General features: G+C 39.0%; 3 protein-coding genes and 3 long non-coding RNA genes across 14 annotated transcripts; 4 read left to right on the top strand and 2 right to left on the bottom strand.

Moving 5' to 3' along the window:
- The first annotated feature begins 12,073 nt into the window (after nt 1–12,073).
- loxl1 (lysyl oxidase-like 1) lies at nt 12,074–33,740 on the top strand. The gene is made up of 7 exons (XM_023953620.2): nt 12,074–13,836; nt 17,189–17,297; nt 18,992–19,129; nt 29,260–29,416; nt 29,638–29,733; nt 30,096–30,211; nt 32,258–33,740. The coding sequence occupies exons 1-7, from the start codon at nt 12,786–12,788 to the stop codon at nt 32,262–32,264; spliced, it is 1,674 nt and encodes a 557-aa protein (XP_023809388.1). The 5' UTR covers nt 12,074–12,785; the 3' UTR covers nt 32,265–33,740.
- A 7,951-nt stretch (nt 33,741–41,691) lies between these two features.
- LOC144991212 (uncharacterized) lies at nt 41,692–42,780 on the top strand. The gene is made up of 2 exons (XR_013655184.1): nt 41,692–41,791; nt 42,344–42,780. It is a non-coding gene; the product is annotated as an uncharacterized LOC144991212 (long non-coding RNA).
- Nucleotides 42,781–45,668: 2,888 nt separating this feature from the next.
- On the bottom strand, nt 45,669–52,294 carry LOC101158431 (secretory carrier-associated membrane protein 5-like). The gene is made up of 7 exons (XM_004067420.5): nt 52,156–52,294; nt 51,717–51,760; nt 51,519–51,638; nt 49,593–49,749; nt 49,023–49,124; nt 46,392–46,509; nt 45,669–46,183 (listed from the first exon to the last, which is right to left on the bottom strand). The coding sequence occupies exons 2-7, from the start codon at nt 51,721–51,723 to the stop codon at nt 46,004–46,006; spliced, it is 684 nt and encodes a 227-aa protein (XP_004067468.2). The 5' UTR covers nt 51,724–51,760; nt 52,156–52,294; the 3' UTR covers nt 45,669–46,003.
- A 10,181-nt stretch (nt 52,295–62,475) lies between these two features.
- On the top strand, nt 62,476–116,484 carry igdcc4 (immunoglobulin superfamily, DCC subclass, member 4). Of its 3 annotated transcripts, XM_023953618.2 has the most exons (21): nt 62,476–63,078; nt 80,131–80,445; nt 86,934–87,075; nt 95,265–95,398; nt 101,536–101,670; nt 102,270–102,422; nt 102,631–103,041; nt 103,375–103,539; nt 103,773–103,910; nt 104,395–104,577; nt 105,747–105,953; nt 106,497–106,601; nt 106,679–106,865; nt 107,948–108,075; nt 108,877–109,047; nt 109,124–109,258; nt 109,755–109,857; nt 110,014–110,245; nt 110,347–110,475; nt 111,386–111,547; nt 116,211–116,484. In XM_023953618.2, the coding sequence occupies exons 1-21, from the start codon at nt 63,012–63,014 to the stop codon at nt 116,397–116,399; spliced, it is 3,591 nt and encodes a 1,196-aa protein (XP_023809386.1). In that variant the 5' UTR covers nt 62,476–63,011; the 3' UTR covers nt 116,400–116,484. The 3 variants fall into 3 exon arrangements, with proteins under 3 accessions (XP_023809386.1, XP_023809385.1, XP_023809387.1); XM_023953617.2 differs by having other exon boundaries at nt 111,386–116,484; XM_023953619.2 differs by lacking the exon at nt 116,211–116,484 and having other exon boundaries at nt 111,421–111,540.
- Nucleotides 85,723–86,219, top strand: LOC144991099 (uncharacterized). The gene is made up of 2 exons (XR_013655003.1): nt 85,723–85,762; nt 85,862–86,219. It is a non-coding gene; the product is annotated as an uncharacterized LOC144991099 (long non-coding RNA).
- A 20,698-nt stretch (nt 116,485–137,182) lies between the features above and the next one.
- LOC144991211 (uncharacterized) lies at nt 137,183–143,573 on the bottom strand. 7 transcript variants are annotated; one of them, XR_013655180.1, is made up of 6 exons: nt 142,171–143,558; nt 141,887–141,969; nt 141,514–141,590; nt 141,056–141,167; nt 138,053–138,316; nt 137,183–137,619 (listed from the first exon to the last, which is right to left on the bottom strand). It is a non-coding gene; the product is annotated as an uncharacterized LOC144991211 (long non-coding RNA). The 7 variants fall into 7 exon arrangements; XR_013655179.1 differs by having other exon boundaries at nt 141,514–141,969; nt 142,171–143,567; XR_013655178.1 differs by having other exon boundaries at nt 141,056–141,590; nt 142,171–143,565.
- Nucleotides 143,574–144,179: the final 606 nt, after the last annotated feature.

Below are 144,179 nucleotides of genomic sequence, written 5' to 3'. Positions count from 1 at the left end.
TTTATAACGTTTTGTTGGAATTTGAGGAATGAATTTTAATAAAAACTACATAAAGCCCTGACATTTAGCATGTTCAAATCTGTGATACTACCCAGAATTCCAGGGTCAGAGGGAACTGCAGTTTGTCTGGTGGACATTTTTAAAACAAGAGCAGCTGAGTGACCGTAGTTGAACAATGTCAGGAAAAATGTGGGAGAATTGGTTGAATTTGCAGGAACTCGTGTGATTGCAGAATCACAAACCTTTTTTGATTTTTTTTTAGAAAGACTACTCATGTTAGATGTTTTTGAAATACTGTAGGTGCAGGGAAGGCCGATTTAGATGGTATTTAGACACGTTGAGAGAAGGAACAGGGATTATGTTGGTAAAAGGATGTGAAGTTTGGAGCTACCAGACAAAAGTCACAGAAGAAGATCAAGGATGAGACTAATAGATATACTAAAGGAGGCCTTAAGGATGATTGTTCTGAGCAGAGAAAATGCAGAGAATGAAGATAAACGAAAGCAAATAAGTATCTATGGCAACTTTTAAAATGAGCATCCAAAAGGCAAAGAAGATTGTACTCTTGTTTGTTTTTCTACCTGTAAATCATAGTGAGTGAAGCACTGTATAAATAGGTTTTGATTGATTGATTACGACAATGGTTAGGAGTCCGATTTTTCCATCTCATGTGTAACAGTCCTAAAAAGAAAATGCCATAACAGTGTGACAAACGATACTAATTGCATTTTCTGTGTTTTTTCCTGTTTGTTTTCTATAGAAATACATTTTTTTAATCAAATAATTAAATAAAAGACACCCATACAATCTTAGGAGGAAAAAATAAAATGTAATGTAACATTTTAATGTAATTTGTAATTTTGTTGTTATTGATGTAACAATGTTTTTTTGTGGTTTCATATCTGCTAAATATAACAGCTGCGCTATGTCCAAATCTACAACAGCGTTTTAGGGCCACCAAAAAAAAAAAAATTGATATAAAAAAATTACGAGACTTTAAGTTGTACATTTACGAGAAAAAAACTCGTAAATATACGAGATTAAAGTGGAAGTGACCATCCAGAGCTGAGCAGACCAACTAAACTCAATTGAACAGGTGAGCTGAATGTTTTTTGATAACGTTCCAAGTGTTTGGAAGCTCAATTGTTTGATTTACAATTTATTAAAGTTTTATTTATTGATAGGTATTTGGCAGGATCTCTGCAGCCCGATGAAGCCGTCGGTATCCCTGCAGCTGTCCACTTCAATCCTTTATTCTTCCTCCAAAGACAAGATCTCTACGTTTGTGTGATGCTTCCGTCTGAGGAGCAGCACTTTTTGGGATTGTCAATGTTCTAATGTTAATATTACAGACCATTTTCATTCGTCTTTATTGTTTTATGTTGAAACGGGACGTTTCATCGGGAGGAGGGGGCGTATGTAACACTGTTTACTTCCGCATTGGTGTTCGGAGATGACAAGTTCATGACATAAGGTGACATATACATATATATATATATATATATATATATATATATATATATATATATATATATATATATATATATATATATATATATATATATATATATATATTTGTAAACTGGCCCTAAAACTCCGTTGTACAAATTCCCTCACTGCTTCAAAAAAACTATTGTGGGACTATTCAGTGCCCTGGATTTTAACACAATTTGGACACATGATCAATACTTTTTATGTTTTTATTCAGAATATGACATCACCCATTTGCCGAAGTAAAAACCTAAAAAATTTGAACATTTTATGAAGACTATCTATAAACCTTCTGTGTGATGATAACTTGAATTTAGATTAATTTATTTCAACTAACAAATCATTGAAACGCAATGCATTATGGTCTATATTTTCTAATCTAGTGATCATCGATGCACACTAGCTTTTCACAGAGATTTTTGGAAAATTTCTGGATTTTGGAATCATAAATTCGAACCCCCCTACAAAATGGCAAATGCCATCTATCTTGCACTAAGTAGTGAGAAGTGAGAGAATTTAGACAAAATCCTTAGTATTGTTATGACTCCTTTTTTTTTTAATGACCTTAAAGTCATATTTAAACCCAGTGCTTCCCCCTACTGGATGTCACTCATGCAACAAATGTTTACAGCTGTTGCAGAAATTTGCAAAAAACAATCTAAACAAGTTAAAGCTGTAGACTGAACTTAAGTTATTGATAAATAGCTCGTTAAAATAAATGAAATTAATTTTCAAGTATTCAAGTATTGTTCAGTTGAAAGGTCTCCTGAAAATAGAAGCAAAGACATGAAGTTTGTGAAACTAAAAGGAATTGCAGCAGCGGCAAATGCTTTTTCGAGCTCAAGTGATTCAGTGTAAGAGCAAAGACTACAGTGAAAAATCTGAGATAAATCTGATTCCTCAAAACGCATGTCAGCAATTCAACCATAAAATCGAACAAAACCCTCTGAAATCATCTAAATGCACTGAGGGCTTACCTTCAGTTCAACAATAATCAATGGTCATTTTTCTTACCTATCTGGCCTTAAAGGGGAGAGAAAAAAGCAGAATAAAACTCCATTTGGCTGTGTGTGTGTGTGTGTGTGTGTGTGTGTGTGTGTGTGTCTGTGTGTTTAGTGGGGTTGTATTCTTGACCCACGCATCAAACTAGTCATCCATTAGAGACCCACAACAAAGGTTTATCAAAATGCAATGCTTTCCTTTTCCTTTAAGTCTGTAAACCATTAAACCATTTGGACTCATATGTGAAACATTCACAAATAGATTAATTAAATTCTACAGTAAACCACTGCACAAAAAGCAAACAAACACAAACAAAGAAAAAGAAAAAAAAATTAATATTGGGTCATTATTTGTGACAAATCAACAATCTCTTCATAAAGTTAAATGAACAAAAATATCAATAATATTAAAATATCAAGTAACATTTTAGAGTCATGTTAATTTTCTTAGGGGTTGATTTTTTTCCTTAAATGCAGCACATCAAGAAGGCCACATATTTAAGTCCCAGCTCGGGGACCTAAAACAGAAGACTAATGGGAGACCTTTCTGTGTGAGGTTTGCATGTTCTCCCCGTGCATGTGTGGGTTTTCTCCGGGGACACCGGCTTCCTCCCACCCTCCAAAAACAGACTTCATAAGTTATTTATGGTAGTTACTGTAATTGTTCCTGTGACTGTGAGCATGTATAGTTGTGCAACAGACTGGCAACCTGTCCAGGATGTCCCCTGCCTTCGCCCACAAGTGGCCAGGATAGGCTCTTTAGAAGAGAAGTGGTAACCGGTTAATTTAGTGGGATGATAGTTGTTTCATATTGGACATTTAGAAAGCAAATAAACATTGTCACATAAAAAAGTTCTAATTTTTCCTATTTTTTATAATTAAGATGGAACTAAATTTGATTTTTCTCTAAAACGTTTTTTTTTACTACGGTATTTAAAAAATGCGAAAGGAGAAGGTACATATTTTGCTAGCACTGCAACATTTAGGTTAAATTAACAGATTACATGTTAAAACTGATAAGTTTGAGTTTCTTTGAGATAAACCTAAAGTTTTATAGCCCTTCTGGTTACTGCTAGAATGACATGTTAAAACCATGACAATGTTTACTTTTTCCCTACAGGTCTCTATGCTTTCATGAAGTCAGTCAGTGCTGGTTCTCTCCCATTGTTGCATGGGAGTATTTAAGTGTGCCTGCCTTAGTGTTTGAACAAAACAAGACCTTGGGTGACTCTTTCTCCTTGAACAATATGAAGCGATGGTGTGAGATGATTTCAGATTGGCTAAACCAGTCTGTGAATATCCATTTAACCGGTGTCTGTTTCTCAGGAGCTTGCTGTGTTGTCTTGGGGCAAAAACAAGGAGAGAGTTGAGAAATGAAGAACAGAGGAATAGTGCTGATCTGGGATGTGAAGACAACAGCACAAGAGACATCTGTGGAGCTTATTCTCTGGGGACCAGCTGTGAACAAATCTGGCGCTAATTGAGTAGGCTGTTCCAAATGTACAGACTCCCATTTCTTTGGAAACCACATGACAATGGAATCCTCTCTCTTGCATCATTTGCCCAAACCTTTTTATAATTCTTGACTTTTCTTTTTTGTCCTTTCCTTTCCGCTCAAAATTGCCAAACAGTGTTGGTGTATAGTGTGTGCAGAGGCGCCCTGAGACAAGCAGTAGGCGCTTACTATGCCAGTCACTTCCTTCCATCTTCACATCCCTCAGAGACCTAATTGATATTCCAAAGCAGAGCTGAAGCTGCATCTCAGGCTCACCTTAGTCATTAGTGAGCCCCACAGGGCTGTTTGCATTATAATCTTTGATTTAGATTGTGTGTTGCCTCTGTGTCCTTCCCTCCAAGTTGAGATTTGTGTGCAAAAGGTCACCATTGGAAGGGGACAGGGAGGGGTTCTCGTCTGAAACACTAAGTTACAGGTCAGAGACTCACAACTAAAAATACAGAACAGCTGAGTAGATTAATATCCCTCTGAGTTCTCTGACATTGCGTGAAGAGTGAAAACCACCATCTAACGGTCCATCTGGACATTTGTATGGTAACGAGGAAAGTGAAAGTGCTCATAACTCATTGAATCTGGCTTATTTATGGAGATAGCATGAGGCGAATACTGAAGATTTAGGGATCCTTGGATGCATTCTTGCTTTTCTATTGTCTTTCTGTTGCCGCTGAAGTAGGGTAGATTGCATATGTGTAGAAAGTCATATCAATGCTTTACTTAACCAAGTCCATTTCAGTAAAATTCGATGGATTTTTCTATTCATGGTTTGAGGTTGATGTAGTTGCAGGTTCCTGTGGTTAACTTCAACCATAGCACTTCAATCCAATCAATCCCTTGTAATGTGGGGTTGGCAGCTGCTGCCGGATCTGCCAGTTTGACAATTAACTCTTTATCCATCTTGATCAATCTTTTTCTAACATTTATGGTAGAAATACAATACCAAGGCCTTTATAACTTTGTGACAAAATAACAGAGGGGGTTGAAATGTGTAGTTTTCATGAATGGAGTGTTGGGGTGTAAGGATAAACTGATAAATCAATTAATCAAGTTATATTCCTATGATCCAACCAGAACGGTGTGTCTGAAACAAGTTGCTTATCAAATCGAATTTACCTATGCCATTACGAAATTGTTTCAAAATGAAATAAATCGATAATCAATATTGGATTGAGGCCCATTAGGTTTTTATTTTTACTATCATGTAAAAATGACCAAGTCACATCACAGCGGACAACACACTTGTGATGGAAGCAAAAACTGATCAATCCATCATTCCAGTCCAATGTGTGGAAAGCTTTGCAAATATATGTGAACAAACAGTGTGGGATTATATTTTAATAACATTCTGTTTGAATTATTTGATATAGAAAAACAGCAATGGGCTGAACTTTATGAAACTAAAATGTGAATGGATTTGACATTCATTCTTGTTTACTTGTTTGTTTGGACATATTTCCTTTACACTTGTTAATTTTGCAAGAATCACAAGGAATCTGGAAAACTTCGCCTGCACTGTTCATTACCAGGCATTCATATCTGAGTCAGACGGTAGAAGTTTTGGCTAAAGATGTTCTGGATCAATTTTAGGTCAGTGAATTGAATATTTTTCAATGAACCAACATCAACTATGAATCTTATTGTCAACTATGATATAAATTGAATTGTTGTAAAATGGATTGTTATACCCTTTACTAGAGAGGGACTAACAAACTAACAAATCCCCCAGTTACGCTATCTACTTAAACAAAGTATTCTCCATGAATAGTTATTTGCTGCAGCAAGCTGAAAATGAAGGGGAGAGTTGATGGTAAGAGCTTTTTTACTGGAGGATCACAAAGTTTAATTTGATCTTGCATAAGAAGAGGAAAAAACTAATTTAGGTTATCCTATGACTGAAGGCAATGTCACAGTTTTTGTCTCCTGGTATCTGATGGTGAGCCAGGAGAAGAGTGCAGGTGTCTGATGACTCTCCTTGAATTCAAATGAAATTAATGGAAAGCAGGTGGGCACTTCAAAGGCACACTGGTCCAGTGGTATTACCAAATGTGCATGCAATGGCATACCTCAGCTGTTGGGTTTCCTTCATACTGAAGAAGACTTAGGTGGAAGTAATTACTTATCATTGGAAATCCTGTGAGTGACGATAAAGGAGCAGATTTGATGAGCTTCGCTGGAGTGGTCAATACAGGGTCAAACTGCAAATACAGTTGGTGGTTGAACATTGATGCAATGCATTTATGGCCTTGTAATTTCCATGCTATCGGGCTATATGTCACTGACTGTGCTCCTTCTGCGTTCACTGCATTAATAAAAGCTGTTTTATTGCTGCAATGTTTAAACAGTTTCGCTGACCTATTTTAACACCTACGTTACAGATCAAATCAATGCTCCTAAACAACAAAGGCACAGCATTCTTTAATGTTTTGGTTTGATAATAAAAATCCCCAACATGACCCATTTTCATAGAAAATGCAGTCGCTGCAATCTTTTATGTTTCTCCAACAGATTACAGCTGGGAATGAAAGCTGCAGGACAGCAAAGTGCTGAATTGGTCATATTCTTAGGCAACTTTAGGACGTGGTTCATCACCAGGTCTGACAATACAAAAAAAAATATATATATATATATATATATATATATATATATATATATATATATATATATATATATATATATATATATATATATATATATATATATATATATATATATATATATATATATATATATATATATATATATATATATATATATATATATTCAGACAAGGAAAGCTTTGCTCTTCTTTTTAACAGGTGCGCTGAAGAAACAGTGTATTGTTTTATTCCGAAGGTTTAAGCCCAAATGTAGGACAATGGATATGAGTGTAAAAAAAGATTCTAACCCTGTGCGAAAGTTGGATTAGTTTTTTTTTGTTTTTTTTTTGGGGGGGGGGGGTTGTTTTTAGTTGATTGATGTGTTTTAGTAGAATCTGTTTGTTTTTTTTTAATAGAAGTGTGCTGGTATAAGAAATGATAAAATCTGCGTGTTGTAAAGCAATATTTTCTTGTGAGGAAAAATTAGTCGGTCGTTACAATCACGCTGAGCTGAACAGTTTCTCTCATGATTCTTTTCAACAAAACATGAACTCACAGGGACAGTTTTAGCAAGCTGACTTTGGTTTGGGAAATTAGCAAAATGAGTAAGCCATGAAGTGACAATTGTTGAATCCCCTTCTGCTGGAGAACTCTACTAAATCAGTTTGGCACGATGAACACAGGACTTGAATGGTGGATTTGTGGTTTTGTTTGGTCAACTCTTATATGCTGCTCTACCAAACATATCTCAAAGAGGAACAGGGACAGTGCAGGTGGAGGTGATTTTGTTTATTATTTTTTTCTGAGACCTCCTCTCTGTTCAAAAATGTCCACCTTAATAAATCAAAATCAAAGGGGGTTAATAGAAGTCACCAGTTAAACAAGTCAAAGACATAAACTCATACAATAGCAAGAGTCAATGATCTACATCCATTTATCCATAAATTTTAACTCAAATTCTTTGGGCAACTCTTAACTCTAACTTGAAAGTACTGGAGTTTAACCCCTCAAACACACACAAACACAGACCCCTACAACAATCAATGCTGACAACATTGATTGTTGGGAGCAAAACTCACTTCCTGGTCCAGAAATGACTCAAAAGTGTAACACTGGGACATTTGAAGCTGAGGTAACAGCAGAGCTGCAAAGGCAGGAAAACAGAAACTGAGTGGTTAGTTCTGATTATTAGAAAGGGTGATGATAAAACTTCTATCCATTGGTGAATGTGATTGAACAAAAGACATGGTTGTGCCCATTGATGAGAAGACCAAAGACTAAATGTGTTAAATACAGATTAGATTTCCCTGAATGTTAAACCACAGGTTCATAACAAACTACTAGATGTCTTTAACATGTTTTGCATTACGTTCCTGTAGACTGAAGTTTAAAAGAGCATTTAGCCATAAAAAGCCATAAAAAAAACAAAAAGATAAGTGGAAGCACCCTTTATCTGGAATGTAAAAGAATCCTCAAATTTAAAAGGTGAGACGCTTTGAAATTACTTTGCAAATCACGGCTGTCACAACAGGCCATTTCCCTCATGTAGACAACAGCCTAAATGATGGGGTTCCAGTTCCACAGCGTCAGTTGGCTCTGAGCCACGTTCAGATTGCCTGAGCATGAATCCTCCATCTAAGATACTCGACAGGTAATGCTGTTTTTGATGCTTTTACTGAACAGGAGATTGGAAAAAGTAAATCTGCCTGTGCCCAGCCACCTAATAACAAGATCACCCTGATGTTATCAGCTCATCCAATGTGTTCTGATTGATTAAAACCTGACAAAGAGTCTTGAGACTTCTACCATGTGTTGTGAGCCAAACCATAAAGTGAGAAAAATATTTAATTTATCCTTCACAACATCTGATGACTATGTTTGGTTTACTTTCTTGCACTGGGATATATTTGCAATTTTTCCACAAAATCAATATTTTTCTCACAAATTACTAGCTGTTAATCAAGATAAATAACAAAAGCAATGGAAAAACCTATGGAAACAGACAGCTGTTTTGATAGAAAATGTGATCTACCAACCTGGTCCCTGGTCTAAAAGTATCATAAGTTTACATTGAACTAAAAACTTGGTCATACATTTTTTTTTCTAAAAGCCTAATCTTTCAATATGTGGTTTTAAGAACACTAAGACGGTAATGGGACAAGTTTGAAGCATTAGTTTGGCAACTTGAAACATGTTAGCAAGGGTTTTATTTAATGTTATTTTAAAGAGATGTAAAAATCAAATCTAAATGAATGTCTTTTGTAGCCTGATGGTCTTCAAAATCACATTTTTGTATCTACAACATAAACATGTCCCGATTCCAAACTCAACTAAGAAGTTTGTACTATGTCATTAAATGTTGGGTTATCTGTGTTTTTGTCCTAATCTGTCTTATTAAAAATGGACTGGAATTTGTTTTGCTGGACCTGTGTGTGTCCCAAAAAAGTCTCAAAAGTTTCAACCTCTTGACTCTAAAATTTCATTTTGCATCCTCTTTATCATTTTCATGTTCTTCTGTCGTTGATGCTGCTTTTGCATTATGAACAAAGCAGAAGACAGGCATTGATCAGTAGACCCAGTCACCTTTTCTTTGGATTTAGGATTTGTTTGTAGTTTGAAAAAAGAATTCCCAAAAGGCCATCAGAACTGCGTGAACTACCAAAAAATAGAAAGACTCTGGAACACAGCTGTCACTATCACAGAAGCATTAAAGCTCTGACAAGTGTGTTTCAGCAACATATGAGCAAGCTCTGCAAATATCCGCACATTTGTAACTCTGTAGACATACAGTACTGGAGCATCCCTTGGCTCTGATGTTTTGCAGCTGAAGGTTGCTCTCTGCAGGATACCTGCTCTCTACTTTGTTGCTGTGCTGCATTTTGAATGAGATCAATACGTTCTTTCACCTTACTTCACTTCCAGGGTACATGGTGTTTTCAGCTGACAAGAGACACAGCGAAGAAAAAACAAGCCACCCAGATTCTGTGGGATCTGTGGAATATTTTAGTGACATATTTTAAATACATTAAGCCTCACAGCTCCAAACAGTATTCCTAATGTTCTATTAGGAAGTTATCTAAAATGGTAGTAACCAAGGGAACATCACATGGATCAAAGAGCTAGAAGGAGGAAGGTCAGATTCCACAAAATGCTTTGATAATTCAAAACATATCATTGATGACAAACAACACTTTCTGACACCTCGAGGGCACATAAAATACCTGTTACACTAATTACAAATTTAAATCAGCTGCACATAATCAGAAGCCAAAGCTTCCTGCAACAATGCTCTCCGGAAAAAACAAAATCTGCAATCCCCTCAACACGCGGCTCCTAAACTGGCTACCTGGCTATAACATTTTATATCCTGGTGGAATTGGGAGATGATTGACCAATCCTGGATGTCACATGATGGCAATCCACAGTCCCATACCCCTCCTGGTATGCCCGGTGCTGGAGCCCCAAACACTATGGGAGACCAGAAGCTGGCAGGTAGCGAAGACTCGCCCCATCCACCAGATGAGGAGGAGGCAGACCTTTGGAGTGGGACCTGACGGGAACTCCCAAACAGTTTATTGGTATAGAAAGTCCAATGAAGACGTTTTACATAAAAAACTGATTTTTTTTTCAACTTTAAAATGAAATTATGTTTTATTGAAGCCTATTAAAATGGCAATTTTTTTGATTACTATCTGAGTCAGTCAGTTAAATGGGTTATCAATTCACAACTTTTTTTTCTTCTTTTCTTTTACTCATACTAAGCTGCTAGTTTAAATGAATGTGAAAACAACATGAACCCCACTTTTGTTTTATTTGATTTAAAACAAAATTGGACCAAAAGTTTTTTTTGAACGCAAAACAGTTCTAGTTTTAAGTCAGCTTAATGATAACCTAACTGTACCCTCTATAAATGGGTATTGGATTTAAATATTTTTCATATCAAATGCAACAAGCCTCTTTTATTTTCTGTCCTCAGATGTTTGTTTACGTAGTACTAATAGAGTTCAGGTTTCAGGTAATTGAATGAATCAGCTTTTAATAACATAACCAGCTCATTGTGCATTAATACTTTGTTTTGTTACATTTATTTTTTTCACAACACAAATAGATGACCATGAAAATACATGGAGAGATTGAGCATAGGAGAATGCAATCTGATGGTAAGTGGAACATTTTTAATGATGTCATACAGACTGTTTTTTTGCTAATTTTAATACAGTTGAATCTGTTATCTTCTGAGGAATTGTGGAATTTAGGCATTAGATTTTATCAACGGTGTGTTCATATGCTGATGAATGTTTCTTTGCCTGTAAGTATTGTGTATTTCACTAATAATGATGCTTCTGTTTTCCTGCAGCTATATTCTGTAGTTTATTACTGTTAGTCTCAGAGGGAGGGAGAAGTGAGGGAGGATGGTGAAAAAAAAAGATTCAGACTTAGCTGTGCATAACCATCAACCACATTGTGTGTGTAATAAGAGGGAGGGGGCAAGGCAGCCCTAGAGTAGTGGTTGTTATTGTTTTTATTTTTATTTTTTTGGTAATATCTTTACGGACGTTTGGGGGACAATGACAAAAATGTTGCCAGTGGCCTTCCTTAAAGTACATATTTAAGGATGTCCAAAGGGACAAACTATTTATTTGTCCAGAGGATTTAATGTGGCACATCTTGTTTTATTTTGTTACACTAGTGTATTTAAGCATAATGTTTTTTGATGCAAGTTCCTACTTTTTATTGTTTTAGTTGCACAACTGAATTAGAAGTTGAATTGAAAGCAATAAAAAACCCAAAACCTAAGCATTTTCTTTTTTTTTCTAGACAAACCATGCCTTTGCTGTTACAGATCTGTAACAATGTTGTCCTTTCTTTGCACTGTGGCACAGTGCAGTCCCTGCCTTCAAGACCAGTGCCAAGAAACATACTGACAAACTGCTGACTTTGATAACAGCTGGAAATCAGATCCCTTCTGCACGCACTCCATCAAGGCATGCATTAACTGAGCGGTTTCAGGTCCCATATGTGTGTGTTTTCTAATGGCTGGTGTTACAGAACATTTGTGTAAAGGTGTCTCAGAGGTGGTTTTAAGTTTTTTATAAATAACAAGGCACGCACACACTCACACACACATCCCTGGTCGGCCTGGGAGCTCTGCGTGCTTGTTTTTTGTTGATTCACTGTATTACAAGATGCGAAGGGAATGAGGGGTGGAGAAAGGAGTTGTATTTGTGCGAAAATGTGTGTTTGTGAAAGGAGGGTTTTGATCTCTGATTTGATGTTTGTTAGGGTAACAAACACATTTTCCAACATGCATCAAAGTTAACTGCATATGTTTGATACTAGTTTCATAAAATGCATTCTCTTGCTGAACGAGTTACGAAATCCATTTTTTTTTGTACTGTGCTGAACACATATGGTTCCTTTTGACAGGAATGAATGTTCAACAGTAAAAAGATTAACCGTCTGCACACGGTTGTTCTGGTTTCAGGTTTTACAGTCAGTGCAACAGCACTCTGGCTCTTTGAAGCATCTGTGAAGAGATCAAGATCATTTTCTCTCAATGTTGCACGAGCTAAGAAAAATCAGAGAGAGTGAGGTGAGTTGTACGGTATGCTCAAATGCCTTTTACAGATGGTAATGTTGACTCTGGAAGAGTCATGCAGTCTTGGCTGCTTCAGGCCAGGAAACATCACTAGCACTAGGGCCATGTGGGACCTCTCCTTACAAAAAGGAGGAAAAAAAGTTTGACATTTTTTCACAGCCCATTGTAAGCAATCAGGCAAATAGAAGCTTGCAGTTGTGCAGTGCACAGGAACTTCTTTTCAGAAGGCGGAAAGCAATGCTCAGGCTACTGACAGAGGACGAAACAGACCCACAAGGATATATTCTTATGACACTGGCAGAAGGCTAAAGCACCAGCGGGTCTTCTGAAGCTTATTTCCAGTCACTTGGGTGTGATTGCTCCTGAATGCACATTCAAGCTTCTGTACTGCAGGCAGTGAAGAGCCACAGATGCACTCAACTGCACTCTTACTTTTCAACTCTGCATCTGTCTCCACGCACAAGCCAAAGCTGTACCCACGGGAAAAGGATACACATGTTTTATTGAGTGAACTACAGGTGTTTTAAGCGAGGTGCTGGTTGACTGGAAATTTTTCCCTTCCTCTCCCCGTCTTTGGAGTGATCTACTGCATCTTTGGAACCAGTATGTCATTTGTCGAAGTGCTATGCTTGATATTCTTCCTGCTGGGATCTGGGGAGGCTCAGGTTGCCGCTCAAACTCAGGAGCAGAGTCAGGAGCAGGACAGTTCTTCCAACCCTTGGAGACAGGTGATACAGTGGGAGAACAATGGGCAGGTGTACAGCCTGCTGAACAGTGGAGCTGAATATGTCCCTGCAGGGACAGGCGCTCAAGATAGAGGCCCCAGTGTGGTTTTAGCAGAATCCCGTCCACGCTCTTCACGCAGACCTCAGGGAGGCTTTGTTCGCAGACAAGCTCCGTCCAGTGGATCCTCCGAAACTGTCCGGGGGCAGACTAGGCATCCATTTGGCTTTGGACATGTACCTGACAACTGGAGGCAAACCACAGGACGCTCAAGTAGCAGCCGGTTTCAGGGATCCTCTAGCAGTCGCCTCCGTCCATCTACAGGCTCCTCATCATCATCGTCATCCTTTTCTTCATCTTCATATAACGTACCGTCATATTCACAGCTTCCCCTTCCACAGCAGCCTCCCTTTCAAACTTTTGACCCTAATTTTGCAGATGTACCAGTCAGAAGTTTTGAGCCCCCCTTTCAGCCCATCAGCGGTGCTTATGGTGGTGGAGGTTATGGGGCAGGCTACAACGGAGGTGGATATGGAGGCAGCTTGGGCCCTGTGGTCCCAGGCTCTGCGTCCGACTTTCCTGACAACAGCTACTACTACTATCAGTCTTACGCATACGGACCCAATCCAGTGGCTCCCGCACAGGCTGCACAGCCCCCGTTCAGAGATGGTCTTGACCACCGATACACTCACAGCATCTACAATGAGGAAACAGTTCCTGCTGTCCCTGTCCCAGATGCGAGCCTTGTAATGGACCGACCAGGATCTGCCAGTCAGCCACAAATCCGAAGTCCTCAATATGAGCAGTTCCCTCCATTCGGAAGACCCCGACCTCCCTTTATGCAGTCAGGGTCTCAAAGCAGAAATTCTCCAAACTCTGCCCCTGAGAGCTCCAACACAAACGGTGCGAGTGTGTTACGGCGGGCACAAAGAGGTGCAGTATGCATTTTCCTGTTTATTCAATGTTTATTCCTCTTGGTACTTTAAATGTTTGAATTTTTCTTTTTTATTTATGACATAAAATATTTACTATAAGATTAAAAGTATGCGTTACATTGCAAAAAAATAAAGCTAAACAGGATGAATGCTGATCTGAGTTGCTACATACAGCCTTCACCCCCCCCCCCCCCTCAAAATATATGTAATGTCCAAAAAAACTTTCAGTCACTGGAAAGATTGTGATGTACTGAACCTGAAGCTTTTGTTTCAAATCTTCGATTGCAAGCAGTCCCCCCCCCCAAAAAAAAAAAAAAAAAACTACCGTTATTGGATCCAGGTGCTGTGCAAACTCTGCCAGTGTCCAGATACAAGAACCACTTTGTTTTTGTGGGGGGAGCCAGTTAGTGCTACAAAAAACAGACTGGTTCATGAGGTATTTAGAGTTTGGCAATGGTGGTGGTGACCTCATGGGGGGTGGGGGGGGGGGGGTCATGGGGTGTTGGCAGCACACTCCAGGGAGGAAGAGCAGAGTGTGGGGGCAAAGGATGTAGATACAGTACTTAGCCACACCCTGAGGGGGAAAGGAGACAGTGGAAAGTCCCTGTAACACATGGGGTCCATTGCTTCGGCTGCAGGAAATTAAATAAATATTTAGGCGGAGCACTAAGGGGGTGTGGAGAGTAAAAGTATGCAGTGCACTTTCTTAAAATGTTTATTTGACTAAGCAGACAGTTTTTCCTTCCAATCTAGTGGAAACCAGCCACCACTGTTTAGTTTATTATTACCCAACAAAAAAGTTTAAAGATAAGACAGAAAGAAGATGAGTGATTTGAAGACTCACTGCAAACATGTTGAAGCTCAGAGTGCCAGAGGATGTCTGTGCTGAGCTGGGGAAAGACTGGGACCTACAACCAGTCTATCAAACATTTTTCTGCAGGTTTATTATTTTTTCAGAAAACATGTTGCTTTCTTTTCTCTGCTGTTCTGTGTGCTTTCCAAATATGGTTCAGTAGCATTAGAGCCGGGAGACATTTCTACCATTCAGCACAAAAGGTCAATATGGGTTGATGCCACTCAATAACCACAGCTGTTTAGATTCTGCCATAAGGGACTGTTAAAAAATATAATTAAATATTCATTTTTAGCCAGCCAGAGTTGAAGGATAAGGACAGATTTAGTGTACGTTTATCAAATGTTTCTTGTTATAATTAACTCTTCTTGTGTCAAGCTGCTATCCTGCACAGTGTCTCTTGTGACAGATTGAAAACCTTTAAACTGTTGTCCACAAAGCAGTAAGTGGTGGTTTTGGCAGCACGTTATTTCTTTTTACATTTTTGTCATAGTGTACTGTGTGTGTGTTTGGGGGGGTGGGGTATTTTCTGGGACAAAACAGACAGCATTGTAATAACACCGAGGTTGATTTGCAAAACTGATATCATGAAGTAAGTAAGTTTGAAAAAACTTGTAGTTGTGACATAGCAGCTAACAGTGGGCCAAAAGCTTCCTGCTCCACTCCATTATGATTCATCCACTTGTAGACGACTAGATCCCTGTACGTCTTGGGCTGTTAGCTAGCGGGTGAGAGGGTATACTAAGGGATGATGGAAAATGAGCTCAGGCTTAGTCCTCACTAAAAGTCGTGCTAACAACTCAGAGGAGAATTTCTAATCATCTCTGCTGAAACTATGTCCTAGAAAGCAACACAGGATAGTTTAAAAGACAATTAGAGTAGGGCTTTAAAAAGGAATAGAAACAAATGATTTCATTATCAAAAGGTAGCATTTCTGAGAGCATTTATAAAAAAAAAAATGGTGGAAGAAAATCAACAAGGGAAGCTTGAAATCTGGAATTAGGAAGTTACTTGATCACCAGATAGAGCTTTAAGCTGATCTCACTCAATTTCAAGTATTTGAATTTGTGTTCAGCTCACTGTATCCCCTGTGTCTCTCGTTATGCCATACAAGATGGCCCAAAAAGCCTGGCAAGTCTGGGTTTCTTTTCTCCATGCCCCACTTAGAGTGTAATGTGTGGCTTTGTCACATGCTGCTGAGAGCCGATCAGCTTTGGCTTCTCAATACACTTTATCCCTCTGAAAGAGACCCACTTTCACATTTTAACAGATTAGAGCAAAGAGAACAAAGCCTTCTGAGGGGTTAGAGGAAAAATTGGATTGAAAGTGCTGCTGGGAAACATCAGTGTTTCACAGTGGTTTACAGTGTTTGCATTGTCTACTCAAAGAAGCTTTCTCCTGGTCTGTGTCTGTCTCAGATTCAGATGTCAGATTGGATGTTGACACTCTGTCCACAAAGATAGGACCTCTATTTAAACTTGTAGGTGGGGAGGGAAGAGTCATCTAGGTGTTAAATGTTGGGTAAATATAAGGGTGGAATTTTATTTTATGGCTCTAAATTGGCCTGTCAAGTTTTAAAGGGAGAGCTCAAGTTATTGCACCGGTCACATGGTGGAAAAAAGTTCTGATTTAACTGGGCCTCAGAGGTTAGCTGACATGCTTTTTTTCTGGGAATGTTTTGTACAAACTTTCATCTGACAAGGCCTCCTCTTTCTTGGCAAACCTCAAGTTTGTCACTTCCTTTCAAGAACTTAAAGCATTATAAACAGAGGCTGAATTGAAAGAAACCGAAAATATTTTATTTCAAAGACTTTCTGCACAAGACCCTTACACTTTTTCCTTCCCTTTCACACATATCTGGACCGACCACAGATTTCATTTAAATTGAGAATAATCTGGATGACACAATAAGAAACAGGAATTTCCACTGTGACCCATTCTTGACTTGTAGGCCTTTTCACTCACCAGTTCCTTCATCATCGTCCATCAGCAGCAATGTATTTTCAAGAAAATTTGAGATAATGAAAAACATGTTAGTGAGCACAGTCTAGCTTTTGTGTGATTTCAACTTCTCTTGGGTGATGATTTGAAGGTCATAAGGAATAAAAAAAAAAATTTCTGCAATCTTTCATGTCACATACAGTTTAGATGAGGCCACTTTGGCAGCAATGATCCTCATCAAGACTATTTGGGTAGTCGTCTCATAATGTTTTCTTTTTCAGTCTTGAATTTTGCATATTCTTATGAAAATGTCAGAAAGGTTTCCTTTTCACCTTGAACATTTAGAACATTCCACAAAGTCGTTTTGGGGAAAATGAAACGTTTTGGAGGTGAAACCTATCTTATTTGCTTGGAAAATATATGAGTTTAAATTAGAGGGATCAAAGTTTAAGAAGTTTCGAGATTTCACTCTGGAAAAGGAAAAGCTAACAAAGAAAATGTAATCTAACACTGGACTGGTGCATAAGAATGTTAAACAGTATTTCCTTCATTTTAGGTTTGCCTGATCTGGTTCCTGATCCTAACTATGTTCAAGCTTCCACATACATCCAGACATCCTTCATGTATGCTCTGCGCTGTGCTGCTGAAGAAAAATGCTTGTCAAGGTAAACCCATCTCTAGACAGCTTTTTTAAAATTATATCACATTGTTTCCTCTGTTTTTGTTCCTGACGATATGATGTTTCAAAATACTTAATATTTTTAAATGTATTTTGCTTAATGTTAGTCAATAATCTTACAAATGACTTCCTTTGAGAGAACCTTGCATAACTGTTATTACTGTAACCTTTGTTCTGGTTATACATCAAAACCTTTTGACTTATAAAAATAGAGGAATTGACATGGCAACCATTGAAGGCATCCGCTGAAAACTTTAGATCCTACAACGACAGGCCACGGTCTGCTCCATTCTGATGCATCCACTTTGAGACAACTAGTTTGATGTACATCTTCATTTTCTACATCTGAGCTGACATTTGGCTCAAAACTGTACAGCTGGATGGCTTTAGAAATTGCTCCCCACCGATCATGTTATGTTGGGGTTGTGAGGGGCTGTGAGCTGGCAGGAGAGAGTGTAAACAAAGGGATGATGCACTCATTTTCCCATGGTAACCATTTTGCCCACAACTCAGAGGCAAAATTCTAATGAACTCCTGCCACGAAGCAGATATATATCCTAGAAAACAAGAAGTTTTTTTATTTTTATTTTTGCCTGAAAACAGTATATTCATGACTAAAAGACCATCGGAAATGCTTTAAAATGGATCAAAAGATGATCTGAGAAAATGTGTACTAAAGTTTACAAGGAGACATGTTGGATGTCGAAACCTAACATGCAATTCACTTCTTCCATAGCTCACTAAAAACTGGAGTTTAGCAGCACAGAACATAAAACAGAGGATTAAAAGTGAAATAGTGTTGAGAGTATTGAGTCATCTGTGGTATCACATGTCTAGTTGCTCCTTTTGTCCTCCAAAAATATATTTTTTTTGCCTGAAGTTTGAAAAGGTTTCACAAACGTCCAAAAGTTTCTTTTCTGAACTTTTTGAGATCCAAAATATTTTAGTGCAAACAGATTTTCTTTTTTTAAAGGGTTAACTTTTCTCCTTAAAACTCTTTTTTTAAATCACCCTCTCATTAGTTTGTCCTTTATGTCATTTCTTATCTTTACTGAGCCATTTTAGTGGGAAGAAAATAATACTTGAATGGTTGCAAAGTAGCAAAGTTGAGTCAATTTAATCTCAGTCGCACTCAGGCTTTGCTGAGTTTTTTTTCTGTCTTAGTGAGAAGCATCCCCGACAGTCCAGGGTCTTTTTGACTGCATCTGCACAGAACACCAGCAAAATGATGGAAGTTTGTGGCTGCTCTGCTTGCCTTCTTCCCATCACCAAGCACACCCATGCCTTAAAGCCCTTTTTATGTCTTGCCTGAGTTGGCTGCAATCACCCACAGATGGGCTGCTGTAATTTTCCATACACTCCAAAGTCAATAACAATCACAGGATGAATGGCTTAGATCTTTAGTGGTGGTGAACTTGAAGTTATGCCATCTTCTTCGCACAAAAATGTTGATCGCGCAACACAGATCTTTTTGTCTCTGCTCCCTGTTGAATTAGTGTGTTTGGAGTGATGGCTATATTCTCCTTAATGAATTATTTAGCAGCTACATTTGAGCCGCTCGGGAGTATATTTTGCCATGATTTCCTGCTTTTGTTGTACTTACGATAAACAGATGTGCCGGCATTCTTTTAGCAGGACGCTAAGCATGTTTCCATTTGTGTCCTCGTGTCTGGCATTCAGCTCTGCATACAGTCCTGACATCACCGACCTAAGCGTGAGGGTGCTGCTGAGGTTTCCACAGAGGGTGAAGAACAAGGGCACAGCAGACTTCATGCCTAACAGACCACGTCATACCTGGGAATGGCACAGCTGTCATCAGTAAGTCCTTTTCTTTTGACCCATGGCAGACATTAATGGATCAAATACAAGCTTGGTGTGTTTGGAGTTTCAACTCTAAGCACGGCTATGAAAAGACACTTGTGACTGTGGTTTCAAACTATGGCATATGAAAGACAGAGATTATGGAAAAGGATATACAGAAAATGGAAAAAAAGTAAGATTTAATATTAATAAAGCAGATGGAAGAGAACGATATAAAATATTTTGCTTGAGGCTGACAACAGTTCAGTGTTATTTTTACAATTGAGATATCACATAAGATCCTAATGGCAAGTGTGTGTTGTGAAGGTTGCTTTTTAGAAGCCCAAATATTGCAGATGGAGGTAAAGCTGAAACCTACACACCGTGTGTGTGGTTAGGGGGGGATACTAAAATAATAAAAGGAAAAATTAAAGCAGCACAAAGAAATGACAACACAAGATAACTGCCAAATAGAAATCAGCTGTGATGATTACAAATTCGATTATGTTGTGGCTTGTTGGAAAAAGTAAAATAGAACCTAAAAGACTCAACAGAATTATTTTAGATTTATAGAACTAACCAGGAGTGAACACAGGAAAAAAACATCAAAACCTAAGAAACTGAATTAAATAAACACCCAAACATTTTGAAAAATAAAATAAGATAAAAGGACTATGCAAGAAACGTTTTATTTGTAACATTATTTAGCATAACGTATATCAGGAAGCAGCAGGAAAGGATTACAAATATGTTTAACGATGGAGTTTGATGAAAATAGTTCTGAATGTTTTTTATGGGTAAAAATAGATGCTGTGATGATGTGTGTAGAAAAATTAAGTGATTGTACAAAATAAGGTATGTACTGTATTGATTGGTTGTGTGCTTTTAAGTATTAATAGGTAACATATTGTGAATTTTCAGGGAATTGCAAGCGTGTTGCGTCCCTCACTAACTTCGTGTACACATGCTCGAGGTTTTCATGTTTTTCCAGTAAACTGGTTTTCAGTTTGAAGGTCAGTGGTAAAAAAAGAAACAAAAGCATTTTATTTGTACAAATGCAGTCTTTACAGAGAGGTAAGAATGATCACATTCTGGCAGCATCATTATCGTTCATTATATTTCATATAGCCTGGCCTTTGAACGCAACTTCTAAAAAGTCTGCCTTTTTACACAAGATCCAGACTGCAGCTGTTCTCATGTTGAAGGAATGTCGAGTGGCCGTCAGAAGACTGACAGTGTTGTTGTTGCTTGACTTCAGTCTACATTTGCACAGCAGTTCCCAGGAGGCATAGCGCCAAAGACATCATTCCAGCAGCTGTGTGATCAGAATGTCAAATCAATCCATTTTTTTTTCTTTCAATCTGTCACACTAGAACACTTACCAGCTAAAGCATGGTGCCAGAGATGCTGGTTAGTCTGGCAGTGTTTTGTTTAAAGCAACAAAAAAATAAAGTTCCATCCCATAGTCTCACTTTAAACTTTTTTGCCTTATATTGTTGTCATAAATAAAAACCCTGAGATTAGATTAGATTAGAAAGCTTTATTGTCATCATCCTTGTCACAACAGTACAACGAAGTTGCAAACTGTCCCACATTGGTGCAAGGAGAAAGAAGAAAGCAACATAATAATAATAAAACAGCTTACAATTATTTTGCATACATAAAAAGTATCTAAAAACATATACTGTACATATATATGTATATATATATATATATGTATGTATATATGTATGTATATATATATATATATATATATATATATATATGTGTATATATATATATATATATATATATATATATATATATATATATATATATATATATATATATATATATATATATATGTATATATGTATATGTATATATGTATATATGTATGTATATATGTTGCGTGCCCTCCCAAGACAGGGGGTGCTGTAAAGGTCCTTCAGTGAGGGAAGAGGGTAGCCAATGATCTTTTGGGCAGGGTTTGTGACCCTCTGTAGAACCTTCTTGTGTGCTATGGTGCAGCTTGAAAACCACACGGAGATGCAGTATGTTAGTACACTCTCAATGGAGCAACGGTAGAAGGCAACCAGCAGCTCTCTCTTCAGGTTGACCCTCCTGAGGATCCTCAGGTAGTGAAGACACTGTTGGGTCTTTTTCATTACCTCTGTAGTGTTTGAGCACTATTGGAGGTCTTTATCAATGTGCACACCAAGGTACTTGAAGCTTGGAACTCTCTACACACACTCCCCATTAATGACAATGGACTGCAGATCGGACTTCTTCCTCCTAAAGTCCATGATCACTTCTCTTGTTTTTTAGGTGTTTAGGACCAAGTTGTTGTCTGCACACCACCCCGCCAGTCTCTGGATCTTATCCCTGTATGCCTTCTCATCACCGCCAGAGATAAGCCCCACCATAGTTGTGTCATCGGCAAACTTAATGACTACATTGTCTGAGAAGTTGACACATTTTCTTGTCGTTTACACTTGAGCATCAAAACTAAGGAAAAGACCATCATTCTCTTAAGTATTGCGATTTTTTTGTGTGCTTCTTAGTACAAATGAGGACGTATTGCTGCTGCAAATAAGTGTAGATGAAGAAAAAAAGTCATTAAAAGCGGCAAATCTTTTTTTAAAGGTAGTTTTGCAACTTGTAAATTTATTCATATCCCAACTTTAAAAGATAACTTATGTTTAAGTCAAAAGTAGACAGTTCCTGTTTGTTGGCAGTTGCTGTCTTGGTGGCTTACAGTCAAACACCAGGCCACTGAAAACAAACTTTCACCGACCTGACTGTTTTATTTAATCACTGAAATCCTTAAACCCTTGTTTGCTGCAGCAGAAGGGAAAATGACTCTGAGCTGGGAGAAGCTTGTCTTGTAAATTCTGCGTGTGTTCTTCCAGCAGTGCATTCTCTATAGTTGACATAGTGAAAAGACCCAAAGAGACAAGGAAACCCTTCCAAGCATCTTGTGGTCTTGAGCCCCTCCTGCTTTTCCATTCACAAACACTTAAAAAAAAAAAAAACATAATCATGTCAATGCTTCCTTCAAATGAATTCTACTTTTTTTTCTTCAGAACACAAAGATAAAAAAAGTGTCACTCTAAAAGCGAACATGTGCAGCCCTTGCAAAGAAGCCCAGATAACAACTCTGAAAGTGTATAGCATGTCTCCTCAAAGTTACAAGGAAGAAAGTGTTCAGCTTGAGATAACATCAGAGGTTTCTTTACCTGAGAACAGATCCTTTCTCTTATGAAATAAATGAGTGTTTAAATGGTCACTTGCTCCATTACTGGAAAGTTTCCCCCCTTCAAGTCATTCGTCAGTCTTTAATGACTCTTCCAGTAAAGGCAGCAGTTGTGCTGAAGCATGGCATGTGAAGGAAAGGGAAGGGGCAGCACTGTTTTTATAGTCTTGAGTTAGGCTGACTGAATGAGATCCAGTGCTTACCTCATCCACTTCAAGTCAACACCACTTCAGGAAAGAGAGCAAACAAAGACTTTTTCTGGAAAATAATTACCAACCTTTAGGATATAATGTAATGTAGAATCAATTTTTAAAAAATCAAACACAATTTTCTGTTGAGCTCAATGTTTACTGGAAAGGCTCTATTAGTAAAATCTTAGCATTAAACAGTGGTTTGCAAAAGTATTCTTACCTCTTGAATGTTTCCACATTTTCTTACATTATGACTACAAACATCACAAATTTATTAGAATTTTATATGAAAAACCAACACAAAGTGGCATACAATTTTTAGGTAAAAAGAAAATTATACATGATCAAGTTTTTATTAAAAATAAAAAGCTGAAAAGTGCAGTGTGCAAAAGTATTTACCGCCAACCCCCCCCCCCCCCCCATGTCAATACTATGTAAAGCCCCCTTTTTCTGCAATTACAGCTGAAGGTATTTTGGGGTATGCCTCTACTACAGGGGTGTCAAACTCAATTTACCGTGGGATCAATTAATCAATCAACACATAGATAAACACATTTAAAATTAATAAGTCAATAAATCAATAATACATTTAAGTTTTCTGTTTTTGCAGTCTGTATCTACTGAATTCAGATATAAACATCCTTATTAACACAGTTCAATTTTAACTGTTAAACACAGAATAAGATTTAAATTGTTGCTTCTTGAACCTTAATTAATGGGTTCTTCTGAGCATGGCTTCTTTTACCTACTTCTGACTGCTGGACACTTGGCAATGCTTCCCTTCACATAGCTGAGCCACATTTGGTTTGAGGGAGGAAGCATTTCATTTGAAACCAGTCCATTGCAGCCTTGGCTGTATGTTTAGGGTTGTTAATCTGTTGGAAGGTGAAAGTGTTTTGCAGACTCCAGCAGGTTTCCTTCCTAGATAACCCTGTATTTAACTCCATCCTTCTTCCCATCAACTCTGACCAGCTACCCTATCCCTGCTGAAGAGAAGCAGCCCCAGAGCATGATGCTACCTCCACCATGCTTGACAGTGGGGATGAGGTATTCAGAGGGATGTGCCGCGTTAAGTTTCTGCCGCACGAAGCAATTTTCATTTAGGCCTAAAAGTTCAATTTTGGTGTCATTTGACCTTCTTCCACGCATTTGTTGGATCCCTCACATGTCTTCCGTCAAACTGCAAATGGGACTTCTGGTGGATTTATTTCAACAATGGCTTTCTTCCTGCGACTCTTCCAAATGTCCAGATTTCCACAGTGATCTCTGCAGCTCATCCAGAGTCCCCATTGGCCTCTTGGCTACATCTCTGATCAGTGCTCTCCTTGTTTGACATGCTACTTTAGGTGGACAACCATGCCTCGGTGGGTTTGCAGTTGTACCACACTGTTCCTTGGACTTAAAATGCTGTTTGCTCCATAATATTCTTGAAACAAACCACAGAGGCCATCACAGAACAGCTGTATTTGTACTGAGATTAAATTACACATGTAACCTCTATTTAGTCATTAGGTCAACACTGGATCAGTCAACAATCATCAGGCAACATATGAAGTCAGTTGGATGCACTCAGAGCAAAGAGGGCTGAAAACCTTTGTACACTGCACTTTTCAGTTTCTTATTTGTAAAAAAAAGAAACTGTGTATAATTTTCTTTCTTTACAATTGTGTGACACTTTGTGTTGGTCTTTCACAAACAATTCCAATTAAGAAAATATATATTTTTGTGCTGCACGGTGGCGCAGTGGTTAGCGCTCTTGCCTCACAGCAAGAAGGCCCCTGGTTCAAGTCCCGGCTGAGGGACATGAAAAATACATCAATCGGGGACCTTTCTGTGTGGAGTTTGCATGTTCTTCCCGTGTATGCGTGGGTTCTCTCCGGGGTCTCCAGCTTCCTCCCACTGTCCAAAAACATGCTTCATAGGTTAATTGGCAACTCTAAATTGTCAATAGGTGTGAGTGTGAGAGTGCATGGGTGTGTGATTGTGGATGTTCTACCCTGCGACAGACTGGCGACCTGTCCAGGGCGTCCCCTGCCTACGCCCAAGTAGCCGGGATAGGCTTCGGCAGCCCCATGACCCCGAAAGGGACAAAGCGGTACAGAAAATGAATGAATGAATATATTTTTGTGGTCATACTGTGGGAACCTTGGAAAAGTTCGAGGGGTATGACTATCACATGCCACTGCAAAATACCCAAAATCCAATCAGAAAAAGAAAATTTGAGTACTGAGATTAAGTTTCTGTGATTTCCGTTTCTTCTCACTTCTTCCTTTAATATTGATCATTAAACATGCATGTAGATTATTGAATCTCCAAAAAAGTTCTGTTGAATTTCAGAGAGACGAGTGTGAATAATTATAAAGTTAAATCATTATAATAAAGAACAAATACTCAGAACTAATTAAAAAGCAGCATGTTAAGTGAAGCGGCAGTATTTCCAAGAGAAAGCCATTTGCCTCTTAAAATGATAATGCAGCATGGTTTAGATTCTCAAAGTGACATCAAACCACAGGGGCTCTGAAAAAGTGGAGATATTTGGGCATAATTAGGCAGTGTCACATTTGAGGAAAACCAAACAGAGTACGAGCACAAACACATCACCCCAACTGTTAAGTATGCCGTTAAAAGAATTATGACCTTGCTTTGCAGCTGGGAGACATGGAAAAAAAACAGATCAATCAAAAGAGGTCCAGACCTCAGCCTTATTTAAAGGCTGTAAAAAGGAATAGGTATGTCTATACTGATGTGAAAGGTAAATAATGACACACTGTAGATCCCTTCGATTATTAAAAGTGATTCTCCTGTTGCTACAGAAAATGTAAAAGAAATGTTTTTTCGTTCTTTCCATTTGCCATCATTTCCCTCTTTTCATATATTTTTTCTGGTTTTCTCTTAGCAGAGCTTTGCATTTTGCTTTTATGGATCTTAGTTTTCTTTTCTTTTTTGTTTGACATACCTGGAGGGGAATCAACCTCAGGTGTGTCAACCACTGACACACCTGAGGTTGATTCCCCTGTTGATTTATTTCAAATTCAACCTTGGCATGATCCTGCCTTTGTTTCCTGCTTTATTTAGACCACATTTGATGTGTATGCCTGTTTGAAAAGCAACTTCTTCACCTGCATCTGCATCCTTTTTCAACTCATGTCTACACAGCCAGCCTGAGGAAGGGTTTTCAACATTTCATAGTCTTATTACCAGGATATAACATCACCAAACCTCTGTATTTAAGAAAATGCTAAATAGTCAGGACAAAAAGTCCAAAAGTGTTTTAAAGCGTCCAGGGAAGCTGTAATGGGACTGAGGCTGTAACGTTTACCCGTTAATCAAAAGCCCATACTTACTTTGCTGAGCAATTTCAAAGCCAGAGATAAAATTGATAAGAATGGCTAAGAATTCAGCCACAAGAGAATTATGCAGGACATAAAATCTAACCACAAGAACAAAACCCATTTTTTGTAGAAAGAGAATTTCAGAGTAAAGTTGATGGTGACTGACTTACTTTTAGAAAAATCGCCCTGTGATTTTGTTAGTTCTTTGGCAATCATCAGACAAGCTTTAATGCAAAGATTTACATAAACTGTTCCATATTTATGATAATTATAAAGAACTGAATTTGTGCCCCTTTTTTTTCATTTTTTGTGTTTTTTTATTTATTTTTGATTGACAGCATTAATGGATGTCTTCCTTTAAATCTAAAATCACATTTACCAAATGCATTATCCATGTATTTGTGATGTCCCTTTTACCCTTTATAATGAAGAACAATTCTTTATTTAAATAGGAATAGAATTACATTAGAAGTACATAAGAAGTACATTAAAAGTAAGACCATGGAGAAATGAAGACACCACACGTCAAAGTCGCATATCAGGGAAAAGTCACAGATATGTGGTGTGCATGAGCTCTATTAGCTCATAGTTGCCTCTGCTGTGCATAAATAAATTAAAATTGAACCAAAAATAGACCTTTCTTCATCAACATGGAATTATATTGTCATCTTTCTCTGTGCAAATGCGCACTTGCCAGCATGTACCGTAATTAAAGGCACAGCAGGCTTGTAAACGTGAAAAGCATCGTGGGGTCACTTTCATGTTTGGAAGCAGACCAGTTCATACAGCAGTAAACTTTGCAGATGCTTCTCTATTGGACGGCTTTGTTGACACGGTCACACACCAAGAGACACCGATGCTTCATTGTCCTGTCCTGATCAGTGGCCTTGTGTTTCCAGCCTTTCCTAAGCTGCTACAGCTGTACAAATACAAGCACACACACTGCAATAAACACACAAACAAATTTATACCACACACACATAAACTCACACACAAACAACTCTGATCGTGCTGATCAGTGCAAACTAATTAACAATATTCATACATCATTAGGGAGTTAATTCCATGCCTCAGCAATATTTTATTGTTGCTATTAATTAGCAGGCCTATCTATTAACCACTGATGATTCCTGGCTTGTTCAGTCAAGGTGCATCATCGCTAACAAAAATGTCAGCAGATGAGGTCAGCAGCTTCAACATAAACCACATGAATCCCTGCTTTGCAGGTTAGCAAATCCAGTTAATTAAAGCTAAAAGATGAGCAGAAAATTTATTTTTAGACACTTCAATGACATTTAAAGCTGCTTTTTTTACCACACTGTTGTGCAGCTTAACAAAAACCCATCTCTGAGAGATGTAGTACAGATTGAATGCCGAGCTAAGACACATTTAATACCTTTTCAGGTCCAAGCGAGAAGCGTCAACACAGCTTGACGTGACAGACCACAGCCTAACAACCATGAGCCTAGGAACCGTAATTGAAGACAAAAAAACAACAACAAATATTTTAAGAAATACAGATGATCAAGCCCTTTGACTGACTGTCTAAATATCCAGGGTGTACCCCCGACAGTAGGCTTCAGTAACCCTGTGACCCTGAACAGGGCAAAGCGAGTTTGGAAGCTGGATGGACAAATGGAGAGCTGACCAAAAGCAATTTAACAAGCAAGCTGTGTGGAGCTTTATTTGTATGCAACCATTACTGGCTAGGGTTAGCATTTTTCACAAAACCTCAAAATCTGCAACCCCATTTCATGTAGTTGTTCACCTTTTAGCATATCCCTCCAGGAGTTGCCGCAGTAGATCAGTTTTCACTGATTCGCACAGATGATTTGGCAGTGATTTTTAAATCTTATGCTCTCCCTGACACAACCCTGTATTTTAGCTGGGCTGGGGACCAGCACAGGGAGACCCAATCTTAGGCCCCTTTTATGGCTACATAGTTAGACAGTACCGCGAAGGGTCTTGCCCAAAGGACTCACACTGGATGAAGCTCAATGGACCCCATGGGAAACAAATCTTGGCTTCCCATGCATCAGTCATGTAGCCAACTGAACCATCCAGAAGATTTGCAACCTTATTTCCTACTTGAGGAAAAAAAAAGGTTCCACACCTTATATTAACGGGTCGGAACCACTAGTAAAATGTGACTTTCTCTGAGCAGAAAGACTGTGACATACGGACTCTAACTTCTCTGTGCGCCGACTCCACTTTAAATGATCTTCCATAAAGAGAAAAATAAAGCACAATAGCTATGAACCAGTTGCTAAACTACAACAAACAATTTCCATTGTTGCACCATGTACAATATCTCAAATCAATCTTTAAACATGATTCCTCAATGCCTTTGGAAGGGCGGTTGACCTCCGTTCGGAAGATTCCTGGTTTGATACCCGCCTTGCCCACCCATCCGTCAAGGTGTCCTGGGGCAAAGCATTGAACCCCACCTTGCCTATGGTGGTTATAGGTTGGTGCCATTGTTCAGTAGCGGAGCCACTACCAGTGTGAAAATGGATAAAAGCAACTGTGAATGTAGAGCACTTTGGGGCTTCGAGGAAGGTAGAAAAGCACTATACAAGTATACGCCATTTACCTTTTACCATTTAATACATTGTTGCACTACTGTCATTAGATGCAGTTTTTATTCACGAATATAATTTAGCAGATTGTTTTTGTCTTGAGGATAGCAAAAAAAGTAAAACAAAAAGAGACAAGTTGTGTTCACCTAAAGCACATAATGCAAAGACATTATTGGAAGGACAACTACATAAAAATTGCTTTTTTCTATTATGTTCTTTCTTTGAATGTTCTTTCTTTGTTTTTGTTTTTTTTTTTCCAAATGTTTTGGATTCCCCTCAAATGCATTCTGTTTCATTTGAAAAGGTTTTAAGTTTAAAACAGACTTTTAACGAGTTGCATTGGAGAAATACTAAGGTTTGCTCAGTTATTACTTTATTGTGACAACAAAATAAGAACTATTAGGGATTACTGTACAAGTTACACTCTCCTTTTATCAGAGAAGAATGAGAGCTTTATTGTGTAGATTAGAGCAGATTTGACAGGGCACTGCTCTAGGATGCTACTGAGGAAAATTGTCATTTCTTATGTCATGAAAACACATACATTCTGTCATTGTATGTACATTTGTTTTACCATTGCTGTTGTGGAACTCTTGTGGTTGTGTAAATGTAAAGCTTAAGGTGTTAATCTTAAGGTGTTTTGTGTGATCAAGAAGCAGCTGTTTTAAAAACAAGTCAAGAAGTGTTAGTTAAACGTAAAAGATTTGTCATGGGATACTAAAAAAGTACTTGTTTTTAAACAACCTCAGAGCCTTGGTTTTGGGCCTATATAATATTTAACTGCATCTCTTTTTTATGCTTGTTCTGACAGGCATTTCCACAGCATGGATGAGTTCAGCCATTATGATTTACTGGAGGTCAACACTGGCCGTAAAGTGGCAGAGGGGCACAAGGCCAGCTTCTGTCTGGAGGACACAACCTGTGACTTTGGTCACTTGAAGCGTTACGCCTGCACCTCTCACACTCAGGTAATACATCAAAGACAAACATGAGAGAACAATCTGACGATGATTTTTTTAAGACCTATTGATTCACTCAGCATATGATAGATTATTAAAACTGTAACAATTGAGTCCAAGAGATATAGATTTGTAGCTCTCATTTTCTCTGTATACATTCGATATTTCCTCTTTTTATAATTGCATCTGACTCAGATGACTATCCTCAGAGATCTTCACTGTTTCTTTAGGGTCTGAGTCCAGGCTGCTATGATACATACAATGCTGATATTGACTGCCAGTGGATCGATATCACTGATGTCAAACCTGGAAACTACATACTTAAGGTGAGAGCTTAGCCAGACGGCCAGTACGATCCTTGGGCGTGAAGTTCTGTGAACACCACAAGGTCATATTTTGTGGGAGGTAGAAGGCGATGAGGCCATCATAACAAATTGATCCAAGCAATAAAGTTTTCAGGTATCTTGTTACCGAGAATTTTTTAGGATACCACTCAGTGACTGTGGTATCTTGTTATCTGCTTTTCATACATATTGTATCAGGTCAGTATGGCTGCACAAAAGAATCTTGATGTATTTAAAATGTGTTTTTTACTATATATTATTATTATGGCATTTCAGTCAATCTAAGCTATTTTAATTCACTTAAATTCATACTGAGTTGTGCACTTTTTTTTTATTGTTTTCAGCTCACTGTTAATCCCAAATACTTGGTGCGGGAATCTGACTACACAAACAATGTGGTTCGGTGTAACATCCACTACACGGGACGCTTTGTGACAACTAACAACTGCAAGTTAGCACAGTAAGTAAGATGAACATATTTGGACCTAAATTCTACCTACACTTGATTTTAAAAATAAAAACTTCAGTAGGGGTAATAAAAACTAGTGTCATTTTCCCACTGCCCAAGGCTACATAACCGCCATGTGACAAGGTGATGGCTAAATGTAATTATCTAAAGAGCCTCACAGTGTTTTGGGGCACTTAGTGGACTTAATGGGTTCCTGGCTGAAAAATTTGACGATTTAATGAATTATGTTCTCATTTTCCCATTAAGATTAACAGCCTCTGGAACTTTGATATTTTCTCCTCAAAGGGAAATTGTAAGGGTGTTGAACTTCCTAATACTGCTATTAGGGAGTATATCACTGCACTCTGAATTGCAATCATGCTCTGTTGAAAATTGTTTTTATAGAGAAGTTTAAGTGTTCAAGCCAGTCTTATTATGTAGCCCAACAAACCCCAGCATTTTGAGACTTAAAGTAGATACCAGTGGGAATGATTGTCCCCATAAGGGACACATGTATATCCCCTTGTATATCATCATCAGAAGCCAAAGGATCCCTGCTGTGTCCCCTCACATTCAGAGTTTCCAGGCAGCAATAACATAGATGAACTCTGAAAAGACTGGACTGAACTGTACAGTGAGACATAATAGAAGAGAACAGGGTGTTACAGAGAGAAACAGAAATCTGTGCTTTATTCAGAAAAAAAATAGACCAACAATATAGTTTTTTGTGAAGCTAGTGTGTTCCCTTTTATGTGATATATATTTGATAAACTTGTAGCTCACGATGTCATTTTGAGGAAAACCTTATAGTGTGAATTTTGTAGACCGAATCTGTCACTTGTTTCAACTCTAAACCAGATTTAAAAGCCATCTGTAAACAAAAAAAAATTAACTTCTTTAAATATATATTTCCAAAAAAAAGCAAGATTTTGAAGTTAACTTTCAAAATAAACTAAATATGAAAGTAAATAAATTGCGACAAATTAACCATTTTAAAAAGCGGCTGGATAGCTCAGTTGGCTGCGTATAGGACTGGTGCACGAGAAACATTTTTTGTGGGTTCCCAGTCCACATAAAATACGGGGTTGTATCAGGAAGAGCATTCGGTATAAAAAACTGATTTGCTGGGGCGACCCCTGAAGGGATGTGCTAAAAGGTGGGCCAGTTTGACAAGCCACCTAATGGAGTTACTCTGGAACTGACCCACTCCAGTTACATTTTAAATCCTTATCAAGCAGAGAATTACCCCCTTGTTAACAACATATTTCTCATTTATCATGAAACAAGCTAATTTCATAAGACATATGTGAAAAACAGGTGATTAACACATCATATATGAAATGTATGTATCTATCACAAAAAACATACTTATGAGGCTGTTTAAAGGGCCTATACCATGCAAAATCTTTTTTTAACCTTTTAAGTGTATTATAATGTTAATTCCTAACTATAAGAACCCCCCAAGCGGTATTTTGATTCATTCACGCATTTCTGAGTATTCCTCTGAAAACCTGCGCTCTAAGCACCAGCCCCACCCAACCCACAAAAACCAGGAGCATCTCACAAGCTGACGTAGACCAGTGAAAACAGGGGCTGTTCTCCAGGAAGAGTCTGCGCTGCCAGCACCGCCCCCAGGCTGACAGACACACCCACTTTCCGCACGGAGCTAGTGGTGTTTGGACAAAACACTTATATTTTGTCTGCACAACATGCACATCCATCCTTGCAACAGTTTGGATGTTGTTTGTTTTTCGTGGGCGAAACGCAGTCACCCGGCAGAGTCCGGCTCTAAGTTGATGTCATGAAATGGTCGGCACCCACAAGGAGCGAAAGACATTATGATTCCAAGTTGGAAAACAATGCAGGCAAATAACTAATATTTAGTTTAAAATTGTGTACTTTAGTGTGCCAAAGGTGATATATTATCATATACACGGATATTGTTTACTATAAAAGGCTTAAGAATAGCATGGTATTGGCCCTTTGATCATTGAACTGAAGCCTCTTTTTAGTAGAAACCCCCTAACAACAAACTGTCTGTTGTCTGTCTCTTTACAGGTCTTGATTTGGCACTGGAAGACTGCCACATTAGAGTGACCCTGATTTCTATTCTGTTGAAATGTGAATGGTATTCATTTGTTTTGTGGTTTGCTGCATCAAGTTGTTTCCCCAACTTTTCCCTTTATGTTTCTTTCAGAACACTGAGCCCACTTGCAGATTGAGTTCCACTGAGAATGTAGGGGTTTAGAGTAAACAAGCACACTCCTAAATTGTTGCCTAATGTATTTCTGGATGTCATTATTTCAGAAATGAACTGATGAGTCACAGCCTTGCATAGAAGTAGTCTTCTGGAGATTTATTTGGCTGTTTTAAGAGTTTAATATGATTGCATGCTAGTTTACCCCACTGGCGTCTCAAGGAGGTGTTAACCTCTCACAGAGGAGTGTGAGTTTAGATGCAGATAGTAAAAATGAAAGCAAAAGTCCTGTGTTTACTTGTGCGGGGTGGAAACACAAATAGAAGCCTAGAGTCTCAGAAGTACAATTGTTCGTTTTTTTCTCACTTCCCCTCTTTAGAGGGTCAGGCTGAGGATTTGTTAACTACAAGAGGAAGACAGCAAGTTAAATTTAGTTTTAATGTTTTAACCCCTAAATCCCTCCACAAATCAAGTCCCTGCTTTTCCTTCCTTATTTAACAGGAACAAGATGCTCGGCTGGCAGGAAAGAGTACGGTACTTTAAAAGTGTGTTGTCATCTCTTGCTCAGCTGCCAACACTGGTCAGATGGCACATAGGTCATCTATACCTTTGAAGAATGTTTATTCAAATATTCCACTGATGCATGACGTTAGCGGTTGGTATTAACTTGATGTAACTGACTGTAAGCTCTTCACCAATTTTCATGTTACTGTAATTTTTTTGCCGCTTCTTATTCTGAATTATTCAAGTAGTGCAGTATGTTAAGAATGCAGATAATATTAATAATAATGCAGTGATGTATATGAATGCAGAGAAACAAAAAGTAATGTCTACCTACCTCTACTGTTGGGTAAACTGTGGTTTCCAGTAAATATCCCAGTTATTATTTACTGCAATTGATCTGATATGTTTGAGTATTCTGGTTCTGTTTGCCAACACTTGTGCTTGAGTCAAAATAGAAATAGAAATTACTTGAACTTACATGCTTTAGAAATTAAATGGCCAGGCAGAAACTCCCAAGAGATGTTATGCTGCACCCATTATGTGCCATACTTCCCCTGAAATTCAAGCTGATCTTCTTTCTCAAGAAAAACTCTTCTTATCTTGGTTTACTGATACTTGAGTCTGATTTCTTTTTTTTAATACATGTTTTTTTCAGTGAAGGACTTTTTTTGTGAACATCAGCAAGACGTTTTTTTGTTTTTGTTTTTAAGCATGGTAGTCAGCAAAAAGACAAATATGAGAATTTTGGAGGTAAAGTGAAATTGCAAAAAAGAAAAGAAAAACCTTATATCATTGTTTTCATAAACTGCATTAACAAAAATAAAAGCAAAGCAAAAGCTATGTGTTTCCACAGTGATACATATTATTTCATAAACTTTCATCCTGAATCCAAAACTGAGATTGGTGTTTCTTGCTGTAACTCTTCCTCTAGTTACTCTTCATCACTGCTATCCGAGAGGGTGTTTTTAGAAGAGATCAAATTGGGAAAACATGAAGAAAAGTCTTTATATTGCATTGAAAACTTGAAATTATCAACTGGCACCACAATTTTAGAAAAAGCTACTAAAGCAATAAGTCAAAACATTTTTAAAAAGTAAAACATGAAGTTATTGAAGATTTCTTTTTGTTTTTCTTTTTGGCAAATCTGCTTTTTGTTTCTTAGAACAAGAGGCTTTCTTTTTTTCTTTTTTCCCTGTATTTCAGGACGGCATGGAATAGCAATCCCATCACTATAATAAATAATGCTTAAAGAAAAAGTGTGGAAATTGATTAAATGTCTTTCATAAACACCTTCCTCATGGGACCCGGTTCCGATTCTGATCATTAGCTGATAGCAAGATATTTAAGCCAAAGAAAAACATAACAAACATTTGTTGTTTTCATGTTTTTCACACCTAAATAAAAGTGCAGGTTTAGTCACTGGGAGACAGTGTTGGTTTTGCAGGAGAAGCTTTTGACTTCTTTTGACAAAAAAGACATTGGGAAAGGAAGTCCTGCCTCACCAAAGCATCTCCAGCGTGAAGCTCAATGACTTTCAGTAAAAGTTCCTTACATATATCTGTATATAAAAAAGAGAAGATACAAATATTAATAATAAAATAATACAAATAAGAACACATTTAAATACATATTTTTTAGTTTAGGCTCAAGAAATATATTTATTATTTATTTTTTAATCTTTTTAAAATACATTTCTAACATCCACTAGAGATTTCAGCACCTTAGCATTAAAATAAGCTTTCGCAGGCTGAACAGTCTTTCTACAGAGGTGATGTAGGTGATGTTCTTTATCAAAGCAAAGTCATAAACTCCAGTCATTTTGCTTCTAGGTTAAGATAACCTGTGATCTGATTTTCTACAGTAAGTGAATTGTCAGCTATATCCTCAAAGGTAAAAATAAATTGATAATTTGCTTAGTTTGTGCTGGAATGGCATGTTGGTGTTCTGGTACCTGCTTGTGAGTTTAGAGAAAATCTTCTGACACTTTCCTTGCTTTTCATATCCTGTGTAAACAATGTAGCTTAATTTTGATGAGGTCTTAAAGGCATAAACAGCATCACTGTTTTCCAGAACCTTTGCAAATCTTCTTTCAATCGTCTAAAAATAAACATTGCAAATCCCACACAGAGCATGTCTGATAATTTGCACCTCTTGGTCAGTTCTTGTGAGCATGGTCCAAACTAAATGTTACATTACTTTTTTGAACATGCAACAAAACATTTGCATATCAAAGCCACACATTCTTGATAGCAAAATACTAAATGTGAGAAGAATAAAATATTGCTTTTAGTTGTCTTATTGCGTATAGGTTTGGCCTGTCTGCAGTTTAAAGTAAAGTTGTGTACACTGTTTTTTTGTAAAATTTTGGCAGAATTCTAAACATCTAAAATATAAACAATTAAAGTTTCCCTCAGTAAGGTTTTATGAGTTATTAGTCACTATGATGAATAAGATACTGATATTTGTAAGCCACTTTATAGAGGCAGGGTTTTGGACATCAAAGCTTACATTGTGAGTAGAAGGGTGCCTTGGAAACAGTTGTCTTCTCAAAGAATTTCCAAGGCCACTGTAAGTGGCTTCATGACAGTGCAGCACTCCCTGATGAGTCAGTGCTTCTGTTCTGTGATGGCTGTCAAGACAAACTTGTATAGCTCATAACTGTGATGAATCTGAGACGAGGGGTTCTTCTCTTTCTAAGCGGCAGGTGTCAGGTTGAGAGAAATGGATCCCAGAAAGCACACTGCTCAGAGTTCACAAGAAAAGAGTTTATTAAGAGGTCTTTGAGTCTGATAGGCACAGCACAACCTGTCCTTAATCTAGGGGGCATCAGGCACACAGGTAGGGGAGGACAGATAGACACTTCTGGATAGCAGTGACGAGGAGTGACTGGAGGAAGAGTCACAGCAGGAAAATCTGAGCAGGACGCGATGTACAGCTAAAACTTAGGTAAACCGGCGGCTCTCAATCTAATAAGAGATGCATTCAAGAATCCACAGAAAACTGGAAACTGCTTCACTTAAAAAATTGTCGGAGGCAAAGGAAAGTGGCAGGCAAACTCAGGTCCAGGAACAAGAAGTGAGAAAATCCAAAGCCAGGAAACAGACAAAAACCAGACATCATGGGCACGTGGCTGGAGAGTCTCTGGCTGCAGATGACTTTCTGGCACAGATACTCTGGGCAGAGGCTGCTTAAAAAGGCAGTCATTATAAAGATTACCTGTCAGCTCCTCACAGGTGAAGACAGGAGGCAGGATCATGACAGCAGGACAGACGTATTTCTGATTTTCAGCAAAAGAAAAGCGGAAACAAGCACCTGTGCACACACACACACCCCTTCTGCTCAGCACTCTCTTTAATTTTCCAGAATGAAATAAAATAATAAAGATTTAAGAGAGTGGGGTAAGAGTTTGAGAAAGAGTTGGAAAATCAAAGTAAAAAACATGGAGATCTCAGATGTTGACCTTAAGACCATGTTTTAAAGGCGCATTGCATTATAGCAACCTATAGATCAATCAAATAACCCAAAGATTCTGAAACTGTTGGTCATTTTTAAATCAAGAACAAATGGAAGATGAACATTTTTAAATCTTACAGAGAATACAATGTGTACACTTTATGAAACATTTTTGTGTGTAAAGCGTTTTAGGCCTTGTAGGAAGGTAGAAACGCTAAGTGTATACCATTTACCTGGCCTGTTTTTTAGCTCTATCTGGACTGCTTGATGCTGACCACCTAAATCAGGTGTGTTCAGTCAATCAGGATGAGGAATCACCTGAGTCAGCAAATCAGCAGCAAGCTGGTCAAGGAGGACTGGAAAACAGGCAGGGTTGAGGGTCTTAAGGACCAGGGTTGGCCAGCCCTGCTATAACACATCAAAACAATTGGGCGGAACCTGTAGGACGGCTTGATCAAAAGTAAATCAAGAAAATAGTCCGGGTCTTACAGCCCAACAGTAAGAAATTAACATGGAGAACTCCTCCTCAGGAACAGGCAGGCAGATGAGCAGTTCCAACGACTCCCCCCAGGGACAGGAAACATAAAGGGGAGCAGTCCTGGTGACCCTCCTTTGGGACCGAGCACACAAAGAAGTGTGGCCCTGGCAATCCCCTCAGGAACAGGTTAGCTGGATGTGGTTTGGTGAGATTTCAACAGGGCTGCAGGAAAACCCTCTCCCAGTGTGGCACAGACTCTCCTGCTGGGGCCAGGTTCTATCGGGAACCCGTGGTGTTGGACTCATAACCCCCCCCTGCTGACAGGGGGAAAACAAGCCACAAAACAGAGAGAATTCAACTTATCCTGTTTTATTGATATCTTTATTAGTCGGTCTATCCACACGCTCTGTGGGTCCACTGCTTTTGGGTTAAAAAATATTTGTTCAGAAGGCTCAACCCAGTGCAGCTTTCTCCACAAAATTAATCTTTTCTGCAAATGTGCTGCAAATTATTGTTACAAGTGCTCTGTTTTGTATTTTTATTTCATTCTGTTTCTTTTTTTTCCAGTAGCACAGTTCTAAATTTGCTTTTACTGTATTTTTATGCAACGACTATTTAGGCAGCATTTCTGGATTTGTGTATTCCTCAGTCGACAGTAGGCAGTAAATTTCCCCGCTCTGCATTCTTGTTATTTGTAATGACCAGCACATGCCGCAGCATACTCCCCACAGCTGAGGCTATAATGGCTGTCAGAGTGCTTCAGTTGCATATGCATAAATGATTAAGGAGCAAACAAATATGCAATCGTGATTATTCAAAATGTGCTAGGGGATGCTTCCCAAGTGAATCCAAACAGTGTGAGATCCAAGCAGAGCACATAAAAATACTCAGAGGATACTCTGAGGGCTGTGAAGAGCAAAGCCCAGCAGACAGACACTAAATCACTGAGATGTGGATTATACACAGAGCGCATGATGCAATAGCACTGATAGTTTTAAGAAACTAGAGCAAGAGAAGAGCGGAGGGACATGATGTCACAGCTGGCAGCAGGAGAAAGAGGAATACAGCTGCCTGGCAGATTCTGTAAAAACAGATTATGCTGATCACCTACCAGGATGTTTGCATCTAGATCCAAGACATTTAAGGGTGGAGGTGACATTAACAATTCAGAATTCCTCAACTCTGATGAGGGACAGGTTCCATGTCAGGCAGTGCATGAGCATTTCAAACATGTTTGGACCTGGTTAACAGGTGATCAGAAAACTTAAAGAAGAAACTTGTAAGTTGATTGAGTAGCATGTCAACTTGTGATGTCTGGCTATAAATAGATCTGTTAAAAAAAAACAACTCTAATCACATCCCGAGATAAAGTTTTCCTCAATTGCTGGCCACACAGACTTCATTAGGAAACCCATGTCAAAGCAGCGAGTGTTCTGCAGCTGCAAGTTTGCAAACTAATTGAGGAAACGGATCGAGTGAAGTGGAGCGAGACTGATTAGATCTTCCAGCACTTTCAGTGGTGAGACGTCATTGAATACACAAAACACCCACAGGACTGGAAGCCACGGGTGCAATGCTGATGATGTCGGGAATGGAAAGAGATCAGGAAAAAACGTCCTAAAAGTTGGAGGTTGCCTGTCATTACTTAATCCAACCTGAATTGACTTTGGATTAGGTCTGTAAGGAAAAATGATGTTGAGGCTGATCAAAGCCAGACAACTGTGGTGAAAGCAGCCCAAAAAGGTTAATAAAAAGAAGAAAACTGTGAGCTATAATACTCTCCACCCATTGGCATTTATGTTCGAATTTTACCAGAAGACAATCTGTGACTTTTTCATAGACAAATGGGTGAAAGTACTCAACCCAGAACCTTTTTATTCCTTCATTCTTCATTTTTGCCATGGATTAATAAAGTACAAAAATATATCGTTTCTGACACAAAACACGTATTTTACAAGTACTTAGTGAGGAAGGAGAGTGTATGGGCCCCGATTACCAAAGTTATGGAAGTTGATGGTAAAATGTTTTTTATTTCAATTTCTTCTGTCACCACCACTCCTCTGGAAGCCAGGGGGAGGGATGATGGACTGGAGACACAACGGAGGCCATGTAAACTAAATGACAGACATGAAAAGGACTCCCCATGCACTCCAGACGGACCACAGAGAATCAGGCGTTAGTTTTCTTTCAGATTCAGATGCAGACACAGGCATCGCTGCAAATATGAAAGGCGCTTTACAAATAAGTGAAGTTTGTGTTTGAAATGTCACTTGGTATCTGTTCCACAATCTATATCACTACCCTCACATATGGTCATGAGTTTCTGCCACAGGGTGGCTGGGCACTCCCCCAGCAACTCCTCCACTTCAAGAAAAGTTAGCCGAGGTGGCTTCAGTATCTCTGTCAGATGCCTCCTAAACACCTCCCTGGGGAGGTCCTTGTGTTTCCTGGCTGGCCTGGAAGTGCTTTTGGATCCAACCAGCAGAACAGTCATGGTTTTAGTTTCTTTACTTTTGTTTTCTAGTTTTCTTTTTTTTCTTCATGTTTTGAGTTCACTTCCTGGTTTATTTTGAAAGGTTTCCTGTTACGTTTTTGTTTCGAGTTTTACTTTTGGTCCCCATCTGCCCTCATTGTTTCCACCTGTGTCTTGTCTGTTCTGAATGTATTTAAGTCCTGTCCTTCCCTACCTCCTGTGCTGCTGTTATTATGTTGTCCCCCCTGTTTCATGTATATCACCTGTTTTGAGTTTGCCTGCCTACAGCAGTGGTTTTTGGTTTGTAGTTTTGTTTAGTTTTTTGAGTATTAAAGATCCTGTTCCCCTGGAATCCTCCTCTCTGTGCCTGGGTGCTTCCCTCATTCCCCCACATAACAGAACTGGAAGAAGTTTATGTGCTCAGACTGCTGCCCCTGCAACCAGGGTCTGGGTGGGCTAAAGTACAGGATGGGTGGATGGATGGATTTTTAGATGGATAGCTCCAACCAAAGAAAATGGTCTATTTTACCGTAGATAGCATTGTTTATTAAAGCAATTTGAAAAAGAAAAAAAATACATATATATTTTTTATTCATTACTTTTAAAACACTTTGGTTTACAACTGGATCACTTCAGGATTTGACTTTCAATGTAATTTCCCAACTTCAGCGAAACTGAATAAACTGGAAATGGAGAACAGGGGCTGGATTGTGCATTTCCAAAAGGAAAGAAAAAGAAAAACACCTCCAGACGGAGGGTAATTTCTGCAGAGCCAACTGTAAAGAGATTCTGTGGCACAATATCAAGGTCACAGGTAATTCATCTTCTGGCTTTAGCTCATGCAACAAAACTAAATGAACAAAGATGTAAAGAAATCTTCATTTCCGCAGGGATAAACACGGATCGGTAAGAGGGAAGGCTGGTTTTCTAGTGCAGAAAAAGAGGCAGGGAGAAATTGATTGGCCAAAGAAAAAAAGAAAATGATTTGCATGCAGCTGCAGTCACCGCCTCATTTGTTTTCATAATAGCTCAGTCAGCACACAGTGCTGACTCCTCCATATAGATATATATGTCTGTATCCACGTTAGACGAAACATTCATATTACACTTTAAGGGTCAGGCTTGTTTGGGTGTGACATTTTAGGATGCACCTGCCTCAAAGTCCAACTCTAATCCTCTTTAGATCTATTGAAAAAGTGTTCCCAGTGGTCTTTTAATTATGATAATATTGTTTTTAGCCAAAGCCAAAAAAACCTGTCTCGTTTTCTAGGACATAGTTTCTGCAAAACTGCAACTTTGGTTGGTTGATGAGGAGCTCACAGCTCCATATTCATAACTATTCAATAAAGAAATACTCAGAAACACAATTTCTGAGTAAATAGGCTTAGTTTTAAGCTTAATTTTCATGTATGTTTATTCTCTATCATGAGAGAAATGCCACAGGGAACATGTTAAAAACACCAAAAACATGATTTTTATTGGACTGTGTTGAATAAAAGACCCAGTCAACCATCTGATGCAGAGACTACAAGTCTCTTTCTTCCACCATAGTTAGCTCACTCATCAGCTTTAGGGGAAGTTCAATCTGCATCTGCTTGTTGTCTTGTGCACAAGAACGTGGAAAGAAATTCTCACAAATCAGAAACCAAATAGGTGATATTTAGATTTCAAAGCCAGTGAGTTAAATGAGAACAGTTTCTGCAGACAAGGAAGATTTCCAGCCATAATCTGGACTGCTGAAATCCCCCCTATTACTCATACCCCCCCCCCCCCCCCCCCCCCCCCCACTCCTCTGCTGGCTCCATGGGGAGTGTCAATGATGAAGTCAACCACGGGGAGCTGTGGCCCTGCGCCTCTGTGCTGAGCCCCTCTCCCCGCTGACAGGCCCATATTTCAACAGACTCGTCCTCAGCCTCCGCTGTCGCTGCATGCCGCTCTGTCAGGGGGATGACTCCCATCATCAGATCAGGGATTTCACACCCTGGTGGCAGCAGCTCTTTCTCCCCACAACCGACAAATATGGCCGCGCTCCAGACAGCTGGGCAGCTGGGTGAGCGCTGTTTAGAGGCTGCACCTGATTCTGCCCATTGTGCACATGGCTGATTGAGGGCGCTTAGCTTCAGTGGAACAGACACACAGTTGATATTCCTCATTTAATCAAATGACTTGAAGAATAGATTGGGAAAACCAAATTCTAGTTCAGCACATCCATTTTGTACCAGGAAAACTGTCTTTACTCACAAATTTAAACCCCAACTTGAGTTTTGTTTCTACATTTGCTTCATCTTTGCTTTTTTGAATGAGTTTTCTTTAAATGCATGAATGTTTGTGACTTAAAACTCACAGCAGGGGAGATTATAAGAATGTATAGTCATTTGTATTTGCAGTGATGGAGCAGTGACCTGTTCGGCCCAGGATGTTCCCCACCTATCACCCAGTGACAGATGGGACAGGCTCCAGTGCCCCAGTGACCCTGAACAGGATGAGGTATAGAAAATGGATGGATGGCCTACTTTGTTGCTCATAATAAAAATTATGAAGAGCAGCTGGAGCAAAGACTAGCTGCCCACGCAAAGTTTGAGAAGACTTTCAGAAATATTGCAGTTTTTTCTGCCAGTCTCTAGAACTCCAGCTTATTTTCAAAACTAAACATTTTAGACTTCAAATCCTCATTGTCTGTTTTTTTTCCTGTTTTAACCAACATTTTCGGGGACAAGTCTATCACTTGTTGACTTGAGAGTCAATCTTCCATTTTTACTAGTCAAACAGTTGTTATAGTAATAGAGGAAGTTAATTTCGCCATAGAGTATACCTTTTAAGAGTGATTTCATGAAAAAGGAGGTTTTTGGCTTTAATGCAGCTGGATACCATGTCCCTATAAGAAATATCAGTAAAATATTATTACTAAAGTGATTTTCTCCCATGAATACCGTGACTTAAGTTCAGTTACTGTGACTTTCCAGCAGAAAAGAAATGTCTAAAATTTGTCTAGATTTTCTCACTTTAACTTCATTTTGTGCTTTTTTCTGTTTTTACCAGTTGGATTATTCGCATCCCCGTCTTTAGTCTGCAGATGCACAGACTGTTATATGACTCACTCCCACACAATGGCTTTTTCCCGAAGCTCATTTAACAAACTCATTTGTTGAAAGATTTACTTTGAAATCTTGCCTCAAGCTGTAAATCGCAATGTCTTAAAGGGAACAGCTATAAATACACTTCTTAATTTTCTAAACTTTGCTGTAATCTATCCAAAATGCATCTGAGGGAATATTTGAAGCATTTAGGGAGCCTGGACCTTTTTAAAAAAAAAATGTGTTTGTTTTTTCTGCATGCCCACACGCTTTTGTTGAAATATGTATGCTTTGAACAGAATCTGGTGAAGGTGGACTCGGCCCTTCAAGCAATGATAGTCTAGAAAGTATCTTGTGACCCTTAAAGAAAAAATGATGTATTAAAAAGAACCCATGAAGAAATGACATAGCACTGTTTCTGTCTCTCCTCTAGACATTTAGTGGGAAGATCTCCTGTTGTTACTGAACTTTGGTCTTCCCTACAACAGCTCTGTGCTCTGCCTTCAACCAAGTGATCTCTAAATGGCAGGAAATCTTTTACCGGAAGGTTTATTTGAATGGTGTTAGGGCCATTGTCATGCTAGGAAATACATCCATCACCGATTTCCTTCACCCTGTCTGAGGAATATGGGTTCTACGATTTAATAAAACATGGCCCTGTCCATGGTTTCTGTTATGGGATGGAGCTTCCCAGTCCCCTCAGGACAAAACGCAGCCAAGGTTTAGATAGTACCGTTGAGGGTATTTGTGCTCCCATTAATAATGATATCAAAATCTTCAATTTAAAACTCATCTGACCACAACTTTCCCCAAGTTTGGCTCTGAAGAGGCTTATAAATGTGATTTGCAGATCTTGTGGATGCAATAGGTCCACCACTCACAATTTACAAAAATATTTACCTTGTTGACTTTTGTCCCAGCTACCTTGAGTGACAAGATGTTTCCCCAAAGCTTTGAACTAATTTCTCACCATTTTAAAAATCACTAAAAGTCCACATCCCTGAAACACCTTTGTAGCAAAGTACCTACTGATGCTGATGTGGGTCACTGTAGCTTTAAAAAGAGTCTAAAATGAGGATACTGACAACCTCGGACAGCTGTTTGTTTCTGGCCTCTCCTAAAGGTAGTCCTCCTAAATTTTACCTTGTTAAATGGATTAAGGTCACTTGACATCCAGAATCTTGTTAATTATAGAGCATCACATATGTTTTCACTCAAGGTGGGGGCCCACACCCCACCAAATGCTGTGACTGTTCCCCAAATGTAATAGCAAAAAAGTCCTCAAAACCATTCACACACTGATGGCAGCTCTGCTGTGAAATACTGGCACCAACCTATAACCACCAGGAGCAATATAGGGTTTAGTGTCCTACCCAAGGAAACTTCAACACCCGGGTGGCCAGGGCAGGAATCAAACCTGCAAATCTCTGAACACAGGTCAACCGCTCTACCAGTGCACCATGAAAGCCCAAAAATAATGTTATGATGGATGGACAGACAGACGACAAGTAGAGAGATGACAGATGTATAAAGAAAATAAATGCAGTCTAAACAGGGTGCAAACCCGTGTCCTGCTTGTGCCTGGCCCAAGCCTGGTCAATGCAGAGAGTAGTGTCAGGAAGGGCAGTCAATTTAAGACTTCTAAGACATATAAAACAGGTCAGAGGAAAAGAGAGATAGATAAACAGTTTTTTTCTGTGAATTTTAGGGACTTGGAGAGACATGAATCCAGGCCTGTTTTCACTCATTAAAATGCAAATCAGTGTTAATTTTTATTTAATTTTTAATATTGAGTCGCATTCTTCAAACTCGTCTACTTCAGTTACAAGGTAATCGTGATCTTTTAGCATAAAGTCCGAGCTCTAGTTTTATGTGTGATGGCTGCACTCTTTAATGAAATACTTTTTGATTTGAAGCTGCTCTACAGCACGCGTCGCTCATTTTCATTTTTCTATCCAGTATCCCTGTTAAGTCACCGTAGCACAAATTCTCTACAAGCTGAGAACACGAACGAACCTTCACCTTCTCACCACCATGACACTTCAGTAACTAGCATTTTTTGACCTGGCAGGATGAGATGATGACAGCTGTGCAATTGAATATTTTTTTTTTCCCCAGCCATATGTTACTTACTGGCAGAACAGGTTATACAAAAGTGCTATGTGTCTTCTGGCTTGATTTGTTATGAATCAATGACTATATTTTGCCAACATGTCCTGTTTACCTGAAGTCACAAATCTTTGCTGTCACTCCTTGTCACATAAGGTCTCTTTGTGTGTGGCAATTACAATGTTTGCTGGCGGCTGCTAGTGGCTCCTCTGGGCATTTATATTGCAGAATAATTTGATCCCTTCTCTCCATAGAATAATTCAATCACTCCTGCAGCATGAAGAGAGGCAGAAACATCCACTGATAAATCCACTGAAAGCGTGTTTTGAATGTTTTCTCTGATGGTCTCCTGCTCACAGAGTGTCAGGGGGGAAATTGTGTATAAATTTAGGAAAAATTAAATTTTTGGTCTGACAGCACCCTGGCAATGTCACAATCTGTGTATTCTTGAACAGTTTTCTTCCACATCCAGTGGAAAGAGAGCCTCTGGTGGGCAGAATCTAACACTGTTGGGGAATTAAGTGGGTCAATACTGCCACCTAAAGACAAGGAGGGTGTCTTGTAATTCTGATGCTTAGTTTTTCAGAGTAAAGTAAATGAGTGATATTTCATTTTAGGTGGGAAATGGAGTGAGATACCAACCCAGTTGAACTTTTGACCATCATTTTAACAGGCTGTGTTGACGTCTGATACAGAATGATTAGCCGTCATAACCTTAAAAAAATACTGATTAAAAATATTGATTGTGAAGAAGTTTGAACTGCAAATTGCTAAGGCCATTTTTTTAAATATCAGTGCCTCTCTGCTGTCTTAAAGCTAACAGAAGATTCTACTTTAAAACATGTATTCTATAATAGGTTTGCATTCATGTCTCCAAAAAGATTTGAGTCAAATGCCAGATCACGTCAGATTATTGGCTTGTTTTTGTTCACTGTAACATTCGCAAATTATGATACTTTTTTTAAACTTGTTTTTGTTGAATCTTTAATAGAAATGTCTTTTTAGAAGAAATTTGAATTTTAAACGATCAGTTAATGCAACATCAAGCTGAGTAACTGTAATAAAGCTGTTTAGCACTGAGATACTCGAAGTGAACGGACAGAGTTTATAGTTTTCAAAATAAAGCTCACCAAGGACTACTTATTTAGTTTTGAAATTTAAAACATGAGAAACGCCAGAGCAAAATTTTAAATTATTGATTTATTAGTAGACCAACATAACATAAATACTAAAAAACATTTATAAACATTAAAAGAAAATAATGTTGTTTTTTTCACATGGTTTCCTGCAGGTATGTAAATGAATACATAGCTCTCACAGTGGAGATGTTTCAGCATCACGTTTGGAAAATTATTTTCAATTACAAAAGAAAAAAAAAAGTTGCAATTTTTTTGTTCACCCTCCAGGACAAGAAGACAAAAAACACACACAGTTCACATTCTGACATTTTGCTCAGCTCTATGAAGACATCGTTTGTCTTCTACACTCATACTCTACCGTTACATCCCTGACAGTTCTAAATCTGGTTGTCATTGTATTGGGGGCTGGGGTACTGGTCCTGCATGCCCCCTGTGGCTGCCCCTATGACAGCCTGTTGGGCTGCTGCCTGGACATGGGGGTTCTTCCAGGCTCCTGTGGCCCATTCCTCCTGCGCTTTGGACATGCTGGCCCCGGTGCCACGGTAGAAATTATGGATCTGTCAACAATGTAAGATTGCTTTTTTTTTTTTTTTGCAGAAGAAACAACCAAATAAATATTGGGTTTTGTGTACTCAATTTGTCTCCCAGTATAAAGAACCTACTGAATAAAATATCTAATTTAGATTTTTTTCTGTTTTTTGGATTAAAACATACTATTTTACAGTTGTTTTTACATTTCTGCACAATGATGCTTGTTATTTTTACCTTGGTGAGAGCAATGAAGGACAAGGAAGCCACAGCAGTGAACATGATGGTGGGAATCAGCATGATTAATGCTACAAAAATGTTGTAGCTGAAGTAGGAGATGGTGGCCAACCAACCACTGAAAAGAAAAAGAGAAGATTTCTGCTGAAGGAAAAGAAAACAGAAACAACAGGGGGAGGTGGGATATCGCTACACATGAAAACACAGTCTGATGCTCAATACTAACACACTTGTCAATTTCAAGCACTGTCGTAAAAAATTTAAGTTTTATAGTTCAGACACGACACTCTTCTATTGCACACGCTGACATTTACAAACTTTATGGAGGCTGTCACAATATTAATTTCTGATCATCAGCCTGAGTCAGGTGACATTTTGAGGATCACTGTAACAGCCTCTCCAAATCTAATAACAAAATTGTCATAAAAGTTATATAAGGGCAATATCTGTCACTGCCACGCTAATTGGAGCAGAGGAGACATTTAAAATAAATATATTTATATTTGACTTGATCTAAAGTAAAGGGTTTCTAAAAATAGATTGGTATATGAAAATATATTTTGAACGTTCAGACATTTACATAGATAAACAAATAAAAGTGTGGTTAATGCAAGAAAACTAATGATTTCATGTTAATCGTAATTTTTTTAAATACTGCATAAATAATGCAACTGTTTACTTAAAAGTTAAGATTTAAATTTAAGAGTCATTAAAAGAAAGGCTGCACTTGGGGGGACGAAGACCTTGGTCGAGGTAGAGGGGCAAAGAAGGAAGAAGGAACATGAGAGAAATACCAGGGACTCCGAGAAAAACTGGAGAAAGCCTGGAAAGTGAAGGTGACAGTGGTGCCTGTGAGCACTCGGGCAGTAACCCCCAAGCTGGAGGAGTGGCTACAACAGATACCTGGAAAGACCTCAGACTTCTCAGTCCAGAAAAGCCCAGTGCTAGGAACAGCTAAGATACTGCAGGACCCTCAAGCTCCCAGGCCTCTGATAGAGGACCAAAGCTTGTGTGAGAAACCACCCGTGGAGGGTGAGAGGTGCGTTGTTGTTGTTTTGTTTCTATACATGTATATTTATTTATTTCTAACAAATACTATTTTCTTAACAGGGGCCTCAAGTATTTGGCACCGGCTGGTGCGCGGATTCTGCTCTTGGATTTTTTGTGATGTTTAAAGTTGTTGTTATGTTCTGTTGTTTCCCTGTCAGTCTCACCATGCTCAGGCTGTTCATCCACAGCTGTCTTCATTTGGTTAATTACTCTCTGTGTGTCTGGTTTTCATTTCTTCAGTGTCAGGTCATCTGCTCTGCTTTGTCAGTCTGATGGTGTGCCCATGGTTCAGTCATGTTTCAGTTTACTTACAAAAAGTTGGAGTTTCTGCCACCAAGCCTGGCCTCCTGCATGTTGGGTCCTACACCACCAGTTCCTGTGAGTGAAGCTTACTTTTTTTTTTTTTTTTTTTTCCAAAAGTTATCTTTTGGCACCAAATTGCCCAGGTTCATTAGTTCTTCTTTTGGTGATTTTTCTTTGATTCTCCTCCTCTACTGTTCTTGCATGAGGTACACAAGTGCATGCGATACGTGAATATTGCGATACGAGAGGACACCCCCCTTTTTGTTAATTCATCTCCATGTAGCGTTTGTGGCTGAAGGAGTGGGACATGACGATTTTCACCAGGAACATGGTAGTGGTAGCCCGGTAGTGCGTTCTACTTTCTCCTCAGCAGCCTCCTACTCTGAAAACGTTTGAGGCCCCTGCTTAAAAATAATTGTTGTATTCTGAACTATAAAACTTCAGTTTGTTTACTTTTTATTTTTGCATATTTGCAATGATTAAATATTTTGGAATTTTCAGACAATCTATACATTATATGTTCCTAAATGATATATTCATTCATTCATCTTCTTTACCGTTTATTCCCTTTCGGGGTCACGGGGTTGCCGGAGCCTATCCCGGCCACTTCGGCGTAGGCTGTCTGTCGCAGGGTAGAATATCCTCAATCACACATCCATTCACTCTCACACTCACACCTATGGACAATTTAGAGTTGCCAATCAACCTATGAAGCATGTTTTTGGACGGTGGGAGGAAGCCGGAGATCCCGGAGAAAACCCACGCATGCACGGGGAGAACATGCAAACTCCACACAGAAAGGTCCCCTGTTGATGTGTTTTTCAGGTCCCCCTGCCGGGACTTGAACTGGGGGCCTTCTTGCTGTGAGGCAAGAGCGCTAACCACTGCGCCACCGTGCAGCCCCTAAATGATATATATTTATTTATATTTTTGTATCTTTTACAATTATTTACGACTATTGTTTACCGCATTGAAATTACCTAGTTATTAATAAAAATAAGGTAACCCCTTATCATCCTAGATTTCATAATTTTTTGGACATTTCCAAATAATAAATGACATGATATTCTTTTACTCTTATTCTTTGTAGTTCCATTTAGAAGTTTGCTGCTGATGTTTGTATTTGACACATCTATACACATTTGTTTCTGTCTACTTTTGCATTTATAATTTACTTTTATTTAGTTTTGCTTATGGACTTTCCTTTTGAAAGGTGCAAGTTTGGCCACTGTGGAGAAATAAAGGCTTTATTAACTTATCTTTAAGACCATCTCTTACCACACTCCCCATCCTGGGATGCCGATACTCTGAATGATGCTGATGCCGACTTGGGCCATGAAAACAAAGAAAAACAGCATGAAGTTGAAGGAGCTGTCGTTCCTAAAAGGGAAAGAAAACATTGTGAAACTGTACAATTTTAACTGTATAGCTAACTGTTTTTACTCCTTTAGCTGTTCTATTAATAGCAACTTTTAGCAGGACAAAAAAGTGTTATCAAGAAGAATTGTCTGATTTAATGTAACAAGAATGAAAATGCAAAAAGAATTATTTTTTGCACAACAAAGTGCCAAGCCATATTTTTTTTATGTTTTTTTTTTCTTTAACCCTTGTGCTATCTTAGATGACCCCACCCTTACATTGACGTGTTCTCCCTACCATGACAAAGGTGTATAAAGGTGGAAAGATTTCATGTAATCCATGGACACCAGCGAAGATCACAAATCATTGAAGAAAAAAGGTTCAGAGCACTGTCTAGTGGGTCTATATGACCCAACTCCCAACGTTAAAGTGCCTAGGGTAGCACAAGGGTTACAGCTTAAAGCTTAAAAGTTTAAAAATCTGATTTACTTGAAGGCTTTGTAGATGGGTCTGAACCAGCACACATAAGAACAGGGGGTGAACATGAGGAGCCAGATGATTGCCAGGCCAAAGTTAGTGACCCCTCCACCACCAAACATCCAAACAAAGCAGGCGATGAGGTTCACAGCAAGTGTGGCAGTGTGGACTGTCAGGGAACACCACAGAGACATTTCAGTCACAGATAAGAACATTATAAAAACTTTTGCTTATTCAGTTTAAATCAAAGAATTTAAGGGAGGTGAGTTTGAAAAATCCTGTCAAAAGCCAAACACAATTCAAGATGGTTTCTTTTTAAACATATTTCTTTTGACCTAAGAACTAAAGAAGTGCCGACAAAATATTGCATGAAGAAAAGTTGTGAAGTTGAAGGAAAACATTTTAGAAATTGTTGCATGCAGATGATCTAAAACTTAACAAATGAAGAAACTTAAATCACTTTGGAAAGGAAAAGACAGAAAGGCCACACATGCACATGCCACCTGCAAACTGAAGCACATTCAATGAAAACTGCTCATGCAAGAAAATTGTAATACCTTTTATGGTTAGGGTTTATAAAAGGAAGGAATCTGGAAAGAGAAATTATAATTTTAGAGTGCAGCATATGTTGTGTTGTGTAAGAAAAATGTCTTTGCATGCATTGTTTACAGAAAAAAGCTCTTTCTCAAATTTGCTTATATCAGGTATGTTCAAAGTCCGACCCAAGGGCCAAATGTGGCCCGCGTCCACATTTCCATCACCTGCTTTGATAAAATCAATAATTTGTCCCCCTGCACTTTCCAAAAACTAAATGTACGATTCCCGATTCCTTGATTGTGGTTGGCTAAATTACATCATAAGCTGTTATTCTGGCGGCCGTGGTCCAGCGGCAGGTCGGTCGACCCATGATCGTAAGATTGCAGGTTCGATTCCCGCCTTGCACACCCATGTGTCGAAGTGTCCTTGGGCAAGACACTGAACCCCACCTTGCCTCTGGTTGGCACCAGTGTTTGGCAGTGGAGCCACCACCAGTTTGTGAACGTGTGTGTGAATGGGTCTGTGACTGTAAAGCGCTTTGGTCCTTGTACGTAGAAAAGCGCTATATAAGTATACACCCATTTACCGTTATTAACCTGTAGTATCACTGCTGTGTGACCCTTCTTTCCATCTTATTTCTAAAATGTCAACTGAAAATAAAAAAGTAAAGGTAACAGCAAAAGACACTGCTTCCAGGACAAGTGGAAAAAATGATTTTTTCCGACAATTATTAAACATCTGTGTTGGCTAATATGCCGACAGATTGTGGTTGTTTTCAAGGAGTTCATTATCAAAAAGGGTACCAGACAAGACAAGCTAGCTGTTAAAAAAACAATGTAAAAATTCAGCAAATTCACAGTAGTTTTGGTTAAAAAATGTGTTTAGATATTTGTGTTGTAAGTGAAGAATTTAAATCTGACCTTTTGTGCAAAAACGTTTGAACACCCCTGTCTTATATCATTCATACTGAGGGATGACATCAACACTGCATTAACTCTCGACTTCTTCCTGCTTTTGTACCGACTCACTGTCCTGCATGAACTCACAAACAAGACGGACGGCTCCGGAGCAGAGAGCAGTCGTAAACACAGTTGCATAAGTATTTATGGTGTAGTAATTGTTGATGAATCTGCCTTTGGCAGAGATTTTAGCCACAACTTTAGCATTAGCAGCTTTACTCTGCTCACCTCATGATCTGGCCTGCTCCATGACTCATTAGCAAATAAACCAGTCAAGATATGATGGCCTCAGCCAAATTAACTAGTTTTGGACCAAAACAAGCTGTTGAGGGGTGGTCTACAGATATTAGCAAGAAGGAGCTCCTTTTTTTCCATTGCTAGCTGGAAGAAACAATATTTTTTTAGTTAAAATGTATTTTATTGAATACACTGACTGACTTACACATCCAAAGGTGGTACATTTTCTTGCACATGCTGCGGTGCTGCTCCGGGATTTCTTCGAAGTCTTGATAGAAACATGGTTTTATGGGGAGGAATCCAGGCAGTGGAGGGAAATTGGGTTCTGAAACAAACGATCATTGGTCTCAGTTTACGCATCAGCGAATGCCTTTGTTTTCTTAGGGTTCTCATGGATACTGACCGGCCATGTGGATAGAAGATCGCTGATGCTCTCTCCTTTTTAATCTGGAAAAGAGGAGACACTGGCGGTTAGTTAGAAGGGCTGCTCGTCTCTGGGACAGATTGCTTGTTTGTGGTGCGCATCGTTGGCGGACAGTCAGTGGATCAGTGTTGGGAAGGAGACCTAACGCGCGGTGTTATAGCTCCTCTCTGCTGTGGGATTTAATGTGTGAGCCCTCCAGCCACCATTCAGCCATGCTGATAAGATGTAAGCCGCTCAATCCTTCCGGTTTCATCATGAGCGAATTCTGCTCAGTGTTCGCTCCGGACAGTCTGTGACACGCCAAACTTCACGCAGAGGAAATGCCCAACTATGTAAAGTCTGGATGAATGTTTGGAGGGATCCGCTATCACAGCCCAGCCGGGAATTGCGGAATCCACACGAAACATAATCAGCTTACCTCTTTGTAATGGGCGCTCACGCGACGGCGCCCCTGCGTGCTGGAGGCAAATCTAATCGACCTCCCAGCGCCTTTAAACCAAACGGTCCCTGGTGAAAACAGTTTCTGCTGCGCCTGTAACTCTTAACAATAAATTAAAGTTTCCCTAATCTTCGACCAATCGCCGCGCATGTGCGTGCTGTCACTTTGATTCAGGCCAATCGGCGGATTATTCTAATCCTTGACGTTGCATTGTTGACCCAATCACCGTGTAGTTCTCTGTCCATGGTGCTGAACGTGGGTATTGAATTTGAAAACTTTACGGTTTGAACTTTGCATTCAGTTTGACACTGTTGGTTCTATAATACCTTGCGCCTTCCTCTTTGTATTAAATACTTAAAATCTTATCAGGATCTGTACATAATGAGCGATTATATTTGATGGCACTTTAGTGATTTAGACAAATGACTGACATCTAGTGGGAAAATTGCAGAGTGCTGGCAAGAAAATATATATTTTTTTTCAGATTTACCTGGAATCAAAACTTCCGCCAACCTTTCACAATCGCAGCTATGGATTTTTATTTATAGTCAAAAAGTTTAGCAATAGCAGCTCAATAACTCAGTAATAACTCAATTTAAGTGTCTAGGAAAAGCAGACTAAACAGTTTCTAATATTTCACAGCGGTTTAGAATAAAAAAAGGAAACAAAAAATCCTCCCCACATCCCTGAAAGGCTCTACACAATCATTATTATTTGTTGGTTGCTAAGGAGATCAACTCCCTTATTGTTGATGTCTGCTTTGAACAATGGGCATATTTCGCTCAATAGCACTCTAAATGAAATGCAACACTTAGCAACCTAACTGCTGCCAAATTTTGACACATTTATTGTTTCATTAAGAAAATCCTAAGGCAAATTAAAAGCTCTTGCAAGTGCCAGCGTGTTGGCAGTTTAAATACAAAATTAATATACAGTTGGCCCACACATGCTACCAATATTATTTAATGACCACACAACAACTCAATGAATATTAAGTTGTTTATTAAATTAATATTGTTTTAATTTTTACAAAGATAGTTATTTTAAAATGTGTTTCTTATTTATTTATTTTGGAACACAATTAGTAACAACCCTGAACCAAACATAGCAAACAAGTGTTCTATGAACATTAGACATAAACTGATGTAATTTGTCTTTTTGTTTCTTTTGCTCAATTTTACAGAGATTTAAAGATTTTCGATAAAAAGCTCATCAAATTGCTTGAATTTTTGAAAAACACACGGCAACCCTGTGTTATTCATTATAATGAATAGCACAGCACTAGAGAAGGGTATGGATGTACTAATAAAAATATAATTGCATTCTTTAAAACTAGCAACACAGCTTTATAATTGATACAAAACAGATTGCGTTTTGCATTGTTACAGCTTTTTGCTGTGCCATCTAAGCTGGTTTCTGTGCAAACAACATGTTGCTTTGTTTTATTTTCAGCCTTGCAACACTAAGATTTCTCTAAAAAATTTATGATTTATCAAAAATATTTAAGAGAGATAAGATAAGATAGGACTTTAATGATCCCCGGAGGGAAATTAGGTTGTCACAGCAGCCAAAAACAAGAAAGATAGCAGATGGAAAATTACGAAAAACAAAGTAGCAATGAGTAAGAATAAAAATAGTAATAATACAAGGTGGAAGTAAAAGTACAGGTCATAAATAACGGATTAAATAAGCCAATAAATAACAGCAGCGGTTTCAACAGTCCTAGACCGTGTTGTTTAATAGTCTGACTGCTGTTTTTTTGCACTGGCGTTACAGCATTTATTGCTATGTTGCTTTTAGCGTCAATATCATTCCCATGATTATTATATGTGAGCTTTAAATGTATGGCCACCACTGCTAAGTCCTTTTTGCTATTAAGAAAATGGGTAAATTTTTCTTTATCCGTTCCACTATGTAGATTTTTTAAGGTCTTACTGTCTAAATACGTACCTGAAGAAATCCAATCTTTCTTATAAAATCCTCCCCCATAAATAACACATGATTGTGTTTTGTTGGGTATTGTCAAACCCCCAAACCAAAATCAGATTTCATGAAGATTTAAAAAAAACTTAAATTACAACTGTTTTAATCTAGAAATGTAAATCTTTAACTAATGATACTCACACCCATACCGAAAAATATTGTAACTCCAATTGTTGCCTTTGTATTACAAAGGCAATCTAGCTGCTCCATCTTCCTGTACAGAATAAAGCAGCAAACTTTATACTAGATAATATGTCCATGGAAAAGCTGGAACAGCAGGGTTTTGTCTTGCTTCTTGACACATTAAAATGCATTAAATCCTCTGGAAGCTGCAGTTTTGTTTGACTGTCAGCAGGTGTCAGCCTAAACAAAGCAATTCTATTCAAATAAACATGCCTTCACTACAGTAATCTAAACTCAACTCATCATTAAATAGCCTTGTTTAAGAGTCAACAGACTTACAACAGTAAAAAATAATAATAATAAATAAATATGGATGCAGACTTACACAGGAACAGCTTGTGAAATGATAATCGAAGTTTAACCACAAAGAAACCATGGCAACAAACTAGGTACTTAATTGGGTGTCAGGCTTGAGGTTATTTTGTGTGTGTTGGGTTATTGTTCTCTGTAAGGAAGATGGAGAAACAGGGAAGACTGGGCCTCCATCTTCTACAGGAGTGAAATAATCAGCAGACTTAACAGCCTACAGATGTCGAGAAACAATCTTACAGGAACAATATTTTATTATTTATCACCATTATCATCTTATGTGAACTCTACAAGTTGAATAAACAATTTCCCCAAAACTCCTCCATACTTCTTCCACTTTTGGCTTTTCCCATCAGGGGTCGCCACAGCGAAACAACCTCCCTTTTGAAGAAGAGTTGCATGGTTAACTTGGCAATGTTTTACGCCGGTCCGGGCTTGGGACTGGCACAGAAGAAGAGGAGAAGGGAACAGGGAGCAGCCCGGATTCGAATCCTGGTTTCACGGATGGAAGGTGCCGCAAACCAGCACGAGCTAAATTGGCTCCTAAAAACTCCTCCATACTAAACTTACATTAAGATTTTCAGTAGAAATATTATACATCCAGGATCATCCTGTCTCTATAGGCATATTATCTGTTTGTTTGTTTTTTACTAACTTTTTGGAAATATTGTTTCTTTCTTTCTTCGACACACTAACTTTTGAAGCATACTTTTTTATATATTTGCTAAATGAACTTAGATTCAAAAAGTCATACTTTGAGAATATAAAAAGACTGAATATATTTGTGTTGGATGCACAGCTTTAGGGCTTTAAACATATGAATAATATATAAATATATAAAAATAAATTACAGAAGATGAATGTGGAATGTGCAAAGGCTAAGCTCTTTTCAGTGTAACGGTTAAACTATGACAAAGGATCCAAACGTGACTGTGTCGTTTTTTTTAAGCTAAGGAAGTATATAACCACAACATGTGGAAAACCTTTGAATAGAAAAGTGCGCTTTAGTCTTCCCCTAGCTGTGTAAGAGACCAACACATTATAAATTCAAATTAATGCAGGAGGCAGCAGAGTTTGCATGTGATTTGATGTCACACTGCATGGTTCGCATCGCCTTAATTCATTTTATAAAATAAAGCTTTTCAACATTTTTTGTTTGTTTTTGGTAAGCAAAAATAACTGTCAATGGAGATGGACGTTAAAAGGCAAACATGCAGATTGGAATAGGTAATCTAACTAATTGTTAAACTATTGAAAGTGATGGCTAAGAATTTTTGTACATAAACTCAACTATAACCAAACTTCACAAAGTTGGAGGGACAGAATAATGAGAAGAATATACTCTAGGAATAAACCATAGACTTGTTCTGACAGTGTTAGAGAGAGTAAGAATATCCCCATCAAATAACTGAAACCAGATGGGAACAATTAAGACCTAAAATGTGGTAACAGAGTAAAATATACGATCTGGATAACGTGACATGACACTAAAGCATGATCAAAATGTCAGATGTACAAGGATGGAACACCTATTACATTAAGTAGAATGTTGTACAAGTATGCATTCAAATATCCAAACCAGATGCTTTTAATTTCATTAACAGTAAATTCTGGTTGTATTAAACCTTAAAGCATCAAATACAAAACCAACTCAAAGCAACAACGTGAAAATAATTTAAGGCCACAAAGTAGGACCTTGTGTTTCTATTTCTCTACTATGCAGGAAAAGCTTTATATAAGCTCTTAATTTTTTTTTTTTTGAGAATGTGCAGTCAGAGCTGCACACCTGAGGTATGAAAGCATCTTGAAGGCCTGTCAGTTTGTTTCCACTGTTTCCATAACTGTAGGAATCGTTAAAGAAGAAGCGATCCATTAGTGCAGTGGGAGCATTGAGTTGAAACAAATTAGCCAGAGCAGAAACATTTGCCACATGTCAAAATAAATTGCACTCCTTTCTTGTCCTTGCAAGAACAACACAAACATCGACGTTAAATTCACATAAACAAATTTACGTCTAATTTAGGGTGGTCGGCTGTCATTTTAAGAAACATTGATAAGCTCTACCTTCTTACTTTACTTATCTGACACCGTCACGGTTTCTACCACTCGTTTTTTCCTCTATTCATTACTTGTTTTTCTGTCATACTGTGACATTCTGTTTGGAGCTGTCACAGCACAGGGTTGGCCTATAATTCTACAGAAGACTATGCTTTACAGGCTGTCCTTATTTCTCTTTATGAATTTCCTCACTTAAAATAAATCTTAATTCTACCTCCTAACCGTTTTCTACGGAGCCCGTGTCCTGACATTAAGATATAAAAATATATCTTGTTCCCACAGATTAATATCTTGTTCCCACAGGTTATTATGTCGTTCGCACGAAATACTATTCCGTTCCCACAACATACTATTGCGTTCCCTCAAAATACTATTCCGTTCCCTCCAAATGATTAACTCGTGCGAACGCAATAATTATGTCGTTCGAACGCAATAATTAATCCGTTCGAACCCAGTAATTATTCACGTCATAAGTCATACACGCGGATATGCTCTCTGTACGACGGCAAAACTAAGCCGCTTTCAGCGGTAACTTCCGTGTCTCTGTGACCCATATTCGTTCAAAAAAGGAACATGAAAAACAAAAATGATCACTTTATTACTGTATCGATGAATATAAGAAAAATATCAACAGATTTAACATAACTAGGCTGTTTTGTCATACGATAGCTCCTGCTAGGCTACTACTAGCGCCGCCGCAGAGCTCTTTGATGTATGCCGGCATTTGGGCAACTGGCTGGTCGGTTGACAGACAGCTGATATTGTAGTTTAGGGTCGAATAGGAATAATAATATTCAGGACTTGTCTTTTATTAACTTTAGCAGTCAGTTGCTTTACATTCGAAGGCTATAAGGCTACATGCTAACTGACCAGCCGATCATATCCTGTTATTAATTTACGTCATAGATTTACAGCAGATACCTTCACATTTATGTCTGTGTGTGTCTCATTACATTGCATTGAAGACACGGAGGATGTTTAGAGAACAGATTTATTTATTTTAAAAAGCACAGAAGCATCCATCGTATTCACGTTCACATCATCTGGTGGTACGCCCTCCGGTCATCTTGCTGCAAAAGCCGCTTCCTGCCGCTACTTCCGTGTCTCTGTGAGCATTCAATAGGGGTAAAAATAAAAGCAAGAATGGTCGATCTGTTATTGTCTCGATGAAAATCTGAAAAATATCATATTAAGCTGGCTGCTTCGCCTAAAACACTTACCTTTAGCTTGTAGCATAACAACAATAGCAGTACGTCACGTTTCCCAGCATGCTTTGCTGCCAATCATTGGCCAATCACCGTGTCCCTGTGACCAAGGTCTAAGAACAAGACCAATGATTGGCAGCAAAGCATTCTGGGAAACGTGACGTACTGCTATTGACAAAAAATGGCCAGAGATAAGGTAATGAGAATGAAAAGAAGAAAGAGAAAAAAGTAAAACCACAGAAATGTTTACATTTTTGTAGGCTTTTTAAATGAATATTTTTATTTTTAAAATGCTCATTTTTGTGGAGCCTCACATAGCGTTTGCTCAGTGCCACTGCAGCCCAGTGTAATTGTTCTTTAGTTGATAATGCATGTGTGCAGTCACCCTCTGAGCCCATAATCCACTGTTTTCTGAATTTTTAAGGAAACGTTTCATGCACACCAAGCATGTGGGGTGCACCCGTTTAAAGGAGGCTGTGGGATAACATTGTAACATATAAATCATACACCAAGCTCTGAACACAACCAAAACATTTCATGTTTGTTTAGTAAGCACTTTTGAGTAGGGGTGTAACAATTAATCAACCTAACTGATGAATCAATTCATAGTCCTACAATCCAACCAGATAAATTCAAGTTATGAATCAAATAAAATCAAATTGACCTATATTATTATATAATTGTTTCAAAATGAAACAAATCAGTTATAATAATATTGGAAAATATCATTTGGATTGAGGTAGGTTTATTTTACTATAATGTTAAAACAACCAAGGGCCGTCACAGCGGACAACACACACATGATGGCAGCAAAAACTGATCAAGCCATCATTCCAGTCCAATGTGTGGAAACAATTTGAATTTAGCTAAGACATATGACCATACAGTGTAGTAGAATGTTCTTATATTGTTCCGTTTGTATTATTTGGAAAATCAAGAGTGGGCTGAACATTATGAAACTAAAATGTGAATGTATTTACCATCAATTCTTGTTTAATTGTTTGTTTGTAAATGGCGTATACTTATACAGCCCTTTTCTACCTTCCTCAAAGGCCCAAGGTGCTTTACAGTCACAGTACCATTCACACATTCACACACACATTCACTCACTGATGGCAGCTCTGCTCCCGAATACTGGCACCAACCTTCCATCAGGGGCAAGGTAGGGTTCAGTGTCTTGCCCAAAGACACTTCAACACATGGGCGGGCAAGGTGGGAATCGAGCCAGCGGTGATTGGATCAGAGGACGAACGCCCTCCCACTGCACCACGGCCGCCCGGTGAGCATATATAATTGACACTTGATTATCTTGCAAGAAATACAAGGAATCTGGAAAACATCACCTGCGCTGATCAGTACCCAGGTATTTATTTCTGAGTCACACTGGAATTTTTGGCTAAAGACGTTGTGGATTGATTTTAGGTCAGTGAATCAGATCATTCAAAATTAACCTATATCAACTATGAATTGGATTGTTGTTGAAATAAATCATTACAACCCTACTGCTGAGATGCTGAATCAACCTGGGCTCAAACTTGAAGACAGATGGATTATTTTGTGACCAATATTTAGCAAACTTGTTTTTTTTTTCACAGGGAATTCTGACTTTCCTTTTGTCAAGGATGAAAAGTTTTTAGTGAGTTATTGTACAAGTCTTACATCAGTGAAGTCATATTTTGCTTATTTTCCCAACATTTTCAATGGTGTTCTATATTTACTCTATAGTAGTTTAGTTATTTTTCTTCTTCCAAGTAACATGAATAAAAGATCTTTAATTTTGATGTCTTTCACTCAATTTTACCACCACAAGAGAGTATTGTTAGACGTAAGAGGCAGTCAGAAGGTGGTGATTTCTTTGTGTACAGGTGCTCTGCAGTTAGTTTTGTGGCTCTGACCTTGAATAAAGTGAGAAATCAGTCAGCTTGAAAACTGCTGTACTCAACACTCAGACACACAAATGGGAAAAAATCAACACTTCCCTCAAAGCTCAGACAAGGACAAGACTATATCCAAGGCAAGGTGGTGGTTTTGTTTGTGGTAACCCTTAACCACAATTTTCAACTGCCGTCAGACTTTAGCTTTTGTGTGGGTGCCTCATAAGAATATGAGGGAAGGTAACAGAGCAATATAGTAAAATTTATGGCCAGGTTCCGTTTCATTCAGATCAGTTTATTTTCATTCGGTTTAGTTGGTTCAGTTTACCACACTACAACTCAGTTTAGTTGAGTGCAACTCAGTTAATTTCATATCTCTCAGTTCAAACCAATTCCGTTCTCTTAAATTTATTTTTAGTAACCCAAATTAACAGCCAAGGTCATCTCAACGCTCCAGAAGTAATGTCCATTTCAACCATTTCTTTTTAATTAGTTGTGTCCGGATCATTTCAATTAGTCCAAAAACTTCTTATTTCATAAAGGCTTATTTAGCAGAGCAACATATTAAAACCAATATTTTTCATACAGATCCCCTTACTAAGACAGAATTAAATGACTTGAAAACTACCTGTGACGAGAGGCAAATCTTTGGAACCAGACTTGTTACAATTGACCATCCATTAAAGTCTAAGAAGACAGAAATTTCTAAAATATCTCCTAAAAGACAGGAAATGATATAAAATAATGATATAGAAAAGAAAATGATGCAGGGAGGCAGGTGAGAAAAGAAAGCTTGTGCATTGTTGAATCCCCTCCTTATTTACCGCCTAATAAACTAAACTTATAACAATGTTATTAAAGGCACTCAGGTTTGAACTTAGATTGTTTTTAGTGTTTCTGAAATGAACATGAACATTTCTCATCCTAATGTAGTTATAGTTGATACAGAGTCCAGAAAGGGGAGCTGGGTTTGCAGAGATTTAAGTTATTTATGCAGAACATATGACAGCTGTATGACAGTGGTGAAATGGGCTGTAGATGTAACAGAGGAGATCAAGATGGAGATGAGACTCCACAAAGGATCAGCTTTGAGCTTCTTTTTGTTTACTGTGGGGATGGATAGACTGACAGATGAGGTTAGACAGGAATCTCTGATGATGTTTGCAGATGACACTGTGATCTGTAGTGAAAGAAGGGAGCAGGTGGAGGAACCGCAAGAGAGGTGGAGGCTTGCTCTGGAAAGAAGAAAAGTGAAGGTCAGCCACATCTGTGTGTAAATGAAAGGAACACAAGTGGAATGGTGAAACATGGACCAGAGTTGAGGAAAAGAGAATGAAGGACATAGCAACCTGGAAAGAGGTAAAGAGGGATATGCAAGCAGGTTGGAACAGGTGGAGGAAGGTTTCATGTGTGATGTGTTACAAGAGTGTAATCAAGAATGTAAGAAAAGGTGTGAGACTGTGGTGAGAGCAGCCAGTTGTTAGTGAGAAATAAACAGCAAGCAGAGCTGGAGATGTTAAGGGTCTCCTCTTTTTCTAATTAATCTGTTTAACTAATCTGAAATGTATCCAAAGACTGTGCTTATTACCAGCCAATTACTGTATTAGCAGTTGAAGAAAAAAATATTTTTCCAGGAAAAGCAGCAGAGACCACTTAAATATTACTGCTAAGAAGGAGCAGCTGAAAAGCTCTTGCTGTACATTTAAAGCAGACAAGTTTGCTGTCCTAATTGGTCTCAGTGGGTGGCTCATCAGAGGTGAATTTAACGTTTTCATTGAACGGCCTGCTTGGTTTGTGAGCATTTCTCCATCTAGTAGAAAAAAACGAAGAGCTTTGATAAGTCTGTCATAATAATTGTGCAAATAAAAAAAGCACCGTTTTAGAGATAAGAGTTGACAGTCAGATCCTCTCCACTTGATCATCCTAGAAGAGTTGTTTTATTTATTACTTTTTTGGGACCAACACAGAATAACATAAGAAGAAGACTCGCTGCCAAAACATTAGATTTGCCAGCAGTTCATCGTTTCACATCATCTGGATAAAAAGTTAAAGTAAAAATACAATTTTGACCACAGAAACAAAGACTCAGTGGGCTATTAGTTTTACAATGATCACATAATCAAACGGTGTAGAGTTTTCATTCAACCAGACACCTGGAAAATGCATCCATCCCATTTCATTTCATCGGCTCAATTCGATCCCATCAGTATTAAATGAACAGGCTGAGGCCGGACAAGAGATTATTACTAAAGGGAACTCTTTCATTACAGCCTGGCATGATTGATTGTGTCTGCTCTCAGTGTTGGGGCACATAAAGCCGCCTGCACCGTGAAAACTGTAAGAAAATAATTTAGTAGATGTGACATGAATGCGCTCGACAGACAGACAGACAGACAGACAGACACACAGACAGACGATGAGGTTAAAGCTTGTCCTCTGCTCAGTGAGAGGATGCTGCTGGTGGTGATGCTGAGGCGAGGCTTTGTCTGAGGCTCCAGCTGGAGTACACACAAGACCCAGAGGGTCCCTTTGCGCCCCAGGGAGGGGGCGAACTGGGTGATTGATTGGGGCGCAAGAAACCCTCTGCTAGGAAGCCATGTGCCTTTCTCTCCCAGACACAGAGCGCGCATGAGCCGATATGTGGCTGCATGAACGTGTACCTCCACCGGGTTCATTCGGGGCAGCGCATTAGCAGTCTGAGCAGGTACCCGCTAAGCCAGACCGTTCCCCACACTTCATCCTGCTTCTGCAGACAAACGAATCGATAGCTTCAAGAATCCATCACTCCAGACAACACAGCTGCAGGGAAATTATACCTCAGAGCGCGCGGGGCTTTTGCGCTCATTTGCGTGCGCGCCTTGGATGGGCTGTCCAACTCGAACAAAAAGAGCAGAGAAAGGGGTGTGTTAAGAGTCACAGACAGCTTTCTCGGAACTCCAGCGACCAGCCAGCCCAGTGTCTGGCGATGCGCGCGCACGTGTGCAGCCACGCGTGTGTTTTTGTGTGTGGATCGTTCGTTCGCAACATGGCGTTGGAGCGCCGAGAGGCACGACGGCTCTCCCCGGACTAGAGCGGCCGCGCTGCGCGAGGGGAAGCGGGGGGACCGAGAGGCAGAGAGAGCCGAAGATCGCACAGAAACTCCCCGACTTGACCGCGGGCTGAGGCGAGCGCACGCGGCCGGAGCTGTGAACAGACCCACGCTGGTGCAAATCAAAGGCTGTACATGGCGGTGGAGACAACAATTTGGCTGTTCTGTCTTCTTGCGCTGTTTTGTGGTCCATCCCAGCAAGGTAACCCCCACTTTTAGCCGTTGTTTTCTGCATGTACTGGGCTCATGTGACACTTTGAGGGCAGCTGATCCGCACTAAAGTAGCCCGTGATAACAGATAGTTGGTGGTTGTGCACCTTGCACCACACAAGTCAGTGCTGTTTCTGCCTCGTCTTCTCCTCACGTGCATGACTCTAGCTAGTAGTAGAGCTGAAATCTTCCACATCGTTCCTACAGTTGAAGTTGAAGCGCGTTTCTACAGGCAGGAGCTGCCCTGAATCTTCCCACAGGGGAAAGTTTGGGAAAATCTAAATCACCTTTGGTGACCCCATAGAGAGAGAGAGAAATGTTTGCCTTTAAAGTAACCTCTTATTGGAGAGAAGTTGAGAAATGACTTCCACAGGAGAGCAGACTGCCCTATTTATCAGCCCCTGAGCCTGAAACATTTAAAGCAAAGCATGTTTTGAAGCTGAAAAGGATTAGTTTGCCATTAGGGAGTGAAAGGCAGACTGTGGAGAACAAGTCTGTCTGCAGAGTCTCTGAGAGAAACAGAGTTCAGGATTTACATGACAAAAGACCTGAGCAGAATATCAGCCTCAAACTCCAAAATGCTATTTTAGGATGCCAGCAAACAGGATTTCAGGTTGGCTTAAATGAACACACGTTTAGATCAGGAGATCCAGTTGTGTTGGTTCTGTTATGCCAAATACTTTCAATTGGTCTGGTTTACTTATACACTGCAAAGAATGTACTAAACCACATGTGAATGTCATGCAGCCACACTACACTGCAACCCCTCCCAGTAATTTTTCACATTATAAAGTGTGCGTGTGTGTGCGATATATATACATATATACAAAAAATATGTCCAAAAGGAAAGTGTTTTGCAAACACCGCAAGCTCAATGAAGAAAGTGGGTGTTTGTGTTGAAAGGAGCTGATGCATAGAGTGCAGGTTTTTAGAGGAACACTCAGAAATTGTTTAAAATACCGCCTTGGAGTTGTTTTCCGGGATGCATTAACATTATATTATTTTGCTATTAAAAAACTGCCTTGAAAAATTTCTTTTTGTTGCAAGACAGAAAATAGGACATTTTTTTTTAAAACAAGGGTCTTTTTTACTTCCTTAAGATTCAGTTTTTGCAGTGCAGCTGAGCCTTTAATGGCCAAAAACAAACATCAACCAGGAAAAAGAGAAAAAAGCACAAAGAAAAGTGGAAGCATCCATTCATCTACAAAGCATTTTTAAATTTCTGGAATCACACTGCAGCTGTTGTTTTTTTTTCTGGTATTTCATACTCTCTTGTATTCACGCTATATTCTTTATTCCTTGCAGTCCACTGCAACAGATTCACTTGACCCTTGTTTTCAAGCAGCACACGGTTCACTTGTTTGGTGTGCACCATAGTCTGGGAAAGCTTTCAAAGCTGCTAGATGAAGCGCACTATCCAATGAAACATGTTTTGATGCAACAAACAGCTCTGTTGTGAAAGGGTTCTTTCATTAAACCTTCAATTAGAGGGCCACATCCTGGTCTTTTATAGCGAGAGTGAGGTCAGTAAATAAAACTACAGGATTGGCAAAGTTTTGTGCACTTTGATGGGTTACCTGTGTGTACAAAAGGAGTCTGGCTGAACATAGCAGTTGGATTTCTTAAAAAATGTTAGAAGAAATCCTCTGAATTGCTTCAATATCTTTCAGCACCAATATACTGTATATATATTTTCAGCTGAGTTTTTACAGTTCTTGCATGGTCCATGCATGGGCAATCGTAATCTTCCTTCTGACAAACTGCAATTTAAACTCACGTGTTTCATTATTCATTGTTCAATTAGGCTTATGAACATTATAAAGGGAGGGTTATTTTAGGTGCACCTCCTTTACTGCAGTCTTATACAGCAATAGAAGGTCACAAGATACAATTCATACAGTTAGACGACAGTGCAGGGCAGACCCCGGCAGAGTTGAAGTAAAGAATTACTTCCTCTGAGGTCCTCCTGACACTAAAGTCAGCACCACACATGGTGGCAATCACATTCGGATGATGAAATCTCCTGCAAGTAAAAGTCAATTGGTGTGAAGGTTATCTGTAAGAAAGATCAGGAAGACGTGGGTTTATTTACACAGGCAGATTTATCACTGCAAATTTTCAGTTGTGACATTTAGTTAGTTTCCAGACAGTTTGAGATTTGCCCAGAAATTACACTTTGAACAAAATTGAACTGATGACATTTGCAGTGCCTTTTTTTTTTCTTTGTTCTCAAAATGTGATTAGTATTCATGAGCTTAACCATCACTAACACTGCAGCAAATGGACAGAAGCCATCATGGCTTAATACAAACCAGTAATATAGTAATAACTTCATGTTGTTGTGTGCATCGGGTTAGACTGTACAAGCGGAGCATGCATGAATGTGGGTGTTGGTGGGAAAGGAGGCGGGTCATGAGTGGGGGCTGTAGAGGATTCTGGGGCAGGGTTGAGTTGGTTTGTGGCTGTGGGGCAAATATGAGAGCAAAGGGTACTTTTAAACGCTAAGAGCTTGTTTTATTAGTTCTGAAAACCAAACCAAAAAAATACCTCAGTTTCTCTTTAAAAATCTTTCAGTGAAGCAGAGCTGCAGAACAGAGTAATACAATAAAATAATTTGCCTAAATGCAAAATAACCATTAAATTTTATTGTTTGAGCGATTTGTCCTTCAATGAAGCAAACTGAGGGACAGAAAAATCATGAGATGGAGGATAAGAAAGTCAAATCAGATCATTTACAATTAAGAAAACACTTTAGCGTCTTTTTCTTTCCTGTATAAATCTCCTATAGCTCATGTTTTTGTACCTGCTTTAATTATTTAAAAGCAGATATATCCCACAGCAAAAGCTGGTCTCGGCAATTGCATGTATTTCCTTTTCTGGTGTTTGTACCGTCTGTTCTTGAAACTGCTTTTGCTACATGGAAACCAGGAATAATAGGAAAAGGAAGAAACCCATTAGATACAGAGAGAGACAGTGTGGCTAAACATGAAAGTTGCATCTAAAAAAAAAATCAATTTAAAGTCTATTTTAGACCAAACAACAGAAACCCGTCAAAAGCATTTTAATGTTTTTGCACCGGGATACCAATGTTCCTCATGGGAATAGTCTAAGCTATTTACCTATGGCTCCAATATTCCATTTGCTGCCTTCTAAGTACATGAACAATGGTTAAACACGCGCAGTTCCCCTATTTGTTTTTAGTTTATCTAATTTATTTTTGCTCCAAGAAAAGGCTTTCAAAAATATGTATTAAAAAAACAATTTGAGTAGTTCTTAAGCCTGTAACCAAATATTTTATTTGTGGACTCTAGTTATTTAATTTCTTTAAAATATATGTGCATTTTCTGCTTTGACTCATAAAAGACAGCTTTTCATTTGTAAGAAAATTTACAGAAAAACAGATTAAGCCAAATAGTGTTTTGTTTTAGCTCTGAGTAAATAACTGTAAAGATTTTATTGCTGAAAGGATCCTGTGCCTTTCTAAACTTCGTGGAAAATGGGCTTTTGAGTCAACAATGACTTCCACACATTGCACTATGGTACTGTGGGGCAGGGTCCAGCATTTAGCTTTAACATCGTGGATGCGGGTTTACACATAGAGTGACACAAAAAAAAAAAAAAAAATATGTATATATATATATATATATATATATACACACACGCAGTATATTTCACCTTCACTTTCCATGCTTTCTCCAGTTCTTCTCTGAGTCCCTGGTATTTCTCCAGTTTCTCATGTTCCTTCTTCCTGATGTTCCCATCGCTTGGTACTGCCACGTCCACCACAACGGCTTTCCTCTGTTCTTTATCCACCACTACAATGTCTGGTTGGTTCGCCATTACCATCCTGTCAGTCTGGATCTGGAAGTCTCTCATTCTCTACCACCTTCTGAGGTGTATCCCATTTTGACCTTGGGGTTCCCAGTCCATATTCTGCACACGTTTCTGTATATTTATAAAGTTCTTCAAATGTAGTTTTTGGTTTTCAATTTAATTACAAGCCTTCCTCTACGTATGTTTGATTGTTTAATACTGCAGCTTCACCCATGGTGTATATCCCATAACATGGTCCCACATTTAGTTTGAAATACAAGTTAGTGGTTCTGCAGACTATTTTAAAACAGCGAACAAGTTCACCTTTCAGGCAGCCAAAAACTCTGCAGTCCCCCCCCCCCCCCCCCCCCTAATTCGGTAGTTAATTAACTCACCTGTTCAGCGTTCTATTTAAGTCCAGGTGTGCAGCCGTTCATTCTCTTTCTTACCGCAGCGCTGCATTGGTCGCCCCACCCTCCTCCCCGGCTTCCACCTGTGGGCTCCGTTCGGGGTTTCTTACCCTAAAGTTTATGGAAATTATCTCATGGAATTGTACGGAGCCTTATGCCAATCAAAGTTTGTTAATGCCAACTAAGATGTAAATTAAGTATGTGAAATAAATGTATTCTACTGCAACAGTTTTTGTCTGACTGAAAGTAGAATTTATTTAAACGTTCAGGATCTTTGTAAAGTACCGTCCATGTCTCCTCCTGAACCCTACTCTCACATTTAAGATGCAGAGTGTTTTGGCTTTACTGTGTATAGAGCGGCATGACAGCTGCTCAACCTGCAGAATAATAAACAGTGCTTGTGTTCAAGCGACATGCTGTCTTCGGAATGACTTGCATTTGCTTTTGTGGTTATAGCTCTTGTGTTTGACAGACCTAGCTCAGAAAATTCATTTGCTTCTATTATTGTATGCAGATGCTAAAAAAAACATTATAAAAGAAATGTTGTTTTATCTTGATGTGAAGTAAGCCCTTGTCCCGTCCTGTTTTTGTTTTTTTGTTTTTTTTACCGTCACAGCTTTTTTGATAGCTTCATCTAACTGTGTCTGATTTATTTGTGTGAATGTGGTTATTGATTTATTTTGCAGCTGCTAATAGCTGAACCTGGGGCCCAGTCATATCACACACTCTCAGCACCTCTGATACATGTGCAGATGTCTGTCATCCTGAAATCCAGAGCTACTTGGACTCCTTTAAATTGCCTCCTGAGACTAGCTAAGTACATGTTTTGCAAATTGTATTTCTGCCTGTTTGTTAGTTTACAGTTTTCTCGCTGTTTTCATGCTTGCTGCTGTGTGAGAATGTGTGTTAAATACAATTTGTGGGGGCATGTTGATCCTTCCTCGAGAGCTCTTTCTCAATTAGGATGCATATTATTTAATGATGTCCTGGAATGAGTTTCATCTAGTTTTGTCTTTAAAGGGAATATTAGTATGCTGACTTTTTTTTTTTTTACTGCATCCTATATGTGTAGTTTCATGCTGCATAAGGAGAGGACCCTCTGGAGTGAATTCTTATTTTTTTGTTTTTGTGAACTCAAAAGAATTGGGTTCTGGGTTAGCCAAAGTGATGCAGTGAATTTATTTTGTGCAAGCTTTAACTTTGTACTGTATGGCCATTGAAAGTCGAGTCATTTAATCTTCAGTAAATGAATTGATACGTGAGGAAATCCTACAATACAAAAAACTGTCTGAAAAATTAAAAAGATATTTTCTGCATTAATATTTTTGAAGAAAACTTTATTGTTGCATCTATGTGTATTTATGGGTTGCTGAAAGTGCTCTAAGGGGCTATAAGTTTTGGTCGGGCTGTCTATTTATTGACCAAAATTGAATGTATGGCAGTTGTAGTAGGTTTATTAACAAAACCTTTCTTTGCAAAATACACAATACAGTCAATTCTTTACCCCATAAAGAGGGAATGGCACTTGCCTTGGATGCTCAACGTTACCCTGGGTATTATGGCTGGTACGATTTGTTCACAAAGTTTTGACAACTATTAAGTAACTTAGATAAACCAGGAAATATCTTTTCTGAAAGAAATATCCATGTGTTAACCTGATTTCTCTGCTGTTGAATAAAATACACTAACTTGTTCTTTTTATAAAATTAATTTAAAAGTCGAATAATTTAAAAATCACATTATGATCAGACAAACTTTTACTAAGCTGACTGGAATTTCACTTGCAAGACCCTAATATTCAGCCCAGCCATCATTCTAGTGTTTAGTTTGCATCATTAGTTAAATGTTCACTTTTGTTATAAAATCTAAATTAAAAAAGAATAAATCTCATGATAGACCTATTTTTTTTGGTCAAATTATATAATTGGATTCACTAAAACCATGAAAAAAAATCATTTTTTTTTAGAGTCGACAAGAGAACTTTTTGGACAAAATAGTTTATACTGTTCTTGTCGAAGAGGAAAATTGCATTGGTAAATTGAATAATAGAGGTACAATACCAGTGTCAGTCAGTTAATCAAACAATGTCTATTTAGTTCTTTTAAATGAAGTTCAGGCAAATTAAGAGGAACATATTCAATATATTTAAAAATCATCCATCTATACATTAGCCCAACAGTGAACAAGGGCAGCTCAGGGATGGTCAATAACTCTGTAAACCGGGTTTACCTAATGAAAGGAATAATCCCAGTTCTTCAGTGCAAGTCAAAAACTTTACAACCATCAACAGCTTTCCAGTCAATAAACAAGTTGTGGCAAAGGAAATTACATCAGAGAGGAATATGAGACAAGTTTATTCAGAAACTCTGTATTTGGTGGAGGAACTCTGGGATCCAAAAAGAAAGCTTAGAATTAGGAGCAGAACAGTTTGCTAGAAAACCTTCCACGTTACAAACTCTGTAGCGAAACTACAGACGTTGCCAACCCAAACTTAAAGATATCCTTGAGTCCCCAATTAAATACCGTAGTAAATAGGGCTAGTATTGCAAATATTAGGTTTTTGCACCCTGGGCTACTGTAGTAACAAGGTTGAGGTCAAGCGTAAGGCCGAAGGCATGTGTGTACATAAAAGCACATTCCACGGAAATGAAAATACAATAACTCAACTTCAAAGACTTCAGGCAGGCTGAGATTGGCCCAGTGGCCTTTTTATGTTTTAGATGGAACGTTAGGACCAGCACAGCTTCACGCACATGGCATCAGTTAAGCAGATCCATTACTACTACAGCAGAACTTGGATGCAAGCATGTTAAAGGATAATAAAAGCACTGTAGGCCGTTCACTGGTCAGAGAACTTTCTCTTGTTCTGCAACGATCAACACATTTCCTTTTCCTTTTAGAGCACTAAAAACAGAGACATGTTTGTTACAATTCACACATATGTTCTCTCTGTAATATATGCATGACTAATGAATCTGAGAGCCTCTTTGTTGACTATGAATATGGCCTTTTTTTCTTTGTGGATGAGCGGTGAGCTTTGCAGTTGTTATAATCACTCCCAGAAGATATTCAACTCCCCTTCTTGTAAAAAAAAAAAAAAAAGAAGCCTGATACAGGCTCATTCAGGGAAAGGACCACTCTTTACCTCTCTGTGCCACTCACTGGAAAGCTGCTTGTGATGAGAGACAAATTATTGTAATCTAGTATACACAAAAGGCCTAAACAATAAACCGCATATTTATCGATATCGCAATATCAAGCTGTGTAATATGCAAATTGCCAAACATGACAAATATTGCAATAAATGCTTACCTTAAATAAAGAAGAAAAGAAGGCTGTTGTTCACTCCTGCGATTCTGCTGACAATAAGATGTGAAAAACTGAAGCAGGTTCATTTGTATAGAGTAATTCCTGCAAAAGACAACATTGTTGAATCGAGCTGTTCCAAGTAAAGGACAACCAGGTACACGAAGTGCGCTGTTAGAAAAAACAAAACACTATCAGTTTCATTTGGCCTTAACAAAAAACACATATTTTCTTTTTATATACACTGGTAACCATTAAGAGATTCAAACTGGGGTCCATTGATAATTTAAACTCATACTGAAAACCTTTTACCTCTGTTCTTGTTATCTTTGTCTGAGTATTATCAGCATACATTCATCTTTTTTACCCCAACTTACCAAATATTTCTTAACCACCCCATCCTGAAATGCCTTTCTTTAATTCTTCTTAACATTTTGCTTAATTGCATCACTTTTAGAGTGTGCTGTGTGGGTGAGCCATAGTGGCTTTTCTCTCAAGTTACACTGATAAGAAAGTTAGTCTGCTGCAGTTGTAGAGCAAGTCACTGTTGCGGTTGCATTGCCCCACTCTGTTTTGAAGGTGTATAACATTTGAAGAACACAGCCTTGCTTTTATCTTCTGAGTTGTATTGAATACTGTCCTCACTGACAAACCTACTGTGAACAGAATCTGAGGCTTGCTCAGTTCTTCTTTGTTGCATGTGTCATGTATTATCAGTTTTTGGGAATGCATTGTGACATTGTGTTGGATGTTCTAGATCTTTGCAGACAAGAGTAGTGTTTTTTTCCTTTTTTTCTGAAGTCACTGTGTGGGGACAGGAGGGGATTTTGAACTTAAGTTCTGACTATCTATTGTTGTCAGCCTTTAAATATATATACACTAACCAGCGTTTTAACAGATTTGGTCTTGTGGACCATTGTCACTAACCTTTCCCTAATGGCATTTCTGAGTAAATGGACCGTTTCTGATTTGACCCTTCTGTTTTGATTTTCATGTTCGTTTTATTGCTAACTATGCTGACTCATGCAAGTGCATCTGGCACTTGACATGTTCATGTGGAGGCCCCATGCTGCTGGGAGGCCCTGCTTGCAGGAAAGCTGCTTTGTGATTGGAGGAATCCAGGTTGGGATGAATGAACACGGTACACAGAGCAGGGGGGTTAGGACACAGCACTTATCTGTCCCTCATATATCCTTTCTATTGTTCTCTTGTCTGGTCTGAGAGCTATCTCACTTAATTCCATGCACTTTAATTCCTAAACTTGAGGTTTGACATCTTATAATTTGAATACTCACATGAAATTCATCAGTATATTTTTATTTAGATTTATTCTTTATTAGATTTTTGATGAGGTTTTAGACTCACAAGACATCAAAATACAAATTTCCTAAGTGGGACAGTCCATGTTAAAGTCAAAATCTCTTCAAAAAGTTATTCCAATAGAAATTTCATTCATTCATTCATTCATTCATTCATTCATTCATTCATTCATTCATTCATTCATTCATTCATTCATTCATTCATTCATTCATTCATTCATTCATTCATTCATTCATTCATCCATTCATATTCATTTTATAAACCCGTTTTGTCCCTTTCGGGGTCACGGGGTTGCCGGAGCCTAACCAGACAACTTGTGGGCCAAGTTAGGAGACATCTTGGACAGGTCGCCAGTCTGCTGCAGTTAGAAATTTCAGCCCTCCTGGCACGGCAGGGGGCCTGCTCTTCTGGTTGGGCTGGGGCTTGCACTCTCTGTCCCCTCATGCCTCCCTGCTCACTGGCTTTGGGGGCTCCGGGGCGGTCCTGCTGGCCCTGGCCTGGGTTGCGGATGTGATCGCCCGTGTGTGAACAATATTTGTATTGTGTACATGTTGATATGTGAACATTTTTGGAACCAACAGGTATGTTTTTGCGAGTGTTCCTCATATCGTGCAGCCCTGATAACCAGAAACTTGTTGCTTTATGCTGCTTCATGATTTTACCCCCCCCCCCCTTTCTATAATCACCCTCCTAACCCCCCCCCTCCTCTAACATCCCTCTCTCTACTTCCCTACCTTTCCTTTTCGGTCTGGTCCAACAAAAACTAATTTCAAATATGATTAAAATTAATAAAGTGTGGCCTCGATTAAAAAAGGGGTTTATTCAGACATACCTCTGGTTTGTCAGAAGATTCATAACCCCATTATTATTAAAAGTAAAATATGTCCAACACAAGAGGCCTTCAGCTCTCATCTGTTTGCCCAACTGTTGGACAGGACAAGTTAAAAAAAAAGAAAAAGAAATTTCAGTTAGACCCAAAAATATTTGCAGTTTTTCCCATGTATTTATTTTACCCAATGCAATTTTTTCTTCCTGATGGACTTTTTAAATGACAGGCTTTTAAAATTTTGAGGACTTTCTTGCATCAATTATACCCCCCATGTTTGAGTCCTTATAACAATGTGATGAAGACAGTATTACAAATCTTCAAAATTAAGATAATATGCTTCCTTAAGGACTCATTTTCTCCTATCTATCCAAGTTTTGTCAGTAGTTCAGAGAATATTAACAATTCAAACTTTTTATTTTAATGGTTTAATTTTAGAAATAAACCAAATGAATAATTAAAATGAATCAGATGTCCTCTCTCTGCACCAGTTTTAACTTAAACTCACAGGAGTAGAGGAATTTAATGTTTGTAAGACAATATTTGATCCTCATTAATGACACCTAAAACACACACCAAGATCAGTGCAAGTTTACAACTGGACAGTATAAATAAATGTGCAGCATGTATTAAGTGCAGAAAAGTTGTAAAAATAAGTTTATTGAAGGAGTAAACCCTCTGCCAGCAACTGGGAGCATGAATACAAATTATGCTTCTTTGGCAGTCTGCTGCAAGGATTTTGGACGTGGGCGGGGCTGAGTCACTGACCCCCAATGTGCCCACAACATTAGAAAAAAGTTTTTGGTTGTGTCTCCATTTGACCTTTAAAAAAATGATATGAATACCATAAAAAAATTGTATAAAATTTAGTAAAACTACCACAGACCTGCAGGATGGAAAACAGAAGTACGGAAATCTTGTTTGACGGTTGTTACATAAAAATTATTCTCCAAATGTGTTCTTTTACATAGATAAAATGTATATAAATAATGAAAAATAGTTTGGCTATTTTTTTCGTTTTTCTAATTTATCATTTAGTTTTATCGGCTTATTGAACAGGTTGTTGGAAATATGCCAATAAAATTGAGATGGAAAAATTGAAAAAAACATTGAAATATCTGCTTTGTACTTTTGATCTTAAGATCTAACTTTACTATAACAAGATTTTGGTGAAGCAGCCTACATCCAAAGAAAACAGGCTCCTACTAGAGAGAGAGAGCGTTACACAAGTACAGATTCAAGAATAAACGTGAGAAAGCATTTGATTCAGTGCTTCGGCTTTTGGGGAGTGGATGTGGCGCCCATGACAGTGTAAGAGAGAAAAAAAGAAAACCCTGGAGTGTGGACATGGCAGGAAACACAGCTGGAATGGTCACAGTTTGTGATTGCAGCTGTTCACATTGTGCAGTGACTCAGTGTTCAGCTTTGCACATTGCTTAATTGATAGATTTAGGTTTTTTTTTTTTTTCTGAGAAGCCTAACAATTTAAAGAAGGGGATATATCATCAGCTCAATTCTGCAAAAATCCTTTCCAGAACAGTTTTAAGATGAGTGAATACATGTCTAAATATTTTGACAGTGGCTGAGAATGCAGGGGGTTTTGAGTGTTTTCTGCTGCATCTCCACATCCACACTGAAACCTGAGAGTCTGTTCCTGCAGGGTTTATTTGTGGTTGCTTCTGTGCTCACATTATCACAACTCTGGCTTGAAAATATCGATTGATGTGATGGTTAAATCAATGATGAGTAGTTTTTTGTCCCGATTGTATGTAAGTGCTTCTGGTTTTTTTTCTGTGGCCAATAATGTGAGCTTGCTTGGAGAGAAAAAAGTCAGAAGAGCCCTGGATTAAAATATTGCAGGATCTTAATATACATCATGCAAACATCCTCCTGAAACAAGTTTACTATAGTAATACAGCAACTACACGGGGAAACCAGTCAAAGTCAGATGTGGAGCTCTTCACAGACCGTTCCTCAACAATGTCTGTTATCTGATTGTCTTCATCTACTTCAGTTTAGTCACAAACATTCTTCCAATCTGTTCTCTTTTTGACTCTAATTTGATAAATGTGATCTGATGGGTTTGCTGCATCTGCTCTAGTTGAAGCAGGTTAAAAGGTTTCTTGCATCTTTTCAGGATGCCTTCCTCCCACCCTGCAAATAGGATGTTTTGGGCTCATCTCCCAAAATCTAGAGTCATCTCGAAGAGATCAAATCTCTATATTCTTTCTGTATTCTGGGAATTGTGTTCAGTTTGCAGGGAATTGCTCAGCTATTTTTGTGTGCTCATAGGCCCAACAGAGCTTCAAACCTTATTCAGGCTTTATTTTGGGAGTGCAATAACATAATAGGTGATGTCAGAGATATCCATCCATGCAGTGTTGTAAATATCTATGATTGCAAAATGCTATTTCATTGCTGGTTTTATCAAATTCAACAAAGATTCTTTTTATTTTGGTGTTTATTTTGTGTGTTTTGGAAATGTAACAAATAGATTGTGGTCATACAAAAACAATTATTGCAATCTTTTCTGGAATGACATCATCAACCTTACTTTTTCAAAAGTAGAGGGGCAAAACAGCACTCTTTGGTTAAAACACGCCTTGAAATCAAAGTTACCGATAAATTGATAATAAAGTGAAATTATTAATTTCACAAAACACATTACCCCCATATAGTTGTCCTGCATATTAAATCAGATTACAAAGGTAATTATACCTTATATAATTAAGGTTGTATTGTAAAAATACGACATTTCACAGAATGAATGGAAACAGACCAGCATGTGGAATGAACCACCTTTAATTTGATGGTGAACTGACCAGCTAATTTTGATTTTAAACTGGTATGAAAATGTAAGTTATTTTTTAGCAAAACATAAAACATTATTGAATTGATATAGTTTCATTATTATACATTTTATAATTATCAATGAATTCTTTAATAATATATTATCTTGTTATTAATTTAAAACATTTATTGACCTCTTCCTGGGTGCTTAGTTTACCTTGTGAGATCGCTCATTAATCAGAATTTAACCTGACTTCTGAGTATGTTTGTCATGTTCAGGAATGATTAAATTTTTTTAGCCACAGCACCACAACAGCAAAGTTCAGATCAGGTCATAGAACCATTCTTGCATCTCCATGTTCATGAAATACTTTTCTCATAAATACACAGAAGTGAAGAGGCTGACTTTATCGTTATTGACAGTTGGGGTTAGAGGTGGGAAAAAATGGCTAACATGAAGATTATGACCTTCTACTTTAGCTGTTGGATTACAAACACTTCTCTTTGTTTCTTAGGAAAGAGTGTCGCCTTTAACAAAAAGGACCTAATATATTCCCTTTACGAGAGTGTGGAAACTTGAGCTGAGGGCTGGAGTTCACTGAACGTTCAGTGTGATGACAGAGAGTCACTGTCGCTTCAATCTCCTTCTCCTTTTCCTCTTTATGTTTTCTATGACATTGGTGAAAGTGTGATGTAAAAAAACTTGGCTCATGATACAAGTGTTAATGGTTTCAAAAGCAATACCACTTAAAGTCTTTCTTTGCCTCTTTTATGACGTTGTTGCTCTCTGAAACGGAGATCCGCTTTTTTTTTATTCATTAGTCTTCCCTGTCTTAGCTTGACATTTAATTTGAAAAAAGTACCTGTGTGCCGATGTCTCTGCATATTTGTCTATGCCAAGCAAAAAAGTAAGAGCTGCTGTCAGCCCCCACATGTTTTTTGTTTTTTTAAGCAGCTGTCCTCGCTCTACTTTGAGCTATGAACCTGTTGGCTCACTACCATTATAATCTTTTCACTACCACTCAGACTGCTCAACCGCTACTGTGTGCAGCCTTTTCTTTTTCTGCAGCTCCAACTTGTACAAGTGCAAAAGGGCTATTTTGCCGAATCACTCTGTTCCACCGCTGTGTCCTCAAAAGACACTGGCAGTTGTGCAGGCTTGCAGGCCTCTTTGAGTGTGTTGTTGTGTGCGTATGCACACTGCTTGTGTGCAACAGCATATGTAGGACATGCCAAGGTGTCTGCTGAAGATTTGCATGAATATTGAGCGTTTCATTCCCAGATGATGCATGGACCCCTTTAAATGTGAAATATGCTGTCAGGACCTTCGTTCATGAAGGACTGCAGTTAATGAAATTATTTTTAGTAGCTTTTGTCAACTGCATTCATGTTCATGTTTTACTTCTTATGTTATATTTAGTTTTACTTTGCTTTGAGGTGACAGCCTCGCACAAAAGAATCTTGGTGCTTTCTTGTTTTTCTTGAAGCGATCATACCTTCAAAACCACTTTAAGGGGAGATGCAGCTTTCACCCAGTGGCAGTGGGGTGGAAAATGGCTGCTAATGTTTTAATGACTGAATTAAAGCTAATTATCTAAACATGATAGGGGAGGTAAAGAGGTGTGCAGGTGATGTATGTGTGTGCAGACGCTCTGTTTTATTTTGTAGTGTGTATCTCTTGTGTGTTTGCCCTGTATGTCGTCGTTAAAGACGTCTGTTAATGTTTACGCCTCTTCATTAAGGGGTGATAATTTGGGAGTTAGTGGGGTTCAGGCTTCATTAAATCAGAGCAAAAAATTTAATTTCCCATTAACTTCATTAGTTTAATGATAGAGAAGGAGAAGCAAGATATTTGTCACATATAATTGAGGAAACAGCATTTAAAACCGGATGTTTCTTTAACGAAATATGGATTAGATGTTTAATGTGTAATCATTTAAGGAGCTCTTTACGACATCAATTACGTTATTGGTCCTCATCTAAGTGTATATAAAAAATATATTTTCTTTTTCTTATAATTCATTCTGAAGAAAATGGAAAATGACTTGAAGAATAAAATATTTGATCTCTTCTCTTCTCTCTCTTCTATTAAAATCACCTTCAGCCCCTTTTTCCAGTTTGACTGCTCAGCTCTCAAGCTCCCAACTGGAAAGCATCACTCATTCAATCTCCTTAAGGATCCTGTTAGACTCTGTTTGAGTGAGTCTGAAACATTCAGGCTGCCATCAGTTCTCTAAAGCAGTTCATGGGGGTTGGATTTTCAAATATTCAATTAGCTAAAATGAATTGATATTTATGGATCAGATGTAAAATTAACTCAACAAATTCCTAAAGTGATTTTTCTTTTTTCTCTAAGGAAAAAACAACAAAAAACAAACGATAACACCGATTCTTTTATCATCAAAATGTCTTCTTTTAAGATTAAAATTGTTGCTTTCTTGCTTTCAATCAGGAAACGGCAGCTTGTTTAGAACTCTGCAGCTCTGGTTCTCACAAGTACCAAAATAGTAGACCAGATCAGTCCAGTTACACTGGCTGGCTGTCTGCCAGGGGACAGACTTTAAAATGCTATTGCTGGTTCATAAAGCTTTGAATGGTTTAGCATCAAAACACCTGATTGATCAACCAGACCTCTCCAGTCCTCTGGATCCAGTCTTGTCTCAGTCCCTAGAATCAAAACCAAGCACGGTGAAGCTGCATTCAGCTTCTATGCAATGGAAGTCTTCGATCAGCTGAAACGCTGAGTTTATGTAAATCCAGGTTAAATACCCAACTGTTCTCTGCTGCATTTTATCAATTTTCCTTCATAAGCTTACAACTGCACTGTTCATTTCAGCTTACTATAAATTCAGTTCTTTTTAACTTTCATCTACACGTTTTTTTAAATAATGACTGCCTTATTCTTTCATACGTTTCTTTTAATGTTTTACGTAAAGCACTTTGAATTATTTTTGCCTTTGGCCAAGTTTAAATTATCAGTCAAATAAGAAAAAAATAGCATAATTGTGGAAAAAAAAGTTTTTTTGGTAATGAATTATTGGATCCTGCATTGGATTGTGAGGTCATCGTTTTAAATTGAATTGACATTGGTGTCAAACATTTCATCTAATAGAATTAGTAACTTTATCAATTTTTTAAACAAGTTTATAGGACTCTATTATTAACTCTCCTAAAATTACGTTTTTAAAGCCTGTTCATGTGTACCTTTGAGACATTGGGAGCACTAATTCATTTAATTATAAATGTTTTGTTTATTTCCATCTTTTAAAATATAAATGTTTAGTAATATTTTATGTAGACCTGCACAATAAATTGCAAATTTAATGCAATATCCATTTTGCAAAAGCCAGCGAAATGGTTAATGTGCTAAAACAATCTTTTGGCAACTTGAACTATTTCATGAATTGAATAAATCCATTTATGCATTTGACCAATCAGATGGATCCCTTCACGTTGTTGACCAAGGGATGGAGCTTTTATGTTAGATGTTGCCCTCTTAATTAGAGGAGGGTCATTTGAAGAATAATTTAAGGGATTTTGACTCTTATTTAAATTAAACAGTTGCAGTGAAATAGGAATGATGCGTTTAGATTCTTTGCCGTTTGTTCGTTTATCGCAAGTTACATCGTCATCGCAATTTTGATTACAAATATTGCATATCGCGAGTTTTTGGAATATGGTGCAGTCAGTCTTTATTTTGTGGTACCTGGATGGTTTGATCTGATGTTTTAGATACAAGGAAACATCTTCGTCACTGAGTCCTGCTTTTTTTTCAGTGAGATTCCAGCTTCTTCATTAAAAATTATATTACAACATTAATTATATATTCTTTTAACGAGACTGAAAAAACCCCAGTTAAAAATAGGGAATATTTTCCAGGTACAGCATTTTATCTTCTGTTTGTTGAAAGGCTGGAAAACTTGGAGATTTTGATGTCCCATTATTATTGCAGTGACAAAATGAGCAATTGTAGAACTTGATGTTAATTTGTACTTTAATTCTATTGTATATCATCTATGTGTAGATTTCTGGCATTTTTAGAACGGTCTCCTTTGCCTTTAGCAGTTTCAATACATTGCAGCTCAACACCCCCATCAACCTCTCCAGCTTGGACTCCGCTGTCTCACCATCTTTAATGTCTTGCTGCTGACACACAAATCCTTCCATGTAGCTGAACCAATCTCATTTGGGGAGCTCCTCCTCCTTTGAGTTTGGTCTGGTGTGTGTCCCCAGAACACCCCTACTCTGGAATGCACCACTGTTTCCACCCGTGCTACCAACAGCACTGACTCCATAAAGTCTTGCTGTGAGAAGACCAACTTTACTGAAGTAGATGAAAATGATGCAGAGTCGAAGTGAGCAAAACAGAATCTGCGGTCAGACTGAAACAAATCACTGCATTTGTGTTTAACAATGGGAATGTTCAGAGAGCAGTCAATTGCACATTTTTCCTCTAAAATGGTTGCTAATATTTGTTAAAGCTGGAAGCAAATGTAAGGCAAAGTTACAGTTGTGTGTACTTGAGCTGGTTTTGGTCTGCTGGTGCAGAGCCTGACGTGTTTCTTCCTTTGGTTCACAGAGAAGCCTGTTTCAGTGGAGCTCAGCTGTGGTGCCGGACCCAGCCATGTAGTGTTGGAGCCAGGTTTGCGCCTCTTGCTGGAATGCAACCTGGGGGCGAGTGATACACCTTTCAACATCTCCTGGTTTAAGGATGGCCAGCTGCTGCCTCTTCAGGGAACTGACTACTCGCAGTTCATGGTCAACCAGTCCCTCCTACTGAAGCCCACGTCTACAGATGGCCAGCCCCCCCAGGATGTGGAAGGGAGTTACAGCTGTGTGAGCGCCAGCGCACGTGGAGCCCTGACCAGCCGCACCGTAAATGTGCTTCTAGCAAGTAGGTGTTGTGCTAATTTCGGACTAGCCTACGTTTTTTTTAGGGCTTGGTAACTGTGTGTGAGGCTCAGCATCGTCTATTGATTACCTTGATTAAAGGAAGCCTCATGTTTGTCAGTTTGTACAATAATTCTAGCAGATTATGGTTTAATTGCAAAAAAGATTGCTTTGAACGTTTAGTCAGTACTCCCACAAAATAACCATCTTTTTCTTGTGGGCTCAGAGATTTTCAAGTCAGATCATTTCCCTGCAAAAAAAAACAAAACCTTAAGAGTTAAAGTGATCTTTAGATTCTTTTCTCAAGGAGTCTAAATATTTTCCCCCTAAAAAGACCAGAGAGTGGATCTTATATGTACATTTTAAGATGATGTCTTGGAAGATAGATTTTTTTTTAATCCAGCCATTTTTGAGCATTTTCAAAAAAAAAAAAAACTAAACTGGTCTGAACTTAAGACTGCGCTCTATCACTTTTTCACTTAAAAAAAGGTAACTATGTTTATTATGTACTTTAATAAAATGTTTCTCATGGCAAAAAAGTGACAAAATTAAAAAAATAAGGTATTTTTTTTCCGTGGTCCTGTGTGGTTGTCTTTATAAAGTCATTATCTTTGTGAATGATGGTGACAGTATCCTGTGTTGACAGCCTTTCTTTTTTTAGTCGTCACATGCCTATTTACGAGGAATTTTTTTGTTCCAGGGACAATAGAAACAAACTACAGGGGATAGAGGCTGTCGGATGAATTTAGGAGACTCTTGTGATTTTGAAAGGAAAAGATTCCAACATTTTGTGATTAAGCAAATGTAGGTTTTGACTTTGATGAGAAAACTAAAATATTCTGAGATGGATGTGAGATGAGAGTCAACCCCAACATCTTTGTTTTCTGCCTTGAGTTTCCAGGTGTGACACACATGTAGCACATCTGAAGCATCACCTGCTCCCGTTTCACAGCCACATGTAACTAGATGTAGGGTATAAGGCAAACGGCTAATAAAAGTCCTTCAACTGACCAGTCTTCTCAATTCAGCTTTGTAATGATGGTGAAAAAGCAGCCGTTAAACTGGTTTAGATTAACCTTTGTCATTACTAGGTAGCCGAGGGGAATGTCAGTATGTCAATAAAACAAGTGAATCAAGCATCTTACACAACACTAACATGCTCAGGGAACGGTTTTGCAGAACGGCTGTAAATTGTTTCCTTTTGTTTCCTTTTTTCCTTTTGGCGTTGAAGGGCATCTCTGCATGTGTGTCAGAACTAATGGAGCTGCACGTGTTCACCAATAGCCATTAAGAGTATCTGTTGAGGGTTGGGGGGCATGCTTGATGAGCTTTCACAATGTTACTCAGTTTTAGAGCTGGGTAGCAAAGAGGTCACTGGCGGAATTATCTGCTTGCACAAGGGGAGGGGAAAAAACTCTGCAATCTGATAGCTGTGGGGCCAAAGAGTGGGGCGCAGACAGAGGGACGCACAAAGACCAAGGAAAGAGCTGGGGTAAAGTCAAGGGCAGGAGAGAAAGAGGGAGGGAAGAAGCAAAAAAGACAATATAAAGACGTTTTCAAAATTACATTAATGGGGATAATTGTTAGGTTAATGCAAATGAAGCTGCCTAAAACATTTTCTTGCATAAAAAAGTCTGTTGCTAGGAAACAACTGGATACATTTGATTTGTCTGTCATGGTATGTCACCCTTTAGCTCTCCCTGGTTTACCAGGGCAGTGCCAACTTTTCATCATGTTAGAGGGAGATCTGCATTTTTCCAGATGGATCTGCCCTGGAATTTGATCACAAACCTGCTGACCTTCACAAAGCTCTGGGATAACACCAGTTTGAAAATGCCTTGACAGTGCAGAGATGGACGCCCGGCCACCCGCCATTGTCCCATCACAGCCTGATCAAGACATGTCCTCTGAACTGCCATGCCCTCCCTCCTTCATTTACATTGGGTCCTGGGGCCTCATTTATAAACGTTGCGTACGCACAAAAGAAGGCGTACGCCACTCTCTACGCAATAGTTGAGATTTATAAAAAGCAAACTTGACGGGAAAATGTGCGGTCCTCCACGCAAGCTCTGACCCAGGCATACGCACAAAAACGGGTGAAATGAGAAACGGCGACACCGTCGGCAGATGGAAGAAACACGTGAAAGTGACAGTGTGTGCCAAATCGTGCCGGCATGTGCTGTGCTACACAATGTGGCACAGCTTAAAAACGTGCCTCTACCCCCTGGCGCCGATTGCTGTGTTGGCCCCGACCCTGAACCCCATCCCCACGCATTTGAGCCAAACGCTGCTGCTGTGCGCCAGCGCTTGGAAGTGATGCGTCGCTTGTAAAGAACAACAAAAGGTGTGGAAAATATTATTTATTTAAGAATTCCCTCATCGTGCAGTTTATTTCAGTCAGTCTTGATTTCGCCCAACTCCTTGGCCACCTCTCTGATTGAACTACTGACTTCCCTCTGCATTTCAAGGACTGCATCGGTGAGGACGCGTCCACTGCTGGAGGGTTGAGAGCCGCGTGCCGTGGTGACGCTGGGTCCAGACGGCTGCTCAGCTGCAGCATCGTAACCACTGGCCCCGCTGGAACACCCAGCAACTAAAATAAAAATTTTCTATATTAATGATCTGTAATTGTGTAGCCTGCATACATGTGACTCGACTGCATTCATTTGAATTATTTCTCTTACCTGTGTGTCACCCTGACCCTGGCGCGTCGGCGTCCCCTCCGTCTCAGTCAGGTGACTGAGGCGGAGGAGGACGCCGATAAGGGGGACTTAATAGGGATTCCCCAATAATAGCGGCCAGTTTCTCATCAAGAGGGGTCAGCTCCGGCCCCCCCCCCCGTGGCGGACACACTCTGCCGATGCAGCGCTAGACGTTTTTTTGCCTCGACTTTGATGTCCGATCATTTATTTCATTTCTTTTTTATTTCGGCCACGGTCCGAGGTTGTGAGCAGTGAGGCTGCAGCATTTACGGCGTCTGCCACCGTTTGCCGCTCACGTGCCTTTTCGGCATTAGTAATGCCCACACTGTGCCCTCCAAACAACACTTTTCTCCTCTTTTCCACCTCGCCAACGATAACTTCTACTTCACATTGAGTGAAGTTACGTTTTTTTGATTTCCCCTCTGTGTTTGCCATGATTTAGCAAGCCATAAATATTAATTTGTGGGCGTTTCACGGACTATTTATGGGCAACTATGGGCGTGTCATGTAGCCGCAAAAGCTGCGCTGCATTTAGAATCGGTTGTGATTTATTAAGGGAAAGATGCGTAGGATGTGCGTGCGCACGGTTTAATAAATCCGAATATTTCTGTGCGTACGCACGTCCTATGTTTCATCCGTACGCCACTTCTGACGCAAATCCTACGCAAAGTTTTATAAATGAGGCCCCTGCTCACCCGCTCATTTCAGATGTCATTCACCCCCCGTGCACACACTCGCAGACACACTGTGATCCAGTAATGCAAACATAAGTGTTCTCCATGCGGGCATCAAGGCGCAAACTGAGCACTGATGTAAAAGCAGCTCTGCTCGCCGCTCAGTGAAGCCGGCGGCCCAGGAGAGGTACACGTGTGAGGCTCAGAGATTGGGGACATCCCTCGTGTGGAGGCAATGGCTAATCATTAACGCCTCTGTTTCTAAAATGATTCAAATTCTTCCCGCTGCAAATTTCACACATATTTCCCAGACTGTGTTTTCTCAGAAACTTTTCCCTCAGTGCAGCTAAAAAAAAAAAAAAAAAAAAAACAGATGGCCAGTTTGTTGCAGTCATAAACAGTGTGAGTGAAACAAGCTGGAAGAAACTTGGCGCTTTTAAAATCCTCTTTGAAGGAGGAAATCGTTGACGGTATTGTGGGATAAGGAACATTTGCGGCTTCATTGGTTTAATGTCCAGAACAAAATAGGAAGTTTTCGACAGGAAATGTTTTCGGCCTTACTGTCTCAGTAGTTCTGCTTAGCTAAAGAGTAAAGCCTTGTTCCTTATCCTGCTGTTTTTAGTCTCCACTCTGGCTCTTTCTTACCATACAGGTCTCAATCGATTGCAGTATGATCATTTAAATGTTATTAAATAGATTGTAGTGTTCAGTTATTTTACTCAGATGGGGAACTTTTTAATGAAAATCCCTGTCACTTTTACTCATTGCAGAAAAGTGCTTAATCAGCAGCCTATAACATAAAGTGTGCCAAAATTTAAATGAAGAAATGCTGCTGCAAATAAGTAATAAAAGGCAGAAGAATTTGCCTTAAATAGTCCCTCCTCCGGCTCTTTTAGTAAAGTCTAGCATTTGACTAACTTAAATTTTTTGAGTAATATTTAGAAAAAATAAGTTTTGAAAAAACCAATGTGGATATTAGTTTAGACGTCACACTTTTTTGCTTTAGGTTCAGTGCTTCATAGTTATGGTTGCTAACTTTCTAGCCCTGTTTCATAACTACACCTCGCCAGAGTTTATCTTTTGGGACCTTTGTTTCTTTATTTTGGTTTTAGCTGCTTGTACATTCTTTTTTTTGTGCTACCCCTTCATGACCCTGATATGCGTCTCAGTCAGGCCCTGCAGGCAAAATGGCTGGTCGCTCGGCCTGCTTTGTTCTTTATACCAACAGCCTGTTGGGGTCAGAGGTCAGAGGCCCTTGGACTCTGCTCCCTGGTGCCGTCTGGTGCTCAAAAATACACACAGAAAGAATGTGTCCCTTAAAATATGAGGTTAATTGCTGTAAAGATTGGGAATGTGGATGAAAGCTATACATTTGGGCTAGCTGAAGCATCAAGGTACATTTAACAATTTAAAGAAATCAACTCAATCTTCACTTCCAGTATGATATCAAATCATTAAAAAAAACTTACATCTTACTTAAAGGCATGCTCTTGTATTAATTTTTCCTGGCAAAAAAGCCAGGCTCTTAGTTTGCTTCTAACGGAAAAGTTTTATACTATTAGAAATAGATGCTCCACTTTTGTTTCTTGGACAATATTTAAATATTGTCCAAGAAACAAAAGTTTTATTACTTATTTCGGGTTTTTTTTTTGGAACTTTACAACACCAACTTAAATATATATTTTTTTTTGTAAACAGACATTTAAAAACTACGACGGAGTATTAGGGCCACAAAAAAAAAAAAAAAAAAAAAAAAAAATAGAGCCACCAAAAAAAAAAAAAAAGAGTAAAATTACGAGATTTTATCTCGTAAATTTAGGAGATAAAAACTCGTAAATTTAGGAGATAAAAACTCGTAATTTTAGGAGATTACAGTGGAAGTGAGCATGCAGAGCAGCAGGTGAAGTGCAGCCGCAGAGAAGACCGACTAAACTTTGTTGAACAGGTGAGCTGAATGTTTATTGATAACGTTCCAAATGTCTGGAAGGTCATTTGTTTGATTTCCGATTCATTAAAGTTTTATTTATTGATGGTTGGTTTGCAGGATCTCTGCAGCCCGATGAAGCCGTCGTCGGTGTCCCTGCAGCTGTTCGCTTGAATCCTTTCTTCCTCCACCAAAGACAAGACTCTACGTCTGTGTGACGCTTCCGTCACACAAAAGGAGGAGCACTTTTTTTTGGCATTTTCAACGTTCCAAAGCCAATATAAAACACTATTTTGATTCCTCTTTATTGTTTTATGCTGAAACGGGACATTTCATCTGCAGGAGGGGGCGTTTGTAAGACTGTTTACTTCCGCATTGGTGTTGGGATGACAGCTTCATGACGTAATGAGACAAATGAACTTCAGGATATGTGAATGAAAAGGAGAATAAAGGCTGCAGCGATTGTCTACACCCAAAAGTGTCTCTGAGCTCCTTATTTTACATATTAAACTCCGCTTTACTGACACTGAACCCCGGAAAGACTGCTACACGGAAACTAATCTGATTTTGAGTCGCCAAAAGGTTCAGAATCTCTTTGTTTTACACCGATAATAATCCGGAAATGAAGCTTCACAAAAGGCTCCACATACTTCATCTTCAAGCTAGGTTCCGATAAACGGACAACTTCGGTGTTTTTTCCTTAATCTACGACTTTTTTTCGTAAATTTATGAGATTTTAAGTCGTAAATTTATGAGATAAAAAGTCGTAAAATTACGAGTTTTTATCTCCTAAATTTACGAGATAAAATCTCGTAATTTTACTTTTTTTTCTTTTGGTGGCTCTAATTTTTTTTTTTTTTGGTGGCCCTAATACTCCGTCGTAAAAAACTATATATAATTATTTTTTAAATTTTATTTTAATTATTAAAAGGTGAATCTAAATAGAATTGTTTCAAAAATTTGGCAATTTGGCAAACAAAGTTAAAATAAAAAAAACAAGAAGTAACATTTTTAGATTCTATTAAATGAACCAAAAAAATAAGGTATTTTTTGTGATTTTTTTTTTTTTCATTTGTATTTTTTTGCTGTTATTATAAGCAGTGATTTAACGGTGCCATGTTGATCTGTTTGCATCTTATTTTCTCTAAGTTGAAGAACCCCCAGTTGATCTCAGTCCCCTCTTAACCTTCAGGTCTGTCCAGATTCCACAAGGAACCAACACCCCAAACAGTGTCTGCCAGTGGATCTGCTCGGTTTGAGTGTCATATAGAGGGGATACCATCACCCGTCATTACATGGGAGAAGGACAAAGTTGCCATCACTGATGTGATAAGGTAACATCATTATGAGATCTCTCAGGGTCCCTGTAATCCACTGTGGTGAAGAAGTTGTCAGATGAGTAATCTGTTTAACAAAATGTATTTTGAACATCTGCTTAGGAAGTGATTAAATCATCACAGAGGATAAAATAATATTTTTCATTCAAGATATTGTGGCAGCCGTTTGAACAAATATCCGCTCAGGTTTTCACAAAGATGATAAAAGCAAACCTTTGGCATTATGCCAACTATTGAAGAGCAATTCAAGAAATTTACTTCAGTTGTGGAGAGTCCTTTTGACATTAACAAAATAACCTTTTATGTTCTATTTGTCTGGAAACATCTGATATAAACCATCACATAGGCAGAATTTGTTGCGGCTTAATAAATCGTTATTCTAGGATAAATCTTTTCTGAAGATACTGAATCTCCAGCCAACTTCCTGTCCTGGATTTTTTTTTCCATTAAAATTGTTCAGAAAAGTACATTAACTGCACTTTTTGAAGACATAACTGTTCAAAGGGTTCAGATGAAAAGTGTAGAGAATTCAGAAAAGGCTGCAACAACAATGACCTCGAACTTTTGATCTGGATTAGAAGCAACCATTATTATAGTTGTGAAGCAATCCATTCATTTATTTTTTACTTGACTTTTTTTTTTCCTTTGGTAAGATCTATTAAAGCTTTTTTTTTGTATAGTAAACCTTTTTTGTTTTTACAAGCTACTATTATCAAGGCTGCAACAGAAAAGATAGTCAAAAATGTTTATACAAACGTTTGTCCTGTTAGAAAAGGTGTAGTACTTTTGATTCAAATGTCTAATTGCAACAAAGACTGTAGTTTATTTCAATTTATGGATATCTCTGGATAATGAATTTATCTTCAAGATTTTTATTGTTATTTTTGTCTAAATACATTAAAGTATAAAACAACGCCAATAATAAACAATAAATAATAATGACTGTTTGTCGCCATCCTGAAAGGTTTCAATTAGCCTTTTATTTGCATGTTTTTGTTAGACTGGAGCCTTGAAGCTTTGAATCATTATAAGCCATATCGCTGCTTTTTCTTCTGAGGTGCTGTCTTCTTTTTTTTACCCTAGCGTGCCAAACTTAGCACACTTCATTTCCTGTAGAAAGTATGCTGGTAGTTGTGCAAATGCAGTGCTTCTCAATTATTCTTTGCCAGGCCCCCCCTAGGAAAAAGAAAATGTTTCGCGCCCCACCCACCCTTTAGTTTGAAGAAATACCGGTAGGTAAAAACATTGTGCTTATTTTTTTCTAAATGATGGATTTATTTTTGATCTCATAAAGTGCAGGTGTGTTCCTGCATTACCTGCTGTCTTTCTGTCAAATACTAACACCAACTAAACAACAGGCAGACAAAGAATACATTTATGGAAAATAAAGACACGTCATCAAAATGTCTACAATAGTTCATAAAGAATGACATTATTAGCATAAGCTGAGTCATCTAAAGGCACGCGATGATCCTGGTGTTGCGCAATCTAGTGCTCCGTGTGCCCCGTTTCACCTGGCAGCCTGAGCCTCCTGCCCCTCCCCTTTCATTCTCACACACGCAGCTGCGTGTGACAGGAGACAGGAGACAGGAGAGCCGCTGCGGGGATGGAAATTCACAGGTTTCAGGCTGTTATAAACTCTGTGATAGAACAGGCAATAGGAACTGAATACTGGCGCAGATTTTTTTCCAAGCACTAAGCCGCTGTCACCACCGCCCCCACGTTAAATTTTTGCCCTGGACAATTGCCCGTATTACCCGTGCCTAAAACCTCCATTACCGGGGCGCCCCCCCTGGTATCGCGGGCGTGCTCCACTATTTGAGAAGCACTGTGGTAATGGGATTGTCTCCTTTTTTTTATATACAACACGTTAATGATACGTTTTTATATCTAAGTGACGTAATCAATGAGGTTGAACAATTCTTGCAGTTTACTGTTGTGTCCTCTGAAACTGTTTGAATAAAACAGAATGGAATGAGACATACTTTTATTTTTTAATGACAGCTGCTTGACATATTCTGTGACACAGTGACTTCAAAATTAAATCTTTCAAAAGTCCTATACCATGCTTTTCTTAAGCCTTTCAGAGTAAAATATATCCCTACAAATGATCATACAGTATATTACCTTAGGCACCCTAAAGAACAAATTATTTATGAAACATTTGTTCTTTTCCCGCATGGAAGTAAGATGACTTGATGGCACCGCCTTCCACTCTTGTGGGTACCGCCCATTTCATGACATCAACCTAGAGGCGGCCTTGGCAATGTCACTGCGTTTTCCCGCGAAAACAATCAACATCCCAACTTTTGCAAAGATGGATGTGCGTACCGTATATCTGCCTTTAGGAGCCTCGGCTTTTATGCCAGAAATGTTGCTGCCGGCTCTGCGTTTATTAGAGGCCGGCATTTATTCTGTCATAGACAGAACGGTGATAGATTTTGGTCACACAAATGCAGACAACACCAGATGAACATTTCCGAATTTATTGAAATGATGAGAAAATTGTGTTATGTTATGATAACATCTCTTTGAAGCATGATCAAAATGCAAGTGTTTTGCTGAGCAGCTCCACTAAGAAAGTTGGCGTGTATGTTAGCCAGCATGTTGCCTACGTGAGAACCCACTCATTTTCGTGGGTTGGGAGGAGCTGGTGCTCAGAGCGCAGGTTTGTTAGAGGAATACTCAGTATCGTGTGAACTGATCAAAATAACACTTTGAGGTTGTTTGTAGTGAGGAATTAACATAATAATTACCCTAACAGCTCAAAAAGTTGATTTTGAATGTTATAGGCCCTTTAAATTCTACATGTCAAAGTACACCAAAGTTTTAGGGTGGATTAAAATGTAAGCCTCATCTCAAATGCAGGGCTCGACATAGCCATTTGTCCGCTGGCCCGGTCCTGTTTTTCGAGCAGTACGGACCACAAGACTTTATTTTTTACTTGTCCGCTCGGGCCACTAAAATATCTAACAATTAATACATTTTTCACCTTTTACAATAAAGTATATTTTGCGAAAACGTGTAGATTTACCTCGTCTTTATAATTTACTTTTTCTGCTAGCCCCGTGTTCAGACTTTAAGGGTTTCTATGGGAAACCTTTTATCACTCTTCTCCTCCTCTCCCGCCTGCGCGCGCGGCTGTCACTGCCGAGCACCACGCGGCACGCGCTCACTCAATTTTTTTTTCAAACTTTTTTGAATGTAACAATTCAATACTAAACAATGTTAAACAGCAACAACGAAGGAACAAGCCAGTGGGTTATTATTACATTTTAGGCAGATATATTTAAACTGACACACATATCAGCGCGCCCCCTGGTGGTTTTTCACCGCGATGATCATAAATCCAACACCGTCACTGAAGAGAGACTGAAGCATGTCAGAGATGTGGAAGACATGGCAGGAATAGATAGGAATATGTTAGATGGAGTGACGGGTGGAATTAGTACTATGGACAGCAAGATATTTAATGAATGCATTGAAGATGAAACTGTATGCACTAAGCTTTAAGCTGAATGTCAAAGAATCAAAGGCAACTCAAAATACCTGAATCTCAGACTCAAATGGAGTATAAGGTCAAACTACTTAATTTTGTTTTTCTTTACAACACTGTAAGCAGTAAGTATTTCTAGTTAGCTGAATGATCTCAGTAATTTAATTGTATTTAATTTTTCAATTATTTCATTTAATTAGGTAACTAAAGTAACTAAAAAGTAAATGTAACTTTGCAACAGTAACAAAAAGCAGAACCTTAAGGCAGTTAGGGCAAAAAAGTCAATAAAACTTCTTAACTATTGATTAGGAACAAATGTGAAATAGCAGTGATTAGAAGCAGCATGAAAACTTCTTAACTAGTGTTTCCTACTACACTGCAGCGCTCTCTTCAAAACATCTGAAACAGACTAGAGCAGATTTAAGTTTGATATGCTCTATTTTTAGTCATTGAAAAGTGTATAAATAAGTGCTAGATGTCACCAGAATGCACCAAATTGCACCATATTAAAATTTTCCGGGGGGGCATGCCCCCGGACCCCCCCTAAAGTTGCAAGCACCTGCGGAGCAGCGGGTCTCGCTGTGCGCGGTGTCGGGCCAGTAACTTTCAAAAACTACTGGCCCTGTGGGCCAGTGCAAATTTCTGGGCTATGTCAACCCCTGAAATGTAAGTGTCAGTTGAAACTTTTGTTTGACCATGAAAAATGCTGACACTCTATTCCCTGACGTTCTTCTGACTGGATGCCCAGGATGCACCTCGGGCTTTGGGTTGCTCACTAGGGGCTTGTGTTCTGTATGTGGCCCCTTCCACCTCTCTTATTTCAACAATCCTCACTGGGGTGTGGGTGGCGGGATGGTCACTGATTCTCACAGCAGCTCACAGGACGTCAAAACACTGCTCTGCAGAGATAAATTAGCTCCCTCGGGCGTCACCGCGGCCCGGCTCCACACAGGGATCTGCTGTCTTAGGCATGGGGGACATTTTTTTACCCCCACCCAGAGACACTGGTGTGCACAGATCAGCTTGCAGGTTGTATAAAGTGTACTGTTGTGCTGCATTGGATCACACCGACTCAAGTGGAGGTGGTGCGGGTTGTTTGATGTGGAGAGATGAGTGATTGTCGGCTAAATTAGTGAAATTACACCCGTGCAGGTGTTGGGAAGACTGTTCTGCACCTGTAGGGGGAACGCTGAGACAGAAACAAACTGACCTAAGTCTAAACCTTCATCTGTGCCACAAAATAAACATGTTGACAGCTGTCACTGCTAGCTATTCAACTTTAATGTTATACAGTAATTCCTGCAGAAATATCTAAAAACTTTAATCATTCTCCTGTGTTTTCAAGAGTTTGGAGTCAGTGGTCTCTAATCAATGATGCTTAGGCCTAAAATTAAATTACATAAGCATCATATAAAACCTCAGTTTATCTGCCCGTTCAAAGGGGTTTTTATTCAGTCACGTAGGACTTAAACAAGCATAATAAATTATTAATGATGCAAAAGTTTAAACTATGTCAACTCCATTCAGGGATACAGCAAATTGCTGATTGCCTCTTATAAGATACAGGGATGGATACTTTTTATTCACCCGATGTGAGCCCGCCTGACAAGGCCAAGGCATTTAGTGCTTTGTAAGAGGGATTATTCAAAGCACATATTCATATTCTTGTATCTTAACTCTTTGTTTACATCCTACAAAACATTTCAAAGTAAAGTTTTAAAGTAAACTTTTTATGCTAAAGGCTCCATGTTTCCATAATGTTTTTCCTCTTCAGTATTGATTTGCTGAAGTACTCAATTTTAGAATAAAACAGGGCATTTGTTTCTTTGGCCCATGGCTTTTGTTAAATTAGCAGGTAGGGGGTAATCTATTTTAATTATTCTGAACAAACGATTGGTAGTTTTTGTTTTTTTCCTTGGCTAATTTTCAGTGACAGAATGCACCCTTCCTTTAAAATAGTTCATTAAATAACTAATCTCTTAATCCACAAATATATGACCACCCATTTTCAAATACATTGCTGTAGATATTTACCTACAAATGCAAGGAAGATCCCTGACCGTATGCCCTCTTTCTGTAAACAAACAGATGTATTAAACATTGCAGTTCCTTTTATACGGTGGCACTGAAGTGCAAATCACACCATGAAAATTAAATGTAATAGAAAAAAAAGTTATTTCTTTTCTTGCTTCATTTTGTAATATTTCATTTAGATTCCTGGAAAAAGGTAGGTACTATGGGACATCACTGATTGGATGATGACGTTTGTCCATCATTTCGACTGAAAGTTATTTGGCATGAAGTGATACTGGACTTGCTCTGTACTAATCATTAATCTTTTATTAGTACACAGACACTGAAGACACATTTGAAAAAAACTCAAATGTCAAAACTCAAATGTTATCGTCAAGTCAGTGACGTCCTACAGTATTTACATTCTCCACGTGTTTTGTTTTTTAACATTTAATTTGATTTCTGTAAATTATTTTTGTTTTCCGAAATGTTAGAATTTTTTATTTCATTTCATTTTATTGGAATTTTGTTTTGATTTCTAAAATGTTTTTTTTTTTTTTTTATTATTTGCTTTTTAATTGTTGTTTTGATCTTTAATATGTTAAGCAATTAGTTGGTTTGACTTGTACTTCAGGGCCACCATACTTAAAGACCACTGTAGGCCAGTTTCTAGCAAAAATGCATATACACTGGATGGAGAATGTCTGACCTAAATGGGTGGGGCCTATTGAGCTTAGAGCTTAAAATGTTTCTATCACAAAAGGTGTATTTCTTTAATTGGGAGGCGAGTGGACCCTTTCAGATAACAAAACCTTTCCTTTGTCCTGCCTAATTGGCCATTTTTAGAACGTCGTTGAATCGGATGGAGAAAACTTCAGTCAATATCCCTGACCCACTTCTGGCTTCATTAACAGAATCTATCAAGTGATGCCAAAAATTATCTGCCCAGTTTTTCTTCAGTTTTAAGTACGGTAATCTCCTCTGCCTATGGAACAAAAAGTTTTCTCTGCCATTTCTAATTGCTTACGTTTTTTTGAAAAACATTAGTTTAAATTATGTTTTTTAGTTAGTTTAAATGTGTGGGACAGGGCGCAATGTAAACACGTAAAAATCCATGTTCATGTTTTTTAAGTTGGTATATGTGCCCATCTTCCTAAAAGGGGACTATTTATCATTAAAAGTAATTTCTAAAATAAATGGTTTCATACTCCCAAAGGTTCGGACAACCGCAAAAATAGAATCTTTACACCTGGTGACATGGAAAATGTCACATTTCTGTTCAATACAAAAATGGATCAAGAGCATTGTAGCATCTTTTCAGAAGTTGTCTTATAACATCGAAAAAATGTGGGCATGAAAATGTGATTTTTTTTTTTTCAAACCCCTTTTACAATCGTGTATTCCTTTATTTTCAAAGTTCTGTTTAATCCTCATAATTCTTAAGAGAAAGTTGAGTCATTGTATTGCTTATAAGGCAGCAGAGATGTAACGGTATAATTTCATTCTGCATTTCTTTCACATTTGAACCAAAGCAGAGCCATTGACATTTTATCACTGCTTCTAGAAATTGTATAAGCTAATTAAAATAAAATATATTAAGGGGCAGAACAATCCTCTCTAAAGGAGAAAAAAATAACAAGAGTAATTGGCTCTGTTGTCTTTTCAAGCTTGGTGAATTTGAGTGGAATTTAAAAAAGAATTTAATCAGAAAAGCCATTTCAAAGAAAGAAAATCACCATTTCAAGATGCTAAAGATGCACCTTAAAGGCTAATTTTCAGTATGTTGATAAAGAAATAAACAGCTTTCAAGTGTCTTAGCCACCGGCTACATTATCAGAAGCATTGATGCGGTCATTCTCTCACCAATACTCTCCTTTCTGAAATGCCTTAGTGGTGGCATTTCGCTGGAGTCCTGCTGCCTTTGGAATTTGTTTCCAGCCCTATTGTGGAGAGCAAAATGTTAATGGCTCCTCCAGCTTGGTGTGAACTGCAAACAGATTTCCTTCTTAGAGAAGTCTTTAGTGGAGGTTCACTAGAAGCATTTTTTTGCAAAACATCCAAGTTAGTGGCTAATTTTTACTTTTTTTTTCTTTTGCTCTTAATAATATTCATACACTAAGATTCTAAAAAGAAATGCTGAATACTTTTTCGATTTTTCATACTTTTGCCAACTATAAGTTGGATTTATGGTTAAAATGAAATGAAATAAAATTGTTCTCTCAATGCTGATCTTCCATCATTGCTTCCTTTTCTTTCTTTTTTTTTAATGTCCATTTTTTTGTATTGTCTTTTTTTTTTTTTTTTTTTTTTTTTTACAAAGTATCAACTTTATTTATTTAGTCCATTTTTCTTTTAAATTCCTTTTTACTTTCCACCCTGCCAAAAAAGTCACTCACTATGTGTGAAATCAACAAAATACTGGTTGTTTTATTAAGTAGAGATATATGAGTTTAAAAGTACCTATTTGTCTCACGTCACCATTATGTTTTGCTGTTTGTTGATATTTTGGGTTAAAGCAGATCATTTAAATATTAGCAACACAAAAAAAAACGGTGCGAGCAAGAAAAAAATCACAAAACAAGATCAAGCTGAGTTTTGTGGAAAGTAAGGAAAAGAAGCTGTTTGAATTTCAAACGTGTAACTTTTTTTCTCTCTTCTTTGCCGTTGGACTCAACAGGTTCATTTCCCTTCCTAATGGCGTGCTCCAGATTCTGGAGGTGACCAAGCAGGATGAGGGTTCGTACCGCTGCGTCGCCAGCAATTCCGCCGGGAGGGAGACCAGCGATGAAGCCAGGCTCACTGTCACTACAGGTGAGCTTCAAGATCCAGCTTTTTTTTTTTTTTTTTACTTTTGAGCGTAATGATCAAATCGATATGTTTTTGCAGAAATATTGTAATATTTCTGATTTATATGAGACATATCACAAGTCAATAAAGATCTGGGGCCTCATTTATAAACGTTGCGTACGCACAAAAGAAGGTGTACGCCACTCTCTACGCAATAGTTGAGATTTATAAAAAGCAAACTTGACGGGAAAATGTGCGGTCCTTCACGCAAGCTCTGACCCAGGCGTACGCACAAAAACGGGTGAAATGAGAAACGGCGACGCCGTCGGCAGATGGAAGAAACACGTGAAAGTGAAAATGACAATACTGCCTCTCAGAAATAACATGAAGACTTCACAAAGCAAGTCTTACAATTAACAGCCTACACGAACACCCGTTGGACCGATCAGCAGTGAAACAAACAAAAAAAAAATCAAACGAAAATTACAACAGAAATTCAAATGAACACATATTTGCAAAAAGAAAAGTGAAATATTTTCTGCAATATTGGCATGTTGTGCAATTCATCCTCATAAATAATATATTTAACAGAACGAAATAATGTACAAAACTGACATTCCCGTCAATGTGTCCGTCTGGCGGAGCAGATATAGGTGCAATTAGACAGACAGATGGATAGATAGAGAGAGATGCATTAATTGTCCACTAGGGAAAGTTGTTTTCATAGTAAAACATTTCTTCATAAGCTACAGAATTATGGTATTCATGCATATGCCTTTAGTTTGTTTTATTTTTGATGAAACAATGTATGGCGTATGTCTCGACCATTCAGAAAGCAACAAGAAATTACATTTGCGCTGATCAATTTCCCATTTCCACGTCGATTATTACCGACATCTGCAGCTTGTCAGATGTAATTAAATGGAGGGAAATAAAATGCCCCATCACAATGCGTAATGACGCACAATGGCTGATCTTGCGCTCTTAGAAGATGTGGCAAATGGAAGAATTCGGAGTGAACGCATCTTTAGACAGCAAGGAGACTTGTTGGCACACGAGGACGAGTGGCTTATGAGCCGGTTCCGACTTCCTCTGCGGGCTTTTGGGGGTGTGTCACCCGGTGCATCTGGCGCGTTGGTGTCCCCCTGCGCCTCAGTCACCACTCCACTTAAAAGGGATTCCCCAATTATTGCCGCCAGTCTCTCATCAGGAGGGGTCAGCTCCGGTGCCCCCCCCCCCCCCCCCCCCCCCACACACACACACCCGTGGCAGACACGGGTGTGTGTGTGTGTGAGGGGGGGGGTCAGCGCTAGACGTTTTTTTGCCTTGACTTTGATGTCCGACCTTTTCTTTTTTATTTCGGCCACGGTCCGAGGTTGTGAGGCTACAGCATTTACAGCGTCTGCCGCCGTCTGCCACTCACGTGCCTTTTTGGCATTAGTAAGGCCACACTGTGCCCTCCAAACAACATTATTCTCCTCTTTTCCACCTCGCCAACGATAACTTCTACTTCACATTGAGTGAAGTTACGTTTTTTTGATTTTCTCTCCGTGTTTGGCATGGTTTCGCAATCAATGAATATTCATTTGTGGGCGTTTCACAGACTATTTATGGGCAACTATGGGCGTGTCATGAGGCCGCAAAAGCTGCGCAGCATTTAGAATTGGTTGTGATTTATTAAGAGAAAGATGCGTAGGATGTGCGTGCGCACGGTGTTATAACTCCGAATATTTCTGTGCGTACGCACATCCTATGTTTCATCCGTACGCCACTTCTGACGCAAATCCTACGCAAAGTTTTATAAATGAGGCCCCTGGTGTTCCCTTAAGTTTTTAACAACTTTAAATATGCAAATACATTCTAGCTCCACACAATATAATTGTGTTAGTTGCACATAAATGCAAGGCCAGTTATTGGATAAAATGATAATTCCCTTTTATAATGCATTTTTTATGTTGTATGGCTCAAGGTGATAACTGAGCAATCTGATGGATTTAAAAGCAGCCCATTATGTAGTTTCATCTTTCTTCCATAAATTTTGCCTGCTAAAGGTCAGACATCCAAGTCAGACATATTTGAAAGTTGTTTTTTTTTTTTTTCCAAGAATACATTTGTAAATGTTAGTGAAATAGTAATATAATGGCCCAAATAAGTGAAACATATAAGGGATTTTCCTTTTAATAAAGAAAGCACTTGCAGTTTCTAGAATAGGAAGATTGAAATCCAGCCACTCTTGGAAACCAAGTCGGTCCAAGTTTTCTGGATTGGAGATGGTTAATAAATGAAAGTAAGTGAAACCAGACCTAGTTCACCAAGTCGCCTCTAGTTGGCTTTTTATACAAACACAGCTTATTAACTCCAATTTAAAGCAACCAAACTGAATAACCAAAAATCCTTGCCGTTTTGTTTTGAAGACTTGTTTTTGGCTCTGTGTTCAAATTCAATACACAGATCAGTTGTAGTGGAGGTGAGCTTGTTAAAAATACACTTTTTAAAATTTTATTTTTTAGACCAAATATCAAAGGCGGTGTAGCCTTTTGATTCAAAGGTTGGTTTTGAACCTTTTGCGTTCTATAATAGGTTTACTTGGTATGTTCCATACCATCAAGCAACACCCTAAATTTTTGCATCTTCATTAAACCAGAACATGTGGGGATAGGGCTGCACGATATGAGAAAAACTCGCAATATGCGATATAAGTGATCAATATTCCGATGACAATATAACTTGCGGTACCTGAACAAATAGTAGAACAACCAAAAGCATGATTTCCATTTCACTGAAACAGTCAAAAATGTTTTCTCCAAATGAGCCTCGTCTACATAGGAGACGATCATCTAACATAAAAGAGCTCCATCCGATTGGTCAACAACGTGAAGGCGTCCATCTGATTGTTCAAATGCATAAACTGATTTATTTGGTTCTTAAATACTTCAAGCTGTCATAAAATTGTTTATTGCAAGATTCCATTTATTGCAATTTTCGCTGTCTTTTGCGATATCTGTATTAGGTTAAGGAAAAGAGCACACAAAACAGAAAAAAAGTGTTAAGAATGGAGATGGTTTTCATTCATATGGTGCTACCAGGTTAATAGAAACACAGATAATGAATACAAATGAAAAACATACAGTTGATTGATCAACAACAGACATCGCTTTGGTGTGAAGCTGGTTCTAGGTGACACAGGACAGGAAGACATTTTTATGGAGCTTCATTAATCACGTTTTCTTTATTCCTATGACCAAACAGACAAGCAAAGCATCAACATGACATCATCACTTTAAGAAGAACTTGAACTGAATGCCTGAGGTGAACTAAAGGCCGATGTACAGATTTTTCACTAGAAATAATTTCTTTAGATAAAGCTTCTCAATTAAATGCTTGATCCTATATAAAATGGATGGATGTTTGCCTAGCTTGTCCTTCAGAATCTATCAAAGGCTCAGAAACTCCAGACACTATTGTTCTCTTTGTGTTTACCCATCATGGTCGACATTTATGTGAATGTTGGCTGTAGGTTTATGATTTAAATGTCAAATTTAATTAGTCTGTGGCACAATTTAGTTGAACTTTTCAACCGCAAAAAGCCTTTTCAATTATTCTAAATGTATGCATAATGCTGTAAATTATGAGTCTTACTCCTGTTCAGATTCATAATTTGTTGCTTCCCTTTAAAGAAATGAACATAAGGAGTAATAAACTGTTCTATCAAATATCCAGCTTTCTTCTCCAAAAGGTTCATTGGAAAGATATTTTGCAATCCTCAAATATTATTTATTTTTAGATTATTAGCGAATATTTTGTTGCAGAATAAAATGATATTGGATTAAACGGACCTTAAAAGTATGATGTAGAATCTTCAATACTTAAAGACTTCTTTAAAGGTCTTGTTTGGGATTTTCTTGATCATGTGAAAATTTTTAGATTAATTCTTGTGATTGTTTGGTTTATTTAAGAGAATTTCAAACTACCATAATTTTATCAGATATCTTACAAGCAATATTTTGTCAAATATGCCTTTTTTTGTCATAAACTGCCTCTGTTTATTTGTTGCAACATATGTCTAAAGCTGGATTTGTCATGGTGGTCATCATTGAGGTTACTCTATGCAAAACAATAGAAGAGGTATTTCGTCTTAAAAATCAGTCATCTACTTCTCAGTACTCAATGCAAATTTTTATCCAAACTTCTATCATTTCATTAGAGATGATAGAAAAAAATGTTTATTTTTTTGAAAAGCTATTTCTTGAGACTCTTCACACCATTGAGCAGGCGTTAGTCTCACAAGCATCCAGGGACCACCTTTGATTTAGCAACAGTTAGAATCCAGCCAGTCCATCCAGCTGACCATTGAGCAGTCTTTTAGTAAATCCAGCATCAGTTAAAGAAAAAAGCAAAAAAATCTTTACACTTGCTTTACCCAAGAACCAGGTGGCAGATGCTGTTAGAATGGCCAGTATTATCAAAAAGTTTGTTAAGTTTGTTTTCACGCTTAAGTGAACAAAAGCATCTGGAAACAAATAAGAGTGACACAACGATCAAAGAGCAGGTGGAGAAAATCCTAATGAAGAAAACTAGCTAGTCATGGTAATAGTCTTGAAAAGGCATGTCTCTGATAAAAAAAACAAAAAAACATCTTGTTGCATTTTTAAGGTCGGATTTTGCACAACGCTTGAAAGTGATCCAAGAACTTTGTAGTTAATAAGTAGTCTGGTCTGAAATTAAAAACTGCTTGAGTTACACAACCCAATGTAAAAACACCCATAGTGCAAACGCTGTTAAATCGGAGTAACATACAGTAAGAATCAACAGCTGAAATCTGAGTAAATGCAAATATTAAAAAGTAAACATGTAGTGTTTGCAATGTGTTGTTGTGTCTCCCCAATTATTATAGACACATGCTAGATAAACCAATACCCAACACAAAACAAAACTGAATAAAAATAAATGAAAAGCAAAAATAACCCTGCTAAATATCAATAAAACTTGGGATGAGCCAACAAATATTAAGTAGTTAAAGTTCAGTCATTTTCATTTTCTATAAAATGGGAATTATTTCTCAGCTTTAAACGGAGTCGGTTGTTTCTGTTGTTTACTTTGCTTTACATTTTTGCCCATAGGCGCATCCTGCTTTGTAGTCATTTTTAAGATTCTTTTGAAACCCCCCAATGAACAATCTTTTGTTGTATGCAGTCTTGATGATTAATGTGTAATGTGTTTACAGAATGCAAGGCCACTTTATGGATAATATTTGCAGTCTAAGCTTTTGAAGGCATTCCCACCAGCCACACCTCAGGGACTGACACACACTCCAGAAATGAGAACGTGATCAGCACATGAATTATGCACCTTCAACAACATCTGGGGAAACTCGGTAGAATCCACAGCTAGAGTATTAATGGCTACCTACACACTGAAATTATTTATTTGTGAGACACATTATTTTCTCTGATGAAATATTTTGCTTTTCTTAAATCCCTCTAGATCCCATGTATCTCGTTTGCAATAACACTTCATTCCCTCTTTTTATTGAGTTCTGGTTCATTCCTGGCTCATATAGACAGTCCTCATGTTTTCCAAGGATGCCTCCACATCAAAACCATGAAATTTAGGAAACCATTGCTGCTATCCAAAACAAACCAAACTCACTTTTACCAAAAAGGGTGCAACGTTTCAAGAATCAAGTCGAAACGTGTTAATGCTTGATTTGCTTCGGTCTATTAAAGCCAACCATGATGGATATTCTTCACCGTTGCAGATCATTAAAAGTGGAATATACCAGGTTGATGTTAAGCATCATGTAGAACACACAAGAACAACTGCAGATCTCAAGTTTTATGTTGTTGTTGTTTTGTTTTTTTCCTGTCAATATCCTTGCAATTGCTGCTACTGACTACCTGAGTTTACCTGATCCAGGTTATCAATTACCCAAAGAAACTGAGACTGATCTGGTAGAACCGAAGTTGTTCGTTACAGAGCAGACCTCATCTGTGAACTATACATCATAGAATCCAACTCCTTAATCACACATCTGTTGGTGCATGACAGTAGAAGAAGACTGAATCTGGAAAAAAAAAAAGAAATGCCTCTTAAAAGGCCCTTAGTTTTCCACTGTTAAACATCATTGGTTTTGAACATTAAATATTTCTTTGTTCTTGCAGGCTCTAATGAGGCCCTTAGCCCTCTTGTGATTGTTGCTCGACCCCAGAATGTCACAGTCGTGCTCGGCCATCCCGCTGTGATGGAGTGTATGGCGCAGGGCCTGCCCAAACCAATAGTGTCTTGGAGCAGAAAAGGTAAAACTCACGTTCAAGTTCACTCTAAATCTTTGTTGTCTGTGCTTAGAATGATGATTTCTTATAGTGCCTTTACTACATCCTTACTGTCTCTTATCTGGATCTATATTTAAACAGGATTGCTCCCCAATTACTTTTCATTCTATCTTGTTCCAAAAACACACACTTGTCTTAAAACCTAATGTAAATAATTACCTTGACATCTCTCTCAAGTCTGCTTCTGAATCAATAGTGTTATCTGTTTTCTGACGCACAGGACTGTCTCAGACTGCAAACATGTGAGGAGCACTCTGGCAGCTGTTTGTTTAGTACAGATAAGGCTTTTTCTTAAGTTATTACTTAAAAAATTAAAATCCAGCTGATTACTTCATTACTTCCCAACCTGTGACTAAGCCAGTGCAGATGTTTCAGTGAAACCATATTAAAAGAATTAAAAACAGAGTCATCTGTTGGTCAGTTTGTGAAATTGCACATAAAGATCAGCTTTTATTTCCCTGTAAGTTACCGTATTCAAAAGTATTCATATCTCCTTTTTTTGCAGCCTTTTTGGCAATCAGATGATCAGCTGTTTTTCAGATTTATGCCCCTCCTCTATTCAGATAAAAAGCCCATGTCCACCGATGTGGCTGTTCTTGCAACAAACCTGGTGATCCAGAACACGAGGCGTCACCATGCAGGAGTGTACGTCTGCCGGGCCAACAAAAACATGACAAATGATTTCGTCAACGCTTCTGCAGAGCTGCATGTGTCTGGTAAGAGCCCAGTTCTGCTGTGTATAGATTTTCTTCAAGCAATCACTTTGAAAACAGCCTCTGCACCCGGAGGATTCGAAGGGTGGTTATAGTTGAAAATGTTAAAGTAATCAGAAACCTTCTAAAAGAGAAACATGTTTTTTAACACTTCAAAGTTAGATGCAAAGGCATTAGAAGTGTATAAGGTCCATTTTTGAACCCTCCACAGCATCCCCAGTGATTCTCCAACATCCTGAGAGTGTGTCCCTCTCCAGAGGGAACACAGCCAGATTTCATTGCAACAGCTCTGGGGAGCCCCGTCCGGTTCTGCGCTGGCTGAAGAATGGCCAGCCCATCAAGACATTCAGGCGGGTGAAGATACAAAGCCCTGGGACCCTGCTCATCAACCAGCTGGCTTTGGATGATGGGGGCTACTACCAGTGCATAGCTGACAATGGGCTTGGCACGGCCTGTGCTACTGCTAAGTTAATGGTCACAGTAAAGGAAGGCGTACCTAGCCCTCCTCGTCACCTGTCCGTCACGCCCCACTCCAGCACCACCGCCCTTCTCACCTGGAAGAAACCTGAAAACAACTCCGATCAGGTTATTGGCTACTCAGTGCACTACCTTCTCGCTACAGGTTGGTGTTCTCCACAGGATTACCTATAAATAGTTGACCTTTGACAGTTATCCAGAATCAAGTGCTTTTCTGTCTTTTTCTCAATTAATAGCATAAAACTTTGTAAAGAATACAAAGTGACCAAATGCAGCCACATTCAATTTCCCTCCAAGCCAAACATTTCCAATAACAGAACTACAGGATTTAGTTGAAGTTGTGAGACTTCCATTCCAAGCATAAAACACTCATCTTTTTAAGTTTTTCTGGAAACATGGCCTGTAAGCCGTGCATTTTCTAAGCATTCTCTTTATACAAAAATAGCATTGGATTTATACAGTTGCACTTTTTTTCTAGGTTCTGATAATGTGGAGTATCAGTTTGTGATGAATAACGAAACCACAGAGTATTTGGCCAAGGAGCTCCTCCCACACACCGCCTATGTGTTTTTTGTGACGGCTTACTCTCACGGAGGATCCAGCGGCCCGTCTGAGAATGTTACTGTAGAGATGCTGGAGGACGGTGAGTGACTTGATTTATACACAAATAAACCAAAGGAAAATAAAAAGCTTTATAGGAATTAAAGGCGAATGAAGAGAGAGGTGTTGTTTTCTACCTTCAGAGTCTGGTATTGGACCAGTGGAGGTTTTGCTTGTGAAACTGAGCAGGCCTAAAGCACAAAACAAGAGTGTGGCATCACTAGAAAGCGGGGTATGAATGTTAAACTCTTATATTTAGTCTTTTATGTCCTTCAGTGCCAAGTGCTCCTCCTCAGCTGTCAATAGACAGTTCGTCCCCCACTGACATCAGGCTCATGTGGCATCCACTGTCCTCCCAGCACAGTCGAGGAGCGGTCACCCGCTACCGCATCGAGTACAGCACACTGAATCAGGGTGAGCAATCCTCATTGAAAACATTTTTATGACTCTGCATGTACCTCACACAAAATGAAGCCGTTTTTTTTTTTTGTTTACTGTCTTATTTGAGCTTTTTTTATGGTTTAGTAATTATCTGCAGAAATTATTTTTGTCACTGCTATCTCAATAGTGAGGAAAAGTATACAGTTGTTAAACGCGGAGACTCAGGAACTGGCAAGAAGCACATTAACTTGATTATCTTGGTAATGAAGTGCCCACTCGGAGCTGCATTAGTTATCCTGACTCTACTCTTTTTTCCCAGGATCCACTTTTATTTATCCAACCAACTCTCAGAGGAGCTTCTACTCTTACTAACTTGCTTCCTAAAAGATGTATACATAATGCAGATGCCGCACATTTGTGTGTATAGACTGAAGAAACTTTGTAACGGAAAGTATATATTTTTCTCTTAATTTGATCGAAAAGTTTAGTTATTTTTGTTTCCATTTTGTTCCTATAGCGGACACCATTTTTTCTGTGGAGGTGCAGGGAAACCAGACTCAGTTCACGCTGCGGGAACTGCAGCCCAACAAAGTCTACCGGCTAAGGATAGCAGCCGGGACAGGGGTCGGCTTTGGAGTTCCCTCTGAGTGGGCCCAATATCAAACATTAGCCCAGTACAGTCACAGTAACCAAAGCATTGGTAAGTGAAAAGAAAAAAAACACTCGTCAAAGCCACCTTGCTGCTTTTCACTCTGAAATGCATTTCCTGTTCATTTGTTCTCAGTTGCATTAATCTGTAAGTGCCCAAATTCGAAAAAGGGAAGTTTACATGTTGTTGTAATGGAGAATTTTCCACTGTTTGTTTGTAGTCAAGTATTGAGTATTGAGAAATAATTCCAGCTTTTTAAAAGTGTGTGAAAAAACAAAATAATATAACATTAATAGAAATCCTGCCAGTGGTTCTACTCTTGCTCTACTGACAGTAAACCTGTGAGCAAGCCTACAACTATTTCAAGTTTTATTCTCTTTAAGCAAAGATCACTGCTTGAATACAGATTTTAGTTTCAACCTTGTGTCACTAGATGCTATATCTGTCTTTTTTATATATAAAACAATGCTTCAAAAGGTCAAGAAAAGCCAGAGATGTTTTAAGAAAGTGATTAAGCTGAATACTGGTGAGCTCTAGACAAGGTTAGACTTCATCCTCTTCATCCTCATAAATGCAATTTCAAAAAGAAGCCATGCACCTTTTTGCTCCTTCCTACAATTGTATTAAATGTATAACAGTTTAAAAGTAGTCAACGTACAATTAGCCTTCAGATTTCCTGGAGCTTTGATACCTTTTGGAACGATAGACAAAATAAAAGTTAGTTTTATTCTGGAAACATCAGCTGCTTACATGTCATGTCTCTCTTGTTAGAGAGAAAGGGTCTTTGTCTCTTCTGCGTGGATCGGTTTTAGGTTTGTATCAATTTTATAAAAGACTCTGCTGACTTCAGTGTCTTTTGACCATACTCTGATTCTGAGTGTTAAAAGTTTCAGGTTTTCGTTTGTTTAATAGCCTTAAGTAGCTGCAATGGCAGCTTCAAGTTCTTAAAGGAATCGACATTCACTATAAGAAGTTTTCTCCAGATGTTTCACTACTCTTATTGGGACAGCACTCTGCAGTTGACAAATAACCTGAAGATCCATTCAAGGCACTCCTTTGTTTCTTCACTGTTGCAAGTCAATTTGAATCTCTTGTTTTTGGCTGTACTGTCCAATTTTACACATGCTCACTAACCACTTGACATAATACTACTACTAAAGTCTTAGCTTAATTCTCTAGTAAATGAAGAATACGTTCTGCTTTTGGCCTGTCTGTTTCAGTGATCTTTGCTCCCACTGAGCTAAAAGTTAAAGCCAGGGTGAAAACACTCAACGTGACGTGGCATCCCTCGCCCAACCACACCCTGGTCTCTGGTTACAAGCTGTCCTACAGAGAGATGGAGGCAGACATGAAATCCAGCGGGGAAAGGTCGCTGCACACCATCCGACTGCGAAAGAAGGCGAGATCTCACCTGCTCACCGGCCTAGGTGATTTGTGTTTTGCGTAAAAAAAAAAAGGAAACAGTCATAACACTCTGGTACTTTGTTTATTGTGGGACTTATGTTCTAAAAATAGATGAAATCTGGAAAGTAGTCAACTTTATTTATTAAACCAAAAATATGTTAAGGTTGTAAAACCCCTCACTGCATGCTTTATTTACTTTTCTCAGACAGACATGAACATTTTTACACTTTTCTTTAAACTCTCAAAGTTTAAACCTTCATAGAAAAATAGGTCCAGTTTTATGAAATGAAACAAGATCTGATTGCGATCTGAGATTTCTGTAGATTTGGAAAACTGCATGCATTCTGTAATGGAGACACAACACAGATGAGATTGATTGACAGTGTTGTGCACCCAATGAGAACGCAGAATACAATGCACTGTAAAAAAAAAGAAAAAGAAAAAGGCATGCAAAACTGCACAAAAAATATCTGTGAAACAGCGAGGGACCACTGAAATGCCAGCATCTGCACATTCTAGCTTCATTAGTTTGAGGGTGAAAACGTGTTTTCTGTGTTTGTTGTCAGTTGCTGACCGACAGTATGAGGTCAGAGTTTGGGCGTTTAACAAACACACAGATGGAGCCGCTGCAGTGTGGAAAGGAAGGACGGAAAGAGAAGATCACAGGGGATGTAAGGCAAACAACCACCTGTAGCATGTTCAATGGATGTAAATATCATCTTGACCTGAAAATATATTTTTTTAACAGCAAATCCACATATTCCACACCCCCCTCCACTGCCCCCCAGCAGCATTCAAGCTGCTGCCAACAGCTCCACCTCCATCTGGCTGCGATGGGAGAAACCGCGGTTTAGCAACGTCCGTATCATCAACTACACGGTGCGCTGCAGTCCGACGGGAACCAGCAACACATCCCTGGTGTCATACCACACGAGGTCAGAACATCTCAAAAGACAATTGATGCTTCACAGTGTCACTTAACCCCGCCCTACATTAACCCTGACGGACTGGCATGAACCAAATGAAAAATTAGAGAATGCTGCTGAAGATTGAATTTTCCGTCCTCTTTAGTACATTGACAGATTAGCGTATACTTATATTGTGCCTTTCTTCCTACAAGGACAAAGCGCTTTACAGTCACGGACCCAGTCTCACACACATTCACACACACATTCACACACTAGTGGCGGCTCCGCTGCCAAACACAGGCGCCCGCCTACCACCAGAGGCAAGGTGGGGTTCAGTGTCTTGCCCAAGGACATTTCGACTCATGGGAATCGAACCTGCAATCTTACGATCATGGGTCGACCGCCCTACCGCTGCACCACGGCCGCCCGATATTTATTTCCTCGACATAAATTCTTTTAAATCGGCTTACTTTACAAAGCTTGATCAAAAGTCTTTATTTGTTCAGTCTGACTTCTATTAAATTGAAATTAAAGATAAAAATATTACATCTTATGATATAGCTTTTTTTCTTTGCATAAAACTGGCGTCTAAAAAGGTTTTATTTGCTTTCCTTTTTATGTTTTGCTTTTTCACAATCTGACCAGACCTGAGCAGCTAGATTGTTGTTTTTGACTGTGACTTTTTCTTATAGCTGTTATGTATGTTTGATTAATATGTTTCTGCTTTAAATTTGTGTTTTTCAACATTTTGTTGGACTTAATTAGTTCTGTTTGCTGATGACACAAAGGTTTTTTTCTGATTTACCCATAGAAACTGTCCCAAAGAAAATGGACAAACTGAAAGCAGGGTTTGATTTAAATAATTCCAAATGATTTGTCATCATCTACATGTTCTTTATTATTCTAGGGAAAGGAAATTGGGCTCATTTAAACAAATGTAATACCCATTTAAACATGATCACATTCTGTAACAAGGAAGAAAGTAGAAAAACTACCGTAGTTTAAATATCACACACTATGTTGATCTGAGTAAAGTTCTTGTAAGGAGACAACTACTTTTAAGATAACATGAGAAGGGAAAATTGGATGCAAACGTTTGTGTTTTGCAGTTCTGCTCAGGAGATTCTGATCGGGGGACTAAAGCCCTTCACCCAGTATGAGCTGGCCGTGCAGTCTAATGGGGTGGACGTGGGGGGACCCTTCAGCAGCACCGTAGAGGAGTCCACTCTGCCTGACCGTGAGTTTCTACCATACTCAAAATATTTAAAGATACTGTGTGTTTGGAAAACGTTTGAAAAAAACACTGCAATTTGAACTCCCCCCCCCCCCCCCCCCCCCCCACACACACACACACACACTCGATAACTGAAAACACATTAGTTCCCACAATCTTTAGAAATTTGCTTTAGAAACTGAGCTCCCAAGCAGGTTTACGGCTCCGAAAATGAAATTGTGTCTGTTGATTCAACCACAGTTATAATATCATTAATTAGGTGAGAAGTGAAATATTTTCTTTTCAAACATGATTATAGAAATGTAATTTCATCTCAAAATGCTTGAAAAGCAGATCACATGTGCAAACTTTCAGTCTGTAGGTAATCTGCAAAATAAAGTGTGCTTAAATGAGTCTGCATTCATGTTCATTTTGTGCCAACCAACCGTGCTTGGATGGTCATTCTGGTTGGTTGCCAGAAATTAGAGGCTGTTAACTGGGAACAATAAGCGTCTCAGGTGTTGTTCTGGCTCTTATGTAGGCCAATAATTCTGTTCTGTCACTCAGAAGTAGTAGGGGTTCTTAATGCTGCCAGTCCTGCAGCTCAGTCCATCATTCCTCTCTTTCCTCAGCACCTGAGCCTTTTCCCATTCCCTACTGCTCTGCTTATCCCCTCTTGCTCTGTACCCAGGTGGCTGGTACAAGAGGACACAGATGGTTGTCGCACACCATGTCAAATCCCCCACTAAGACAATATAGGTTCCCCAGCTGCAAGGCCTCATTTCGGAGCTGTAATTACTGACCCGGTCCTGTGTTCTCCCTCAGGGCCTTCCACACCTCCAGAAGAACTGCAGCTGAATGCGCTCAACTCATCCTCTGTGTTGGTGAGCTGGCGCCCCCCACTGGAAGCAAACGGCATCATCAGCAGCTACAAGATTTTGTACAGTTGCAACCTCAGTGATCCAGAGCACATGTGGAATAGTCTCTCTCAGGATGGTAGGGTCCTAATATGAGGAACTAACTAGCTGTATTTTCGTTACCGTGCGCTTCAAATCTGTCTCTCTTTTTCCAGGGAGCATTACCAGTGTGAAAGTGCACACTTTGTCTGCTGGCACCCGGTACTATTTCAAGGTGGGAGCTTCTACTGAGGTGGGGTCAGGACCCTCTTCACCTGTAAAGGATGTTCAAACTCCCCATCCCAAATATGGTAAATGGTCAAGATTCATTCCTTTGGCTGACTTTGACCTAAGCTGTCTACTGTTTGTTGTATGAGTTTGAATAGATGCTTTTATCCAGGTTGATTCCATCTAAGTAATTGGTAAAAGAAAAAAAACAACAAATCATCATCTCAAAGAAAAGGTGATACACCTTTGATTTCATAAGCTTGATCAGATTTAGTCGACTTTTTTTAACCTATTACTTCTATTGAATAAAATGTAATCACGCCATTCTCATGACATAGATGGAGAAGTTAGAAATGTCAGTCTCTTAGCAAGAAAATCCCAAAATATTGAATAGAAATAGTTTGTATTTTTCTCAAAATAAAAAAACATTTTTAATCACTGAGTTCTTTATTCCTGAAATTGAATTTGTGTCTTGCAAAAATGACTGTTTTTTTTTTTACATTTTGCAACAAGTGGTGTTACAAATCTTTATTTAAATTCAAATTGTCTCCTTTTTTTTGTTCTTTGATATTTTCCCAGAGGTGGACATCCATGCACTGACAGGCATCATAATTGGTGTTTGTTTGGGGCTGATGTGCATCCTCCTGTGTATTTGTTTCAGCTTTCGCAAAAGCAAATCCAGGTATGCCGATTCTGCCTCAAATAAATGTCAACGTAGCTGTTGATTTCTGGATTTTTTTTCAGGACAGTTATTTTTTTTAATTAAAAAAAATCACGTTTAGTTAGAAAGAAGTAATCCGTGTTTTAAAGTGACTGCATCTGTCTTTGCACCAAACAGGGAGACATCTGGAGCACTGAACTCCACAGCTGTGAGTCCTCAGTACAGAAGAGTTGGATTCCCTGTTCCAGCCAATAAAATAGACTGCAGTGACAGCCATGAGTTAGATATATTGATGCCCCCCAGCTGCCAAGAATCTGCCCAGCCATTAGCAGAAGCGCAAGAATCAGAGAGTCTGATGGCAACCTCTGATCCAGGACAGGCTAAAGATGCATCTGTACCTGAACCCAAGGTTCGAGATTGAAATATGGGCTGTCGTTTCTGTAAACAAATATTCCTCACGTTTTCAAAGATTTTGTTAAGATCTCATAGTGATGCATTCTCCTCCCGCAGGCTGCTTGGAATGGCTCTGTCAGTCATAACTGGGTAAACAGAATCACAAAGTACAGAGACACGATAATGGAGGACTCTCCTGCACTCATTAATGGCGCTTTCAATATATTCATGACTGCAGCTGGATTGGTGAGCGAAGCATTAATATCTGCTCTGTTTAAGAACATTTTTTGCCATTTAGAATAATTGTTGTTTTTGAAAAAGTTAAATAAGTTAATAGAAAGGTCTAACAGAAAAGTCAGAAAGCTTTTTGTAGATATTGGCAAAAAACCCAGAAACATGACCAATGATAACCTAAAGAAATAAAATGTGTTTTTCTGAGTAATTTTGTCTTTTGATAAATAAAATATCAAGGCAGTGAAAATATCTATCTTTTTGCATGTTACTCATACCATCCATGTTTTTTTTCAGACCCCTAAGAAATTCCCTTTCAAAGAAAAAAGAGAATGAAACATAAAACTGTTTCAATTAATAATTTGATTTAGCCTCAAATTATATTTTTTAGTTTGATTATCTTTTCAAATGAACAGACTATCTTTGTTATGGGAGCTACAGCATAACCAAATGTTGTCCTTAGCAGAAAAAAAAGATCAAAAGTTGCTGAAATGTCGACGGTAAAAAAGAAAATCAAAAAAACATAAAATAATGCATGTCACTGAAAGCTCCAGGTCCTTATTGTGAGGTGTTAAAGCCTAATTTCAAAGTAAGCTAAAGCTCATGTGTGCTCAGTGAAAGTCTTTTTGACTATGAAGTGTAAATAACAATTAGTCCTCGGTTTCCTCAGCAGCTCAGTCAGCCATTAAAGAGTTGTATTGATTTCAGTTGAATTTCCAAATATAAACAACAGGGGCAGATTCTTATTCAGCTTAGTTCACTTGGTCTTTAAGGCTTTAGCAAAATAAATGAAGGACCAAAAAGACACAACAAAGTTCTGTTTGTCAACCCAAGGGCTAAACTGAAGCAGAACCAGAGAAAGACAGAGTGAGGATCAGGATGATAACTGAAGCCCTCATAGAAAAGTGACACTGTTTTGTTACAGGAAGTAGACAGCCGCCTGTGTTCGTCCCTGTGCAGTAACCAGGTGGAAGCGGAAGTCATTGTTCACTCTGAGCTGTCAGACCCCAGCAGGGAGAAGGATGATGAGGAAGAAGAGGGCATGGAGAGGGATTCTAACACCACCAGAGGACCCTCATCATTGGAGGTGAGCCAGCAAAGTTCGCCAGAGGAAGAGGAGGCTTTTGATAAGTGTTTGCTGGCTGAAAGTTCCTCATTTACTCCTTTGAAAACACTGGTGGCCAACCAAAATGGGGAGGCAGACGTGTCAGGACACCAGCCGCCTGCAGAAGCAGAACCCCGGCTGGACACGGGGCTCACCAACGGCTTTCATTCTCCTAACGCCAAACGGTCAGAGCATCTGGAAAATGCGGACTCCAAGCATTGCCCATGTGCATCAGGAAGGGCCATCTCTGCTGGGCTGTCCCCCGCCCCCTTTGTTGGCTCCGGTTTTGTCCATTCTACCTCAGCAGCACGCTCGTACCTGTGCCCATAGCCTCCATGTGTAGGATTAGTCCCACAAACTGCAGACTGTATTTGTTTTACAAAGCCAGAGGAATTATTTTCTGCTCTTCATGATTATTTTGCAAAGTTTTATATGAACTCTGAATCCATCATTTATTACAGCATATGGAGTAGGACATACTGAGTTTTATCTCAACATTTTCTATTGGTTTTAATCATCTCAGTATGTTTCCCTTCTCAGCATCTTTCCTGTTCATGTGCCAACAAAAGCAAGATGAAACAAATCCAGACTGGTGGGGTTTGGAAAACGCAATTCCCACTGTGTCACTCGTCGCTTTTTTTCCACTCAGGAATGAGAGAATCCTAAGGAGTGATGACATATTTCGGCAGTTCACCACCAGCAGCGGTAAAACGGGAGGTCGTGACCGCGGTGGCTCAGAGGTTTAAGCCCTAAAGAGTAATCCCAGTCCTGCTCAAGTGCAGAACATCCCCATCTCTCTTCGGCCTTCTGCTGGCTCAGGGTCCACACACATGCATTCAGATGCATACAGGAATCATAGCTAATTTCAGTCATGCATAAACATGTATTGACTCTTTTCCAGGAAGTAGTGCAAGCAGTCTCTCAGGTGCCTGATTATTCTAGGTGCATTTCTAACCTTTCTGTATTCTATGAATGATTGTATCCCACTAAAACATGTGAACGAGCAGAAAAAAAAGGTATGAGAGTACAACTTAGACCTTTGGTGTTTTTATTTTTCATAAGGCCATATAAAAATTTTGGGGGATTTCTTTTTTAAACCAATTTTGCTGTTTTATAGATATTGGATATCTAATTTTCTAATCAATGTATTTACATTTAGTATTGTCTTTTATTTTTAGGAGAACTTGGGGCAGATTTAACAACAATCCATCTGCATACCACTCCTATTTTATCTCCCGATTTCGGGATGTCCAAAGTGTGCACAAACTGCTATGCTATTCTAGTTCAGGCTGGTTTTCCCCTAAAGTAAATACATACACTTTTGTGCAGAGAAAAATATACCGGTAGCTTGATTCCTCAAGTCAGCTGATATAAACTCTAAAAAAAAATAGTTTGTTCTGCATTCAGTGGGTGTCCAAATTAAACAAACTTTTTGTATTTGACAAGAGACCAATGAAAAACACCCATCTGTGTTTTATAATGATCATCTTTCATTTTTAAATATTGATCATTCTTTAAAATAAGCTAATTGCTATTTTCTAAGTTATTTTTTGAAGTGACTTTTGGTTGACATGATGTTAAAGTGGGACTGGTGCATCTTATTTTTTCCCCAACATCACTACCTCAGTTCCTCACAGGATGGTTGTTGTTTTATTTCTAAGAATCTTAATAGCGCCTTTTTATAAAGACTTTCCATATGTCTTTTTTCATTTGTACAGCAATAGATAATTGAATAATAATCACCCAAAGCTGACTACTAAATTACTCAACATGGCTTTCAGTTTGCAAATTTCTCCAAAAGTTTCAAATGTTCACCCAGGTGGGGTTTAGGTGTAAGAAATTAAAGTCCCAAAGCAAACATTGAACTAGGAAAAATGGCAAACGTTATAGTGAGACTCCAAATACAAATGCACACTTTTCTGAACCTATTTTATGCTTTTCACTGTCAGGTTTAAATCATTGAAAAAGCATATAACAATCATAAAGACAAAGAAAAATAACACTGCTTTGACTAGTCGGTAAACTAGTGTTAAAGGTTCCATTGTCATCTTTTTCTTTCTCCCAAAGCCATGAAACTGTAAATGTGTTTCACCAGCAGCTGATGTAAATAATCACAATAAACTCATTTTTTAAATCTTTGTTGCAAATTAAAAAAAAAAATCTGGTCTTTATCATCTTATATCAATAAAACATTGAAATACAGTAGCAGTTCATGAATTAGTCGGTTCCTGTTTAAATGCTTTTGTTAGCTGATCAGACTTGTTTTGATGGGTTGTCCTGAAGTGTCATTTTTCTTTTTTCTAAAAAGAACATAATATGGTTGGGATTTCCAAAGTTCCATGCGAGTAAACCAAAGAGACCGTGCCTTTCAGCTGTTAAACATTGTGATGGAGGCTTAAAGTTTTGGGACCCGGAAAACTCCTGATATTTAGTGAGTTGACCTTTAACATCATTGTATACCAAAGAATTGTGGTGTGAAATGAGGACATCTGTCTGACAGCTGGCAGTAGACCGTTGTGCGGAAGGGCAATGATCTGAAAATACAGCAGCAAATCTGACTTAAGTACTCAGGCAGAAAAAATCTGGAAAGTTATGTCTGAATGAATCCCAGTTAGTTTCATTGAAGGAGGAGATGGTGTGAAGCAGTGCGGCTTAAACAGCCTTGGTTAAATTTGGCTCAATTTTTGTATTAAAAATTAGTTCTGTTTGTAGGAGTGGATAAAGACCAGATTTTTTTTATATAAATAGTATTTTATATGCAAAGGTAAAAAAAAAACTCATTGGGTCATACGCTTTATTATTTTGTATTTTTATAGAGTTGGAAAAATAATGCAATAATTTGCATTCCGAAGTCCTTATTTTATTTTATTTGTTTGTTTTCAGGACAAGTGGCCTCTTTTGAAGTAGGACCAAAATCTTAGATCTCATTAGAAAATGTATTGCAAACTACCATCTAAGAATTAAAAAAAGTGTATTTACTGCTTTCCTCAAAAATCTTTTGTAGTCCTACTGCTTTCATTGAAACCAAAACAGGTTTTCCGTTGTGATTTATGGATTGAGGGTAATTCTTTTTTGTTTTATAAAGTATAAAGCCAAATACCTTTGGGCCTACTGTCATTTTGATCCAAGCATTCTTTATAGAATAACCTTAAATTCTTTCATTATACCTACAAAAAATGCTTCCTTGGAAACCGAAACCCAGTCAGGAGTTTGTTTATTTATCAAACACAATACTAGTAACAGAAAAAAACATGCATATAACACCAGTTAATATACATCGAGTCTTAAAAACTACTTTAAAAAATACAATGTTTTGTTTTTAAAATAAATGTTAAAAAAATCACTTACTTCCCTAACCAGGGTTTTCTAGTCGTGGATTTAACATCTATCATCCTGCTTGTTTTACTTCCTGCTTATCAGCTGAACTTAGGTTCTTCTTGATTAAGTAGAGCTCAAACAAGCAATCCGCAGCAAGTTTTGAAATGACAGCATGAAAAGAAACAAGAATGTAGATCTTTGACAGCATAAATTAGCAGTAGATTATTCGTTTATCTCTGAGATTCTAACTTCATAAACCTTTTAGGTACAAGCTGAGTGATGTTTGGGTTCAGCACTAATCAATCAACTGCTGAATTCTTTGCTACACAATTAGAAGTCTCTCAGGAAGTCTTTTCCCACCATATAAAACATATTTTTATTCAAATTTCTGAAGTTTCTTTACTCGGTTTCAAAGAATAATAACCTCCACAAAGAATCTCCCAAAAGTTCAAAGTCCTTCATATAAATAAAGTCATTAGGCGGCCACATTGGGATGGTTTCATTTGATCATACATACGTACACCAATTATGGCGTCAACTTCAACAATACCAGTGAACTCGTATCTAATTTTGATACACTTGAATAGTTCTTCTTAAACCCCAGCTGCATTTGTCGCCCCCCTATATCTCACTAGACCCCATCACAACACCAGCTTCTTCTTGAGCATGCGTAACAAAGACACAGCCACCTCCTGTGATGGAGTTAGATGTTATGATGTACAGTCTGAGTTCTTTTATTTTCTTTAAATGCTGCTTCTCCTGTTTCCCTCTCGATGCAGTTGTGTCACAGCACGCTGAGCAGAAGATACTGTAAATGGTCAAATCAGCATCCAGTGTAAAAGGTGCATGCTTTGCTTATTAAAATAACTGCTCACATGTAACCACCATCTCTCTTCGTTGCCTCGAACAATCAAACCTTAATGAGGAAAACGTGTCATGCTCTGTTTGCAGAAATGATAATTACTTTGATAATTGTGTATATTTCATTCTCCTTTTGGAATGGTTTTATTAAACTATATACCTCATGTGGGTAATTTTTATTAGATTCCTATTTGTTTTTGGATATTACACATTTTGTAGCAAATAGAATGTACAGACTCAAATATCCTCTAGTTTCTGTGAGTTTATCAGAAGAGGTGAGTGACATTTTGTTTGAACTTCTTACTCATTGCAGTCAAAGGGATCGTCTTGACTAGCTTGGAATTAGCTAGTGAAGTAAAGGGGAACATTTGAAGGATATTTAAAATGACTTTTACTCTGAAAGAGTAGTACATTTTTAAATGGATGATTGAAAATGAAGCATGATGTTTTCTCTGTTATTATTTAGAGCTGGGGTTGCCCAAATACAGGCCCCGAGGGTCCTGTGTCCTACATGTTTTCCAACCAACCTGCCATTGAAGCTCCTTTTTGGCTAAACACATGTGATCCAGGTAATCAGCAGCAGATAAGGCAGGATTTCTGGAAAACCAGCAAGAGGCCGGCCCTCAAGGCCTGGATTTGGGCTCCCCTGATTTAGAGGATTGTCCTTCAGTGGATACCCTCCCTATGCAGGTCATACCTCTCAGCACAGGCTGCCAATTATACAAAAAAAAGAAGAAAAACAGGTTTCCTCCTTACTCAGGTGCTCCACCATTGCTTATAAACTGTAAATGGTTCACGCCAGCATGTCTAATCGGATGCATGTCATTTGTATCGCCATGTTGTCTTTTTTGCACAGATGATATCCTTTTGTACACTTTTTTGCCTCTGGTTTTTCTGTGCATTAACAGGGTCAGCTGGTGTTTCTAATGTCACAGTGGAGTGCCGTTTTCAGATGGGCTCATTTTGTGTGCATGCTCTAGTCTCTTTGCAAAAGTATGCAAACACTCTCCTGCTAAGTGCCAGTAAACAACCTGGAACAACTGTTTGTGATCATTGTGTACAGAGCAAGCCCTCATACCATGTTGGAGCACTTAGACTTGTGCCTGTTCTTGGGCCATGAGAAACATTCATACGGACATTTTAGAAGTTTATCTCTGTTAGTCTGAAAAGTTTCCTTGTAAATGGTAGTGACAGATAATACAAAAGTGTTCTTTGTTCACAGGAATGGTAGCACTGATGGCCTGTGGAATGTTTTAAAACTGTGTTACAATTTGTGGAAATGTACATAACTTGCAGCACCTGTGAAACATTGTCATGTAAATAAAAATATGACTCAAAGTATCTTTTCTTATTATCTTTCTTTCAGAAAGTGTACTAAGTGCAGCACATAAGGTAACTTATTTCCTGTGAATGTCATTCATTTTTCTATTTGGTTATCGTCAAAGCTTAAAATAAATCAGGTAATAATAAATGGAATTGATGTAATCAATGCATCAATATTAATCCTGTCTTTTCTTAGAAAATGCAATATTGTTTCCTCAAACCATTTAACAATACACTACCGGTACAGGTAACAGGATTAATACATAGTCTTAATGTTAATGAAATAAAAGCTTTCTTTGATATTAATAATAATAATATAGTTCATTTTTAGTAATGTTTTTAGTTTTTATGAATTTAATTGACTGCATTTTAGAACTTTGTTGAAAATAGTTTTTAAATCCACATATATATAAAAAAATAAGTTATTAGGTAGGTAATTTGTTTCATCCATTGGTTATCAATATTTTTAAAGTTAATTAAAATATATTAATTTACATATTTGATGTAAATATGTTTTTGATTAGCTCCCATCGTTTTTACATGTGCTCCTAATAATTCCACAAGATGGCAACAAAGCACCAAATACTTCTTCACCTCCATACTACTGACTTATGGTCACCAGCTCCTGTTAGGTGCATTATCAGACAGAAAGCAGGATATGCATCTGTCACACTGCTTGGATATTACAACACCCAACCATGTGAAACCATTTTACTATAAAAGCTACTGTATGCTGTTGGGCACAACAACAGGTTTAAATTTAGGAATAAATAGAACCGCATTCCTTGTAATAGTAACTTCAACTAACCAGAGAAAATTAAATTACCATAATTTTATGTTAAAAACCCAGATTAGCTACTGTGACATTACTGATGATAGTCTTACAGCTCCTGTAAGACATCCCACTGTCAAAAGCAAAACGGGCCCAGTTATACACCTTTCTACAATCAATGTCAATTTACAGTTTGAAATGAAAGCTGCACACAATTTCAGGATCAGGATTGTCAGAATTACAGACGGATTTAAGTACATTTTGCAAGTCTCCAGCTGAGCAACTTGGATTTACATGAAAAGTATAAATAAATAAAGAAAAGTTACCGGTAATAGTGATTTTAGAAGGGATCCCTTATTTTCCTGTGGCACTGAGAATGTAAAATCTTGTTCTGACTTTCTCTGGGATTACATTAAGATAGGGCTTCATCATTCATTCATTTGCAATATTTATCGAGCCTCTAGCTGCAGCAATAAGACAGAATGAGAGTATTAAAGGAATTAAAACCAAACACAGCCATCATAAAATTAGTCTCTATGCAGATGACATATTACTGTTTTTAAGTAATATACATTCTGTAAATGAAACGGCAACAATCATTAATGAATTCTCTTCTATATCAGACTATTCCATTAATTGGAATAAATCTGTTTTATTACCACTGAACAGTAATGCGGAGCAAGGACTCACAATACCAGTTAAATCAGGCAATATAAAATATCTAGGTATTTATTTTTCCCCCAAAATATCAGAACTGGTGCTGCTAAACTACACCCCATTACTGAAAAACATACAGGACGACCTAACACGCTGGACCAACCTGCCTTTGTCCCTTATGGGCAAGGTAGCCACGGTTAAAATGAAAATCTTACCCAAAGTTAATTATCTCTTCTCAATGATTCCCACACAACCGCCATTAAAATGGTTCAAAACATTAGACTCATCCATATCAAGCTTTCTATGGAACAATAAACCTGCAAGAATTAGTCTAAAAACTTTAAAATCTGCAAAAAGCTGTGGAGGATTAGAATTACCTAACTTCCACAATTACTTTCTTGCAAATAGATTACAATACATCTTAAAATGGTTAAAAAATAATCCAGAAACCAACTCATGGTTAGACTTGGAACAGGCGTTATGTGGAAAGATCAACCTGTCAGATCTTCCATTTATTAGTCAAATAGTTAAAAAACAGGATTGTTTCAAAAGTATTAATATAAATGCCACTTTAACAGCCTGGTGGGAATTTCTCAAAATATCAAAATCATCAATTCAACCCTGCAAAATGACACCCATCTGGAACAACCCAGACATCCTCATAAACAAAAAAATTATCCACTTCCCAGCTTGGCAAGCAGGGGGCATAAAACAACTAGAGCACATAATTATTGATAGAAGATTCATAACTCCCCAGGAACTTCAAGACAAACATGGAATATATAACTTCTTGGAATATCAGCAACTTAAATCAATTATTACTAAAAAGTCTAAATACAGAGACAACGATTTAAAGCTACCAGATGTAGTTACCACTCTGATCAATTTCTCAATGAATAAAACTCTCTCCAAAATATACAAACTTTTATGTAATTTAGATAACAATATTTCACTTCCGACAACAAAATGGGATGCGGATTTGAGCATCAGCACAGATGAAAGTTTTTGGTCAGAACTTTGTCTAAACACCTTTAAAATGACAAAAAATCCAAATCTGCAGCTAATCCATTTCAAAACTCTTCACAGAATTTACTACACTGGACAGAGGATGTTCAAGATGGGTCTCAGTAACTCAGACATTTGTCAGCACTGTGACAGTAATCTACCCGACAATTACATGCATGCACTATGGTTCTGCACGCCTGTCCAGGCTCTCTGGCAGCAGGTATGTGCCGATCTATCAGTCTGGCTTAAGGTTTCAATCACAGCTTCACCGTCACTTTGTGTGCTTGGTGACATGAGTGCCATCGATGTAGAAGGAGGATTAGGCTCTATCATTTTCATAACTCTTTGCATTGCTAAAAAAACTATTTTAATAAATTGGAAAAGCAAAAAAAATATAAATATAAGTCAACACAGAAATCTGCTGCTTGATCATATCAGCTTGGAAAAAATGTCAGCCCAAAGTTCAAGTAACTTTGAAAGAATTCGGTCTCTCTGGTCTCCCATAGCTAACTCCGTGACTTAGGGGGTGGGGGGGGCATGGTCGTCGCTGCTCCTTGCCCTTCTGCCGTGGGCCGGGGTGGGGGTCGGGGCCTCCTGTGCCTGGCCGGGGGTGGTGGGGGCTCCGTTGGTCGGGGGGTCGGGTCCGGCGCCTGGGTGGGGCGGCCTGGGGCGCTGCGTGGTCCTCTGGGCTTGGGTGTGGGGGTGCGTGGTGGGGGGGGTGGGGTGGTGGTCTGGCTTGGCTTGGGGGGGTGGTCCCTCTGCCTGTGCTGGGGGGGGTTGGCGGGGGGCGCTGCTCGGGGGGGGGGGGCCCAGCGGCGCTGGATGGGCTTCCCGTCTACACCTGGGGCTGGGATCGGCCCTTCCCTGGCTCTGGGGCGGGACGGGACAACCCTCTTGGGGCCCCCGGTCGCTCTGGGTGTCATCCGCTTCGGCTGCGGGGTCTGGGGGTGGGGTGGGGTGGGGGTCTTGTCGGCCCTGTCCTGTGGGGGGGCATTCTGGGGGAGGGGGGGGGCCACTATTGGTACGGGGCAGGGGGGGTTGACGGGTCGGGGTCTCCGCTGAGGCCATCGGCGGTTTCCCCGGCCGGTTGGCTGCCTCGGTCCCGTCGAGGCCTGACCAGAGCTCTTCTAGGGCCGGCGTTTGGGGGTGGGGGCCTGGGCTTGCTCCGGGGGGGGCCGGCGCTTTCTGGCTCCCCTCTCTCTGTGTGGGGGTGGTGGTGCTGGGCCTGGGGTGTCTGCGCCTCCGGGGGTGGGGCCCCGGGGCTGGGTGGGCCTGGCCCCCTTGCTGGGGGGGGGGGGGGGGGCGGGGGACGGCTGTTTGACCACCGGGGGACAGTCTATCATCTGTCCCCAACTTACCCCCTTCCTCATATAACCTCATAATAGGGTGAGGGGGTGGGGGGCTTAGCCTGCGATGAGCCTTGGGGAGGGGGGGTTTACTAGGCAGTGACCCCCCTCCTGTGGTTGCCGTATGGAGTGGGCCCCCCCTCTTTCGGTTTTATTTGCACCTTAGACATGTAGGGCCCTTGGTAGGGGGGGTGCTTGGACATCACTGCCAGCAAGCAGCGGATGTCCTCCTAGCACCCTACCCGCCAATTTTAACCGCACCTTAGACATTTAGGGCCCCTTGGTGGGGAGGGTGAGGGGACGTCACTGTGAGTAATCAGGAGACGTCCCCTTAGTGCCCTACCCGCCAATTTTAACCGCACCCCCCTTAGTACACACACCCCTCCCCCCTCAATATATACATCCCAACATAAACACACACACATGCACACACACACTCTCTCAAACACACATACACGCACACACATTTTGCAAGGAAGGTGGGACCTAGGACCATCTGTCCCCTGCCTCTTCCCTGGTGGGGGGTACGGGCCCCTTTGCAACGGCGGCTGTGTCCCCGGGGTGCTGGCTTCCTGGGCCCGGCGGTGCTCTCTCCGCGCGGTGGGGGGGTTCACATTACATCTGAGCCGGGGGTGTTCGTGTCCCTGGGGGGTGGGTTCTGGTCCTTGCTCCTGAGTGCTGGGCCCCGCCAAATTTCCAACTGTGGCCGAGCCTGGTCGGGCCATATTTACAACACCCCTTGTGGGCCCTCTTTTTTCCCCGGGGTTCCCCCCTCCTGGGCGGGGGCGGCGGGCCCCTGCCTCGCTCCTCCCTGGACCAACCGTTGGCCGGGCGGATGGCTGCCTGGAGTGCGGAGTGGGTCTCCCTTGGGGGGTCCTGGCCCGTACCTGGGGTTGGGGCGGGGGGATGCCCGGAACTCCTGGGTGGTGGTGGGGTGCTCGTCTGGGGCTGTGGGCGTCCTTCTCCGGTGGGGCCCTGCGTTGGGTTCTCCCGGCGCGGCGGGGGGGCTGCTCTCCTGGTTGGGCTGGGGCGGCGCCCTCTTTCCCTCCGTGCCTCCCTGCTCTCTGGCTCTGGGGGCCTTGCGGCGGCCCTGCTGGCCCTGGCCTGGGTGGCGGGCTTGGTCGCCCGGGCGGCGGTTGTTCCCTGCCGGTTCCCGTGTGGTGTTGGGGGGAATCCGGCTGCCGCTGCTGGTGCGGTGGGGGTCTTGGGGTGGGGATGGCTGGGCACTCTCCCTCCTTCTTTTCACGTTCCACCATCCATTTTAGAAGAACATAAACACTCACCTGAGCACAGGTGTCAGCTCAACAGACTGAATGACTGAAATATTTCACACTAGTTGGTTTTAAGGCATAAGTATGCGTGTGAACACTATCTGTTTTGTGTACATGTCGACAGGTGGACATTTTTGCAACTAACAGGTGTGTTTATAACATTTGAGTGTGTGTGTGGACAGGCTCCGCCCTTTTTTTTGTTTTTTTTTTTACATTTGAACCTTACCATAATGATTAACAACCAGTAAACTTGTTGCTTTATGCTGCTTCATGGTCTTATCCCCCTTCCCCTCCTATTATCACCCCCTACCCCCCCTCTCTCTAACGTCCCTCTTTCTTCTTCCCCTCTTTCCTTTTCCGTCCGGTCCAACACCAAAGATTTTCAGACATGTTTGAAATTAATAAAGTTTGGCCTCAATTACAAAAGGGGTTTATTCAGACATACCTTTGGTTTGTCTGAAGATTAATAACCCCTCTTGTTAAAGTAAAATATGTCCAACCCAAGAGGCCCTCAGCTCTCATCTGTCTGCCTAGCTGTTGGACAGGACAAGTTAAAAAGAAAAAAAAAAAAAAGAAAAAAAAAAAAAGATAGGGCTTCATCATCCTGCAAAGGATTTGAAATCTGATCAGAGACATTAAAAGATTGAAAGAGAAAAAAACATATTCCTACCTATCATTAAATTTCACACATTTAAAATTTAGCTTAGAGCAAATTTTCTACAGCTATGGTGAACAAAAAGCTTGAGCCAATAAACAAAATCAAAAGATAAAGGACATAGGATAAATTTTTGAAAGATGAATGACTAAGCAGTTTTCTGTAACCAAAGTCAAGAAGTCCACAGTGGCTCGTAACTAATTATACCAAATATAATGTCAGAGTAAAATAAACAAATGCGATTCTCTTAAAGTGCCACTTCGATTGTCTATTTTAAAAGCATTTCCAGTGGGCTTTTAATTATGATTATGCCGTTTTTTGCCAATCTCAAAAACATGTTTCATTTTCTAGGACATAATTTCTGCAGAGCATTCATTAGAAATACACCGGAACTGTTGGTTGTTCCCATTTCCCATCATCATAATGTACACTTTCTCCTGCTAGCTCACAGCCCCTCACACACCAACCTAACTTTGTCTTTGGAACCATAATGGCGAGCAATATTGGAGCTATCCAGCGGTACTGTTTTAAGCCCGATGCCAGCTCAGACAAGGAAAACAAAGACACATATGGATTTATTTGTATACAAGAGGATGCATCTGAATGGAGAGTAGGAATGAGCTCCCAACCTTGTAGGAACAGTGTGTAGAGGGCTTGACCTGAACTTGATAGAACAGGTTTGGGATAAATAAGAGTGAAGACTGAGAACCAGGCCTTCTCAACTAACCTTAGTGGTTGAGAAGGCATCAATGCGCTTTGGAAGAATGGTCAAAAATTCCTATAAACACCCTCCTCAACCTTGTGGACAGCCTTCCTAGAGGAGTTGATGCTGTAATAGCTGGAAAAGGTTGACCGACATCACATTGTTTTCTTAATTGACTGTAACAACTACAAGTCAGAATCCTAACAGACATTATTGGTGCAATATAATAGTTCACCATATCAACAGGTCTACAAAAAAGACAACAATGCAACAATACATTTTAATGTGTCTTTTTTTAACTCTTGTGCTATCTTAGATGACCCCACCCTTGCATTGACGTGTTCTCCCTACCATGACAAAGGTGGATAAAGGTGGAAAGATTTCATGTAATCCATGGACACCAGTGAAGATCACAAATCATTGAAGAAAAAAGGTTAAGAGCACTGTCTATAGGGTCTAGATGACCCAACTTCCAATGTTAAAGTGCCTAGGATAGCACAAGGGTTACAGGGTATTACAATGGCTGAGAACATTTGTCCAGAAAATCAAATACAAGATAATAAAAATTAACTAACAAAGAACAAATCTGACAATTTGATAAGCAGGTGTTGCTGCTTAAAATAAAATCACGAGAGTGAGAAAAACAGGAAATTCATTTATTCAGGACAAGTCTCAGCAGCACAGCGGCAGCAACTTTAAATGAAATAAGCCGCAGGAACATAGGTAATATTAGGCCTAATATGAATTATGGATGCTGTTCTGTGATGAAAAATGATTGTAAAAATGAAATCTGACACTGGAACAAATGCAGTGAAGTATCTCCATGATGATGTCATGAAACACATTATGAAAGTTATACATTATAAAAGTTAAAACAAACAACAAAGACAATCAAAATCAGAAAACTTCTAGGGACACAAATTATCTTTTTGTGAAGACAATTTCATTTTTTTTGTAATCCTGTGATCACAAAAAACACTTTGTGTTACCTATTAAGAAGAGTGCTTTATAAATAAAGTTGTATTTGATTTGAACAGAAACATTGAGACTTCAACATAACAACATAATGTTTTTAAGTTAATATTAGAAAACGTGATACTGTGCTACATTTCTTTGTAAAAGATCAGACTAAATGTATTTTGAGGGATGACTTTAGTTCTCAATTGTAGGAAGGGGGGCTGGGGTGGGTGTTCATAAAGTCTGAGACTGTGCTGTTTTTTTGTTTTGTTTTTTCCCAGTGCCCCCATGGGTACTTGAAAGTTCTCCTGTTTTGATCATCATCTGATCATTAAACAGGTTATCTGAGCCGCAAAAGTGTCAGGTGTTTTCTGGTGGAATCAGAGCATTCACTACGTGATCATGTGAGCTGCTTCACATGTTCAACAGAACTAACTGGACCTAGTTACACACTGAATATTTATATTATCTGCACTTATCTGTATAAAAAAAGCAGAAATGAAATAACTGTTTTTAACAGATCCTGCAGACTCTCAGCTGGGAGGACACTGACCTAACTCCAATTCTAAAGGCAAACCTGCTCCTGACCTGGTTAGCTTCACAGACAAAGTTGTTGCCACCTGAGATTCGGTCAATTTAGTCTAAATTTGTCAGAACTTCCATTTAACCTGCTTCTGAAACATGCCTCTTTATGGATTTGTTTAGAGTTAAAAGTAACAAAACAAAACAAAACATTTTTACCAAAATTTATTTGGTGCTAAATCTGTTTCACATCACAACCAAAAATGTTGTAAAATATGAATGCAGTTGCTCACTAACGATCACAAAAGAGGTACAAAGAAAAACAGTCCAGGGTTTGGCAATCCTGCAACCACCAATAGGAAACAGCTGTAGTGATTACAATTTAAGTCAGGTGTAAACGACAAACATAAGAACGGAAAAGGAACCCATAGGTAAGAAGAACATGTTTACCACAAATGTCAAGTTGACAAAAACAAAAGATGCAATTTTTCTTATCCTTATACATTTGATGTGAAAACCATTTTTACTATGTTTTTCAAACTCTGGACCTAAAAATGTACTTTTTCACTTGTGTGGTTTCCTTGTGTAACATACTTGATTTAAAAACTTTAACCCATTAACCCTTGTGCTATCTTAGATGACCCCCACCCTTGCATTGGCGCGGTCTCCCTACCATGACAAAGGTGGATAAAGGAACCTCACTGGTGTCCATGGATGACATGAAATCTTTCCACCTTTATCCACCTTTGTCATGGTAGGGAGAACACGTCAATGTAAGGGTGGGGTCATCTAAGATCGCACAAGGGTTACGAAATGAAGGTCAGTCAGTCCGAAAAATTGGGAAAACTTCGAAAGTGTCCCCAAGTGCAGTCACAACAACCATTAAGGGCTACAAAGAAACAACGAAGAGTCAGCTCTACTGCGGAGGATAAGTTCATCCCAGTCACCATGACAGATTTGTTGTTGGTCTTCACTTTTTTGTCATGTATATAATTCTACATGTGTTGATTCGCAGTTTTGATGCCTTCAGTGTGACTCTACAATTTTCATAGTCATGAAAATAAAGAAAACTCTTTGAATGAGAAGAAGGTGTGTCCAAACTTTTAGTCTGTATTGTACATGTATGTAGGGAGATGCCACATCTTTTTTTGACACATTCATAAAAGAATACGCTGTGTCACAAGACAAATTTGAAATTATGTAGTCAAACTGCAGTGAGGTCAATAAGTATTTGATCACCCTGTGATTTGAACAGCAGGTCTTTGCTGGTCGGAAATCTATCTGATAATCAAGTGATCAAATACTTATTTGTCACAGTAATATACAAATAAACTGTTTAAAAAAAAATCGTACAACGTGATTTCTGAATGTTTCTTCAGATTCTGTCTCTCACTGTGAAAATGCACCTATGATGAAAATTTTAGACCCCTCCATGTTTCTTGCTAAATCACAGGGTGATCAAATACTTATTGACCTCACTGTATGTATGTTTTACCTAAAGTAATTGTTAATTTGTCAACATACTTAAATATTAACAACATTGGTGTTTCTGGATTTTTCTTTTTTTTAGTTTCTGGAATATTTTTTTTTTAGTGTTCCTACTCACACAGACTAGGTGAAAACATGTATTTGGAGTCAAATAAAGCACACAGGAGAGTGCTGGAAATGTAATGTAATTACAGCCAATGCCAAATATTTATTTCAACAGAGCATTACTGTACACTACAGATCAAATGAGCATTTCTATATTTGCAAACTGAGCATTGGAGCCGTTCCTGCTCTCAGAAGAGCTGCTATCTTCAGCACTGTAGGAGCATTTGAATGAATGCCCCTGCCTTGCCTGCTCTCAGGTGGGAGATACAAACATTTTTTCTTTCTGTCCACTGCTGGAGGTGTGATCATCTTTTTTTGTGTATGTGCACACTTTTGTGTGTACAGGTGTGTAACACAAAGAGCAGATGAGATACAGTACAAATTTTTTTGCTGGTGGGCCCCTCAGAAAATAATGGATACATTGACAATGTTGTTAATTCTTGTATACCAGTATTGAACAAAAATATATTTTACAATTAGCTTGGAGAGAAAAAATATAGAATTTTGGTCTTTTTTAATTTTGAGAAAAATAATCTACACACTTAGGGTGGAATTATTATCCTTACTTAAAACAATTTTCTTACATGTGCATTGACAGGTATGTACACTATATTACCAAAGGTTTTTGCTCACCCATCCAAATGATTGGAATCAGGTGTCGTAATCACTTGGCCTGGCCACATGTGTATAAAATCAAGCACTGAGGCATTCAGACTGTTTTTATAAAACATTTGTGAAAGACTGGGCCGCTCCCAGAAGCTCAGTGAATTCCAGCATGGAGCTGTCATGGGATGCCACCTGAGCAACAAATCCAGTCATGAAATTTCCTCGCTTCTGAATATTCCACAGTTTATTGTCAGCTCTATCATAAAAAATTGGACGAGTTTGGGAACAACAGCAACTTAGCCACTAAGTGATAGCCACGTGAACTGATGGGGAGGGGTCAGTGGATGCAAAGAGTTTGCCGACTTTCTGCAGTCAGTTGCTACAGAGCTCCAAACCTCATGTGACCTTCAGATTAGAGTAGTAGCACACAGAGCTTCATGGAATGGGTTTCTATGGCCGAGCAACTGCATCCAAGCCACCCATCACCAAGTACAATGCAAAGCGTCGAAAGCAGTGGTATAAAGCACGCCTCTACTGGACTCTAGAGCAGTGGAGATGTGTTCTCTGGAGTCAGGAATCACGCTTTTCCATCTGGTAATCTGATGGATACGTCTGAGTTTAGAAGTTGCCAGGAAAACGGTACAATGGGGACCAGACTAAGCACCGTGAAGGGCAACGAACTGGCGATGAATGCTGGGGCTGGATCTCTTTAAGGCGGTGAGAAGATGAGGTGAGTGTCCACAGCTGGTTCCAATAATCAGAGCAGAGCAGAGAGGGGAGGGGGAGGAGAGACTGCCAGAGGAACCATAACACCCACGAAAATGCTTTTTCATTTTCTTCTTCAACACCGCTTATTCTGTGACTTAATTAAAATAATAATGAAGATGGTATTTGACATTTCATTTTCTAAAGGTTTTCTGGTAAATTTGTAGCAAAATTCATTTAGAAATGTTTAATTTGACAGTTAAAATGGATTAACAGAAATACTTTTTAATTTTAAAAATGAAGCTGCATTTTTTGGCTCAAAATTAAAATGAAAAAGCAATACTTCAACATGCTTTTTCATTTTTTACTTAAAAACCGCTTATTCTGTGTCATTATTAAAATTAAAATGCAAAGAGGGGATCACATTTTCATTTTCACATCCACCCTGCGAATAGTGTCGCATAATTCAATTGTCCGGCTGCTAAGAGACACAGACATATGCTAGGAGCAGTGCGGCCAGGCTTGTAGCTTTGTGTTAGCGGCAGAGGAGAGGGCTCTGTGACGGTTGTGCAATCCTGATGATTTTACACAGCTTCTCGGGACTACTACAGCTGGAGACCCATCAAGAGCTCTAGCAGATTTCGCCATGCTAAATGTTTGCCATTTGCTGGTTGGACCAACACGTATCTTCTAAATGTTCTTTTATTACTGTTATGATTATTATTAAGGGTCTGCTCTCTCATAATTTTTTTAATCCGTGCGGTCAGTGCTTTTCCCTTGGCTGCAAGGACCGCAAAGAAGGGTTAGCATTAGGCTAATACCTTCTAAAATCATGAGCCGTGGGGGAACTTAAAACTCAGTGCCGGCAATGCCGCAATGAGCATCTTGGATGTAAATATGTTGGAATTACATCAGCCTTTATTTTGTCTGGACACTGGAAACACATTCATATGATGGTTTAGAGTTTGTCAGATCTGCGTAGCAGCACTTCCACCTTCGGCGATCTGGCTGCCGGTCCGAAGACAAAGCTAGTCTTGGGGGAAGTTTCGACGAGCCGCGGTGCATCCGAAGGAGGACCGCGAAAGGCGGAATTGCAGCTACGTAGTCCTGAGAAGCTGTGTACAATCATCAGGAGTGCACAACCGTCACAGAGCCCTCTCCTCTGCCGCTAACACAAAGCTACAAGCCTGGCCGCACTGCTCCTAGCATATGTCTGTGTGCTAGCCGGACACACGGAGCTAGCACTGACGTCATTGCCCTGCCTCCCCAATGGAAATGCTAAGTCCAATTGATATATGCAACACTATTCGCAGGTTGGATGTGAAAATGAGTCATTTGATGCAGTTACATTTTGAAAATTAAAAAGCATTTCTGTTAATCCATTTTAATTGTCAAATTAAACATTTCTAAATGAATTTTGCTACAAATTTACCAGAGAACTTTTTGAAAATGAAATGTCAAATACCATTTTCTTTATCCTTTTAATCAAGTGACAGAATAAGCGGTGTTGAAGAAGAAATGGAAAAAGCATTTTGAAGGAATGCTTTTTTTAAATTATTTTGAGTCAAAAAATGTAGCTTCATTTTGAAAATGAAAAAGGATTTCTGGTTTTGACTTTTATTTTTAATTATGCTACACAAATGCTTCCAGATGTACTAAGCATTTAATGTAATTCCCCAAAAGCAGAATGAATAGGTATTTTTTTGGGTGCACAAGTTATCTCATAAAAGCAATATTTTTAAAAATACACATTATATAATAGAAAAATAAAATAAAATCTGAATGATAGTTTATCATACCTGCAGAATGCTGCCCAACACAAACTTTCCTTTGACTTTGTTCCTTAGCAACACTTCTAAAACGTTGCATGCAACATAATAATATGTGTTTTGGAAACTGATATTGACTTCACTCTTGCACATTTTGGACATGTCACACAGCCTCTACATACATTTGCATGTGCATATTGCATGGTCGAAAATTGGTCATACATGAATATACATGGAGAAAGTGAAACTTTCACAGATGTAATATTACGAACGAACCACTTTTAAACCATGGAAGGAGTACGAGTAAACCACACAAAGAAAGCGTAAATCAACTTAGAACATGCACCATGCATGTTTTATTGCGCTGTTTGTATGAAATTCATTAGTGATTCATGCATCAATTACATAATTTGAACGTGATATATGCCCCATATACGCAATGTAAAAGTTATACATTAGTCGTACATGTGTGAAAAGTCCATTAGACATATGTGGGCACATGTGGAACGGTTGTGGAAAGCCACAAATTTACGTATGCACATCGCAAAAATCACGCAGAATTATTTACGTAATAATTTACATAATACACAATAATTGCGTATAAACTACGGAAATTATGCCTAAACTGTGTAGTTCTCAACCGAACAACAATTTGGAGTAGCTCAAAACCGAATTCATGTAAAGACCTGTTGGCCGGAACACTCGATGGTTATCTGCGCACAACAAATGAGGAACACTAGAAACACATGTGTATATCACTTTTGTATCACGAAAGACAATAATTTCAAATGGGGAAAATGTGCAAAATGTACGTATAGTGGCTGTGTGACAAGGCCTTAAGGTAATAAAAAAAGAAAACGCTCCTTCCTGAGATCTGAAACATCTTCACAATACAGGATGCTACAACAGACTATGCTGATAGATGTACTTTTGTCAGTGCCCAGGTCAGCTATTTCAGAAACATAACTCACATTTAAGATATTAGCTATAACGGACAACAAAATCTTATTTGTAGTTGTACAAAAATCATGTTCTTTTTCCTCTCCTATTGTGTTTTTTATACATGCACATGCTCTGTTGTTCACATCAGAGCATGATGGAATTTTGTGTCTTTTTGGACAGGAAATGAGTACTTTCCTTACTGAGAAGTAGGTCTTTGTGAATGGCTTTAAATCAAAGATTATAGTCTCTCCAGTTTTCAATTCAGTGAATGCCACGTGTTTGTGCTGAATTGTGTTTGGATTTTTCAACAGATGATGGTGGAACATAGTGAAACTCAGATGACTGCTTATTGGTAGAGTCTGAATGTTAACAATTGTCTCAGAAATTTATATGATATGGGATTTCTCTTTTTTTTGTAAACATGGCTTGCCGAAAAGGTCTGACTACTTACTTTGCTTTCAAAATTATAAGCTGTGCTGCAGGTGCATTTATTCATTCTGAGCCAGCCTCTAGGTTGGTCAGGAAGGCCCTCTTACAGACTAAGCTCCAACTGAAACAGTAATTACACGTGAGCAGATGGCACGGCTCGAGGACTCTCTTTCCTCACTCTCTTTCGTCCAGAACCACCACCTGCAGCACACTTGCTCCAAATGCCCTCAAAGGATGGCTACACATAGATTACTGTCCACAGTACAAACTCCCCTGCCCCTGTTATTGGTCTTGACTCTGTCTCTCTATATAAATATATATAATTATTTTTATTTAGAAAAACCTTACCAATAGGGTTAAATGTCAAATAACTTCTCTACTGGTCCATTTTTAGACAATCCAAAAGAATTTGAAAACTGAAATCACATTTCAAGAAATGTATAAATTATTTTTACTTGGGAAACATTGTTTATTAAATGCAATAATTTGTTAATCCCTCATTTCCTAGTGGGAAAAAAAATGTTTTCCATTTTTTTTTCTTTTCTGTAATTTGTCAGGTTTACTAAAGACAAGGCATTTTGTTTTGTTTATTCTGTTCTTGTTTTCCCCATTCTTTTCTGTCTTCCAGCACTTATGTGGTATATGTATATATACACTATATAAAATATATATATATATATCTTTTTTTTTTTTTTTTTTCTACAAGGATTGCCAGAAACCCCAAAGATTTTTCCTTTGTTGTGGTTGTAGTTATTTGACTTGAAGTAAAATCTCTGAGGAATAACATGTTTTTAACTCATAAAAATTTAACCTTTAAATTAAATGTCGCTGATTAATGGTTCTTTCCAATATATATAATTAATGGGGCTGGAAATGTAAGAAACAAATTGGAAATATACTGTGATTTCCAGCAGGCATGCCAAAAAGTATTAAAGTGCTGCAACAGTGAGACTGAGTGGAATAGATGCTAACTGTGCAGCCCATGTCCTTTCTGTTGTCTTTGAAATATGCTGGTCATTTATGAGGTGGGAATACAAATATTGTCTATGTGGTTTTTGTTTCAAAGGGTCATTGCAGACAGTCAGAAATACGGAAACAACAAAAAGCTTAAAACGTCGAACTAAACTTTAGTATAATGTCTTCAGAGTTGAATGTAATTGATGTGTTTAAATGTTTTTGATAGAGATGTGGCAGACTTATCTTGATCTTTCATCAAATAAATAGAAATACAGTACATCCCACTGAGCGACCTGATAACTGGACTGTAGATCCATGCACTTGTTTTTACTCAAATCAGCAATATGAGTTTGTGCTGGAAACCACAATCAACAATTGTATTGTTAAAGGAAATAAGTAATCTTTCTCCCATCCCTACTCGTCATGCATGTTAGCTATAAAACTGTCAGCCAGCTGAAGCAATTACAGAGCAGTTTGATCCAACAACACCCCAACGGTTGGCTGCTCACTGTAATTCTTCATTTCACATCTCTCAGGGTCCGGTTGACAGAGCCATTGTCCTACATGCTCTTAAAGAAGTTGCTGGTGCTGGCCTTCACTGTATCTAATGACCATAGGCGCTTTCGTTTTGCCGCTGTGTTGTTGTGATACTTAGTCCTAAACCAGTGTACGGACAACCTTTGTCCTTTAATAGCTCACCTTTCCTTACATTTGTGAATAAAGACATTTTTTGTCTTTCTGTAAGAAAAAGTAGTCTGCTTTTAACCACCCACAATGAAGTCATTACAACTGGAAAGAGGTGCAGAACATTATGTAAGACTCATAAAACTACTTACTGTGGTAAATCGAAGCAAATGGCTAAATAGAGAACCAGCATTCCTGCATCCAGATAGTCAGGAGACTTATAAAAGTGACATGCACATCTTAGAATGGAAAGGAAATGAAAAGTCAGTGAGATGCAAAGTTAGTATCTATACGGTGAGCTTGTCTGCAAAGGTTGGACATTTACAGTTAATGTCGCTGTAATTTCTGGAAAACTGACAAAGGGGGATTTAATTTAGATTATGAGAAAAGCCTCATAAAGGGTAAATTATTTGATGCACTTTATTGATGTGCACAACAATAAATAACCAAAAGCAAAGAGAAGTAAAAGAGTCTTTAAATCAATATAGCACGGTATACAGACAAGAAAAGTATATATGAACATATATTTATATTCATAGTTAATCAATTATATATATATATATATATATATATATATATATATATATATATATATATATATATATATATATAAAGACGCCCTTCTCACCCTTCCGCGGGTGGGTACTCACACAAGCTCGGGTCCTCTACCAGAGGCCTGGGAGCTTGAAGGTCCTGTGCAGTATCTTAGCTGTTCCTAGCACTGTGCTTTACTGGACTGAGATGTCTGAGGTCTTTCCAGGTATCTGTTGTAGCCACTCCTCCAGCTTGGGGGTTACTGCCCCGAGTGCTCCAATTACCACAGGCACCACTGTCACCTCCACTTTCCAGGCTTTCTCTAGTTCTTTTCTGAGTCCCTGGTATTTCTAGAGTTTGTCATGGTCCTTCTTCCTGATGTTCCCATCGCTTGGCACTGCCACATCCACCACAACGACTTTCCTCTGTTCTTTGTCCACCACTACAATGTCTGGTTGGTTCGTCATTACCATTCTATCGGTCTGGATCTGGAAGTCCCCTTTCATTCTCTGCCACCTTCGGAGGTGTTTCCCATTTTTACCGTGGTGTTTAAAGTTCATATTCTGCACACATGTTCCTGTATATTATTCCAGCCACTTGATTGTGGCGTTCCATATATGCTTTACCTGCAAGCATCTTACACCCTGCAGTTATGTGCTGGACGCACAGCCTACACCTTGGGTCTTGTCTGGTGTGGTAGATCTGAGCCTCTATCGCTCTGGTGCTCAGGGGTTGTTCCTGAGCGGCCGGGATGAGTGCTTCAGTGCTGTCCTGTAGACTCTTAGCATATAGCTTGATGTCATCCATGTAGAGGAGGTGACTGATGTTGACCCCATTTCTGAGACGGTATCCATAGCCAGTCTTGTTGATTATTTGGCTGACGGGGCTTCAGACCTATGCAGAACAGCAGTGGGGAGAGAGCATCACCTTGGTATATCCCACATTTGATGGGTACTTGTGCAAGGGGCTTCCCATTGGCTTCAAGGGTGGTTTTCCACCACTTCATTGATTTTACTATGAAGGCTCTTAGAGTCCTATTGATGTTGTACAGCTCCAGGCATTCAGTGATCCACGTGTGTGGCATTGAGTCATAGGCTTTCGTGTAATTAATCCAGGCTGTGCACATGTTGGTGTGTCGTGACCTGCAGTCTTGAGCGACTGTTCTGTCGACCAGGAGTTGGTGTTTGGCTCCTCTGGAGTCTCTACCAATGCCCTTCTTTGTGTTGCTCATCTATTGATCCATGTGCCTATTTATCTTGGTTGCAATGATGCCTGACATGAGCTTCCATGTTGTGGAGAGACAGTTAATTGGCCGGTAGTTGGATGGACTGCACCCTTTGAGGGATCCTTCTGGATCAGGATCGTTCGCCCCTCTGTTAGCCATTCAGGGTGCGTCCCATCTCTTAGTAGCTGGTTCATTTGTGCTGTCAGGCGCTCTTGGAGTGCGGTGAGTTTCTTTAGCCAGTCGGCATGTATCATGTCAGGGCCCGGTGCTGTCCAGTTCTTCATTCCTAAGACTTTTTATTGGATGTTTGCCACTGTGATGGTTACCGGATTCTGCTCAGGGAGATTGCTATGTTCTTTTCTCAGAGAGACCAGCCACTGGGAAATTTTTTTATTTGCTGTCTTTTTCTCCCATATACCTTTCCAGTACTGTTCAGTTTCTTGCCTTGGTGGGTCTGCTCAGCTGTTTTGACCCTGCCACTGAGCGTACACTTTCGCAGGTTGAGTTGTGAACAGCTTGTTTATCCTTCTGGCTTCATTGTCTCTTGTGTACCTCTTTAGGCGGCTGCTCAAAGCTAGGAGCCTTTGTTTGGCAGTTTCCAGTGCTTCAGGTATGGGCATCTGGCTGTATCTCTTAGGTACTTGCTTTCTCATTGTACCTCTTTGAGCCTCTGTCAGCTTACTCACATCCTTCACAGTTGCCTTGATTATGGCCTCTAACTGTTGATTCCATGGTGGGTATTGTTTTCTCCCATGGTTGCTCTTATAGCCAAGCATCTCAAGGATCACTGTTGCTGAGGTGTAAACCAGTTCATTGGTTTCTGTGATTGTTGTGGTAGGGATTGCCCTCAATGCTTCATTCACAGCTTCCAGGAGACTTTCAGGCGGTACCTCACTTAACCATTGTAGCTGGTGTCGGGGTTGCCTAGTGTTCATTCTAGACATGATCTTGTCTTACAGGTCAGTTGCTGCCTCGCTCAGCGTATCTGGGATTGTTGGAGCTGTGTACCCAAGCTCAGGGTGAGAGTGTGGTATAGCCTCCTGTCTGACCTGCTGTTCTGGCTCCCCTGTGATGATATTGACGTTGCAATTGTATTGTACCGCTTCAATCTCAAGTTGTGATAGGATTTGCCGTTTGTAGATGTTAGAGCATTGGCCTACCAGTTTTTTGGCAGTTAGCCTTGATTGTGGGTTTCAAAGCAGCCGTTCATTCCACATTCTCTGCATGTAACCCCTCTGGGTGAAGGGTGCCATTACTTTATATATAGAGATATAAATCTCTCTCTATATATAGTTATAGATATATATCTAATAATAGATATGTAGATAGAAATATTGATCAAAGGGCCAACAAGTGCTAAACATCTCTGGGAACTCCTTCAAGACTGTTGGTAGACCGTTTCAGGTGACTACCTCTTGAAGCTCATCAAGAGAATGCCAAGAATGTGCACAGCAGTAATCAAAGCAAAAGCACCTAGACTATCACATATATTCAGTTGTATCACATTCCTTTGTTATTTATATAATTCCACGTGTATTAATTCATAGTTTTTCAGTGTGAATCTTCAATTTTCATCGTAAAACTCTCTGAATGAGAAGGTGTATGGAGTTAATTCAGTCTCAATAATCAGAAATGCACACAACCGGTTTTACAAATGCACACGCTCCGATTCACAAATGTCATTTTATGCAAACGTGAAAAATAAATTCGGAAATACACACCCTGTGTTTCACAAACACACAGATTGTGTTTCACACATGCACACTAAATGTTTTACAAATGCACAATAAGTGTTTCTCACAAATGTGCACACTGTGTTTCACAAAAAACATTTTAGAAATTCACAATAAATGTATCAGAAATGCACAGTAAGTGCTTCACAAACATGATTTTTAGGTACACATGTGATGTGAACTCACAGATCATTCGAACTGCAGACTGTGCATTCAAAATCCCGTTCTCGTTTGTGAATCTCCCCGTGTGTGTGAGAGAATTTTCTACGGTGAATATTGAGACTCATCTGACGGAGCGGGTCAACTAATGTCACCATTGGCTAGTGAATCTGTCAATCAAACTCATCGGCAAAGCAGGCGGGTTCGCTTTTAACCAATCGAATGGCCCCTTACACTTTCTCTACGCTTTCTGCGGGTGGCAAAAGCCCCGCCCTTTTTTGATTCTGGACCAGTCGGTCGTTAGCGTGTTAGCCTTAGCATGGCTTGTCGGTTTATTGCCTTCGGTTGTCAAAAATTACTGGCTTGTGCAACTTTTCAGTGGACCTGGAAGCAAGGCAACAGTGGTTGAATGCAGTTGACATTGAATCCATCGAACTCTGTACTGGTCATGAGATTTAAAATGAATGTTTCACTCGGGATAGTTTGTACGTTATTCTCTTAGCTTTCATGCTAGCGTCATTTCAACACTCAGACACGGTTCCCTTCGGTTTTGATCATATGAAGGTGGAGGAGAAAAATCTTCAACTTCCACAGGTTTTGTGGAGAAACTGGCATCACTTTGCTCCGTACCACGCAGTGGGACTACATTACCTCAAGTTCATCTCACTGTCAATCACAGATACCCAATACACCCCCCCTGCTCAGCCCGAAGTCACTTTGCTTGACCTTAATTTTATTTTTTTAATAACTCAAATGTCATTGATTTTATATTGTAACCATATACATATACACCTCTTGGCCAGGTCACCCTTGCAAAAAAGATCCTCATCTCTCTGGGTTTTATAGCTGGTTAAATACTACACAACAAAAGATGGTCATAGAACAACAAAGTGCAAACATTCACCCTTTATTGCAGAGTAAAATTCAGTGAAAACATGGACAGATTAAAACATCAAAATTTAAGCAAATGTGGGATCTCTACTGATTTGAATTTTATTTAAACTGGAACTAATTTTCATAACTTCCTTACATACAATGAAGTCCCTTGAACAATACAGCAGTATTGATTTGAACTCTGTCTTGCTCCCCTCAGTCTCTCTTCTTCTGTATGTAATTATGTCGCCTAAATTAAGTTCTAAACACACTGGACAGTAAAGATGTAGGTCCACTCCCAAACGGTCTGAATTCCACAATGGATTGATGTCGTCTTGCAGTTCCAACATTTGTGGACCCAAAAGAGGACTGTCCCATACCAGGACATTGATCCCAGGATGAGGTTCAGTCATGGATCCACTCTCCTCCCATTCAATCTCTGGAACCAGCATACCCTGACAAAAAAAAAAAAAAAAAAAAGATACTGTTTATGAACAGCACTGTTTTTTTGTGTTTTAGATTATGTAGGAACAGTGACCGACTAATAATAACTTATATTGTTGCTTGCAGGCAGACCTCATATCTCCATAACTGTTTATAATTTGCAAATAAGTGAACCTTAACAAAGTAGTGACATTAGTACATCTGATGGCTCATAAGGCCATGCATTGTGATGCATTTTGAACTTGCAGATGTGCTATTCTTCCTACAAACAAACAATTTAGGGAAATTGTTTGCACCACACAACAATAATCCTTTTCATTCGTTTTCGACGAAAATTCACTGTAGTCATTATGATTTCATGATACTCTTCTTGATACTTTCCACTTTAGTCAAACTGCACACAAATCAGTTGTCCAGTACAGTGAGATTAAATAAAGCATTTACCCGGGGATCAGAAACAGGGTTCTGGGTCAAGCCCAACTGCCACGGCTGATTTGGTGTCATGCTTTGCTCCGTCCTGATTGGATGGCTGTCCCACGCGTCACTAAAGACATCCAAACTGGCCTGAATGCGTGGTAGAAAAATGTAATGGCTGCAGAATACGTGATGTGACTGATATTGAGCAAGTCTTGGTCCTCAGGAGAGAGCAGGATGTTGTAATATAAACCAGTAACACTCACGAAGACATCACACCAGAGGAGCTCAATCCTGTATTTGGAAAAAAGCAAAAAGAAATATTATATTGTCAGATTTATTTTTAATACATCATTCACTTTTATGTATCAGGGCTCCAGACTAACTTTTTTCACTAGGAGCATAGTGGCCCCTAACTGAAAATTTTAGGGGCACAACCAGAAAATTTAGGGTCGCATACCGTAAATCAACATTCTAACCAAATCTACTAATTTCCACTGTATTACAAATAAATACTTTAATAATAGATGCAGAAATTACAATGTGCTGTTTCTAATTCAGTGTCATATTTTATTCTGCACTTTTGAAGATGCAACATGAAGGTAAACTGACATCACCATCGCTGTCACGACAGTACAACTAAGTAAAAATAGTTAAAAAAATACCATGCATTTAGAATAAAAAAAGTTTTTAGTAACAAGTGATTACCGTAGTAACCTTTCGTAATTTCACAGTTTCAAACAATACTTAAATGTATGTAAATATTAGAGGATGGAAATTCATGTTGGTCACACCAAATAGGTTTAGCCAAGATGCACAATAAGCGTGTTTGAGATCACCCAGATGGACGCAACACTGCACAGATCACCTGGTGTGTGACGTATATTTTTGTTTTTGCTCCAACATCACCTGTCAATCAAAACAAAAATATCCCGAGAAAGGGGTGAGAGCAAGACACCAATCAGAGCGAACGCAGCTGGAAATTTAGTATTGAACTGACTAAAAGCTGCCCTACAGACTAGGGTTGTGCCGATGGACGATATCATCGTCCATCGTGATGGGTGACTGACATCCCGATGGAGAGACCACCATCGTGATGCCACGCCCCCGCCACGTTGCGCGTCGACATCATAAGCCGCGGTTACATGTACAAAATATCTTGATGGGATCAATGGTCGGATTGGAATCCAACCGTGTACATGGGCCCAGAAAAATGTTTTCAGAATATAAAAACGTTCACTAAGGTCACAATTTCGGTCGGAATAAATCATTCGCACACGCGCAGTATTCGCACATGCGCAGTTTGAAAACCGGAAGAGGATACAACTTCCGCCGAGCGGCTTTTTTTCCAAACTTTATTGAAGGTAACAATTCAATACAAAACGATAACAGCGGCGAGCAGCTATATACATTGACATGTCAGCTCGGTAAAATACGAGACGATCTTCTAAACGTGCTTTTAATAATGTTACGGTTATTATGAAACACCTGTTCGCTCATCATTTGAATTTTAATCCGTGTGGTCAGTGCTTTTTCTGAACGTAGCCAGGATTAGCAGTATGCTAACACGGGCTAACAACATTAGCTTTGGATGGTGCTGCTTGCTGGCTGCACGTAAACATGTAAGAATAACATCAGCCTTTATTTAGTCGGGACACGACTGGAAACACAAATCCACGTGATTGATTGAATGTTTTCTAAGGACTGAGCGAAATTTCTGCTTTGAAGCTCAAACCGCTGTGTGTGCTGACGATCCGAACTGTGCTCAGACACACGTTTAGATCCGGTTCTGAGTTTTATAGCTCGTACCCCTAGAGCTGCGGGACGGATCGCAGTCTTAAATCTCCCACACATACCGCTCATGTACCCCCCCCCCCTTCCCATCAAACATAAAGCTGTAAATCCGCCCTCCGCCGGTCCACTTCGCTAGTTAAGTGCAGGAGCGGACCACTTCTTTTCTATTTTGCTTGTTACTTTTTCTGTTAAAGTCACTTCCCTCAGTTTATACTGGATCATCGCGGATTAACCATTAGTTGGGAAATAAAATGAAAAAAGCAAAATAACGAATAGCAGTTATATAAGAACGAAAAATGTAAAAATACCACCCCCCCCCCCGACGATGTCATCGTCCATCCCGATGGTTGACAGCAAACATCGTCAACGGCCAAATTAGGGGACATCGCCCAACCCTACTACAGACTACAAAACAATGCATTATGGGACATGCGTCCTGATGGGTTTTTTGTAGTTCACTGATCAATTAAAATAATTTAAAATACCAACTGATTAAAAAAAGGCTACATCCATTACAAAACATTAAAATAATTATAAAAGATGTAATATCACAGCTCATACTTAGGGGGAGAGGCATATTAAAACGAAATTGAATGTTAAGGACAACTCCTAATTCCTGGTCTCTTTCAGTCTCGCTGCAGCTTCGACTTCATGCGAGTTTGAGACCCCTGCTGTACACTCTGTCACTGGTACAATAGCTGCAGGTCGGAAGAACGAATCAATAGTTCGCTTGCTCATAGCTCAGACGCACATATCAGGTTGTGATGATATTTGTCTCCGTTTCCTTCCCACGGATGTTTACGCGCGCTCGATTATCTCTAGGCCCCGCCCCTCCACATATTTTAGCCACTTGCAGTGACTTTCCCTATTCTTCTCAGACGCATTGGCCGCCTCAGGCATCACTCAATGAAACGCGAGTGTGTGCTCGCGTGTGCTCGCGTGTGCTCCAGTCTCATGAGTATTCGCGCGAGTGTGTGTGTCTGCCTGCGTGCGTGCGTGTGCGCTCGCGTCTCATTGATGATTTCATCTCTCATTTCATCGATCATTGACGTGCTCCTTTCATGTTTAATGTATAAAAAATACGGAGGGTGGAGGAGGCAAATTTACTGGTAGCACATGTGCGACTGGGTGTAAAATTCAGTCGCACACTCTCAAATTTTGGTCGCAAAATGCGACCAAATGGACGCAGTCTGGAGCCCTGTGTATATATTAAAGCTTCTAAAACTAGGTTCAACTCACCGTTGATTGTGTGTACACTTTTCCCACAATGAACCCGTTTGTGTCAGTTGTACGTACTGTGAGCATTAACTCGGCTATGCCCACATTTTCTCCTACGTGATCTCCTCTCACCCTGACAATAACATGAAAATCATGTCTCAAACACATAATTACAAATGCATCGCCAATACGGTACACATCAGTTTAAAATGTAATGTTCTTATGTATGATGCCAATAAGTAGAATTTCTAGGTTAAAAAAATTGCAGGAGTGGGTTACATGTATCACTGGGGAAAAAATGAGGTGAGAGAGACTGTTAAGGGGGGGTAAAATGTTATTCATGAGGGGAAAGAGTTTTAGAGTTGCCTTTGTTTATGGAGAGGAGTCTAAAAAAAGTAATTTTATTTTTGTACAAATAACCAAGTACTTATACTGCCTGATATGTGAATAAAATATTTCTTTATGAATGACATGAATACCTCAGAGGAAAGCCATAAACGTTCACAGCGTCACTGAAGAAGGCCAAATGGGTGTCTGCACAGTTGTTGTCTGCTATCTTCTCAGGTACAGGATACATGGAATACAAGTACAAATACTTTCAACTGACAGATGTTTACGGCGGCAAAAATGCTAAATTCCCAATTGACAGGTAAAACAGTAATACAATAGGATGATAAAATATGAAATAGAATAGAAGGGTATTTAATAATCCCTGAGGAAATTTTTTAAAAATGGCCATCTTAAAAAAACATAAACACACATGCATTACAAATAGAAATATCACAAAATAAAAAGATTGATAAAAAAAGGTAAATAATTGGAAAATCAGTGGGTAAAATTAAAAGAAATTACTTGTAAGATCCCCTGCCAGAGAGTTGTATTGCCTGATGGCACGAGGAACAAAAGATTGTCACGCTGTCACGCTTCAGTAATTCCTAGAGAATAAATAAAAAAAACAACAAACATGGATTAGATAATTTAGCTGTCTTATCTTAAATTACATAATTTTCAAATATATGAAAGGGGAATTTTTTTAAAACACTCTTGCTATGATTACTTGAGCTTGTAGTAAAGAACACCTTTAAAAAAATCAGAGACAAGACACTGATCACAGGAAGCCTGTGTGTAATACTTACAGTAACTTCTACTCTAATCACTGTTGACAGCTGATTTCTCCCATCCACCCTTTCTGTGACTACTTATCGACTACAAAACAGCCTAAAAACATAATGTTTGGGATTCTTGTCATTACGTCATTGGAAGTAAAGATACGGGGATTTTAGTGGCTGACACTCTGACACAATCTCACAGGGCTGGTCATCACAATGAATACGGGTTCTAACGTTAGAAACTTAATGAGGCTGCTTTCATTCAACAGACAGTGGATTCATGTCTGTTATATTTAAAAAATGCCGTTTTCATGAATGTCATATGAATTAACTTTGTTGCACATATCCACCCCGTCTTAAAGTCTGGGTTGTGAAAATGCTGTGTCTAACTTTAACCCGGATCGCGTTTACATAAGGCAGCACACGGAACAACTAGCTAGTTAGCATAGCATAGCATCAGTGTTTAAACAAATCGCCGTCTCCAAATCAATACTTTTTATTAAACTTTCTTTGCTGCTGTAAATCCGGCATGCTTTTCCCCTTAGTTCCTTATGAATCATGTTAAGAACCTACAGATCATTGGCTGTAGACGCTAGCTTGAACCGACACCGGCTTGAACTTCACTCACACTCACACAGCCACAACTTGCACAGGCTAAGCAAAACAAAGCTAAGCTAATTTGCGGTGGGGGTACTCTGCAAACGACTCGGCTGCAGTGTTCATAAAGCATTCACACATGTCACTTGGCAAAGGAGAACGCTTCAACTTAGTATTCAATAACATTACAGGACGTACAACGAGGGAATGATCAAATAAATGCATTACTTACGGGCTGAGACTGATCCCGTTCAGAAGACCTCTCCGCCATGTTTGCCGCCCGCGTCCTCCCAACTGCTGTGCTGAACAGCTCCCTCCCTCGTCACTTTGAAAGTGAGGAGTGTAAGGGGCCATTCGATTGGTTAAAAGCGAACCCGCCTGCTTTGCCGATGAGTTTGATTGACAGATTCACTAGCCAATGGTGACATTAGTTGACCCGCTCCGTCAGATGAGTCTCAATATTCACCGTAGAAAATTCTCTCACACACACGGGGAGATTCACAAACGAGAACGGGATTTTGAATGCACAGTCTGCAGTTCGAATGATCTGTGAGTTCACATCACATGTGTACCTAAAAATCATGTTTGTGAAGCACTTACTGTGCATTTCTGATACATTTATTGTGAATTTCTAAAATGTTTTTTGTGAAACACAGTGTGCACATTTGTGAGAAACACTTATTGTGCATTTGTAAAACATTTAGTGTGCATTTGTGAAACACAATCTGTGTGTTTGTGAAACACAGGGTGTGTATTTCCGAATTTATTTTTCACGTTTGCATAAAATGACATTTGTGAATCGGAGCGTGTGCATTTGTAAAACCGGTTGTGTGCATTTCTGATTATTGAGACTGAATTAACTCCATAAAGGTGTGTCCAAACTTTTGGTCTGTACTGTATATACACACACATGCATTCACACACACACGCACACCCAGACACATATATATATATACCGTAAATTCCGGGTTATAAAGGCCGCACCCACCTATTTTAACGTGCTCTAATGTTTTTGTACATACACAAGCCGCATCAGTATACAAGCCGCTGCCTCGACAAAGCGCGTCCTGACTACCAGAGTGTGCATGGCTCATTACCACACTCTGGGCAGGTACTGGCCTTGTCTCAAGCTCATGTATCTAATTACACCCACATCTGAAACAGCATGCACCTCTATTCTGTTCACAAGTTCCTCAGTTATGGGTTTTTTTATTTTATTTTATTTTTATTTTTTTTAACTTATTGACAAACTAGGTATCATACATAATATTACTAACAGTAACCATATAATCAACATTACATCCCTCAGTTATGATGAGGAAATTTACATCCGCGATCCCCCATTTCCCATGAGTATTAGGGGCTAAAGGCGGGGCCAACGCCCGGCTCGCCACACTGTTGTTCGTGTTTAAGAATGAGCAAGGAGCAGCAGTGCATGG

This window comes from Oryzias latipes, chromosome 3 (assembly GCF_053564925.1).
Source record: "Oryzias latipes strain Hd-rR chromosome 3, Olatipes_Hd-rR_3.1".
Taxonomy (NCBI): domain Eukaryota; kingdom Metazoa; phylum Chordata; class Actinopteri; order Beloniformes; family Adrianichthyidae; genus Oryzias; species Oryzias latipes.
This window is presented reverse-complemented; position numbering and strand designations above follow the sequence as displayed.

What these genes read in the sequence shown, in the direction of transcription:
- loxl1 (XM_023953620.2), top strand. Translation starts at nt 12,786, where the DNA reads ATGTCATTTGTCGAAGTGCTATGCTTGATATTCTTCCTGCTGGGATCT. An exon ending in GAAGAAAAATGCTTGTCAAG is followed by an intron (nt 17,298 to 18,991) that starts GTAAACCCATCT and finishes TCTGGCATTCAG; the next exon opens with CTCTGCATACAGTCCTGACA. An exon ending in GAATGGCACAGCTGTCATCA is followed by an intron (nt 19,130 to 29,259) that starts GTAAGTCCTTTT and finishes TTGTTCTGACAG; the next exon opens with GCATTTCCACAGCATGGATG.
- LOC101158431 (XM_004067420.5), bottom strand. An exon ending in AATGTACCACCTTTGGATGT is followed by an intron (nt 49,750 to 51,518) that starts GTAAGTCAGTCA and finishes GTTCCCTGACAG; the next exon opens with TCCACACTGCCACACTTGCT. An exon ending in ATCCCAGGATGGGGAGTGTG is followed by an intron (nt 46,510 to 49,022) that starts GTAAGAGATGGT and finishes TTTTCTTTTCAG; the next exon opens with TGGTTGGTTGGCCACCATCT.
- igdcc4 (XM_023953617.2), top strand. Translation starts at nt 63,012, where the DNA reads ATGGCGGTGGAGACAACAATTTGGCTGTTCTGTCTTCTTGCGCTGTTT. An exon ending in GTACAGCACACTGAATCAGG is followed by an intron (nt 103,911 to 104,394) that starts GTGAGCAATCCT and finishes TTGTTCCTATAG; the next exon opens with CGGACACCATTTTTTCTGTG. An exon ending in TTTCGCAAAAGCAAATCCAG is followed by an intron (nt 109,858 to 110,013) that starts GTATGCCGATTC and finishes TGCACCAAACAG; the next exon opens with GGAGACATCTGGAGCACTGA.